Source organism: Mirounga angustirostris, unplaced genomic scaffold (assembly GCF_029215605.1).
Source record: "Mirounga angustirostris isolate CCGP_5_RB_7025 unplaced genomic scaffold, mMirAng1.0.hap1 SCAF_3, whole genome shotgun sequence".
Taxonomy (NCBI): domain Eukaryota; kingdom Metazoa; phylum Chordata; class Mammalia; order Carnivora; family Phocidae; genus Mirounga; species Mirounga angustirostris.
In genome coordinates this window covers 181,241,176-181,385,354 of record NW_026991711.1, presented here as the reverse complement: position 1 = coordinate 181,385,354, position 144,179 = coordinate 181,241,176, and the positions used below count along the sequence as shown (strand labels likewise).

Below are 144,179 nucleotides of genomic sequence, written 5' to 3'. Positions count from 1 at the left end.
TCCATGGAGAATGGGGAAATTTAGGGAATGTTTGTTTATATTTTGATAATATAAAGGGTGTTATTGTTATCCTGATCTCATTAAGTCATTTTCTCTTTCATTTTTCTAATTCACTATGCAGGGAGCCTAGGAATTTATTTTCATTTACTCTTAAGCCTCTAAAGTCATGCCAGGAGCAGATACACAACCGTTCCCCTTGGGAAGGAGCATTGCCTTCCAATCTGGAAAAGCATGAAGGAGCTGGTCTCTATTGATTTTTAGTCAAAGTCATTGTCACTGGCGTAATCATAAGCATCTGCCCCATGTTGAAGGGAGCTGTTTGTCCAAATATCTGCTCTTTCATGTTGTTCTGGACTCAAGCACTAATCTGAAAATTCCTCTTTGGTTTTCTAAAGGGACCCCTTTGTCTTCCAGGAACAAGAGCACGTTCCACTCCTTGGTGTATGCTATAAAGTATCTTTGTCTAGAACCCTGCCACCTGAAATTTCAACTTTATAAGGAAGGTTTAAAAAAAAAGAAAGAAAGAAAAAGTGAGAACCAGGAAGTTAAGCCCCATGAGCATTCAGGAGCGACAGTGTAAGTGTCATGAATGGAACTTTATACACATTACTATTACTTGAAAGAACACATTTCCAGGTCCTCACTGAAGCAAAAAAACAGTAAGAAAAGAGTGCTAACTCTAAAACTAGACAGCCCTCAGTCCAACCCCATCCCTTCCACTGATAAACCATGGGAACTGGAACAAATTTTGGGAATAGGCCTCTCCTTAGTTCTCATTTCCTCCATCCATCAATGGGCAATAGGGAACTTAGCTTAAAAGATTCCTGATGTGATTAGGAGTTAGAAAATAAGATCTCAAAGTTAAAGCTTACTTATTTAGTCTTATTTCCAACAGAAATACAGCACATTTCCTTCTCTGGATTTCTCAAGTCCACCACTGAGCAGGCCTGGAATTCGAAGCAGGAAGAGGTTCCTCTGAGTGGTGGTGAGAAAGGACCTGTGGTCAGCTGATAGCAAAGAAGAGCTGACTCACCAGAATTCAAATAGGCATCCATCTGCAGTGTTTGACCCCAGAGTCGGAGACATTGGTCCTACCTTTCTTAGTAGGCCCTGAGGGCAACTTAAAAACTCAGCAAAATGAGAGTGGTTCAATATAACACTCTCCACCCCCATCCCCAAAACAGTTTATGTTCTTTCAAGAATATCATAGTTAAGGAGGCAGGCAGTAAGGAAGATTTTGGAACCATTTTCATCTGTGATTTTTTAGTTTCTTTCATTCTACATTCACCCAGTTGAGCACCTGTCATGTTCCAGGCACTGTTCCACACTCGAAATGTATCAGGAAACAAAACAAAAATCTCTGCCCTTGGGAAGCTTAAATTTTTTGCAGAGAGAAACAGGCAATAACCAATGAATATAGCAAAGAAGTAAACAAATACATTATGGTCAAAGGTGCTAAATGTGATGAAAGAAATATAGGGCAGGGGTGATGAAAGTCAGAAGGAGAGAGACAGGCTATGTTTAAAATAGAGTAATTGGAGAAGACTCAAAAACAGTTCTGTACTTTTTGATATCTGAAAAACCTGAAAGGAGGCTGGTTCTGGAAAAGCCAAGAAATCACAACTCTTTTTCTGTTACTGAATTTCTTTCTTTTTTTTTTTTTTAAGATTTTATTTATTTATTTGACAGAGAGAGAGATAGCGAGAGCAGGAACACAAGCAGGGGGAGTGGGAGAGTGAGAAGCAGGCTTCCTGCCGAACAGGGAGCCCGATGTGGGACTCGATCCCAGGACCCTGGAATCATGACCTGAGCCGAAGGCAGACGCTTAACGACTGAGCCACCCAGGCGCCCCTGTTACTGAATTTCTAAATTGAAGTCTAAGTTTCTATCTCACTGCCCAGGTAGGCTTAAATTCTTTAACAATGAGCTCCAGTGTGTTCCCACAGTGCCTAGGGAATCAACAGATATTTACACACTCAAGCTATTTTGATGCGTGAATGAATGAGTGATCAATAAGTGGGACACTCTCCTCTGAGAAATCATGGTTTATTTTGCTCCAACAAATTGAGTATCTATTATCTTCCAAGTGGTTCAGCCACCTTGTCCCCCAGACCAAGCATACTTCCTCCTCCCTTCCTCTCTCCCTGGTCAATTTCTCATTCACTGTCCCCAAGAGAATAGATCTCTTGGGGACAGTGTGGCACCTTCACCATGGAAATCTACTCTAGGTAGCATCCAGCAAGCTACTTCATGGCTGGATTTCCTTATAGTTCTTTTCTGTTATGGCAAAGACCAGAGGTCCAGTCTATTGTGAGCAGGGGGCAGTAGGCCGTAGGCAAGGTGAAAATAGAGATTGAACCTCCTTCAGAAGGGGGCAGTAGGCAAGGTGAAAATAGAGATTGAACTGCCTTCAGAAGGAGGCTGCAAGAAGAGCAGGCACACATAGTTTCAACAACAAATTAGAAGACAGGGAACACGAGACCAAGGTTATTAGAGAAGCCCCTGACTTGTGTGAATCTCTATGGTTTTAATATTGATTCATTTCACTGCAAGCTATAATAATAACTTGAGCAGTTTCAAGCAGCTGCACAAAAGCTGGCTCTTAGCCAGGAAACAACTAAAACAGTAAATTCTCAAATGTAGAATATGTTTTATTGTATACATTTACATAGAGCGGTGCTTCTCATATTTAGACTTAGCACTTCCTATGCCATACCACCCATCTGCAAAATCCCAAAACTTAAGAGTCAGTATCATAAATAAGTACTGGGAGAAAGGCCATACTTAAGGAAATGTGACCAAACCAAAACCAAAACCCGAGGAACTGAATTTTATGGAAGTGTTCGCTGACCCACGAGTTTGGGCCTGAATCAGTTCCCAAACATCTGAACTCTATCTACCTTTTGTTGCCTTCGCAGGAAAGTCCTTCTGGGCCAAGCAGGCATCTGTTTTCTCTTTGCAGCCAACTCAGTGCCCCAGACAAGACCTTGGGCAGAACAGCAGTGGGACAGAAACGTGCTGAGCTTGCTCTAGTTACCAAGGGATGTGGTTAGGATGGTGGCCTGGTGCAAATCTACCTGGTTTCCAGAGGAGATGAACACCAACTGCAGCCCTTTGGGTTTCATTTTTAAGGTGTGATGGCCTATAGGACTATGTGTCTGATAATGATCCTGCTTCTTTGTTAGAAAGAACAAGAAGGAGACATTTGCAGTGGGCTTAGATTTGACACTCACCAACCGCAACACTCTTCCCTGACAGTGAGACTTGCTTGGTGCTCCCCCGAGGTAATCTTTGCTCAAATGTCGGGGACTGTGTCAGACCATGCTCCTCAGCAGTGAGAAAAAATTTTGCCCAGGGGTAGGACACAAGTCACATGTAGTTTTGATGGGTCTGCCCAGCCTTTGGAAAAAAAATTGAAGATTGTTTCCAATATTTGAAAACTGGGAGGTTTCATATAAAAATCCTGATATCCAACTTCTCTTGACAAATCAGAAGATTTGGCAGTTGGCAGGAAAGGGGTAGATCTGGGACTGGTCACACACTCTCCGATTCTCTTACCTGATTTCACACATGGGCCTTATCTGTCTTGCCCTTGGAAGCATTTAAATAGGTGACAAACTTTTCTTCAACCATTTTGACAACTTGTCCAAAGCAGAGAATAATGGCCATCATTTATTGAGTGTTTATGATGGCCCAGACACTCTTCTGAAGTCTTTTCACATATGAACTCATTGAACCCTCAAAAAACTCCATGAAGCATATCCCACAGATTACAAGAGGGGAAACCTAGGCAAGAGAAGTTTAGTATTTGCCTGAAGTCACACAGCTAGTAAGTGGCAGAAATCCAAGGAAAACCAGAGGGTTAACTCTGGAATCCCAATGCCTGACTTTTGAGCTACGCTGACTTTCAGACTGGCCAAATGCACTCTCTTCTTAGAATGTTTCCAATTTCATGATCTCTCTCCGGTTTGGTTCTAGCTTCACAATTTTTCTTGCCATAGGCACGTGCACATTGTGCCTATAGGTCAACATTATAAGCCATAAATTTTATAGTTATAATATACGTGCCTTAGCCAGTATATGCACTTGTATATATATCCCAATGATCAGATTCAATGTTTTTCCATCTGTTCAAACTCTGAGGGTCCTAAAGGGGCAGAAGAACTGAGTAATAGTCACTGGAGCCATGACCTGCTCCCGGAGGAGGTGGATGCAAAGGGCGTGGAGACGGGACGGATGTGGCTGTGAGGGGGCCTGGGAGCTTCTAAACCTCCTAGCTCTTTGGACGCCGCATGTGCTGGGGCCCAAACCACACACTGAGCCAAGCTTCTCAGATTGATCCCAGAGCCTCCTTTGCTCAGGTTCCTGGCGACCACTTCAGGCCGGTCCCTCCCAGACCACCCTCCACAGCCAAACTTGGCTCTCCCCCAAACGGCGGCTCCCTGGGGTTCCTCGTATCCTGCCTGCTTCCTCTGCAGTATCTTCGCTCTGTTCTGAAGGCTCCTTTATTAACAAGGCCTGAAGGCCGAAATAATTTTTTTGCTCTTTTGTAACAAAATAAACTACTTCCATGTTATTTGTTTTATTTCTGAAGACTCCCACTTTTGGGGTGATTTTTGTTGTTATTGTGTTCTAAGGGTTGTTTTGTTATTGTTTGTTTAATGAAGCCCAGGCTGAAGACACAGTGACGTCCCCAAGGCCCTGCCTCTAGGCTCTGGAATTTTCCTTCAGCCCGAGCCAGCCACGCCCTCTGCTTCCTGTGGGCCCTGGCTGAGGGCTGCCTCCCAGGGCCCCCTCCAGCTCCGCTGCCTCAGGTTCCTGCCTGACCTCTCTGGGAACCTGGAATACCCCAATTCCCATGCTCCTCCCTGGACACTCTCAGATCCCCAGTCTCCTTGGAGAGCATTTCCCATCTTTATTGTCCAGCACTTCATAATTTAAATAGATCATGTTTCAGGGGAGGTGCAATTGATATCTTCCGAAATCAAAACCTTCTTGGGAAGTCTATAAAACGAACACTCCTACAATGTGGTACCTGTCCTACTTCCCATAATTATTAAATTTTTCCTTTAAGCATAAGGTACTGCTATCAACGCTGATAATCCCTGAAGACTGGGGAATCCTTTGGATTTCAGTATGCTACAAAAGCAGGGTCCTTTGTTTTGTATACTGATACATCCCAAATGTATTTAATAGGCAATCAGGGAAAAGTTTACGGAGGGAAGAAGAAGTCTCATTATCTAAGAACCATTATTAGAGACTAGAAAACCTATGAGACACCGATATGGCTCGTTAAGTTTGAACATTGAAATGGTCTCATCTACACCAAGGTCCCTGTTGAGAATGAGTGTTGCCTTCAACCTGCAATCACCCTGTGAATTTAGGTTAAGATTTATCCCACTCCTTATGTTACTGGATGTCAAATAACCAAGATGCCCCCCAAAAAGAAAAAAACCCAACAACACAAGAGTTCAGAATTTGAGGGTGTTAATTTTGAATCCGAACATTAAATTATATTTTTTAATACTCCTGCAGCCTAAAAATTACCTGAATTTTCAAGGTAAGGGATTTTGTTGATGTTTAGAGCAAATACATATGTAGTAAAATGTATTATTTGCTTAATACCACTAATTCCCAGACATTCCTAGTAAGTTTTCTGGCAATAAAGTCCTCCTCTTTCTTCTAGTAAACCCAATGTTTAAGCAAAAAGGCTGTATTTAATATCTTTATATTTATAGAACCTAGTACATACTAGATACTCAATAAATATTTGCCAAGGGAATGAATTCACTGATATTTTTCAGTAAGGTTATTAGTGCCATATTTTGAAAGCTGAGTTTGACCAAATGGCCAGTAACCTTGGCATGCAAGCACCATGGAGCTACAGTCTACCCCCAGAAGATGTTATTGTCCTATATTTTGAAAGAAGAACTAAATAGTTCAACCTAGTTTATTTTGCAGAAAAAAATAGGGTTGGGAGAAGTCTTCACTTACTTCAACAATCTCAGAGAGGGAGGAGGTTGTGAGTGAAATACAGTAGACTAGAAAGTTCCATAGATCTTTCCGAGAGCACCAGATGGAGGTGGAATTGAATAGAATTCACAACCTTTTGTAGTCTTAAGATGGACATTGGTATCTGGGGCAGGGCCCAGGAATCTGTATTTTTAAACAATCCCTAGAGTATATATATTTTTTCTTTAAGATCCTCAAAACCCTCCATCCTTCCCTGTAGCCATGCGATTTGTAATGTGGCACAGCAGTTCCTCCCGAGAAGATGTGAAGCCTAAATGCGCGCACTGAGTCTGGGCTGGTCTTTGGACTTGCTCTGACCAATAGAGTGGGGCAGAAGTAACGCTGAGTCAGTTCTGAGCCTAAGCCTCAAATGGCTTTGCTTATTTCCACTTGTTCTCTTTCTCCTTGGTAAGCAAGCCCTGTCTAGTCTGCTGCATTATTAGAGACACGTGGCCTCTGTCACCCCATCACTCAAATGACAGCCAGTCAGCCATCACACGTCTGAGACCATGCAAATCTACCTGAGAGCTGACTGCAGACACACAGTGAGCCTGGCCAAGATCAGCCAAGCCAAGCAGATGGGCAGACACACAGTCAGCCCACAGATTTGAAGGCAATAATGGATGGCCATTATAAGCCACTGAGTTCTGGGGTAGCTCACCAATGCACTCTTTAAGTGATCCTTATCATCATGCAAGCTCAGGAATTGTTAGTCTAGAAGATACTTGCAACTTTCTTGGAATAAAGAAATGTCTGCATTCCAACTTCTATAAATCCCTTAGTATTTGGTTCTTCTGCCCCATTAATTGAACACAAATTAAAATGTAATTAGAAAAAACTTATACTGACTTTTAAAAGCTTAAAAAAGTCCGCTGAAAGCTGTAAAAAAAAAAATAAATAACCAAGAATTATGACTTCTGGGGGGTGGGGTTAGGGTTAAGTTATGGAAATAACCACTAGTACTCAGGTATATGATCATCACAAACTGACACGTATTTCAGTTTCCCCACCCCAGAAATGAAGGGCAGACTTGACATATAAAGCAAATAATGGTTCTTAATTGTGTTAATACTGCAGTAACAGGCTATGTATCGTAATGATTTTCAGGTGCATAATTTGGGGACCTGGAAATGGATACTGAATTCTTTGTTTTTCAGCAATGGACACATTCTACACTCCTGATCCCTTGCCTAATGACAACGCTGTATTTTAGTATTAATGATTAATGCCTATTGCTGATACATGCAGATTAATGGCTTGATGACTGGACAGGAAATGCTGTGCAGGTCCACAGGCAAGTTGCCTTAGCTAGTTAATAATCACCAAAAAGTGAACTGCACAGAATCACACCAGCAAGTGACAGAGAATAAAAGCTTGGTTGTATTGATCATTTTGAATTTGCCTTTAGGTCAGCTAGAATGCATAAGGCAAGACATTATAGGAAAGTTATGTCTAGTAAAAATATCAGGAGCCAAGGTGCTTGAGCGATTTCACATTTCCTCCTTCTTCAGAGGCTGATGAATTACAACATGATCCTAATGATCTGACAACAACAAGGAAAATGAACTACTTTTTCAATTAGCACATTGATTAAAGATTTCACAAGTACTTTTATTCTCCTTTTACCAGCTAATTGGTTTTCTTACTGAAATTTAAAAAAAGAAAGGCAGCCTAGCATGGTCTTGCCTTTTATGATATTTTGCTAAGACCTGTGACATTTTGAAACAAGAAGAAGAAAATAGCACCATACAGGTGATCCAAAAAGTAACCCGTTTTTGAAAAAATACACTTGATGACTTAAAAATTCTATGATTTTTTTGTTCAGCATAAAATAGGTTTAGAAGAGAAAGAGTCTATATTTTTTGAGAAATCTCCTTCATGAGCCAGGTTATAAGAGGAAATAACCATCTCACACATGGGAGAAGACTGACGGAGTAAAATAAACCCCAGCTGTGTGTAGTTTTGGGGCTTCATAAAGCCGTTTTGCATGCATGTGATAATTTCCTTTGATCCCATCTAAGTACAAGCCCTGTTTTATTAAACCCATTGTACAGATGAAGAAATTGAAGTCCAGTGATACCAACTTGCTGAATCCACAGGTTGCACATCCTAGAATCAATAATCAAGTACACTTAAAACAAATAGTTAACTTCTGGTTCAAAGTGATGTATTAGACATACATCTATCTCCTCTCCTGCCTGAGCCTCCGCTAATTTATTGCAAGGGGAATAATAATAAATAATAATAATAATAACTTTTAAAGTTATAAACTTACAACAAAGAAGAGAAAGGGAGGACTCTCAGTAGATTTAAGGTGTCAATACATTTCTAAAAAATGGAAAGCAGATGTAGGCATTGTGGACGATCCAAGTGGTCAAGAATAGGCAGAGATGGGTGAGCATCTGAGAAGGAAGACTGACTGCCCTGATTTCAAGAACCACAGGATGTAATGTATGGTGATTAACATAACATAATAAAATAATAATTTTAAAAAAAACCCACAGGAAAGCTTGAACGTGGGAATTCTAGGTACAACAGAGGGTCAAAGTGGGCAACTGAAGTCTATAGCCTAATAGGTCAAGACAACCTTCAGCCCAGGAGTCGATGCCCCAGTAGACAGGCATTTACACCCTTCCAGGAAGGAGAGTTCTTTTCTTAAAAATTGAATGGAAAATTCTAGAGAACCAAGGCCCTTGTGGGAGATGTTACCTTAAAGAGATGATCTGTACATTTTAAGATTAGGTTTTAAAAGCAACACCACTGGAATACTGCTCTTTCACCTAAATTAGACAATGAACAAGCTTCACCCCTCTCCACAGAGCTGCTTTCCTTAGAAACCTTTCTGGCATATTTGACTTTTTAATTACGCCTATTTTTTTTTTTTTTCATTTTTAAAAGCTGTTTTCATATATTTGGAAATAAAAAACTAAAGTAAATGTCTTAGTAAATTCTCTATCATCTTAGAGCTCATTTCCCATTCATGTTTATAATTTCACATTAATTATGAATTATAACATTTATCGTATCTTCAGGCTTAAAAAAACCCCACATACTTTAAAGTAACTTTTTAAGGATGTGAGCTGATTACCAGATTATTCTTCACAGCATTAAGTATTATTACAAAGAAAAAGTGGGGAAAGGAGATAATATGGGAATGATTAAGTAAATTGCTAACATAAAAGGAAATGCTACGAAGTTAGTCACATTCTTAAAATGTCACATTATTTTCATGAAGTTATGTTTATGTTTATCATGTTATTGAATGAAAATGTAAGTTACAAAATATGGTATAAGGTGTTATTATAGTTTTTATTTAAAAGTTATACTTAAATGTGTATGTACACATTGAGAAAAATCTAAAAAGATAGTCAACAAAATAGTAACAGTGCTTAGTCCTGGATGATGAGATTAAACAGAGCTTGTATTTTCTTTCTTTTTAAAATATGTTTTCTAAATTTTCTACATAAACATGTTATATTTAAGTAATTTTATAGGTTTTTCTTTTTTTCCACTTAACGTAAGTTGAAGGTTTTTTATTACAGTCTGCTGTTAGTAAAAATGTTTGGTCTGATACACCCAGACTCTTGTTTTTTAGAGACTGTGTACATAATATTAAATTACTACAGCATAATTTATGTAAACATTTCCCTATTGGATATTTTTGGGAATCATAAATGATGCTAAAAGAAAAATCTTTCTTCAAAAATCTTCATCTCATTTCTGAGTTTTCTAAGAATATTTGCCCAGAAGTAGGAATGTGAATTTTATTAAGGCTCATGGGATATGTCACCATATTTTATACTTATAAATCTTTCTCCACCTCTACTTTTTTCATAATCTTATGTCTTGGATTTAACTCTCATATTTTTGTCATAGCTGCAAGATAAGATTTTAAATTTAATTTTACCTCTAGATGTTTTGTCAGTATTCCCAACGCTGTTGAAAATCATTCTTTATATTAGACAAAATATCGATACATGCACATAGTTGATTACAGAACTACTTGCTTTTTTCTGGTGATTTTTTTTTTTTACATCACTTTTTGGTGCAAAGGTTGACACTGCTTTGATTATCAAAGTTTTAAAGTGAGCTTTAATATCTTACATAATAAGCCTTTTTAAATTCTTCTTTTCCAAAACATTCTAAGTAATTCTTACTATATGAATTTCCTCTTGCTTTGCAATAGATTAAATCACCACAAACTTAGTGGTTGAAAACAACACCAATTTATCATCTCACCGTTTTTGTAGGTCAGAATTTCACAAGGCTGAAGGGGTTTTAAGGTGTCAGTAGGGCTGTGATTCTCATCTGAGGTCTGGCATTCTCTTCTAAGTTCAGTAGCTCCTACAAGATTCAGTTCTGTGTGGTCATGTGAAGACAGCCAGTGATCTGACAAGAAAGATACTCATAACATCACCATTTGATACTCCTCATCAATGACTTATAGGAAGCAAGGATCTGGGTGACTTTACATGGATGACATTATGCTGATTGGACCTAGCAAACTAAGAGTAGCAACTACTCTATATTTACTGTTAAGACATTTGCGTGTCAAAGGGTGGGACACACAAATCCAACTAAAATTTGGGAAACTTCTACTACAGTGAAATTTCCAGGGGTCCAGTGATGAAGAACATGCCCAAATATCCCTTCTGAAGTAAAGAATAAGTTGTCGCTTCTGGCCCCCTCCTACAACCAAAAAAAAAGCACAATACTTAGTGGGCCTCTCTGGACTTCAGAGGCAACGTATTACTCGCTTGAGTGTGTTACTCAGGCCCATTTACTGAGTGCCCTGAAAAGCTGTTAGTTTTGGGTGGAGCCCAGAACAAGGGAAGCCTCTTCAACAGGTATAGGATGCTCTACAGGCTGCACTGTTTGTTACTTAAGCCATAGCATCCAGTAGATCCAAAGGCTCTTAACCATCAATGGCAGAGAGGGATGCCGCTGTAGTCTTAGGCAGGCCCCTATATGTGAATCACAGGTGAGGCCCTTTGACTTTCGGAACAAAGCCCTGCCATCCTCTGCAGATAACTACCCCCCCTTTTGAGAAACAGCTTGTGCCCTGCTGCAGGGCCATCACAGAGACTGAACACTTAACCATGGGCCACCGAGTTACTATGTGACCTGACCTACCCATCATGAACTGGGTGTTGTGGGACCTACTAAGCCATAAAATCAGGCGTGCCTAGCAACACTCCATCATCAAATGGAAGTGGCCTATTCACGACAGGGTCTGAGTAGATCCTGCAGGCACAAATAAGTTGCACAGAGAAGTGGCTAAAATTCTGATGGTCCTCTCCTGCTACACTGACATTTTGTCCCATCCTGCACTTCAGGGGAAGTTCCTTATGATAAGCTGACAGGAGAGAAGATTTAGATGTTTGACAGATTGTTCTGCACAATATGTGGGTACCACCTACAAGTTAGACAACTGCAGCAGTCTGGAACATCCGTGAAGGGCAGCAGTGAAGGGAAATCCTTCCAGAACTTTGAGCAACACACCTGGCTGTTCACTTCACTTGGAAGGAGGAATGACCAGATGTGTGATTTTATTTCAATTCATGGGCTGCAGGCATTGGTTTGGCTGGATGGTCAGGGACTTGGAAGGAACATGATTGGAAAATTGGTGACAAGGAAATTTGGGGAAGAAGTTTGTGGCAAAAAAACAAGAAGATACCCGTGTCCTGTGGGAATGCTCACCAAAGGGTGACCTCAGCAGAGGAGGATTATAATCATCAAGTGACCCCTTCTGTGGATATGAATCAGCCTCTTTCTCCAGCTACTTCTGTGATCACCTAATGAGCTTGTGAGCAAAGTGGGGATGATGGTAAAGATGGAGGTTATGCACGGGCTTAGGAACGTGGCCTTCCACTCACTGAGGTCAAGCTGGCTATGGCCACCACTGACTGCTCAACAGCTAGCAGTACAGAACAGCACCGTGTCCCCAGTATGGCACCATTCCCCAGGACGATCAGCTAGCTGACTTGTAACAGATTGATTACATTCGACCACCTCCATCATGGAGAGAACAGTTTTCTTTTTAATGGAGTAGATTTTTACTCTGGATACACATTTGTCTTCCCTACGTGCAATGCTTCTGTCAGAACTACCATCTGTGGACTTACAGAATGGCTTTTCCACTGTTACGGTATTCCACACTGCATTGCTTCTGGCCAAAGAACCCACTTGACAGCAAATGAAGTGAGGTAGTGGGCCCATGCTCATGGAATTCAATGGTCTAACCGTGTTCCCCCCACCATCCTGAAACAGCTGACTTGGTGGAACAGTAATATGGCCCTTTGAGTATGCAGCACTAGCTAAGACACAGTTCTTTTGAGGGCTGTATATTCTCTGAAACAGTGTCCAATATATAGTGTTGCATCTTCCATTGCCAGGATTCCAGAGTCTCATAATCAGGGGTGGAAATGAGAATGGTACCACCCCCTATTACCCCTAGCGACCCATTAGCAAAATCTTTGCTTCCTGTTCCAGAGACCATAGGCTCTGCTGGCCTAAAGGTCTCAGTTCCAGAGGGAGGAATGCTTCAACCAGAAGATACAACAATGATTCCACTGAACTGGAAGTTAAGACTGCCACCCGGCCACTTTGGCCTCCTCGTGTTTCTGAATCATCAGGCAAAGAAGGGAGTTCCTGTTGTCTGGGGAGATTGACTGCCTGCCTGAAACTGGACCACAACTCCACAATGGAGGAAAGAGTATTACGTCTGGAATACAAGAGATCCTTTATGGTGTCCCTTAGTATTGCCATGCTCTGTAATTAAGGTCAATGGAAAACTACAACCCAATCTAGGCAGGACTATTAATGGCCCAGACCCTACAGAAATGACGGTTTGGCCCATCCCACCAAAGAACCACACAACTAGCCGAGGCATATGCTGAAGGCAAAGGAAATACAAACTAGAGAGTGGAAGAAGGTAGCTATAAATATCAACCTTGATGACATGACCAGTTACAGAGATGAAGACTGTAATTGTAATGGATATTTTTTCCTTATTTTGTTATGAATATGTGTGTATCTTAATATATATACATATACACACATATACATGTATACACACATATATGTGCAAATATAGTAGATATCTCTACATGCATATATGTAAATCTATACATACACATATATGCTTGTATATCAGATATCTCTATTTTCTTTCCTCTCTTATTCCCTTATCATGTAACATAATATTTCTATTTATTATTTATATCATAATATTCAAATACTGTTAATTTTTCATAATAGTATTTAAATTATAGGATATCAAGAAGAGCAAGGACTATACCTCTCCTACTAGTTAGTGTGTTTTTAGTTGTATATAGGATAGTTGGATCATGTTAGGTGGAATTATGAATTTGTTATTGTTTTTATTTGGAGATTAAGTATGGTTCAAGGAGATGCATATGGGTGCCATATGCATTGGACTGTGATGGTTGATTTTTTTGTGTCAACTTGACTGAGTCACAGAGTACCCAAGTATTTGGTCAAATGTTACTCTGAGCGTGTCTGTGAGGTGTCTGTGAATTACTAGGCTGAGTAAACCAGATGGCACTCCTCATGTGGGTCGGCCTCATCCAACCAGGTGAAGGCCTAAATAGAACAAAAAGGCTAAGAGGGAACTGCTCTTATCTGACTGCTTTTGAGCTAGACATTTTGTTCATGCCTTGGGACTCAAACAGAAACACCAGCTCTTTCTGGATCTCCAAGCTGCCAGCTTTCATATTGCAACTCTACCATTGACTTTCCTGAATCTCCAGCTTGCTAACTACAGATCTTGGGACTTCTCAGCCTCCACAATGACATGAGTCAATTTCTTATAATGCATCATATATACATTTTCTTTTTGTTTCTCTGAGGAACCCTGATTAATACATGCACTTACCATTATAATTTTCCAAATAAACTCTTTAAGAGTTTGGTCAAGTTCTAAAACAAAATCCTGTAGGACCAATTCTTTACTTGTAGATGATGTACACATCTCATGAGTACATAACATATCTACAGAAAAGTACACAAGTCACAAGCGTACACCTGAATTTTTACAAAACTAGTACTTTCCTAATTAGTTTCCAAATCAAGAGCCCCTCGTGCCCCTTCCAGTCTTTACTCCTCCACAGTAGTTACCATCCTGTCTTCTAACAGTATAAATAGCTTTGCCTGATTTTGAATGTTATGTAAATGGAGCCATACAGTATGTATTATGTTGCGTCTGACTTCTTTTATAAACCCTATGTTTGCAAAATTTATTCATGTTGTAAAATGTATCTGCTCTTTCTCACTGCTGTATAGTATTCCATTTTAGGATTACACAACAATTTATTTATATATTCTGCTGGATTACTTCCAGTTTTCAGCTACACTTGAATTGTGCTGCTACAGTAATTCTTGGACATGTGCTTTGGGGAACATATACTTATGGGGATTTTAACTGGAATTTTTGTTAACTCTATACATAACTGTGGCAGTAGTTGAATACCTACCCTCTTTGATCCAGGAACATGACAGATCTTCCATTTATGAAAAATTCATGTCTTTTTCAGTAATACCTGTTCCATATTCACCCAGTTCAATGTCCATTGTTCCTGGTCAAAGAGACAGAAAGAAGACAGAAACAAGGAAATTCTGACCTTTCTTTTACCTGCTAATGTTGCACCATCTTGCAAAACATTGTTTTGAGCCCTTTTTCTCATATTCTGTTCTGAGAATAGACACTATGCCTTTTGTTTCCTTCACTTTTCACAGTGTTAATTGAGCCTAGTCATTAGCTTTTACAACACACTCCTTTGCTTTTCATTCTTGGTTATCTCTTACTCATTCAATTTTTGTGTACATGACCTTTTCAAATGTATGCTCACTGGTGAGCTCCCTGGGAGGCTATTTGGTTGCTTTAGAGACTTCCTTTCCTGCCTTATGCAGTCTCACCAATGCCCTTCCCTCTTGAGTCATACTCTTGTTTAGAATCTTTTGTTCACATTTAAGAAATATCTGCCTCAGTAAAATCTTGGATACATGTCTTCCTATGTCTGAAACTCCTCCCAAACAATGAAATGGTCATTAAGGCATGCCAGTAAGTGACCAGACGTCCTACTTTAGGCAAACAAAGCTCCCAGCTGATGGTGTAGTGCTGACACCTCCTGTCACTTTTCTATCTTACTTCTGAGCTGAGCCAGTTTGATAAATCTTCATTAGAACAGTGTCTGTAAAATGGAATAGTCTACAAATGATTAGGTTCTGGCATAGACCATGGCTTGTGTGTTGGGACGCCGAGCCCCCTCCAACATTCCCCAGGGGACATCACCTCCCTGTTACCTGATCAGGACTACAACTCTGTGCCTTCCTCCTACCTCTGTGCTCTTTGACCTAGAGCATCAGGAACCCCGGAGGTCCTCTTCCAAGTTTTCTAGGGGCCGTGGGAAATACCAGTTTTGTCAGGTACCCCAGACCATAGTCCATATTCACTCTCTTGGCTCCATTTGCTCTATTAGGCATCCCACCTTCAGGTAATTCCAGGTGAGAAGGAGTTAACTGCCTCTGTGTTTATCAATGACCCCAGACTCCCCCCAGAACACATTAAACTCTTATAGTTACTCCCTCACCACACTGCCCATTCTGCTGCTGGTCAATCATCTACCATCTATCCAGAAAGCAGATATCAGCCTTCTTTCAATTAAATCCCCCAGCTCTAGGAACAAATCTCTTGGAGACTCTGGGGTCACTTGGTTGGGCTGGATGGTGGTGGGAGTGAAGGAAGTAACTTCCCACCATTGCACAAGGCCAGTAGTTCCGACTCCCCATCTCTCTCCCCATCCCTGTCCATTTCCAGAACCCCCTCCCCAATCTGTTGAGGGTAACAGGGCCATATCTGCAGTTATTTAGTTAGACCCAAGGGAGGGACCTGGGCCTGATCTTTTATGGCAATTTTTAGAATTCAGGGGTATAGAACAACTTACTTGTCCTCAGCTTTGAACCTAAGTCAGCTATTTAAAAATAATATAAAAGGTCTCAGTAAACAACAGGTTACAGAAGGAAACATGCAACATAATGATTTCAGATAGTTATAAATGCTATGCAGAAAATGAAATAGGGCTACCTGATCAACAGCAACAGTGAACCACTTCAGCTATGAAGGTCAAGGACAGGTGGTACCCAAGCACCCACTGGAGTGATGGAAATTGCCAAGACCTTTGGAGATCAAAGGAAGCAACATGTGAAAAGACCCTGAAATGGGAGTAAGCTTGAGAAACAGAGAGAAAGCCGATGCTTCTTACATGCATTTTGCCTGAGCACAGGCAAGACTACAGCCCCACCCTCAATCTCCCAGCCAAATGACACCATTCATTTTACCAAAGAGACTATACTGCAGAGCTTCTCTTCACAATCGAGAGAGGGGAGAGCTGATCCTCAGTGAAGCCATTCTTAAAAAGAACAACCCAGAAGCAAGTTTGACATAATTAAACCCTGGGTTCTTAGATCTCACTAATGTAAAAATCATTCTTGTCTACTTTTTTTTATTATTCTTATGTTAATCCCCATACATTCCATCATTAGTTTTAGATGTAGTGTTCCATGATTCATTGTTTGTGCATAACACCCAGTGCTCCATGCAGAACGTGCCCTCCTCAATACCCACCACCAGGCTAACCCATCCTCCCACCCCCCTCCCCTCTAGAACCCTCTGATATGAGGAATTCTTAATTGCAGGAAACAAACTGAGGGTTGCTGGAGTGGGGGGTGGGGTGGGAGGGATGGGGGGACTGGGTGATAGACACTGGGGAGGGTATGTGCTCTGGTAAGCGCTGTGAATTGTGCAAGACTGTTGAATCTCAGATCTGTACCTCTGAAACAAATAATGCAATATATGTTAAGAAAAAAAAAAAAGAAGAAGAAGAAGGTAGCGGGAGGGGAAGAATGAAGCGGGGGAAATCGGAGGGGTAGACGAACCATGAGAGACGATGGACTCATTCTTGTCTACTTTTATGTGATCTATACACTCCTGCAAACACAATATGGGGTAATTATCCCTGTTGATTTCTGGACATTCTTTAAAATGAAGGAACTAGTTGAAGTCTTCATAAAGGTCCCTGGTACCTGGGAGGCAGCAGTCCACAACTTTAAGTGATATAATCATGAAGGCTTTAAACAACTGGATGAACCAAAGAAAAATGTTTCACAGTATGCATGTTATCAGCAACAAAGCCAAATAAGCCTGTGAACATTTCATTGCAATTTCTAGAAAGAGAAATGATAAAACTATTTCTAGGAATAAGGGATGGTAAAATAGAAATAAATTTCATGATTCCCAGTCTGAGCTAGGACTATAAAATGCAACTGATATTTCCTTAAAAATGAAATTTTTATTAAAATTTTTTTTTAATTTTAAGAAAACCACTCAAACTTATCTCCCCAGTGCAGAACAATCACCGGGATTGATTGCCCTAGACACCACCATTCCCCTGGTGTTCTGAGGGCCTGGAGCTCTGACCACACTGCTGTTCTTCCGTGTACTTTTACACTGGAGGCTAAAGCTAACAAAGGTGTGGAGGGCTGTGGGGTATGCTGAAAGTTTTAGGTCCTCCACACTCTTACTAAAATTCTGAAGTAGTATCCACAGAATCAGTGTGTTCCTAATTCCCTGAACTCAGTCATTTTCTGCTTCTCACGCATGCTCTTTCTTCGTTCTCTGGAGGGGCTCAGAGTCAGTTAGTCCATGGTGGTGATGGGGAATGTATAGGCTAAGTTGTTTTCTTACTCTTTTCCCCTACTTGTAGGCACCCACTGACAAAGACAAGGCAAAACAGAAGTTCTCCTCTTTCTTTCTGCAGTCAAAAAACAAGTCTTGGGGCGCCTGGGTGGCTTAGTCATTAAGCATCTGCCTTCGGCTCAGGTCATGAGGTCTGGGATCAAGGCCCGCATTGGGCTCCCTGCTCTGCGGGAAGCCCGCTTCTCCCTCTCCCTCTCCCCCTGCTTGTGTTCCCTCTCTCACTGTGTCTCTCTCTGTCAAATAAATAAAAATTTAAAAAACCTTTAAAAAAAAAAAAAAAAACAAGTCTCTACGCATATCAGCTCACGTACTCAAATAAAACTCAAGCATAGTCCATGTAGACTTTTGCTTCATTGTCTGGCCCTCCTGCTCCACAAAAAGGGAAGTCTTTTAAAACACTAATAATTGTTAAGTTTTGGTACTGCCTACCACAATTATTAGGTGGTCCCCTCCTCCAAGCCCAATATGTACTCTCTGCATAGTTCACATGACTGTGAATACGGTGGATTTTACTCCCATGATTAAGTGATGTTATATAGCATAGTTGACCTTAAGATAAGGAGATTATCCTGGTAGCGCTGACTTAATCAAATGAGCCCTTTAAAAGCAGAGAGTGTCTCCAGTGCAAAATAGAAGAGAAAGTCAGAGATTGGGAGCTGGAGAAGGATGCCATGTATGCTCGCTAACTGGAAGATGGAGGAGACCATGTGGCAAAGAATGTGGGTTGCCTGGAAGAACTGAGAACAGCTCCTGGATAAAAGCCAATGGGGAAATGGAGACCTCAATCCCACAACTTCAAGAAACTAAATTCTGCCAATAATCTGAATGAACTTGAGTGGATTCTTCTCTAGAGCCTACAAACAAGAATTCACCTTGATTGATGTATTGATTTCAGCCCTTTGAGACTCAGCAGAAAACCCAGCGTGTGCCTTCTGACTTATGACATTGAGAGTTAATAAATGGGTGTCATCTTAAGCTATTCTTTGTGGAAATTTGTTACGCATCAGTAGAAAACTAATTACTCTTCGGGTAACTAAAGTCAAGATTCTAAAATAGCAATGATATCCTCAGTTTAGAGTCCTATTCCCTGCTCCAGGAAGGATGATACACTCCAGCGCTGTTCCAAGCCCTGGAAGGGTTGCAAGAATAGGTTCTGGGACAGCCAGCTTGATCTCAGACAGAGAACTATCAGAAATACATTATTTCAATTTTTATATTTTTCCCAAATCTTTCTTCTTCTGTTCTCTGATATACAGGTAGGTCTGTTTCTCTCTTTCTCACTCTTTTTTCTTTTTTTAAAGATTTTACTTATTTGACACAGAGAGACACAGCGAGATAGGGAACACAAGCAGGGGGAGTGGGAGGGGGAGAAGCAGGCTTCCCGCTGAGCAGGGAGCCCGATGCGGGGCTCGATCCCAGGACCCTGGGATCATGACCTGAGCCGAAGGCAGACGCTTAACGACTGAGCCACCCAGGCGCCCCTCTTTCTCAATCTTATTAGCTATTTCCCTCCTTTATTAAATATTTTCTTAGACATAGAATTTAGCCTTTATTTTTTCTACATGGGCTCAGCATAGGTGTACTGAATGAACAGATGATGGTATGTGAGACAGAAGAGGAAAGAAAGGTAAGAGAAAAATAAATAGCAACTTTCATTGTCCCCGTGTGTTAGACTGACTTGTTTCCCTCCAGTATTCTTATGTTGAAGCCCTAACTCCCAATAGAACTATCCTTGGAGTAAGGGAACAATTCATGTTGAATAAAGTCATAAGGATGGGGACTCAATCTGATTAGTGTCTTTATAAGTGCCCGCTTTCCACCATGTGAAGAAGTATCTGTCTATAAGCCAAGAAGAGAGTTCTCACCAGGAACAGAATCAGCGAGTACCCTCATCTTGGACCTCCCAGCCTCCAGAACTATGGGAAAATGAATTTCTGTTGTTTAAGCCACTCAGTCTATGGTATTTGTCATGGCAGCCTGAGCTAATTAAGACCCCTACCAACATCCTCTCCCCACTCACCTTGCCTGTTTTTTCTTCATAGCCCTTTATCACCACCTGAACGACTGTACATTTATTCATTTGTGCATTGTCAGTCTCTCCCCACCAGACTGCCAGCTCCATGAGAAAAAATTTGGTCTGTTAAAATCCCTGCCCTCTCTCTAATACCTAAAAGAGGACAGCACAAAGAGGCTATTGATAAATATTTGCTGAAAAACTAGAATGAGTAAATTGGATTTTTTTTTTTTAGCATTAGCAAGGATGAATCCGTAGAGACAACACCGTAGTTAAACCTTATGAGAATAGAGTGGAAGAGGAAATAAAGGTCTGAAGATGTGACTTTGGACAGTCCACAATCCAGAATCTCTGATATGGTGGCCATACTTCATTTTCATACCTGTTCATATCTGTATGTTGTACTTGAGTGCCTTGCACCCACAGGAGCCTGTCAGGGTAGCATAGGTTAGGTAGATCTATCCACTGAAAAAAAGTGCTTTAGCTCTTTGCAGACCCATGGTGTGTGTTTTAAATCTATGGCAACACAATCTATGGTATGTCTCAGAGCATCTTCTAAGAGCCCTGGGGGTTTGTTTCCACAGCAGGCTTGCTGCCAGTGCCCACTGAGACTTTGCATCATGAGTCTGAATATTGTGATGCCAGAACATTAACCCTTTGTGGGGTGTCATCACGAACTCTTTAACACCAAAGGATAAATCTGCAACAACCTCTGGGATAGAAAAACTGGAAAGCAGCTGTGACACTTGCCCCTCAGGCTTAGTATATCTCAAGCCTGTGACATTTCCTAAATGCAGACTACTCAATCTTTCTGGCCAATGGCTGAATAAAGCAGCTGATGGTGCAGTCCAGTTTACCAACCAGGAAACTGATATTGATTGCATCGCTTAAGGATAAGCCATAGAAGGAATTAAAGAATAATCAAGATGAGGAGTTGGAGAATTCAAACTAATGGTCTGGGTTTTGGTGCCAGTTTAGACAATTCCACAGTGAGAACATAAAAGCTACCACCTAAGTGGTCACTTTAAGGAATGCATCTTCTCTAGCTTCTGAACCAGAATATCCAGCTCAGTTTCCCTGTTATCAAATCATTTCTCTAAAGAAGCTCCATGAACCCCTGAGAGGAACCTGAGACACACATTTGGCAGGCACTCCATATTGGTTTCGTAGGGTTGCCATAACAGATTACCATGAAGTTGGTGGCTAAAAACAAAAATTTATCCTCTCATAGTTCTGGAGGCCAGAAGTCTGAAATTAAGGCATGAAAAAGACTGGCACCTTCTGGAGGCTGAGGGAGAATCTGTTCTCTACCTCTTTCCTAGCTTCTAGTGGCTCTGGCAATCCTTGGTATTCCTTGGCTTATGGACAAATTACTTCAATATCTACCTCTGTCTTCACATGGCTTTCCCTCTGCGTCTGTGTCTTATTTTCCATCTTTTATAGGACACTCATCTTTAGGTTTAAGGGCCCACCCTAATGCTGCATGATCTCGTCTAGATTTTCTTACCTTAATTACATCTGCAAAAACCTTCATTCCAGGGGCACCTGGGTGGCTCAGTCATTAAGCATCTGCCTTCGACTCAGGTCATGAGCCCAGGGTCCTGGGATGGAGCCCTATATCGGGCTCCCTGCTCCGCGGGAAGCCTGCTTCTCCCCCTCCCACTCCCCCTGCTTGTGTTCCTTCTCTCGCTTTATCTCTCTGTGTCAAATAAATAAATAAAATCTAAAAAAAAACCCAAAAAAAAACCCTTATTCCAATTAAGATCATATTCTAAGTTTCCAGGGTTTAGAACTTGGACATATCTTTTTTTAGGAGGGGCATGTTACTATTCGACCCACTGCACAGTCTTAACCCAAGCTCTCAGCAGGTTCCCAGCCTCATAGCTACAAATAGTTGCATTAACTGGTTTTAAAGCACAGATAGGATGGGTAACATTGAACTCTTTGTAATCTTAATCAGTAACACCCTCTCGCCCCTCTAAAGCTCTTCCATTCTTTCAAGTCTCGTCTCAATTTGTACCTTCCCGAATGCAGTCCAATAATTTCTTAGATTGTAGCCTCTCTCCCACCCCAAAACCCACTTGTTCCTCAAACGTCTCCATGTCTGTAAATTTATATCTAGTTACACAGTATGTTGAAAAGCATATGGGCATTAGATCGGGACTCTGCCACTTTAGCTTTGTTATGGCACCTTGGATGAGGTACCCACTCTTTCTGAAGTTCAGTCCCCTTATCTATAAAACAGGAATTGCCAGAAGAATGAATGACATTGTATATAAAGCACCCAGTTCAATTCCCTGCTCATACACAGAAAGGGCTTATAAGGTCCATGCTAGTCAGTATTACTGTTCTGCTAGGGAACACGTTTCGACTATATGTTGAGTGTCTACTCGGAGTACGACATAGTAACAGGCATTGTGGGAGGTTTTCTGAGGCCAAAGAAGAAACATCAGCACCTTCTGAAAACTCACAAATGGGTTTTCCCGTGCTCCTGAAGTTCTTAGAAGACTTTTAATAATGTTCTTGAATCAGAATGCAACCTGTATGGATCATGGCTCTTTCTGTGTCTAGAAAGGCATGCACTTTCACAATTACTGATGATGGGCATTTATCCTAATTTAAGACCTCTTCCAAAAAGAAATTATCTTTCAATAACAACCCTCTCTCTCCTGAAAACCTTCTTTCTGTAGCAGCTTTCTGGCAATTCCTACAAACGAAATAAGCCTATCTCCTTCTAATTTTCTAGGTGATTACTGATTTTCACCCATTCAGCCACTTTTTAGCAATCTTTTCTTGTTTTAAGGTATGGTGTTTTGATTTGTCCAGAAAATTCCACAGGTTTAATCTCACCACAGCAAACTTCCTATTAGCACTTGTACTATCAAATGAAAAATCCCTACAATAGGACCCCCTTTAAGTTTCCCTGGTACAATGTGACTCTTGGCCAAAATGATGCCCCAAAGCATTGCCAGCCTCTTCCAGTATCTTCTGAATCATTGGAAGACTTGATAATGACCCGTCTTAGTTTGGATGCTAAATATATTTCTCTCTGCCAATTTCATGGGAATGGATCTGCCTATTGTTTTTAAGATAAAGCTGGATTGTAACCATGAATTATAAATCATGATGTTGATAACCCAATTACTTGTTCTCTAATCTTACTAGCTAGCAAAATGCCACTATTTTCTAGAATCATTCTAGCTGTTATTACTGAAATCTTGCCTCCCCTTTTAAGGTCAAGTCAGGGGTTACACACTGTCATGGCTTGGAATTAATTCAGCCCCCAAATAAATTTTGTTTGGAAGACATAGTATAAAAACTTTTTCTTTTGCTTTTAGGGGTCAAGTGCTTCCCAATTCAATACAGTCTCTACCACTCTATATCACATTTTTACCCATTTATGCTCTTGCCTCAAGACATTTGAATTGGTGAGCCCTAGAAAGATTTAGCAATTTCACTGGAAAATGTTCAGTAAGATGTTGGCTAACAGGTCCACTCAGGGTTACTAATAACTCCTGGTCTGTAGGCACACCCATGCAGAGTTGGCTTGGTCATGCTGACTCATGGATTCATATTTCAAGCTTACTCAGACAGTTAATTGTCAGATTGTTCGATTCCAAGAACCACATGCTGAATTTCATTGAGTTATGGCACTTTGGTATTTCCCAAGTCATGCTGTAAAAGGACCAGAAACAATATGCTTGAAAAGTTTTCCTCCATAGAAAATTTAATTTTTCAATTTAGCATTTTAAATAAAATCTAAACTAGACCAATAAAGCCCAGAACAAAGTTAACAATGTACCCAGGAGCCTGTGTTCATGTGGCAGAGAAAACACCGAACAGACATATCAGTCTTTCCTGCATGGAAAACTTGATCTACTCAAGTTGGTGGGTGTTACACAGAACAAGGGTTTCTTGGTCAAATATACTGGGCAAACTCCCTGATAAATATAGCAAACTTAATTTTTTTCTTTTTTACTGTAAAACATCTGGGTCATTAGTATGTTCCAAGAAGAGCTACAGTACGTTATTTCCCAAGTTCATTTGTTTAGCAAGTTCTTTTTGCACGGAACAACTGTTCACCAGTATTCCAATGCACATATTTTAAGAAAGGCTGATGTAGTCATCTGGTGATGGAGCAAAAACTATCAGACCTTTATGAGACCTTGGGCAAATGTCACAACTTCCATGAGTCGCTCTTTTTTTCATCTAGAAAGTGAATAGTTTAAGTTCTCTTCCAGCTTGAATACTTTCTGATTTACCCCATAGTTTTATAATATTATATTTGGTTGTTTTCACTAAATGACTAAAGAGGAAGGAGAAAAAAAAACAAGAAATACTACTCTATAAAACAGAGTTCCACAACTTCCCAGGCCTACTTGACTTTGCAGAAATACAATTAGGTTTCCAAAGCCAAATGGTTATTATTTTCCCAAAGACTCAATGCATTTTCCTTAAGTGGAATTTCAAGACTTTGAGTATTAAAATCACTAAAAATATCTACTCTTGGCTGCTTCATTAATCCAAGATATTTTATGGTTCACCAGAACCCTGAGACAGTCTTACTTGAGCAAGGAAACTTAGAGATGATAATGCATTTTCATTTCCTAACCTTGGTAGAAGTAGTTCTGAAGTTAGGCTCCCCCACCCCGACCTAGGGTTTCCAGTTTATCCATGTGTTGGGTTTTCTTTCTTCACTGTGGTGGATGAGGATGGAAATGGAGGTCATGGACCCATCTCCTCTCCTTCTGAGTCTTCTCTTCCTGGGGTTTAAATCTAATGATTCATCTTCAGGATTGGCTTAAGTGGCCTGGCAACAACCCCACTATTTTCAACAGTGATTTGTCTTTTGATGGTTCAGGAAGATGTGGAAGCAGTTTGTACAAGTCACAAATACAGACCACCAACCTCTCCAATTTATGACTCTTCTTTAGAAATCCAGGAAATAGAAAAAAAAATATTTCTGCTTGTTTCTCAACCTAAGAAAGAGATAGTTTTCTGGTTACAGATGAGAAGAGAGGTTTGTTTGAAAATAATACCTCCAATTATGTAATAGGGTTGTAATAAAGTACATTCAAAAGGAAAATTAATTCCCTAAGCAACTCATTCTTAGCACTGTTTGCTCTTAACACAGATGCAAACATACTCTTTGACTTTTCTTCTGGATGATAATCTGTACTTAAAGAATTGAAAGTCTTCTCTTACAAATTTTGAGTGAGTCCAAGAAAACTACTTAGCTGTCCTACACGAGAAATTGCCAATGTTTGTGGTGAGTGGAAAGTTTACATGAATTTACATCTACTTTATATAGCAAGATTTAGTGGAAATGAAATACACACACACACACACATATATATACACACACACATATATATATACACACACACATATATATATACACACACACATATATATACACACACACTCTTTTGAAGTATATATATATTACTTTGGAAGTATGTATCTACTGGTTGTAAGAGATGTAAATCCAACTCAAACTAGCACTTAAGCCTAAAAGGTAAAGCGTTGTCAGGAAAGTCTAAGAAATGCATCTTGCTTTAGGTATGGGGAGATGGGGGGCGGGGGGCAGGTTGTGACGCCTGAACTTTCTCGCTCCCTCTCTCCATCTCCATCTTTCCACTCACCTCTGAAGAGTGTTAATGTCAGTCTCTTTCTCTACTTGGAAGCAAGGTGTCTGCTCATCATCCTAAACCCATTTTGTCCTTAAATCCTAGAAGGAGAGCATCTCCTCCAGCTTTCACATACCAAAACTGGCAAAAGAGTTTTATCGGCTTTTGCTTGAGTCGTGTGCTCATGGCTAAACCAATCACCATGGCCAGGGTAATGGTCTACTCTGATTGGCCAATCTTAGGTCATGAGCCCACCCTAGAGTCAAGGCAAACAGGGCCAACAACTTAGCAATATGATGGGAGGGACAGTTTCTGGAAGGAAGAGAGGTTAACAGGCATACACAGAGATGGCTAGTACAAAAGACACTAACTTCCTGACCAGCACAGGTGCTGAAGAGCTGAAGATAAGCTTAGAGCTCAGCTAGCCTCCTCTTTCCTACACAAGATATTGCTGACGAATCATGATGGTTGTGGTAGACCATACCACATTTGCAAACCCTCTTCTCCCCAAGTAGTATTACTCCTCTCTGAGATGTTTACTGAAAGGAGACTTGAAACCTGGCACTTAGAAATGTAGTAAGAACACAAAGATGAATGAGAAACAATGCCTAGAATTCAAAGAAAACATTTTTTAATTTACTTAATGAAAAATTGTGTTTTTGGGGGGAGGGTTGGAGGGGAAAGGTAGGGACAGAGGGAAAGAAAGAATCTTAAGCAGGCTCCACACATGGATCTTGATGGGGGGCTTGATGGGGCCTCAACTCAGGACCCTGAGATCATGACCTGAGCAGAAATCAAGAGTCCCACACTTAACTGACTGAGCCACCTAGGCACCCCTAGAGAATTATATTTCATGTAGACCTCAGGAACTTCCTTTTTCCCCCCTCCAGTTTATAATTTCTTAAAGTTAATAAAAATATTTTTTATTTTTATTTTTTTATTTAAATTAAATTAACATATAATGTATTATTTATTTCAGGGGTATAGTTTGTGATTCATCCATCTTATATAATACCCAGTGTTCATTACAACACATAGCCTCCCCAATGTCTATCACCCAGTTACCCCATCCCTCCACTCCCCTCCCCTCCAGCAACCCTCAGTTTGTTTCCTATGATTAAGAGTCTCTTATGGTTTGTCTCCCTCTCTGGTTTCATCTTCTTTCATTTTTTTTCCTCTTTTCCCCTATGATCCTCTGCCTTGTTTCTTAAATTTCACATATCAGTGAAATCATATGATAATTGTCTTTCTCTGATTAACTTATTTCGCTTAGCATAATACCCTCTAGTTCCATCCACATCATTGCAAATGGCAAGATTTCATTTTTTGAAGGCTGTGTAATATTCCATTGTATTTATATACCACATCTTGTTTATCCATTCATCTGTCAATGGACATCTGGGCTCTTCCCATAGTTTGGAAAAATATTTTTTAAATACTATCTTACTATCCTACTCAAGTATTCCTCAGCCCAAGAACTAGTCAACTAGTATGAAAACTATAAATCACCTAATGATGAATACTCAATGCCTGAAGACGTTTGCTCAAGACCCAAGTAGAATAAATGATTCACAGTTTAATATTCTTTTTAAAATTTTGACTTGCCCTCTGAGTCATGGTTTTCACACTTGCTATTCCCCTGCCTAGAGCACCCATCTTCTTATCCGTGTGGTTGGGTCTTTCTCTCCTACATTTTCATCTCCACAGAGAAGCTCTCTTGTCCCATGTATAATAATATGTCACTCAGTTATTCACTATTAGATGAGAGCCCTATTAGATTCCTTCATACAGTTAACCACACTTGATTATAGGTTTATTTATTTGCCTGTTTCCTGTTGATTCTAGTTTATAAGCCCTGGGAAGGCAAGGATGTGTTTTGTGTGCCAAGGCTCATCCAGCAATTAGCATAATGCCTGGCATGTTGTAGAGAACAAAACATGACTGAATAAAGTATACCAGAAGAAAGAAGTAACCTAGGGTTTCTTGGTCATTGGCCAGGCTGAGGAAAGCAAAGGGAGGCTAACCTACTGAGCACGGATCATTTCTTTCTGGCAGAAACTGAGAAGGTGATAAGATGGAATAAGGGGAGGGGGTCAGAGGCTCTCCCTTACCCATTATCTGCAATTCCTCCCATCTTCCAGTTCCCATTTTAGTATGTCTCCTCCACAGTCTGCCCTAGCAAAACTTGCTTTTAGGAAGGAGCAAATAAACTCCTTCACTGGGTTGTATGTGACTAAAAACAGCTTCACATGATAACCTTTTAATACAAATCAAAGCCTCAAACTCCTGGATAGATTTCAGGCATGGGGACTGGAGAGGACAGGAGAAGTACCGGCGTCCTTAGAGTCTGAAAAAAAAAAAAAAGGCAAATATGCAAACTGCACAATATCTTCAATTTATAAAGAAATAACATATTATGTATTTTTCTATACTTAATAGACACCCTATATTTTGTGTATATATATATTATTATATATACATATCTTATATATTATGTATATGAAGGGAAGGGAATCTTTAAAACTCACATTTTTTAAAAGTTCTGAGGCTGAGAGAAATTGGAGTCTTCTTGACTAGAAATAAAGAATGGGCAAGGCAAATAGTTTCACTCTCTGGAGTAATTTTCAAAAAAAGACTGTAAGGGAGGGCAAGGAGGAAATAAAGACAAGAGAGGACTCAAGGCAAAGGAGAAGGAGGAAGAGGAGGACAAAAGGCCTCTTAATCTTAATGAGTTCTAAGAGAGCAGTTGGAAAGAAATATTTTTTGCCTGGGCCAGATTAACCAGGGTTGAAAGTGTGTTTACTTACATGTAGGAACATTGTTGTTGTTGTTGTTGTTCTTATTAAGACTTGAAGCTGAGGCCTGAATAAATCCATCCATAGCCACTGGCTCAAAGATCTGTCTAGCCAATGTCAATGGAATTCAGATTTGAAAGAAGACGGCTCCCTCTGGGACCGCCCCATTGGTTTACAGGTTTCTAATCTCTCTTAAAACACAGAAATGCATTTAATCTCTCTCTGGGTTTAAGTCCAAACCATAGGCCCAGTCACAGTGCACTATTAATAAAAGCACTAGGTCATCCATGGTCACACGGATAAAGTCTGGCCTCTTTGTGTAGGGGCTCTCACTTCTAGGCCAGTCATTCTCAGCTGAGGTGGTCTTTTGAGCCCTTGCACCTGAGCTTGCTTTCAACCTGTTACCTACTTCTTTGACTCAGTACTTCAGTCCTATGAGTAGTATTTATGCCTCCAAGTCAACTAAATACTTGATCCCAACTTACTTAGGAAAATATAAATAATGCTACTAATGATTATAGATGCTGGGACTTGCTTTCCATTTTTTCCTTCTGGAAGCCACCACTAGAGTTTTAAGAGCGACAAAATGAATAACTGGGTACCAGCAAACATCTCAATGCCAGAAAAGACTTGCTCACACCACAGACACTAAAAAAATTAGACATGACTTCCTTCTACTTGTGACACTGATGAAACTGACATCAACCTGTATGAAGGGACCTGAGCCCAATGCCATTTGCTCAAGTGACAACTCATGTCTGGGTCATGTGTTTCCATGAACCCTGATGATCACTTCTCTGTGGTCAAAGAATAAATATGATGGTGATTTAATGCCTTTGTCCTCACCAGTGAGGCTGTAAGGGTATTTCTCAACTTTTCAATACCTCTGTTCTTAGCATGAAAGAACAAATTGATACTCCAGTAAATACTGTTATTTCTTCAAACATTTGAAATATTTTGAAAAGATCACAAATCTTTGAGTTTCCTGTATCATTTGTAATCATTTTGAATGAACCCTACTGCTTAATTTAATTTGTATTGGGGATTTCTACACTGACTGACCATATTCTCTCTGTAAAGTGGTTTTGGAAATCATGAATACTGGAATTTAATTACATGGACATATTTTTCCAATAAGGGCTTGTTCAATTTTGGCTTAGATATGCCTTGGGTCAAAACAAGCCGATCCATAAAAAATAAGGTATATAAACCAATTAGAAAGAGAAACTCTTGAGTAAGACTACTGCGTGAAAACACAAAACTCCAGGATAATCACGATCAGTTTCAGTTCTAGTCACATAACTCTGGAGTTAGGATGAACCTCTCCTAGCCTTGCATCTTATAGATGACTCCCAGAGAGGTTGAAAGTCTTGTCCAAAGTCACAGAATTGGTTAATGGCAGAGCTAAGACCAAGCCCAATACCTTGACTTTAAAATGAAGTATTGCCATTACCTTATGATCCTTTTCAGGACAAACTCTTCAGTACAATTTATTCAATCAATGTGAATTTATTGATTAATCACAAGGTACCAGGCATTGGGATTTGACTGTGAAATAATATAGTTGGTCCCTGCCCTTATTGGAGCTTACATTCAAGTGGCTGAAATAGGTGAACATGTAAAAAAAAAAAAAATTGCAAACTGTGCTACAGACAGCACATACAGGAAACAGTTAAGGGGCTGAGAGAGAGTAACAGGGAAGTATCCACTTTAGATACAGCTGTTATCTGCCAAATGATAGTTCCCAACTTTAGGCAGAAGAGGCATTGAAGCTCAGAGATCTGAAGGATGCAAAAGAGATAGCCATGAGAAGAGTTTGGAGGGGCGTAAGAAAAAGATTCCAGACACACAGAGGTGTTTTCAATGTTGTTGAGCATGAGGCCAGTCTAGACTGTTCTCTGATGAAGGACATATTTCGATGTCCAAGGATGAACCCTGCCTGACCCTGGTACATACGTGGTTCAACTCTTCAATCAGCTGAAGACAATGCTTTTTATATTCATAAGAAGGGGGCTCTTCCTGTTATTTAGAATGAGATCCACACTCTTACCCATCCTCTCCCCATCCATCTGCCATGAACAAGATAAGAAACTGAGGTTGTTCAGTTTCTCCTAGCCTCCTAGACCTGCTCAAGAAAGCTTGACTCCTTCCTGATTAAACTGAGGACACATCTTCCTAGCAGGTGAAAAAATTATAAAACTCAGGACTTAGGAACTGATTCAAATAGTTCATGAGTGGATGAAAATTCCACCTCCTTCATCAGTTATATTTATAACATAATGAGCTTGGTTCTCCATATTTACACACAAAACAGAAAAATGCTCAGAAAGTACAATTGCATTGGATTTGCTGATTTGATGACATGGAAAGTCCTGCTCACATCTGAATCCATTGACCTTTTTCAAATCTGTCCCATCAAGATATCCCAGAGCCACTAATGGTCATCTTCATTTTTTAAAAAATTTTATTTTCCGTTTTGGACATAAATAGGAATATTTTCTCAAAGTTTCAGCCAACCGCCTGTAGACTCCCTAGTGTCAGACCTCATACGCTATGATGTAACTGTTTTGTAGATAACATGAACATAAACCCACCCCATCTGTCTGACTTAGTAAATAACTTGACCTCTTGGATAATTCTAGATTTGACTGCTACAGTCTGCCCGAAGCCTGGTTGTTCTCCAGCCAGTTGATTCAGCTGGAATGATACTAATGAAGCTGGAGCTACAGATTCAGTTCCCCTGGGGACTAATTAGATTCACCCAGAGGAAAAAAACTTCCAATTTTCCCTTATCACCCCAGCCATTATTTTGGAAGTACACTCACTGGGGAAGGAAGGGTATTTTAATTCATTCTCCCCAAATCTACAGAATCCGTCTTCTCAGCAAAGTTTCTTGCAAGAGAGGTTTACACTCATTAGCTCAGTCTCCTAATTTCAGAGTTACTTCTTAATTATCTCCCAACACTCCATCAAAATAATTCCTGCCGAAACCACCAACAAAATGCTAACTGCCCTGAGTAAGGACCATTCAGGGCCAATCCATTCCTCCAGGGAGGAAAAACAATGGCAAACATAGTCCCACTCATGGAAGATAAATGAGCCCCAGTGGATACTGTGCTGCCAGATCCTTCGCCATCTGCTGGGGTAGTTTGGGGCTGAAGGCTCTCAGCTGAATTGCTCTTTGGAAATCCATATCAGCTAAAGGAAGCTGCTTCCCCCCAAATCTTGTGCCTTCCAGGAGACAGCTAGCATCCAATGACTGGTTGGCAGGGGAGTGAATATGAAGGTGCAGCCCTCTTGCCTTAAATAAAGACAAACCTGAGGGCCCATTCTTATTCCCGGGCTCCCTGTGGGATTGACTGAAGCCTCTGTTGCAACTGCTGTGATATGACACCATCCCTTGGTGAGGACTATGCTGGATTCTTTCCACCATGGAAAGGACAGTGATTGATTCTGATAGACATATAAACACATTGTAGAGGGTCTAGGTCTGCCTTTCAGCTAGCAACACTTCAGCTAGCAACACTTTCAAGGGCTTACAGAGCATTTGATCCACTGATATGAGTCCTATATAACATCATATTGAACCAAAGAATTCACTTTACAGAAAAGAGGTATGGAAGTTATCACACGACCTTGGGATCTACTGGTTCTATTACTTACTGGACCACTCATAAACTGCCAGCCTGATAGAGCAACAGGATGGAATTTTGAAGGTGCAGTTAAGGTGCCAGCTTGGAGATGACACCCTGCAAGGGTGCCCCCTGCCCCCAGGATTCAGCATATATTCTAACTCACTAACTGTTATATGGTGTTGGGTCCACAGAAGGTAGAATACATGTATCCAGAACCAAGGGGTGGAAGTAGGAGTGGTCTCATTTACCATCATGCCCAGTGATGTGCTTTTAGTCCCAATAATTCCAGTTTCTGTGGATTTAAAGATCCTAGTTCCCAGAGTGGAAACACTTGCACCAAGGGGCAAAGCAAGAGTCCCATTCAACTTTAAGCTACATCCAGTCACTTCAGTCTTCTCATGCTAGGAAATAAGAAGGCAAAGCATCACTCCAACCTCTGACCCTGTGGTCACATTGCCTTTCCCTCTTCTGTCCCAACATGCTCTGTCTCTCTCTTAAAAGGACACTTGCCATTGGATTTAGGGCCCACATGGCTCATCTCAGCTCAAGATCCATAGCTTAATTACACATGGAGCCACCAGAAGATAGAAAAGGCAAGGAAGGATTCTCTCTGAAAGACTAGACAGGGCACAGCCTCTGGAACTGTGCAAGAATCCATTTCTGCTGGTTTAAGCCACCCAGTCTGTGGTAATTTGTTATAACAGGCCTGGTAAATGAAATTAGGGAGTTTCCATGAATTTGTTTCTGGCCCATCTTCAGAGAATACCACCAGCCATTATAGTAATTGAGTTTTTATTAGAGAAGATAGAGTCTACACTGACTGTATTCCCAGGCTGGTAGAGGTGCAGGAGGACTTAAGACCTAGGCTCTGGTCCCCTCGGTCCTCTGGCTCCAGACTACAAGCATGGCCCTTCTCTGAGGTTCTCAGGCCATTTCAAAGAAGCCACAGAACATGTGATCTCTTCTGTGTTCACTCAGGCAGTCTGAAAAAAAATGAGTTAAATTAAAGCTAATTGATTAAGCTGATTACTCCATTAGAAAGACTTCAAAATGCTTTCTGAGAATTGATGCAAAAGTTGGCTATTTATTCCACAAACATTTATAAGCTTCTCTGGTGTCCCAGGAATTTTTCTGGGTGCTAACTTCCCAGAGGCAAGAATCCCTAAGGAAAAGTAATGGTTGTTGTATTAAATGTACATTCATTGAAGTCCACATTCCTACTCTGGACAAGGGCTGTACATATGGTATGTCAAGGTAGAGAAGATCCACTTTGACTCGGATCAGTGTTCTGGCCCTCTGACCCTTTACTTGGGGACTGATGCTCATCCTGCTGCCCATTCGGTTCTGAAAGTGCTGTCTGGGCTTGGTGTACTAGAGGAGCACCATTCCCAGGACATGATGGAAACAAAGGCCAAAATACCCACCAGAATTCCATCCATATCTTAAAGAACAACACCTGCAGGCTTGAAATAGAAGGAAAATAGGAACCTTCCCCCCATCCTTCCTGGACCAGTTAGTCCAGCCTCCTCCAAAATGCTTCCCAACTTTTCTAGCCCAAGTAATCCATCCACCAATGGTACTCTGGGCAAAACCGCCCATGCTGATCCAAGCATTTATACTGTTACTTACCTGTTTGGTTAAGTGTTATCTCTCCTGGAGAGTGGATGAGGCCCTGGAAAGCAAAAATAGGACCCCAACACTGTCCTACCTCAGTAAAGCTAATAGATATTCAATAATTTGTTTGAATGATTATTGAATGAAATCGATTAAACACTTGGGGGAAAAAAATGAATGAATTTCGACACTTTTCTGCTCAAAACCTCCCACTGTTACACTCAAAGGAAAAGCCAAAGTTGTTACAGTGGCCCCCAGGCTCTCCGGGACCCAGCCACCTGCCACCTCTAGGACTTCAACTCCCATCAGGCTCCTCTTGCTCCCATCTCTGGCCTTCTCAGCATTCCTTGAATACGTCCACCATACTCTTTCCTCAAGATTTGGCAAAGGCTGCCAGATTTAGCAAATAAAAATACAGCATGCCCAGCTCAAGTTGAGTGTTAGGTAAATGATTTTTTTTTTTTTTTTTTTAGTATAAATATGTCTTATGCAATATTTAGGACATACTTATACTAAAAAAATTTAGTTTTTTATCTAAAATTCAATTAAAACCGGGAATCCCATATTTTACCTGGCACCCCTATATACTACTCCCTCTGCATGGGCCGCTCTTTCCCTAGGTGTTTAGGTGGCTTAGTCCCTCACTTCCTTGGATACCACCTCATTGGAGAGGCCTGCCTTTAGCACTCTGTCTAAAAGAGTGTATCTCCTTACCAAGTCTGTTCCTATCCCCATTTCCAGACTAATTCTTCTTAGCACTTATGACAACTTGACAGAGTACATTTTTATAGGCTATTGTATATCTTCCCCCACTGGCTTGTCAACCACATATGAGCTGGGGCTTGTTTCCTTTCCTGATATATTATTCCTCATTCCTGGAACAGAGTCTGGCACAGGGTGGGCCCTTAGTAACTACTTGCTGAATAAATAAATTCGAATGCCTTCTAATTTGCTTTAAATTGTTGATTCCTATGGGTGCTATTTGCAGGTGAAATCTAAGTTTTAAATTTTAATATCACTCCCCTTCAAGAATAATACAGCCTTCCTACCTCCCTTTCATCCATCATGACAGACCCTCTCAATCAGAAAATGTCTCAGAAGAGAAGGGAATTTACCTTGACTCTTGGGATTCTTCAGTTCAGTCTTTTCCCTACTTTGTTCAGTGCTGAATGCCAGCTTGGTCACAGATGTCATTTATTTAGAAGTCACAGAAAAACATTCAAGTTCTCATCCTTTAGTTGGCGGAAAAGTATTGCCCTAGAAGTCCCACTGACACTTAAATCAGAGACCTTGTTTGATCTTGAGTTTTTGCTGAAGTGTTGTGTGAGCCAGTTTATCTGTAACTGACAATCTAGGGAAGGCAAAAATAAACATTAGTAATTGAGGGGATGACCCATGTTATTCCATCCCACGTTCCACTTTTCTATTTGTCCCTTGCCCAGGGATAGGGAGAGAAATTTCCCTCTCTCTTATTATAGAGTTTGGGTAGAAAGAAAATTGTAGCTGTTGTATGAGCTGCCAGGTGAGACATTCTGTTCTCATTCCCATTTCTCAGGTACTTGAAGGACTAGGCATTGCTTGTGAGCAGCAAATAGGCATTACCCTGGTTTCTGCAAAGTTGACAATAAGGGGATCTCAGATTACCCATCCGCTATCCAACAGGACAGCTGTTGCCTTCTGAATCTTTGCCCAAGGCCGAAGTTTGAGCCAGGATAGCACTGGTCAGTCCAGACTAGCTGGGGCTCAGAAGAACCTACAACTCTCTCAAACTCCCATAGTGAAGAGTCCCTGACTTTCTCCTGCCCCTACCACCACCACCACATTGGGCCATGTTCCATCACCATGTGCCTGACTCCCTGCCAGCCAACACTTGATTCCAAGCTCTGCTCGGGTATCTGCAAGTCCCCACCAGGGAGTGATCTTCATGATCTCTTTCACTTAATTAGAAATTGTTAGCGATCTGCCTGTCAAGGGCTTCCTGCTTGGCTTTCAAAACCCTCCATCATCTACTTTCTTCCTACCTGATCAGCCTCCCCACCCCCCATCCCCTTGTCTCTCTAATTTCTACCTTCTTTTCTAATCTACATTGCCCCGCCCCCCCCAGGCATTTGTTCAGAGCAGCTCTTGGCCATCTCTCTACCCTGAGACTGCCTCACCTTCAGTATCCACTCAGCCTTTATCAATCTCCCCTTGAAGGCCCTAAAACTCCAAATTTAGCATTTGATGAATACTTGCTGCATTTCAAAGTTTTCTGTTGCCTTTTGTTCCCAGCTGAATTGTAAGCGCCTCGAGATCTGGAATAACTACATGGAAAATAAAATCTATATCTGATGATTTCTTTTTAATGTTACGTAGCACAGCACCTAACACCGAGCACCAACATCCAAACTGGTAGCTATCCCTTTGTTTCTCTCCTACAAGCAATAATGAGAAGAGAGATCTTTGTTGGTTCAATGGCTTCCTGACCCTGGACTTCAGACAAGCTTATTTTACCAAATTTGGGGAAGCTCTGGTATTTTGACACTGGCTCAGTAAAGGCTGGCCTATAGCCTCTTTTTGAGGAATCAAAGATAAACACTTATATACTCAACACCGATTATACATTATCCCTAATTCTTATAATAAACTCGTGCAAAAGGATTGCTATCCTCATGTTAAGATTTTTAAAAAAGCTCAGTCAGATAAGACACATGCCCAAGTTCACATAGTAGAGTTCAAGTCAGGATTTGGATACAAGATAGGCTAACTTTCAAGCCCTCAAGTTTTGGCTTCTGGGGCATCTCCCTTTCATTCTATAGGGATCATTATAGAATTCAAGCACCAGCACCATTAGGACAGAAATGGGTGAACAAAAGAGTATGTGCTCAGAGGAGCTATCAAACGTTCAAATACACTGGCAGCATCGTATTCTAAGGAATTAGTCAATACATCATTTCTTTACATTTCCATGGGTATTTGGAAAAACTAAAATCACAAAGTCTTCAGAGAGCACTACATTTGCTCAAAATTTTGACATGCTAAACCTGATAGTGCTAAAAAAATATTAAATATCTAACTATGATTGATTGACCTCCTTGGCAGGGAGGAAATCAATGTCTTGCTTTTCCTCTAGTTCGGAAGAACCTTTTTTCTTTTCTTAAGATCTTCCTTTAGAAATCTAAATGTTTAATCCAAGTAAGTCCTGGGACCCCACATAGCTCCTTCTTTCACAGCTGCATGGAAAAATGCATGGCTCAATAGTCAAAAAGTATCTTAATGGAAATTTCATTCTTTATTTGCATCTCTTACAGAGTATTAGAAGGGATCAAATTCCTAAACCATGAAAACACATATCCAAACCCTATTTCCTCTCACACCCATTTCTTTTTCTTTTTTTTTTCTTTTTTTTTTTAAGATTTTATTTATTTATTTGAGACAGAGAGAATGAGAGAGAGAGAGCACATGAGAGGGGGGAGGGTCAGAGGGAGAAGCAGGCTCCCCGCCGAGCAGGGAGCCCGATGCGGGACTCGATCCCGGGACTCCAGGATCATGACCTGAGCCGAAGGCAGTCGCTTAACCAACTGAGCCACCCAGGCGCCCCCCATTTCTTTTTCTATACGGAAGTTGTTTGAAGCCTCTCGTTTGCCAAATCCCCAAAATTCTTTCTGACATTCAAACCACCTGAACTCTCACTCTCCTCCACCCCCTCCTTTCTGTTTATTACCCCTCTCTGCCCATTCTTCCCGTTTGATGTTGCAAAAAATACCAGACTAGCAGAGTTGCAACATTCCTAAGTGTGGGAAATTAATATTGTCCCCAATGTTTTATGCCTCTCTATATCCGTACCTTTTGTAATGTGATTTCATAGCTCCTCCTATTGAGGTAGAAGTGACTGTGTACCAGTTCCAAGCTCAGACTTCCAAAAAAATATTTTGCCTGTCGTCTCTCTCAGAACGCTGACATGGCTATCCGAATAAACAGAGGCCAGCCTGCTAGATGAAGAGCAGAGAAGAACCTCGTTGTTCCCGCTGAGGACATCCTAGACCAGTACACAGCCAACCAACCACCAAACATGTGAGTACAACCAAGATCACAAAGCCAGTCAGGAGCTAGCCCCCCAACTCATCCCTGATTCATGAGCAAGCCCAGCTAAGACCAGAAGAACTAGCCAGCCAACCCAGAAACTCATGAGCTAATTAATGTTTGCTGCTTGGAACCCCAGAGCTGAAACTAGAGCAGAATAGAAAATACTCTTTCTTAAATACATTTTGTTTCCTTTTGATATGTATCAGTGAGAGTTTCTAACAGTCAATGGTACTGGGTTCAGTGTTATTTTCTTCTTCTTTTGGTCTGATCTATCAAAGTAACTCTGGTCAATTTTTTTTAAATATCCATGGACCTCCTATTATAATAGTAGAAATCTTTTCTAACCCCTGAGTGATCATAACAATTTAATATGCAATCTCCCTTATTATCCAAAGGAAAGGTCTTTTGCCACCACGCATATGGCTTCTGGTCAGAGTCCACTGCTTGATGGTTTTGCTGAAAGGAGAGCCTATGTATCAAAGAAACATTTATCATAATCTGAAAAAGGTTTATGTGTAAGTGACAGCAATGGGTAAGTCATTGGTTCCTGGGACAGAGCTATAATAAAATCTACATATTGGCTGCATCCACTTAGGAAATATTCCTCTACTGAGGATATTTGTTTGCCCTCATTTTGGACATAAATTATTTTGACATAAATTGGACATTTTGGACATAAATTATTTTGAAGTTAGGGTGCCTGCTTCTGAGATATTGCCAAAGAACCGTTTTCATCACATCCAAATTCTGTCCCCACAAGACACTCTATAGCTAGGTTTTTAGACAGCAGAACTATAATATAATCATGATGATAAAGCATTTCCTCAAGATTTAACAAACACACACATTTCGAGATAAATTGGATTAGGAAATAATATGTAATGTCACCATCTGGTGACTCCCCCAAAATGTTACAACTATCTCCATGCCAATAATCAACATTTTATTAATGCCTTAAAGCAAGAAAAGATAATATTTAAAAGGACATATGGGAATTGTTTGTTGTTTTTTATAATCTCATAAAGAACAGTGTATCGGAGTGTCTTTGGGGGTTCTCTGTTTACAACACAGAAATCAACCGTAACTAAATTAAACAAAAAGGAACACACTGGGAAGGATATGGAATGGCTCTCATGATCAACAGAGAAGCTAAAAACAAAACAAAACATAGCAGACTCCAGAAAGATAAGGAACAGCAGAGCTCCAGGGATAGGGTGCTAGAAACTATTTAATGTGTCACCTCTTCAAGTTGCTATTGTCATGATGAACAACCTTCAGCTGTTTTCAGCCTTTCTGTACCATTTTGCTTATGATTCCAATTCCAGGAAGAGAGTGTCTACTTGGTCTAACTTGTGTCACCTACTCAATCTTGCCCAAGGGAGGGCTGGGCCACCACAATGGCAGGCCCATGAGGACTGCTCCCAGTAGGGCAGAGAATGTGTGAAGGGAAGGGAGATAGCTACATCAGGGTTCCATAACTTGACTCATGAAAAAAGTGCTGGGAAATCAAACAATAGAAGTCTACACAGAAGTCCAAGCTCAGGAGACTGTGGGAAGTTGAATAAAACCTAAAGCAAAAACCTCTTCCCCTCGTCCTCTATCATCTTCAGCTCTATGCAGAGACTTGTAAATATTGTCAAAAACACTCCACAGACAAGGCCTGGAGTGAAGGTGGAAGACAAAGTACTTTAAGGACAATTTGAAAGGAGAGAGGGTATTAGCTTTCAGCTTAATTGGTATTAAGAAGATCCTGTTATAATAACTAAGGCAATGTGGAAAAGGGAGTAGAGCATATATGGAAAAGGGAAAATGAACACAGACAATGAAAAGCAAAGAAGGAAATAAATCTATTATCACTAACAAATGCCATAATAATTATTATTTCCCTATGAAACCACGGAGACTAAACAGACGCAAAATGGAAGCTTGCCTGTGTTAACATCACAGCATTTCCCATGTGAAATGTGATTTCAAGGATACCTAGAACAATTCCAATTTTTGTACTTTCCAAGCTGGTTCTTACTAGAACTCTCTCTGTCTTCTTTTCTTTGTACCTCAACTGAATCTTTCTTCTTATAATGAATTTAACTTAATCTTATATTATTATTGGTGATGGTGGAGAATAAGATGTCATTACCCTTCCTATAAATATCTTCTCATATACTTACCATTCTTAAACCTATCCCTGATCCCACTATGAATCAAGCTGAATGATCAGACAATCTTTTGCCATCAGTTCTATGTACTCAGCCTTTAACAAGCTATTTGGAAAGAAGAGGTGTCACTTTCACTGTGTTCCCGGAAGAAGCAGAAGTCTATTTGTTCTTCATTCAGAATGGAAATGATTTTTTAAAAAGGAACAATCCTATAGAGCTAACTTGGGTTTGATTCCCATCTTTCCCCATCTTTCCTCTCAAATATATACACATGAACATCCCCTCACACAAGACAAGGACAGTTTACCTAGAGTGTATTAAGGAATCTCAACCTGAAGGTATATTAGCATCTCAGCATCTCAGATTGCTGGAGAAGGGGCAGAAGCCATAAGAAGGAGGATCCAGGGCAAGCTTGGCAAGCAGCCCCAGCTGTAAGATCAGCCCCCAACCAGCTCAGCCAATTGTGAGATATAATAATAAGCAAGTAGTGTTTATATGTGCTGGACCTTGCATCAAATGCTTTACATGCATGATCTCATTCAATTCTCTTATTCACCCTTGCTTTAGGGTTATTTTTCTTACCTACAGATGAAGAAACTGGGGCTCAAAGGGTGAGGAAATATACTCAAGATCACACATGTAGGAAGTATCAGAGCCTGGAATTCAGACAATGTAATCTGGTTCCATGGCCTGGGCTGGAAATCACTGTCTTCCCAGGGGCAAAATCCAATGCTGGAGGTGGAGATGGAGAACTCAGGCTGGTGGGAAGCTGCCTGAGGGTTCTGGGGGAGGGTGGAAGGTGGAAGGGCAAGTATAGGAAATCCAGTTAAGCCTCCTGGGCTTTGCATGGGGGGTTGGGCTTGGTCTTGAGCCTCAGTGGGAACCCATATGCCAAATAGTGTCAGTGCCTGACTGCCTCAGACGTGCTCAGGATGAGGACCGGCGACCTGTTACCTGATGGGTCATTCAGGCAGAGCTCCTGAGCCAATGAGAGATATGCCCAGTGACATATTAGCAGTTCCCAAACCACTAGGGCCAGGCTCAGCGTTTGGCCCTGAACCTAGATAGATGATCACACAAGAGTTCCAGAACCAGAACTAGAACATATGTACTTACTCCCTACCCCACAATAGTCCCACTCACATTCAGTACTTCATGTGCCCAGTCACTATGTCCATCCAGGCTCCTGATCCATCCCCTGCTGGACCAGAACCCTGAGAACCTGCCCAGTTTGTTCCTGTCCCCTTCTTTCCCCATTGAGTGGAACCCTGTTCCTCAGCCTACCAGCCATTTGTCAGTAACACTGTTCGGTTCCAAATACATTCTCCCTGGATTGAAAATGCTACTATCCACCGATGCTGACTGCCACTACTCCTCAGAGAGCTTACTACTGTACCCTCAGTCCCCAAACTGGACCACTAGGGTCCTGATGCCAGTCACATTAAACCTAATCTTTTTAAGATGGCTGGCTCCCTTCCTCAGACAGGATCTCCCAAATGGTCACTCCCCCCTTGTATCAGTCACTGTGACCCCAGCCCAGCTGAGTCAGCTTACCCCCATTCCCTACGAGTTTGTGGGTGGGGACCCCACATGCTTGGGGACCAAGTTTAAACATGTCATCACAACACAGGCTGCAAAGCAGAAGTCCAATTTTATTGACTGGCCCCACGTGGTGAGGGGCAGGCTGTGGTGAGTGCAGACTGATGGCACTTACATGCAATTGCAGTCACGAGGATGGGCTGCTGTGAGCTGTCTGACTCCACACAAGCAGAGCTGGGGGTCACGGGGCCCACCAGCCCTACCCCGTCTCACACACCCTCCCATTTCTTGGCATCCATACGAGACGTTCTGTTACTGGGGACCTGCCTCTTAACTGTGGTCCAGGTTTCCCCTGGATATCCACTGGCTTTTCCCATTTGGAATCTGCATCTTTTCTCTGTTCGTGGAAAAGAATAGTTATGAAAGCCCTTTCTGTGGCTACCCCTTGGCCCATCTCCAGGCAGGTAGGGCTCTGCTTCATTCAAACACTGGGCTGTTGAAGCTGACGGCTTCACTCATGTGGAGCAACATGGAACCCCTCCAGACAACGCTCACAAAGAAGAACCTTAGCCTGGCTGGTGTCCAGGAGCTATCAGAAGCTGGAATGAAGAGGCAGTTGTTCTGGCGGGCTGAAACTACTCCCTAGAACCAGAATTTAAGCTCAGGAATAAGCATGGGTTTCAGGAGTCTGTAACAGGAGTCATTATGCTTATATAAAAATTTTCTGAGGGGCGCCAAGGTGGGGCAGTCAGTTAAGTGTCTGACTCTTGGATTCAGCTCAGGTCGTGATCTCACGGTCCTGAGATTGAGCCCTGAGTCGGATTCCCTGCGGAGTGTGGGGTCTGCTTGAGATTCTCTCTCCCTCTCTCTTTCTCTGCCCTTCCTGCTCATGCTCACTTTCTCTCTCTACATAAATAAATAAATCTTTAAAAAAATTTTTTTTGAATGTGAATTTCACTGAAAATAGGGTCCACAGCTTTGGTCAGATTCTCTCCCTTACCCCCTTCTTATGTCTTATCAGTACTGTCCCTGGACTATATCTGCACCTGCGTTCCTCTACCATCACCCTGGTCCGAGCTCTCCGGACTGTTACAATAGCCTCCCAATGGCCTCCTGACCTACACATGCTCTTGTCTGCTCCCCATTATCAGACTCAACTGTGGCCAGAATGATCTCCTGAGATGCAGATTTGATGGGAACCTATTAACTCATGCACTAAAATATTCTGGCTTTTGCTTCTTAATTTCTTCTCCTTTGCTCTGCCCTATATGGTTGTTCTGCCTTTGCCAGCCCAATTCCCAGGATTGTTGGGATCTTAAATCAAGATGAATGTATGGAGAGATGGTACACATAAAGGTGGGAGAAAAGGTGAGTGCATGATAGAACAATGGCCCTGCAAGCTGGAAACTGGGGAAGAGTAATGGTCGAAGAAGGGAGGGAGAAGGAAGAGGTGACAGGTTCCAGAGCTGCCCTGGAATTGGGGATGATAGAAGTGGTGGCTTTAAGAAATACTGCTGTGTATTATAAATTATATCCTGGGTTAGTTTATTGTAGTGAGTTGAATAGTGTCCTTCCAAAATGTGTGTCCATTAGGAACCTCAGAATGTGACCTTATTTGGAAATGGGGTCTGTGTGGATCTGATTGGTTCCATTAAAATGAGGTCATAGGGATGCCTGGGTGGCTCAGTTGGTTAAGTGTCTGCCTTCAGCTCAGGTCATGATCCCAGGGTCCTGGGATCTAGCCCCACATCGGGCTCCCTGCTGAGTGGGGAGCCTGCTTCTCCCTCTCCCACCACCTCATGCTCTTTCTCATTCTTTCTCTCTCAAATAAATAAATTCTTTAAAGTAAAATAAAATAAGGTCATACTGGATTGAGTTGGGCCCTAAATCCAACACTGGTGTCTTTATAAGGCCATCTGAAGACACAGACAGAGACAGACACACATGGAGAAGAAACCCATATGAAGATGGAAGCAGAGATTGGGCGATGCAGCTACAAGACAAAGAACGCCAAGGATTGCCAGAAGGACCAGAAACTATGAAGAGGGAAGGAAAGATTCTTCCCTGGACCTTTTGGAGAAAGCACAACCCGGCTGACACCCTGATTTCAGACTTCTAGCCTTCAGAAATTTCGGTTGCCGCTCAGTTTGTAGTAATTTGTTATAGCAGCTCTACGGAGCTAATACAGTTAAATTACACCACAGTAACAAAGAAACCCTGAAAACTCTGGGCCTTAAAAGGGGAGGGTCTTATTTCTCACTCACCCAAAGTCTGATCTCTGCAGGTCACCACAGCATTTTTACATCCTGCTGTCCAGAAAGATGACCTCCAAGTTCACAGTAGCAGGTGAAGCAAGGACGGACGGGAAGATCACAAACATGTTTTTAAGAATCAGACCTGGAAAGGATTTACATCATTACTGCCAAACCCAGTCTCATGGGCCCAACCAAATTGCAGGGAAGCCTGGAAAATGGAGAGGAGCAAATAGATACTGGGAGAGCTCTCATACTTTCTGTCAAGGATCCCCTTTAAGAGGCCCAAGTAATGATTAGAATACTCACTGATAGTGTTATGCATTTGAATGCAAGACTATGGCAAGACTGAGCCCAAAGATGCCCAAAAAGAACTGGTTAAGTCATGATTCTCAGAGACCTTCATTATCCCTTTTTCTCTTAGGAGCGAGAGGAGTCCTTATTATGGTCTCCAAGATCAATCCTCTGTTGTCTGGAGCTTGCCAACCTCTTTAGTCTTAGATGTTCTACTCTTTCCCCCATCTTTCCCCTTGTTCCACAGATCTCCTGCAGGTTCATCCAGGGCATCATGCTGCATCCCACCTGGAGGCTTGGCACATGCAGTACCCCATCCTTAATACCTTCCATCCCCTATAATGGCTCTCAGACCTCAGTTCACACATCACTTGCTAAGTGAAGTCTTACCTTAATGCTTCCCTCTTCCCAGTCTAAATTGTATCCTTCAGTTATCCTCACATAGTTCCTTATACTTTCCCTTCTTATTATTTATCATAATTTGTCATTATATGTGCCTGTGATTATTTGCTCAATGTCTCTCTCTCTTTCTCTCTCTCTCTCTTGCTGCCATTTATTAGTATATATTTAGGAGAAGGAAGGGAAAAATGAAGGGGGGAAATCGGAGGGGGAGATAAACCATGAGAGACTATGGACTCCGAGAAACAAACTGAGGGTTTTAGAGGGGAGAGGGGTGGGGGGATGGGTTAACCCGGTGATGGGTATTAAAGAGGGCACATATTGCATGGAGCACTGGGTGTTATACACAAGCAATGAATCATGGAACACTACATCAAAAACGAATGATGTAATGTATGGTGACTAACATAACATAATAAGATAAAATTTAAAAAATAAAAATAAATGGATGGATGGGTGGCTTGGTGAGTTCTGAAAAGGGCCTTGGATCTAAATAAAAGTTAATAATTGTTTTAAAATATTCTAAAGTAGGACATGATTATTATGAGGCTTTTGGCTGTAAGTAAAAGAAATAATTCAAATTGCCAAGACAATAAGGAGTACCTACTATCTTATATAACAAGAGAATCCAGGGTAGGGGTCCCCTTGGGCTGGTTAGGAGCAGATCAATGACATCATCAGAGACCGAGGTTCTTTCCATCTTTTGTCTCTTTGTCCTCAGCATGTTGCCTTAGTTCTTCTCATAGTCACAAGATGGCTGGTGTAGTTCTGGGCAGCAAGTAGAAGGGATCTCTTTCAGTATGAATCTCTTTTCATTATCAAGACAATCTTTCTCAGAAACTGTCCCACCAATTGACTTCCCTGTAAATTATTTCTACCTCTAAACCAAACATTGGCAAATAGAATGGAATTATCATGATTGCCTAAGATTAACCAGGATTTACTTCTGAAACAGCTCTCAGAGAGATAGATGAATAGATGGCTGAACAAAATCCAATTTCTGTGAGCAAGAAAGGGGGATGGCATTTGTGGTTGTCATTATATGTGCATATGACTACTCAATCAATGTCTCTCTCTTTTGCTGCCATTTCTTAGTAAGTATTTGTTTAAAATGAATGAATGAGAATTTTGTAGGTAACTTATGTATTATAAACAACCATATTTGTTACATATTGGTTGGCAACCAGTGTGCCACAGGTATATTCCAGATTTTGACCTGAGTATTGGATTTATTATATGAGTACCTGTCTTGATGTGCTAATAGGTGTCAGAGAGAAATGCTATATTGAGCTGTTTGTACTGCTGCGGTATGGTACAGGAAATTCTTTCCCATGAGTAAGATGCAAGGGGATATCAAAGATTACCAAGCTGTGTGTCCAGGAACACACGAAAATCTTTTCTCATGAGTGAATCAGAGTAAGTAAGCTCTGAGACATAGGGCTAAAGAAGGACCATGTGGATTATTTAATACCTACAGGTATAATACCAAGACTTTAGCTTCCAGAAGCATTCCATGTCTTAGTAGTAATAAACACCCAGAGTGCCCAGATCTTGGTTTCTCAATCCTGTTCTCCAACAGCAGGAACCTGGGCTCTTTGAACAAATGACTGATTCTAGGGTTGGGTAGGTAAGTAAGATGAGCCTGGAGCATCCTGGAGTTCCAGAAAGCAAAAATGTTATCAAAGGACACTCTGGAAAACAGTATGGAGGTTCCTCAAAATGTTGAAAATAGAGCTACCCTATGATCCAGCAATTGTACTACTGGGTATTTACCCTAAAGATACAAATGTAGTGATCCAAAGAGGCACGTGCACCCCAATGTTTATAGCAGAAATATCCACAATAGCCAAACTATGGAAAGAGCCTAGATGTCCATCAACAGATGAGTGGATAAAGAAGATGTGGTATATATATACAATGGAATATTATGTAGCCATCAAAAGGAATGAACTCTTGCCATTTGCAACGACGTGGATGGAACTGGAGGGTATTATGCTGAGTGAAATAAGTCAATCAGAGAAAGACATGTATCATATGAGGAATTTGAGAAACAAGACAGAGGATCATAGGGGAAGGGAGGGAAAAATGAAACAAAACAAAACCAGAGAGGGAGACAAACTGTTAATCTCAGGAAACAAACTGAGGGTTGCTGGAGTGGAGGTGGTGGGAGGGATGAGGTGGCTGGGTGATGGACAATGGGGAGGGTATTAGCTGTGGTGAGCTCTGTGAATTGTGTAAGACTGGTGAATCACAGACCTGTACCTCTGAAACAAGATAGTAGGAAGGGAAAAATGAAGGGGGGGAAATCGGAGGGGGAGATGAACCATGAGAGACTATGGACGCTGAGAAACAAACTCAGGGTTTTAGAGGTGAGGAGGGTGGGGGGATGGGTTAGCCCAGTGATGGGTATTAAGGAGGGCACGTATTGAATGGAGCACTGGGTGTTATATGCAAACAATGAATTATGGAACATCACATCAAAAACCAATGATGTCATGTATGGTGACTAACATTAACATAATAAAATAAAATTTAAAAAAAAAAAGGATGGGGGCATGTCACAGGGATGAAAGAGAACTTGTCAGTGGCAAAATCTGGACAAATCTGAGCAATGAAATGAATAGGGTGATATGATATTACAGACCCAACTCTAAAATAAATAAAAATAAGTCCATATTCATAAATAAATAATTGAATTAAATTCTCCATGGGGAGAAGGGACAAATCTTCACCCATGGAAGATCTCCCATTTAATTGAGTAGATATTGCTACCTCCAGGAGGTGGAGATCCATCTCCTTGTGGGTGTGCCCTGAACTGAGTGACAGGTAGCCAAAGAGCAGGATATGAGAAAATAGGAACTTAACAGTGGAGAAACACAGCAAACACTAGCTTATCCAAGGTTAACTACACCAGTGATGCTATTGATAGAATGCAGTCCTGATACGTTTTGCTGGGAAGGGACCTCACCTTTGTGGTCTTCTCCCCAAAACCCACAACTCCAGTCTAATCGTGAGGGAGACTGCAAACAAACCCAAGTTGGGGGTTTATTCTACAAAGCACCTGCCCAGTATTCCTCAAACAGTCAAGATCATGAAAAACTAGGGAAGATTGGGAATCTGTCACAGACTGTGGATGCTACAGAGACATGACAGCTAAGTAATTTTCTCAGGGGGAAAAAAATGGTGAAATCCAACAAAGTCTGGAGTTCCGTTAATGACAGCGTGGCAGCTACATTTCTAAGTTTTGACCAATGTTCGATGGACTGTCTATATTATCTCTGCAGCTTTTCTGTAAATCTAAAATTATTGTAAAATAAGAATTTATTTTTTTGAAAAATGTGGTTTTTAGAATGAGGAGAGAGGGAGAAAGGAAAAGGAGGGAGGGAGGGACAGAGAGAGGGAGGATCTCTCTGTCCCATGATGCTAGTTGTTGCACAAGTTGGCAGGATTTGTGGAATGTAAAAGGGTCCCATTGTCACTCCACTCAAAAATGTCTGCGTCGCTGAGGGATACAGTGCTTGCTATTTAGGGTTGAAAGACAAGAAAAGATCTCATTAAAATGCAAATATAGGTGAGTGTTGAACTTGATTTATCACCTTAGTTGGCCAGTCCTCTGGGATGAAGCACAGGGCGGGTGACTTTGGACGTGTGGAGAGAAGGGCCCGAATTTACTAGGCTTCCCAGGAGTCAGAGGGAGGAAATCTGTAAGGAGCCCACATGAGAATGCCGGGCGCCCGAGGATGCCTACAGCAATGAGACAAAGGAGGAGAAGCACCCGAAAGCTGAGGACGAGCGTGGGCAAAAGCCTCAGCCTCCTGCACGTTTCTCCAGGGGCTGGTTGGTTCCACAGGACATCACGGAGAAGCCAAGTTAGGGTGCTGGGAGAGCAGGAGTCTGAGAAATCTCCCAGCTGTACCACATTCTGTTTATTTTCTCTGGAAAAATGAGGAAACCCTTGTCCTCATTCTTTCAAACCCTAGAATCTAAATTAGACATAATAATCTCAAAAAGACCGAAGTTACTAAAGCACTATATCTCATTTCTTGCATCCTAGATGGGATGTCTATAAGGCTGCACAGAATCAGGACATCTCAGAATAGTGATCATAAAAGTTGTTTCTGGGTGCTTTTTATGTGCTTTTTATTGTATCTTCTCATCAAGCCTATGAAGTAGTATTACTACTTTAACAACAACTAATTGAAGGCTTATAGCTATATGCAGGGAATTACCTAAGACTTTGGGTTAACAAAGGGGAGAGCCGGGACTAGAACACTGGTCCATCTGACTCCCAGTAAGGGCTTTTACCCAGTTATCTACATGGCCTCCTGGTTTACCTATGTGGCCTGGGGCAAGTCATTTGGGTTCTTGGACCCCAGCTGCCTTGTATATTAGGTAAGTGGATTAGACCAGTATCCTTAAACTTCAATGTTCATATGACTCAAGTGGGGATCTTATTAAAATGCAGATTCTGATTCAGTAGGTTGGGGGCGGGACTGAAATTCTGCATCTCTAACAAGCTCCTGGGTGATGTTGATACTACTGGTCTAAAAATTACATCTTCAGAAGTAAGGGCTCAGACTACGTCGGTGCTTAGATGTGTGTGTATAAGTGACATGTGGCAGGCTTGTTTAAAATACTCAGATTCAGGGGCGCCTGGGTGGCTCAGTCGTTAAGTGTCTGCCTTCGGCTCAGGTCATGATTCCAGGGTCCTGGGATCGAACCCTGCGTCGGGCTCCCTGCTCGGCTGAGAGTCTGCTTCTCCCTCTCCCCCTCCCCCTGCTTGTGTTCCCTCTCTCGCTGTGTCTCTCTCTGTCAAATAAATAAATAAAATCTTTAAAAAAAATAAATAAAATAAAATAAAATACTCAGATTCAGATGAACGCTGAAGGAGTTGATCTTGGGATGGATTCCCAGGTGCATTTTTAACAAGAATCTCTCAGATGATCTTACAGACCTTCCTTGGACTACACTTCTAAAAAAAATGCTGGACGGAGGATCTATAAGGTCCCGTCTTCATTTTAGAATTGCTGAAAAGATGTTCAATGTTAAGATGAGACAGGCATTGACAGACTGTGTTATGAGATGCAGTGAGTCAAAACTCACACAGACCGCCTCACAGCAAAGTTGCTTCTTTCTAGATTCTTTAGAAGTCTGCAGAGGGTAGACTGGAGAGGCTGAAGAGTGTCTCCAAGCAGTCCTTTAGGAGTTATTGCTTAAAAAGTGACTATGGATCTCCGTGTGTGGTGTCACTTAATAATTGTCTTTTATTCTTTAATCAGAATCAGTCTTGGGGCGCTTGGGTGGCTCTCTCAGTTAAGCATCTAACTTGATCTCAGGGTTTTCTTTTTCTTTCTTTCTTTTTTTTTTTTTTTTTTTTTTTTTGAGGGCGGTGGGCAGAGGGAGAGAGAGAGAAAATCTCAAGCAGGCTCCATGTTCAGTGCAGAGCCTGATATGGGGCTTGATCCCGGGACCCTGAGATCATGACCTGAGCTGAAATCAAGAATCAGGCGCTTAAAGGACTGAACCACCCAGGTGTGCCTTGATCTCAGGGTTTTGCATTCGAACCCCATGTTGGGCTTCACACTGGGCCTGGAGCCTACGTAAAAACAAAACAAAACAAAACAAACCAGTCTGTCCTCAGGGTCTCACAGAGATGAGGGCATCATTGTCCTCATTAAATCTAAAATGGTGCATGAGGAGAGGTGATAAGTGGAAGCAGATGGGGGGAGGGGGGACACAGGGTCCTTGCCCGCAGTGGGAGGCTGGCGGCCAGGACCGGTGAGAAGTGCATTGCTGTGGAAGGAGATGCAGCGCATGTCAGCTCCTGCCCAGTAACTAGCCGCGGAGCTGGTTCGGCAGCCTGCAATTTTTAAAAAAAATTTTTTTTTCTCTCCTACTCAGAAGCTATTCTCTCCTACTCAGAAGCTCCTCTTGAGAAGGCTGGTTATTCGCCCCTCTTCAGTCTGAGTGTAATTTGATGATTCAGGGGTCTTCCTGAGCATTTGGAAACAAACCAACACAGTTCTCAGAAAGCGCTGGAACCGGGGGTAAAGGTCAGGACCTAAGGGCACAGACCCTTTCCTCTATTTAATCGCAGAACACTTAGCTTCACTTTCCCCTCCCCCAACATCTGTCCTTAAGGACCGGGAAAACAATAACAAATGCTATCATTTACCGATTTCGGCAAGGTGCCAACCACTACAGCATGCATGTGGAAGGTGCTGGTATGGAGCAGAATCAGCAAGGAACCTAACCGGACTAATGAAGATCAGTCCTGTGCTTCAGAATTAACAACAGCAACGTTATGGGCTGTCTGTTTCTCTCCCTGCCCCCAAATTCATCTGTTGTAGCCCCAACCCCAGTGTGACCGAATTTGGAAATAGGGCCTTTGTGGAAGAAATTAAGGTTAAATATGGTCATAAGGGTGGGGCCCTCATCTAATAGGATTAGTGTCTTTATGAGAAGAGATGCAGAGCTCTCTTTCTCTAGCTTTCTGCATAAGCACAAAGAGGTCATGTGAGCACACTGAGAAGGAGGCCATCTGCAACCCCCCAAGGGGAGAGTCTGTTTGTTTGTTTTTTAAGAGGAAGAGGAGAAACAGAATCTCAATCAAGCTCCATGCCCAGCTCGGAGCCCAATGTGGGGCTCCATCTCACCACCCTGAGATCATGACCTGAGCTGAAACCAAGAGTCGGATGCTTAACCAACTGAGCTACCCAGGCGCCCCTCAAGGGGAGAGTCTTACCAGAAACCAACCATGCTTGCACCCTTATCTTGGATTTCCAGCCTCCAGAACCGTGAGAAAATAAATTTCTGTTCATTACTCCACCCAGTCTATGCTTCACAAAATACTTTCGCTTAAATTATCATACTCCTTTCTCACAAACCCAAAAAAGGTATTGTTATTCTTCTAGTAGACATGAAAAAACTGAGGCCTGGGATAAATCAAAGGACTTGCCCAGGATAACAATGTAGAGGTGGCAACCATGGGACCGGAACCCAGGCTCTTTGGCTCCCAGCGTGCCGTCTTCTGAGTTCCTCCCATGTGCAAGAGTTTGAAGAGCTGGAAGAAATGGAAGACTGAGAACATGCAAACTGCTCAAGTGCCAAACCTCGCTTGGTCTGTGAGTGGCCATCAGTTTTTGGAACACTAAAATTAATTGCGTTGTTGATTCATTCCGCAAACATCTATTATGGCTTTTCCTGTGCCAGGCACTGTATGAGAACTTAAAGATATAAAAAGAACTATGGCCATTGCCTTGAGGCTAGAGCCTACACCAAATGCTGACATCCAGGGCAGGACGTGGTCATGTGAACTAAGCAACCCACACTTAGAGCTGCAGGAGTGCTGAGTGAGAACCCATCAAGGCCGGCCAGGCTGAGGGGGGAAATTGTGAAGGATGGAAATTATTTCAGTGGCGGAGAAGGGTGGTGGATGATGTCCAAAAGTGGGCACAGCCATCCCTCCCATCCTGCATGCGCCTTTGCCATGCAATTTTTCTACTCCTCTTGTTGTCGACTAAGTTGTGTCCCTCCAAAATTCCTACATTGAAGCCCCAACCCCCAATGATTATGTTTGGAGATAGGGCTTTTAAGGAGGTAATAGAGGTTAAATGAGGACATAAGTGTGGGGCTCTAATCCAAGAGAACTGGTGTCTTTACAAGAGGAAGAGACACAAAATCTCTCTCTCCCTCCCTCTCTCTCTCTCTCTCAAAGAACATGCAAGCACACAGCAAGAAGGCAGCCATCTACAAGACAAGCAGAGAAGTCTCACCAGAAACCAACCTTGACAGTACCTTCGTCAAGGATTTCTAGCCCACAGAACTTTAAGAGAATAAATAGCTGTTATCTAAGCCCCCAAGTCTGTGGTATCTTGTTTAGCAGCCCGAGGTGCCTATGACCTCTCTCATCAGGAGGTAGTCTACTTCTCGTTCAGCCTGAGATCGTTCTGTGATCTGCTGTGAATGTAGCCAAAGTGACATCGTGCCAAATCCAAGGCTAGTCCTTATGAGGTATTGCAACTCCTGTTTTCACCCTCTTGGAGTCTTGAGCTATCATGTAAAGAAGTCTGAGTACTGCTGGAAAATCTGTAGAGGGAATGCCCTCCGTCTGAAATATGACAAGGGGAAGAGGCCCATGAAAATGAAAACACTGGAGGAGATTGGTGGCAGAGGGTTCCCGCTGTCCTAGCTGAGCATCCATACATGTGAGTGAGGCCACCTTTAATCCTGCAGCTGCACGAGTGAAGTTGAACATCGGTGAATCAGAGATGAACCATTCAGCTGAACCTTGCCCTGCCAACCCACAGAATCGTGAAATAACAAAATGGTTAAGCGATTAAGATCAGGAGAATTTGTAGTGCAAGAGTCGATAACTGATACAGGTGGAACGAGAGAAGGGAATATGTGGCTGAAAGGACGGTTTGAATGATGGTATAGTAGTGGAAAACTACAGTATGAATTTAGGTGAGTAATTCTGATTAGTAAAGCCTTTAGGACCATCTTAGAAAAAACGAGAAAATATGGCTAGCAAGGTAGGTTGGAGTTAAATCGTGGAGAGCTTTCATTGTAATAATTTTTTATTGAGCACTTACTTAGTTTACTCAGCTAAACCCCTTTCATGGATTAACTACTTAATTCTCACATAAATCTATGTTAAGCTTATACTATATAATCCTCCACCTTACAGATAAGGAAACTGAGGCTCAGAGGTTAAGTTACTTGAAAAAAAAAAATTACAGAGTGGCGAGAAGAGAATTTGAACACAAGTAGTCTAATTCCAGAAGCTGTGACCATGACCTCTACAGAAGATTGCCTAAGCCAAGGTATTTGGACCTTAGTGATAAACATGGAATTATTTTAAGTCAGAGCGGCATGATTAAAGCTGGCAACAAAATCTGAAAGCTGAGGGAATGGCTAGGTGTTACTGGAGTGGTCCAGGTATCAAGTGATAAGGGTCTCCATTAGTAAAAAAGAAGAAGAAGAAGGAGGAGGAGGAGGAGGAGGAGGAGGGAGGAGATGGGAGAATAAGAGGGATTTGGGGGAAAAACTCTTTTTTTTTTTTTTAAAGATTTTATTTATTTATCTGAGAATGAGGGAGAGAACAGGAGAGGAGAGAGGGTCAGAAGCAGAAGCGGACTCCCCACTGAGCAGGGAGCCTGACGCGGGACTCAATCCTGGGAGTCCAGGATCATGACCTGAGCCAAAGGCAGTCGCTTAACCAACTGAGCCACCCAGGCGCCCTGGGGGAAAAACTCTTAATAGAAAGCAGAGAATGACTGGATATGGATGAATAAAGGAAAGGGGAGGAGTCAGAACACATTCTCATCTTTCTGGCTTCAGTGACCAAGAACACAGTCATTCCTCCAAAACACTTAGGGAGTGCAGAGAATAAGTTGGCTTTACACTCATTAGGTGGAGGTGACAACGGGACACTAGGTGGAGGTGTCCACCAGGCATTTGGAGATACTCGAGTAGGAACTGGGGACACAGGTCAAGGTCATCTGTAGATACAGGCGTGGGACGCACTCAGAACTAAGCAAAGCTACACACATCTAAGGATACATCTGTTAGGGGTCCCTGGTTGCAAGCAAAAGAAACCAAATCTAGCAAAAAGTGGACAAGAGCTGGGGGCTCAGGTGTAGAACTCATGAACCATCTCGTCAGGCTGAGATGAGTCAGCTGCAATTACTTTCCCTACTCCTCAGGATTCAAAGTCCTGGGAGGGGATCCTCTTGCCTTGGTCATATACCCACGGCTTCGCTAAAGGAAGTAAGGACACCTTGTCTTCCATTCCCAACAATGTGGCACAGAAAGAAAGCAGAAGTGATTTTCCAAAGGAAACCAGATTCAGCTGTCAAAAGACAGGGAGAATAGACGCTGCACAGGCCACGACCAGTCAACATTCACTCCCCTGAAAGAGTGTGCTGAGGAGAGGGAGCTGACCGCGGCGTTCACAGCAACACGCAAGGTGGAGGAGGATTTGATGAGGGTAACATAAAGGCTGGTTAAGCAACTGGAAGAGAGAGAATAGGCTAAGGAGTTTCAAAAATGGGCAAAACACCAGAGTTAAATGCTGCCAAGAGATCAAGGGTGATAAAGAATGGCGAAAGCCTGCTGGGGCTGTGAGAGACAAGAGGGGGAAGGATGAAGGGCGTGAGACAGGCAGAAGACCCAGTGACACAGGAAAGAAGGTAGATCGGAGAGAGGGGCAGGGGTCAGGAGGCAGCATCCATTGTGTGGCGGTGAAAGGAAGAAGACCTAGGTTGGGGATTGAATGGGGCAGTATCACAGTGATCCTCAGCACCGAGGGCTTTCCATCCCATTTGGCCAAATATAAGGACAAAAGAATACTCGGTGCCGCACTTACTGGTATCTTTTCTCTGAAGCTCTTGTGAAAAGTAGTGACAATGGGAAAGTGTGAATTGATGCTCTGCCTTCATCTGTTTCAGAAATTATAGAAAAAGAAAATTGGATTTATTTAAAAGCCAACCAGTAAGGGAAATAAAAAAGACAAATGCCTTTTGTAAGCTTAAAAAAAAAAAAAAAATTACACCGATGCAAAAGTCCCAGAAACTAATTGTCCAAGTGAACTGTTATAAGCAGCCTCCTTTCCCCCGGTTGAAACAATCTTACATAACAACATTTGCATCCATAATGTTGTGTAACAAGTAGTCTTGTGGTGTAATGTGTTTTAAATAGAGTTTAGATAGCAGAGGAGTGACTATTATCTTACTATCCTGACATTGGTCACTCTTCCAGACAAAACACCATCACCCATTGGGAAGTAGGGATAGTTTTTCCTTAAATACAAGGTCATACTGTTTGGGTGTATGGGGGAGCAGGGGGGTGGGGCAGGGAGATTTTCATCTTCTTCCAAAGCACTCAACACTGGATCTCTTCCAAGAGAGGAAACGAGACTAAATAGATCATTTGTTTTATTCTGTTTGGGCATTTCGTGCGTTTCTCTCAACTGCAGCTTATGGACACAAAGCCAAACTCAGAGACTGGCTGGAGCTGGCTAAATTCCAGGTCACTTTTGAAATATTTTTAAGGAATAAACAATTTGAAACTCTATCTGAGAATTAAGGCAAGCCACACAATTGAAGGACAAAATGAAATTCTGCTGTGAATGTGAATTGCAAAGGAAGAGGCAGGTAGGATAATAATTTGGATTTCTCAAATAAGACCAAGGTAGAGACAGGAGGAAAATGCACGTTGAAAGTATACATCCATGAGAAATACACTTCAAAGAGGGTCAAATACGAGAAGAGAGGCTGTTCCTGGGCACCAACTGAAGCAGGAACACAGCTGCTTTGGGGCAAACCTCTAATGATGGATGTCAAAGTGCCTTGTCACTTGAATGTCATGGAAAGCTTAGGAGATTGCTTCTGTATCCTCTTGCTGGAATCAGGAGGGCCAGCCAACACCAGCCATGCACATTCTGTAGCAAGCATAGTTGGTATTCCCCACATATCCTAGTGGCAGAATGGGTCTTTGTCTTGAATCACTTCCCTTTGGGAGACACTCATTGGCAGTCCCATCCAATGTCCAAGGAGAGAGAAAGGCACATTCGTGGTTGGGCTTAGCTTAGCAGATTAGTTAACACTGCATCCTGTCTGATTTCAGAATTGACAAGTCATGGACAGTATTGCTCAAAATGTTCCTTTGACAGTACTGGGTAGAACAGGGAAGTGAATGGCAGTCATTAAAATGTAAACGAAAGAGGTAAGTCCCAAAGACTTCTGACTGTCTTTTATAGCTGAAGAGACCGGACCCTAATTACGCTCTAATTGGGACAATAAAACGTTTTCTCCCTAAAAAAATGTTGGCTCCATTAAAACAAGAGACCAAAACCCTTTAAAATAGTACCTGTGCATTCCTTCAAAAACTTAAACTGACTCTAAATTTTAATTTGCAAAAAATTAACCAAAGTGTTTGAGATATAAATCAATATATCAAATGTTAATCTTCTGAGATATCATCTAATAGTTTTGCAAACTGTTACTATTGGGGAAAACTGGACAAAGTATACCAGGGACCTCTCTGTGTTAGTTCTTGCAACTGCATGAGAAACTACAATTATCTCAATAAAGATTTTCAATTAAAAAAAGTGATTTGGCCAGAAATGGATGCAGGGCAACAGGCAGGCTTTCCTAAACAGGCTCTACCCACATTTCTTTGTTCTAATTTATTTCTCCAACCGCTAGTTCCCTGAATGACTCCCTTCCATCTGGAAGAGGCTACTCCCAGCTGCTCAAACACAGCTCTGGGCTTTTCTGCTCTTAGCTTCTCCCTCCACTTCATTCCTCCCAGGTCCAGCTGGGCCTCCCAGTCTAGAGTAAGCCCTAACCCGTTGCCTGGAGCAATACTTAACCTTGTCAATAGTCAGCTGGCCCTCGTTCACCTACAACAAATATTTATTGAGCAACTTCTGTACATGTCACATTGGCTCTAGGCACTAGGGATGGGGTGAGGTGAAAACCATGGTGAACTGGTTTCTCTTCCCTGCTTTCTGGGAGTATATTTTCTATTTCTTTCTTTATTTTTTATTATGTTATGTTAATCACCATATGCAAGCTGGTGCAGCCACTCTGGAAAACACTATGGAGGTTCTTCAAAAAGTTGAAAATAGAGCTACCATACGATCCAGCAATTGCACTACTGGGTATTTACCCCAAAGATACAAATGTAGGGAGTATATTTTCTAATGAGGAAGGGTGGAAAAGAACTAGCCAAGAAAAATGTAAAAGAAAAAAAATTCGAAGGATGATGAGTGCTATGAAGAAAGTAGTAAGTTGGAAAAAGTTGGAAGTGACTTTAGGTCAAGTGATCAGGGAAGGTTTCCTAGAGAAGGTGACATTTGAGTTGTGACCTGAGGTATAAAGAGGCAGTCATAAGCCGATCACGGGGGCCGGGGGGAGAGCATGTTAGGCAGACAGAACAAGGAAAAAGCTTTTATATCCTGCCGTGTAATTAAATATCATTATTAGGCACGACTGTAAAATAATGAAACAGGTTTCCTTTTTGTGGACTGGGAGCCAACCCTCCCATAGCATGTTTCCCTGTAAGAGAGTCTGTGAATACCCTCAGGCTGGGCCAGATTTTACACTTTTAAAAGTGACTCCTTCACCCCAACACACACATACACACACACCGTCTAGCATGGCCGCCTATACACCAGTTGTAGATCATCCAAGTTGCTCTCATCAGGAGATGCAACCTTATTTCACGGCTGTGTCTTACATTTACCACATTTCCTTCATACAGTTGGGGCCGTGGGCCTGCCGGTGAGGATTCTGCACTGAGGGCAACATAAATTATGTCATTAAAGTTGTGTCCCCACAAACCCAAGTTGACGCGAAGAAGGACTGCATGTAGGAGATCTGGGTACTACAGCTGGGAGCCAGAGGGTGATATGTCGCCTGCCACCGGGGGCCGCGCCTCTGTTGCGCACAAGGTCCCATCCGTTGTAGTTACCGACTGGGAAGGGCTGGATTCCCAGGACTCTGCGGGTACCTCACGCTGTCACCGCAGCCACGAATCCAGATTTCTAGACTCCCTTGTCTGCCATCCGCCTACGGCGACCAGCCGACCAGGAGAAGACGGCTCCGGGTCACCCTGCGAGGCGTCTCGAGGGGCGCTCTGCCCCTCCCTGGCCGCGACCCGGCACCGTTATCCCCATCACCCAGGCCGGTGGGCACGGTCCCGGGGCACCCCCGTGTCTCCCCCAGGGGGCAGCCAAGACGACTTGCCAGCGTCCCCGGGACGCGCCGCGAGCCCTTGGGTCCCTCCCTGTCCCCACACACGCCCGGACCCCGTCGACCCACGTGCAGCTCGGCGGGGGCTGGCGCCGCACCCCGAGCTCGGCGCGTCTCCCGGGGCGATCCGGGCGCAACCCCACGACGTGGAGGGTTTGGGGGCGGCCGCCGCGAGGCCGCGGCCGGAGCGGGGGCGTCCCGGCGTGCGGGCGCTGGGACGCTGCGGCCCGCTGGCACACAAAGGAGGCGGCGGGAAGGCGGGGCGGGGCGGGCCGGGGGCGGGGGCGGCAGGAAGGGGCGGGGGCGGGGCGGGCGGCGATAAAGCCCCCGCCGCCGCGGCCGCCCAGCCTGCGCCGTGGGACTGCCGGGCTGCTCGGGCTGCGCGGCGAGTGCAGGCGCCGCCGCCTCTCCGCCTCCCCGACCTGCCTCGCCGCCGCCGCCGCCGCCGCCGCCCTCCGTCCTCCGACTCTCCGCCCCGCCGCCACCCGGCTCCGGCTCCGGCTCCGGCTCCGGCTCCGGCTCGGGCCGCTCTCCGCCGCCGCCACCTGGGGATCCCGAGCGAGGGGTGGTGAGTACGGGCTGCGCGCCCCGCGGCCGATCGCGGGCGCCCGGGGCCGGGAGGGGCGCGGCCGGCGTGCCCCCTGCGCCGGCCACGGTCCCGGGGCTCTGCGCGCCGCCCGCTCCGCGACCTTGCGCCCGGCCCGGAGGCTGCGGGGCGAGCGGGGCCCCGGGGCGGCGACGTCGAGGCGGAGGAACTTTCTCAGCCTCCCTCGGGCTGCCTCGGCCGAGACTGCGTGCGCGCCCGGCTCTGTGCCCGGCCCGCGGGGAGCCGGAGGAGGACCGGGCCGGGCGAGGAGGCGCCGCGACGGCTGGGGCGTCCAGGTGTGCCCGCAGCTGGCAGTCCCGGGGCCGGCGTGGTTTGTGCGGGCGCATCCTCGCTGGCGCCGGTGACCCTGAACCTGAGGTACCCAGGTACTAGGCAGGCGTCCTCTACCCTGTACTTTGCGTGTGCGCTGCCTGTTGGGGAAAGACAAACCGACTCTGTGGTTACCGCTGCCCGATCAGGGTTGGGGTGACCAGTGGTTTGGGGGAGAGCCTTCAAATTGGCCTCTGGCAATCAGTTCAACCCTATGGAGCAGATTTTTGCTGTTTTCATCATCTGTAGAAATGGGAATCAAGACACTGGTTAGTGGCTACAGGTAAGGTGAAAGTGTACTCAGAAATTCTGGGCGGAATCAGGTATTTAATTTGCCTACGAACTGAGCGGGGATGGAAGGCTTCTATTACATAAGACAGCACTCCACCTTCAGGTGTTATGGGAGATGCTGCTGAAGGTTTTAATGTTTTAATGAACGAAAAATAATCATGTGTGTCTCTCTTGAGAAATCTCAAATGCTGCTGTGTCTTGCTTTGACCACTTTGCAGAGAACGTTCTTATATTTAGCATCAACATAAAAAGGTGTTTGAAGGTTTGACTGGCTCTTTCAAGCCAGGAAGCAGTTTACTTCTCTGAACTGTTCAGGAACAATTTACGTGATAATTTTGTACTTTGGAGATTTTATATCCCAAGTTGAACAGAGATAACTGGAAGAAATGTAAGCATTGCTAATTTGTATATCTAAAAGCAAACTTCAAAAATTGAAGATACTTTCAATGCTGTCTGCATATCTAAATCAGTAATTGTTGCTGTTTGCAGTATTTCAGCAAAAATTATCTTCAGCTCTGCAAATGAAGGTGTTAGCCTAAATAATCTAAGCATCCTTTCAACCCCCAAATTTTAATTCTAGATTAAAATGATGTTTGAAAATATTGTACAGTGTAGGGCAGTTACTGAAGGTCATAAAGATGTCATCCATCCTTTATTCTAAACAAAAATGAATCTATGCGGAAAATCTCTGCTTCCTATGAACTTCCCATATTAGTGTAATTTTAAAAGAACAAAAATGACTCAGTCTCCAAAGGACATTAGTTTTTAAGTTCCACCCATGGGTGGATAAATACCAGTGGGAGATTGAGGTATTAGAGTTGGAAATGAGCCATGTCCCACCCACCCCTCTGTGTGACCATCCTCTGCCAGCTAGTCATCTCCTTCAGGGACTTTGGCTCCTGGCCTTTTGCTCCCCCTCCTGTCCCAAAGTCCATGTAGGGGATGCTCTCTATTCCCACTTCCTTGACCATCTCAAATCCAGTGACCTCCACCCGCTCTAGCAACTGAGTCCTCTAACTATATTGAAGTCTTGCCCTCGCTCAGAGATGCTCATCTTCTGAAATGAGAAACAGTGTCTCAGTGTCTCAATCACAAGTTCCTGCCTTCCGGGTTGCAAACTGGTGCTCCCATTGCAACTCTTCCTCAACACAAGAGACCTCTTTCCCTCCCTCCTTCCGGTTTAACAGGTGACTTCATGGCCCACTCTACCTGGAAAGTAGGGGCCACTGAATTGAAGTCTCTCCATGTCCTACCCCATTTCCCTCCTACAAACTTCTCCAAATTTACCCCCTCATCCAAGACATCTTCTTAAGTGCCTGCTGTGTCCAGGCGCTTTACTTGGCTCTGAAGTGTGATAAATACAGCAGATCCTTGCTGTCTTGGAACGGTCATTCTTGTGGGAAGAAACAGATGAAAAGCAAACATAATTATGCTATGATAAAATGAATAGGGTAGAATAATAGAAAAAAATCAAGTTGGGGCAGGGAACTCAGGGAAGATTAGAGAGAAGGCCTCCCTTTGGCACTGCTTAGGGTCTCTCCATGAACTCTTTCCTAATTTAACAGTATTTTTAGAATGCCATCATCTTCCTTGTCCCTGCACCCCCACCTCCTCTCTAGTGACCACTGTGTCTCCCGGGCTTCTCAAATGAGTTAACATTTCCCCTGTCGTCTGCTTTCTTCTCAGCTCCTTGTGAGCTGGCCAGAGGCTCCACCAAATAGGAGAAGACCCCACAATTCCTGAACAGTGATCCTGCACATTCTCTCTAGACTTCCCTGTAGCATTGGATATGGACCTTTCCTTCCTTTTGGATACTTTTCCTTTCTTCCCTAGTTGCCGTGTCCCCCTGGTTTTCCCTCTGCCTCCATTGCCTCTCCACTACCTCCTGGGGTTACCCAGGGCTCTGTCCTGATCTCTGTTCTGCTTTATACAGAGTCATTGGGTGAAGCACATTCCCCAAGCCTCAGCTATCTCCAATACAAAGTAAGTCCCAGATTGGTGTCTCCAGCTAGTTACCTACAGTCCAGTGGGCTTATCCATCCAGCCTCGTAGGCAAACAACCCACAGTGAGTCCAAGACTGACTGATTTTAGTTCTCACCATCCACCCCAGACCCATTCCATCATTGGCCAAAATTTGCCTTGCTTTTTTTTTGGTGGCGGCTCTGCCAGTCACCAGGATATTAAAGCAGAAACCTTCCGGAAAGGCTAGACTCCTTCAGCACTCCCCGCATGCAGTCACCAAGTCCTGTTGCTTCTCCATGCTGTGAAATCACCTAACCCTCTGCTCTAGTCACGGCGGCCCGGCCCTGCTTCAGAGGCCAGAACCGGCAAAATGGTGGCCAGCGTGCCATTTCCAGTTGGCAGATGTGTTGTTGGCCTGAACAAAGTATACAAAAATTGAGTTAATATTAGAAATATTAAAATGCCACTTGCATCTATAGCTTCTCTTAAAAATCAGAAGGCCTGGAACACGAGACCTCCAGTCCCGTGTGGCAACACTTGGCTCGCATGGAATTTCCAGCGCCCAACTATGCTGGCGGTCGCTTGCTTCTTGGTTCTCCCTGGACCCGTGGTCTTCATTTACGGTCTCCTGGCTCCCACGGGCTCCTGAGTTAGCACCCATAGGCCGGGGAGGCCAGCGGCAGCCTGTGAATCCCTGGTGCCAGGAGGTTACAGCCTCCTGCCAGATTTCTCACATCCTAGCGTTGCACCCCTTTGAACTGTCTCCCACATCAGTGCTGGATGACTCTCCTCAGTTCCTCCAAATCCAAATCTGCTGGTGTCCCTCCTGATAACCACCCTGCTTCCCTCTTGCCTTTGGGGCAAACCCTGACCCTGTTGTATCACGGGTTAGGCAGCTCCAGTGGAGAGGTAAGCTATTGTCTTTATGAGGTGCTGCCCCTCAGTTTCTCAACACACCTTTGAACTTCTGTAAGGAGAGTGGGGTATACATAATTCCAGTGTTACCTCACCTGTTGAGATGCAGTCTCTGCTGTTTAGAAACCCTTTCCACCGACCTCACCACCCTCCTGCTTCCTCACAACTGCACCCAATGCAGATGGGACAGGGTGGATTCCACAGTAGGGGAGACTGTAAATACAGAGGCAGGGGCTGCCCCAGGAGCCCTCAGCCCTTGGAACATGGCAGGCTCCGTTTAACCCCTGGTGCCCAGAGTCCTAGGGCGTGCTCCCGAGATCATTCTCTGGACCCTCGTGTTGCAGAACTCCTCTGCATTCAGCCAGGGAACTTGCTGCGGTGCTCCACCATCTTCCCAGCAACCTCTCGGGCTGCTGGCCCTTTGCAGTGACCTGACGAAGTCTACATTTTCTTCCAGTCCTTCCACCTCCCCGCCTCGTGCCCTTCCCCAAACTTTATTTTCTTGCAAAACTGAACTTCCTGCAGACTCCTCACACTGTGCTCCTACTGGACCTCGGCCTAGAATTCTCTTTCTCCATCCTCTGCGTTCATTGTCTGGCTCACTTCCCCCTTTTCGAGACTCGGGTCCTGTATCATCTGTTCCACAAAGTCTTTCCTGAAAACCACTACCCCCAGCCCTCCCTGGCACGTGTGTGCACACGTATACGCTCCGCCCCGTGGAGGCCTCCCCGATGGGAGGTACTGCGTTGTAGCTAAGTGCTTTCCCCACTAGGCTCTAAGTGCAGTGAAGACGGACCTGTGTTTTAGCTTCATTTGCACTCACCATGGTGCATGATCAAGGGCATTTAATGGATATCTGAACTGAACCATATTTCTATTTTTCATAAGTTTACTCCAAACTTTATGAAGGAGTGCTTATCTTTTGGGCTTGGAGGGGAGCTTCTCCACCCCCACCCCCCCCCCCCCGCCACCAGGACCTCCACTCCTGTTTTGGTACTTCTGCGTTAAGTATATATATTTTCACAGCAAAAAAAATTTTTAAAAATTAAAAAATTAAAATCTTTTTGATCAATCATGTCTTTTGAGATAGAACATTACTTAGAAAAAAGCAGAAGTCTAACCCAGAAGTACTTCTGTCCCTATATTCACTTCAGTTATCCTCATCTGAACCTCTTTTGGCTTGGTTCTGTCTTCCTTGAGATCCACTGGCTGGGCTGTGCCCTATTTTGTGGTTTGTACAAGGTAGGAGAATTCTCTCTGGCTTCCGTTAACCTTTTCAGTGATGGTGATGCGTGCCTTCTTGCTGACTTTTTTTTTTTTTTTTTTTGCGTCGGTAGTTTTTTGGCTAATATCTTCAGTCAAGTTTGATGGAAAGAGTCCTATGTTGAGAGAGAGTCTGGGCTGTGCTGCCAATGATTTGTATAGTTAATCATCTAGAACTCAATGTTTTATCTATACAATGGGTGTGATGAAATCAAAGATGTCATTTAAAAAAAAAAACAACAAAACCTGGGGCACCTGGGTGACTCAGTCGGTTAAGCATCTGACTCTTGATTTCAGCTCAGGTCATGATCTCAGGGTCATGAGATCAAGCCCTGCATTGGGCTCCACGCTCAGTGAGGAGTCTGCTTGTCCCTCTCCCTTTGCTCCTCCCTCTACCCCTCTCTTTCTCTCTCTCTCTCAAAAAAATAAATAAAATTAAAAAAAACAAACAAAACCTAAAACTTCTTGACTTACTTTCCCTTTTGGTCCAGCTTTCTCATCAAGATCAGATCTAGATGAAATTTTTTCTTAAATGCATTATTTAATGTTTATCTACATGAAATTCTTACCCCTCTCTTTCTCTCTCTTTTTAAATCTATGAAATCACTCAGCTTGGCTCTTTAGTACTCAGAAATAGCATTGAGGGCCAACATGAAGATTTAGTTTGTATCCCCACTTAAAGGCATTTATAAAAAATGTTAAATAAATTGGGTCCCCTATACTTGATCTTCTTTGTAAACCACTGTCTCTACCCATGAATGTGCCTGTCTTATCTTTCCCAAACCATCGGTCCTCGTGAGTAGATTGTATGTCTGATCTGAAAGTCAAAGTTGGGTTAAAAAAAAAAATTACCCTTAGGTATGGAGTAGATTCAAATGCAGTAAACTACATCTTCAGGTTATTTCTTAACTTTTAAGTTCACAGTTCATCTAAGAGCACTGAAAGAGTAGTAGGATTTTATTTCTCTTTTGAGAAATGCTGCCTTTCACCCAACAGGGTGAGTCTATTTACACAGTCAATGATTCTCCCCTTATTCTGCTGTTAAGTTTCTAGGTCTGGATGTAAGCCCAGTCCAGAGAAGTTGGCATTCCTTCTGGGGCTCTTTTTTGTGCGTGGGGATGTACACTGAGCCTAAGCAATCCTCTGTTTGCAATTCCATTCCTGCATTTGGACAAACATGTCCCCTGTTTCATCCTTGAATTCCTTCAAAGGTTGGGGTAGACACCCCAGTTCAAGGTCAGCCCAGGAACACCTCATGCTCTTGCTTCAGGTTGACTGTAGATGTTGCTCTTTGCTTCAGAAGGGATAATTCCAGAATTGGAACCCACTGTGCCTTTCTGTTTTTGTTAGTTAATTCTTGGGAGAAAGATAATGTGGAGGAGATTTTAATATAAAAGGGAAAAAATCCTATGAAAAGGCAGAAAGGATTTCTTGTAGCGACTGCAAATCTTGGTAAATGTACTTTGTTTTGTTGTTGTAATGCCCTCCCCCACTTGCTGCAGCGAGAACTCTGGTAACCTGGGGAATTTCTCTTAAGAGCATACCAAAAATAGCATCAGCGCTTTCTCCCCCCACTTTCATTTCTATTTAGTGCCAACTAATATAGCTACAGAGAAAATAACCACTTGTTTTTGCCTAAGTTTTTATGGACCAAATCTTGAAAGTGGGTGTAGGTATGTGAGAGAGTTTAACACCAAATATGAAGCCCACTTGAAAATGACTAAGGTGACTGCAAATGAAAATAAATTTTTCTTCCTTTTTTTGAGAAAATGCTCTATAAATAATGGCAGTGCTTGCCTCTTCTACTAAATTTATTTTTCATTCTTGAAATAAGGAATCTGCTTAGGAAGAAACGATCTTGAGGGTTTGGTCACTGTTCAGATTATATGAGCTATGAACTACTGCATTATGTTTTGGTTACAAGTGCAGAAACCCAAGTCAGGGTAAGTGATGCAAAAAGATGGGGTGCAAGGGCCGACCTAGTGGCTTACATTGCAGGCCCTGAGATGGGGGGGGGTGCCTCTGGTACAGGAGGTGACTGATGCCAGAGACTCAGGGCTTTAGGGCTCTCTTCTCTCCCTCTGTGTCTCTTTGCAGGTGGTCTTTATCTTCTCAGGGACCAGCTAATGACCCAAGAGGGAAGAGGGGCTTCCTGCCAGTTCCAGTTGGAAAAATCCTAGGGAGGCACTCTGATTGGCTCAGTTTGGGTCATGTGCCTTTCCCTGGACCAAGGGCTGTGGTGAGGGGAATGGGGTACTGTGATTGGCCAAAGTCTGAGTCACATGTTCAAACCTGTGGTCGGGAGGGGAAAGAGTATGGAGAGGGGTGTGCTGGACAGGCAAGTTACCCCAACTGTATTTGTTTTCAGTTGACAGAGGCTCTCTGTTGTCTCCTGGAGCCTCATCCCTGTCCGTAGGACAGATAGTAGCATCCTCCACTCGCTCAGTTGGGCAAGAGGAGCGTGCGGCAACTGAAGTACCCATGGTCCTACATACAGCCTGTATGTGTCAATGCCAGAGCCTGAACCCAGGTGTGTAAATGTGCGAACTGTGGGCTGATGCCGTGAATTTTCAAAGATTTATAGCTCATCAATATTTATAACTTTTCAAAAATAAGTTCTTGTCAAATAACACGCCTCCTTTCAGAAGACCATCTTCTCAGTTGGATGCTTCATATCCTTCAGTACCACAACCAAAACTCACGGAAAGAGGCTAATATTTTTGCCTTCTGTTGGAAGTAAGCTTTTTCGACCTGTTGCTGCCCCACACCCCCGTCCAGTTTATTCCTTAGACACTTGTTTTTTGGTTTTTTTTTTCTTTCCTAGGAGTCGAACTCTAAAATTAGTACTGACCTTTGGACTGAAAAGGTAGAGTGCATTTATCCAGAGTTGAGGGAATAGGTTAGGCTGAGCTGGATAAAAGTCAACATAATCAAACAAGGACTGTGACATGACTTTTAAAAGATGCCTAATTGAGGGGCACCTGGGTGGCTCAGTTGGTTGAGTGGCCAACTCTTGATTTTGGCTCAGGTCATGATCTCAGTCCTGGGATCGAGCCCCGCATGAGGCTCCTTGCTCAGAGTGGAATCTGCTTGAGGATCCTCTATCCCTCTCCCTCTGCCCCCCACCCCACTTGTGCTCATGCATGCTCTCTCAAATAAATAAATAAATCTTAAAAAAAAAAAAAATACCTGATTGAACTTCACAAATGCGTGGAGACTTAGTTTAGAACATTGTTTGAGATATAACTTTTGTTTTTATAGATTTTTATTTGAGAGAGAGAGAGAGAGAGAAAGAGTGCGTGCACACACGTGCACGAGAGGGGGATGAGAGGCAGAGGGAGAGAGAGAGAGAGAGAGAATCTTAAGCAGGCTCGATGCCCAGTGCATTAGGCTCAGTCTCATGACCCTGAGATCATGACCTGGGCCGAAATCAAGAGTTGGGCGCCTAACCATCTGAGCTACCCAGGCACCCCTTACCGTTTTTTTTTAAATAGTTACCTATTTTTTCAAAATTTGTCCTGTCTAAATGGTGTGCTTTCCCCTCCCCTCCCCTGTCCCCCTCCTCTCCTTCCTTAATACAGTGTAGTACTTAAGAGTATGGAAGGTTTGGAGGCCAATAGACTGGTCTGAATCTAGATTCTGTCAGTTACTAGCTCGAGATCAGGAGGCCATAGATGATTTACTAAACTTCTCCAAGCCTCAGTTTCTTCATTGTGAGTTGGACATGAAGGTAACTGTGGTTTAAGTTTGGGAGTATATACTTTAGGTGCTGAGCACAGGGGCTAGAATGGAGCTGCCTTCCAGGACATGACATGGCGGTAGGATTCTGTTTGTCACCGTAGTCCAGGTAAGCATTTCTCTCCTCCAGGACTCATGTTTTCTTTGTGTCTTTGATCTGGTGAATGAGGGACTTGCTCTGTGTGTTCCCATGCTTGGTTTCCAGACCTGTAACACCCTCGGTAGGCAGTACTCCCAGTGATCAGCTCCCTGGTCATCTGTCCTTTCCCCAGGCTTCCAGCTCTTCTAATATTGGCTGTGGAGCAAAGGATGGTCAGTGCGGGGAAAGAAACTCCCTCTCACACCTGTGTGAGGAAATGTAAACAGCTGTGGTACCAGGAGGTCTTTCTCGGGGCACATTGCAGGCTAGCCCTGTCAGGTTGGGTGCTTTATATATATATATATATATATGTTAATTATGAAGAATTAATAAATGTCTCTGCAGCAGAAAAATAATCTGTTTGGTTTAATATTTGGGTCTTTGCAAATGTGGTACCCAGAGTCTTCTCTTTTTGTTCTTGTTTTTCAGACTGTGAAAAAGTCCTGTATCCAGTGATATCCACTGATATCCAAATACCCATAAATAATCATTTTGAACACATACTGAATAGATTTTAAACACACAGTCCTTTAATTATGACTTGATTCCCTCAATATGCAGAAGATTTTCTATGAATGTTGGACTAGCCTCAGCAAACCTTCCTGGATAGGAAATGTATCTTCTGCTGCCATTAGTAGGAGATTTTAGGATTTTACTGGCAAATAGCCACTTGGGATTTTATACAGGACTCAGTGTATGTCCACACCTGAATTGTTGCTCGGACAATGGGATACAAGGTGCCAGGGAGATTGATACTGTGTGACGACTTAATTATAAGGAGAGCTTCCTTTCCCTAAAGGTGTGGATATTCTCTTTGAAATTAATTCACAGATAGACTCATATCATCTTATGCCAAACCTGTGTTCATTTCTTAATGACACTTAATTAAAATAGCAATTTAGAGGATTGGCCAGAGATGCCAAAGTATGCATAGTCAACCTGTCCTTGTGCAGCACGGTGGTAAATCATGAGTATCAAAGTGCTAATCATACTCAACGGTGAATTAATTCAGCAAGTACTGAACACATAGTTGTTTCCATGCATGTATGTTACTCATTAGCCTACAATTTCTTTTAGGTAGGGTAAGTATGTAGTTTTTACATGTACAATGGCAAAATCATGCTTTTTGTCTTACTCTCTACCTTGTGTTGTGGTTCTTTGTGTTTTATCTCCCCTGTTAGGAACCCTCGAGGATTTTTTTGGTTAATCTTATCCTCCTGGGTTACCTGATGCCGAGGAGCCCAAAAGGGAAGTAGGAAATGAAAGAGCGTGGATCTTCAGTGTGTCAAGTACTGTTAGGCACATTTTATACATGATCTTATTGAATCTCAACCACCCTTGGAAGGTTGAAATTAGTCCTAGCTGGCAGGCGAGAAAATGGAGATTGGGGTGTGTGGAGCACCCTGCTGAGAATCTCACCCATGGGATGGATATTCACTCCAACTCTGCGTGTCTCCACAGTGGAGATCTTTCATCCTGAAACATTGTTTTCAGGGAGTGACTGAAACTAGACAGTGGTGTCTGGGCAACAGCGCAGGGCCCCACACATGAGAGGTCAGAGCATGCTGGACAGGGTGAACTTGGGAATCAGATGAACCTGGGTTTAAGCCCCAGCTCTGCAGTTAGTCGTTTGATGTCCACAAAATACTTTCCTCTCTGGGCTTCATTTCCAGAGCTGGAGAATGGAGCTTATGAGGATATTCCCTTCTTTGTAGAGAAAGCTAACATTGTTGCTGATTCACAGACAGGGAGATAGCAAATAGTGACGTAAATCACTTGGCAAGGTCAGGGCTGAGGCAGGTTGAGCACTCGGGTCTCTGCTCCTGTCCCTTGTCACCTCTCCAATCACCAAGTCTGGGTACAGCAGCCAGAACTGCCATCACCTATCATCTGCCCTTGATTAGCCCCCAGAGCACCCCGCTGACTTGGGGACACTCCCCATCCATCCCTTAGAGCCACTTGGCGGATTCATGTCACCTCTTCTCTGTGTTGTTCACCCCCATCTTCTTGAAGAGGATTATTCCCAGAGAGTAAAGAGATTCCCCAAGACTTATTCCTGATGCATCTGCCCCACACAAGACTTCAAAAGTCGCAGCCCTATTGTGTTTGGGTGCATTTGGTTTAAGAATTAGTTTTTCAGCCAGACACTCTGAGAGACCTAGAATTCTCCACAACACAGGTTGACCTTTGAGGATCTTATATGTTTCGATTAGAAAGGGCATATCTGTGATACTTTAACAATCCAAGATGAACAATTTCACAGATCGGTGACCCTTTAACAGTTCAAGAACCATGATACACTGTCGTGGGCGGACGCAACAAGGGGGTACATTTTCTGTAGAGGATTTCAGTGCAGTGGTAAAAATACCTCAAAATTGGTTAGCTTTTTATTATCATCAAGTACCATGGTGATCAACTCTTCTTCCCCTGGAGCAGACCCATCAGCCTGACTGACCCCCAGTACTGCGCTAGGTCAGTAATAATTCACTGCCAAAATGAGTGCTTTGCATGAGATGTCTGGGAGGCCAGACCGGAGGGGTTAGTGTGGGCTCAGTCACTGGGAAGGCTGCACAGAAGCCCTCTCCCTTCCCTCTTTGTAGGGAGGGACTTCAGGAGAGCAAGCAGTGTGTGATCCCGATGACTAGTCTAGTCGTGGTGCCAACGTAAGTCATGGGCTGTGGAAGCTCTTTACGTGCATGGCCCCCCTGCATTCTCTTGACAGCCTTGAAAGGCTGGTGGCCCAAGGTGGTTCTGTAGAGGAGGAACCCGGAGGCTCCATGAGATTCGGGAATGAGGGCAAGTGATGGATAGTCTCCGGGTCTCTGTTTCCTTCTGCATGAAATAAAGGTAGGAATGCCCAGCTTTCCAGGAAGCTAGGAGGCTCAGCAGTGCTAATGCTAAAGCCCTTTACTCATAGAAGGTTCTTAAATATCAGTTACTACCAATGGTCATGCACGGGAGAGGTAAGTCTATGCACAATGTGAAATATTGTCAAGTAGCTGATAAACGCAAATGTCTAGATAGCCCTCATGGGTAATGCAGTCCTTATTTTTTTTCTTTTGCATTATTCTCCACAAAACCTTTTCTGCTCTAAATTTTGTCGATTGCTACTTACTGATTTGTAATAATAATAAGAGTTGGCCATTTAGTCTTTCAAGTGCTCTCCATGAGTAAATACAAGGAGGTAACTCCTTCCTGGAGGAGAGATCAGTTCTCTTAAAAAAAAAAAAGTAAAGAATGTTAGTGGGCAACTTCGAAAAGGTGTGAAGCCTTACAGCTTTTCCTTTCATTGAATGCTCATGAGTACAAGACACTGGAGAATATAAAACTGCATCAAGGCTTGGTCTCTTCCTGGTCAGGCATGCAAGGCAAAAGTAGTGCACAGTGATGCCTTAATAAGTTATTAAGAGGCACCAAAATGTATAATTTTTCTCTGTGAGAAAAGTGTTTTCTAATTTGAAAACTGTGTGCGTGAATACGAAAGGAAAAATTTCCCCAGGATCATTCCTCAGGGAAATTGGGGGTTGCTATATATTAGGGTCCTTTCAAAATCTCCCATTTGCAAAGATCATGATAAGTTCATTAGTCAGAGTTCACCAAAAGCCCTGGATGGATGAGACTTATGAATGAGTCTTGCAAACAAAGGGAGAAGGGCACATAAGCCTGCCATCCCCTTAATCAGTATTTATTCTGAATGTTCATAGAGGTTACACTGTACAAGAGGGTTTAAAAAAAAAAAAAAAAGGCACAGAATTAGAATACAGATTTAGTAATTATTCCTGAGGTCATGACTTCACAATTGCCAAATTTTAAATGCTGTGTTCATTAAGATAATGCTGATTGCTATAATAAATAAACCCAACTATATACCATCTCACAAACTTCCATTTGCATAATCCCAAAATGGGCACGTCTGTTCTAAACCTGGTGATTCAGGGAGCCAGCCTCTTTCCATCTTCCGGCTCCACTTGATTTAGCAGGCAGTTTCCAAGGTCATGATGCTTGTCAGCATCAAGCTGGTGGAAGCAGAAAGATCACAGAGGTTTGCATATGGCAGCTCTTGATGGGCCAGGTCTAAGAGTGGCATACATCACTCCTGTTCCCATTTTATTGAACACGTTTTAGTCTCATGGACACTCCCACGTACAACAGAGGCTAGGAAGTGTAGCCCTAGCTCTGTGTTTGGGGAGGAGAAGGAATGGGTTTGCTGAGGAGATAGCTACTCTCTGTTAAATGAAGTTTCATGAAGACTATAAGGCACTTTAAAAAGTCACACAGTAACATGCCGGGGCGATCATGTATATATTTTTCTTCTATGAAGGCAACTGTCTCGATGGCCTATGAAGGACTTCGTATGGCATTGGAGAGATTTTTCAGTGAAAGTGTGGCACATAGATTTGAGAAGTGCTGTATCATAGGCAACTTGGACAAAAAGGAGATGATGTGCTTGGGAAAGTTGTTAGACAACTTGGAGTGATGACAGGCTTGGAGAAGATGTCTGGGAAACCTCTGAGTTAAATTGCTTCATGGAAGGGGAGAGTGGAAAGAAAAGTACCATTTCTAAATCATAATATATGTGATTTCACATGTTCATCATGAAGTTTATTTAGTCAGGTTGACCAAAACTTGGGTGGGCAGGAGCGGGAGGTGTTGGGGATCTTCTCGTTGGGAAAAAGAGGAAGTCCATCTTAAATGGGAGAGAACCATCTACTCCAGCACATATGGTAATTAGAACTTAATCAAAGAAATAAAGACTTTCACCCTACAAGACGGAGTGTCTTTCCAGTGTGGGAGAGGGTCGTCAGATACACTGGGAACACCATGTGGGAGCAAAAGGAAAGACGAAAGCTGGGGAATGGGATCAATGCCAATGCTGAGTTCTGACTGAGGAAACGAAAGGACCAGGGATTGGACAAGGAAGAGGCAGGTGACAGGAGCAGCTCTGCCCTCTCTGGGAGAAGCCTCTGGCAGCATCTGACTTGTGGGCATATCCGTGTGGTTTCTTGCTGTGTGATGTGGGCAGATTAGTCAGTCTCCCTGCATCTCTGTTACCTCAGCTGTATCCGGAGGGGCTCATGTGAGATTCAATGAGATGACATGTTCACAGGGCTGTGAACGCAGTAGGAGCTCTATAAATGCCCTTCCCTCAACCCATCTCCTGTGCAGCTACTCCCCAGCTCCATTGTTAGTGAACATCGTCTCTGTAGCTGGCTATGAGAAATTGGAGAGATGGTTCTCCCCTATAAAATGTGACTTGATGCTGAAAAGAAGCTCAGCTCCTCCATCCCTAGAGATTCCTCCATGCAATCAATATCTTACAGCAGAGGTTAGACAGAAATAAAGAGAACTTTCATTAAGTCATCGATTTTTAATTCCAGAATTCCTTATTCTTCTGCCTTTGCACCAGATGTGGGGAAGTAAAAAGCTGGTCTTGTGAGGAAAAGCTGTGTGGTGCCTAAGAGTAGTCACATCGTTGTCCAGGATGGTGTCTTATGTGATCCTCTTAGCAACCTTCTGACGTATGGGATGGGAGAGGAGGGTTATCATTGATTTTATAGATGAAGAAACTGAATCACAGTTTGTGCAATTTGTCTGAAGCAATTTGTCTGATGCAGGCAGGCCCGGGACTAGTCTATAGGCCTATCCCACAATTGTGTTAACGTGGACACAGGTTTCTTCTGTGAAATAGCTGAACACGCCCCCTCCCCGCCCCCCAGAATCCCTTCAGAAGCCATTAGCAAGATGCTCAGCAAGAGAAATAAAGTCAGGCTAAAGGAAGAACCTCAGTACTTGGGTAGCTAAAGCCAAGTTTGGAATCATGCTTCCCATTACTTCAGATGGTTTCTGAGCTTTGCAGAACTTTGCTGGTTTGATGGTTGCTGGCTGGAAATAAACACGAAAATATAGAGGGGTCATCTTTTAAAATATTACTTTGGGATTTTGTTTGTTTACAAACTCTTTGTACTGAAAGAAGTGAGCAGAGGATCAGAGATCACAGCAGAGGAGCCTTTCTTAAAGTTATTGACTATTTTATCTTCCCCATCCCTCATTCCCTCTTCCTACTTCAGAAGTATTTCTAGATCTTTTGCCTATAGATAGATACATGTGTATTTATTTCAGAAGATGTCTGCCTCATATAATTTCCCTCCAGAAGTTAAAATGAGGGGACCAGGGGACCATTCCCTGTTATACCCATTCCCAACCTCCTCTGCATGACTATTTCACTTGTAATAAATACCGAAAACTCCCACTGAGAGATTCAGATGGGGTTAGCCTGTTTGGGTCTCCCAAGCCAAGACTGGGTAAAGAGGGGGCTTAGTCACCAGAACTGGACGGGAAACTGAGGAAGAAGAGAGGAAAGTGTGCCCAGGTGTCATAGGATCACTTTCTGGAGGCTGCCAAATTTAACGTCAAAGCAGCCCTATGGCCATCTAATGAAAAATGGAATGTAATGGCTCTGTATCCACAACTGAATCCAGTTTTAATACAATATCATTAATCTATTTAGAGGGAGGATAGGAAAGATGCTGCCTGTCCATTTGCCCTGAGCCTTTCGTTCCTGATCTGTGTCCGTGAACCTACCAGGAGATGGAGGCATATCAGGAGGCTGATGGAGCCATACTGCTCTCTTCCTTCCCCGGCTCCTCAACACAAGTTCAGCCCTATCCTGCCTTCCTCTTGTTTGCCTGGAAAATAAAAGATCATAAATAAGTACCCAGTGGTGCCAAAGGGAGAAGCAAAACACAGGATGGATCACTGAATGTTGTTGTATTTTATTTCCATGATGTCGGAGAAGCTGACTTCTCAGGTGGGCTCCCCTTAGATGGCATCCCTTAAGGGGTTGCACAGCACGCAGCACCAAAGAAAATCTCAGATTCCATCAGGAGCCCCAGGAATGTTGCAGAGCAGAGAGGCTCACAATTACCACACTTGTAAGAGATGGAAGAATGAGAAGATGGTCCGTTAGCTAATTAACCTACTCCCCACTCTAACAAAACCTTCATAGGAAATCCACTTGCCATAGGAAGGTTCTTTGATAAGTATCTCACAAAAGCGCACTGGACAGTCAGTGGTCCAAGTTCTAGAACTCAATCTGGGTCAGTTCCAGATGGCCTGTGAAGAAGTTCCTAGTCCATGAGTACTGGAGGCTAAGTAATGTCAGCACAGTTCCACACGGTAGACGCCTTCATTCTCAAGTGGTGGGGGCTGTCTGTGTCTTAATTACAGATAATATAAGACATTAGCCCTTGGTGACAGGTTATTAAAAGAGATCATTTTTTAGTCCTTTCATTCTATCTAAATTCTATTTCTTAATTTGTAGAACAAAAGCTAGGGGTTAAAGATTTGCATACCTGAGGAACACCACTAATTTGTGAGTGGTACCATCATTTATTGAATAAATATATATTGAGTGTCCATTGTTGCTTTAAATTCCGATGCTTTTAATTCTTTGCTAGTTTGGTTATCACTTGTCAGTTGCCGCCATTGCTGGTCACTCTTGTCTTGAGAGGGGACATTATGGCTGCTTTTCTGGTTTGCATCTCTTCTGACTAATTTTCTGTATAGCGAGATACTAATGGTCATACGCAATACAGTTGCATGTAAAGTAAAGGCTAACTGACGCTTTTCTCATTTGCTTGGAACTCTTAACACTACGTATCAGGTCCACTTGGCTTCTGAGTCCCTTAAGTACTTCTGTCTCCAGTTCACCCAGAGCTCTCGAGGTCAGGCTGTGTTTTCCCTTCATTTTGTCATTTCTACCCTTGTGCATTACTCAGGGCACAGGACCAAGGGAACTGTTTTGTTGACTGAGAAAGCACAAGAGTATTTTTGCAGCCTCTAAAGCTCTGTTAGAAATGGAAAATGATTGTGAATTTTGCAGCTTCCTTTCCCCAGGCCCCAAGAGTCTGGGCACTCCTTCTTTGGTACCTGTTACTTTGACAGCCCCTTTCTTTATGGCCACATACTCTGCCAGCCACCATTTGATCAACCATCGAGAATACTGAAGCATCTTTTCGCACTCCAGGACAGTGCTGTAGGCACTGAAGAGATCACAGTTTGAGTTCCTGAGTGAAGGATGTTACACACAGTCCCTTGCTCCTGGCAAGCATCTTGCTGCTGTTTTGGGAATTTTGTCTGGGCTGCAGAGATTTGAACCTGTCAAGTCTGAGACTGTTTGTTTTCTCAGGAAACGCGGCCCTATTAAAGCCATTGTTTTAAAAGTCGCTGGGAACATTAAAATCCTGTCATCAATTAGTAGTGTGAAAATTTAGAAGTGGCTGGGGCTTCAGGCAAGCAATATTGACTTAAATGTGTAGGGCACCTTAAGACAGCTCTTGATTGTACATTTTAAAATAGGGAATGCAAATTGAAATTCCTCCTGGGTGCTCTAAATCATGCATTATATGTGCAGTATTTTCAATTAGCTGCAGAAAAAATATGTTCCGTGTGACTCTATTTTTACAGCTGGGAATTGCTCTGAGAACACAATTGACTATTGCATACATGTGAGATTTATTTCAATGACTCATGGGGCATTTGCAGTTTAACCAATGATTGAAAATATTGTTGCAGTGTGGCAGGTAAAACTAGGATGTCATTTTGCATTCCTGGAGAGGTGCTCCAAGCTAGTAGCATTACATTAGTCAAAAGGGTGGGCGATGGACGGGAGTCCGTGCAGTATTGAGATTCAGCCCTTCACATTTCATTCCTGGGCTGTGCCACACCACAAAAAGACCAAGGATGCTTGACTGTCAGAGGGTTCTGTGGGTTGTGCACTCATGAAAGACCCCCAGCATGAAGGCGTTGTCTTGTTTCTCTTGTTTCTCTCTCCTGTTTTCACGTACCAGATACAGACAAAAGATCATGTCAGACGTGGGGAACCCCATCCTTCCCCCAACTCTTCTCTTACCTCCCATTCCTTTCCCACCATGCTTTGCCAGCCATTTCATATCAGACATCACCTAGAGTACTGATGCAGAAATCTAAGTTGACTCTCAGGGTGGACCGACCAGCCTCTCCGTGGTCATTCATAAATGTTACTGGGGATTTGGAATGCATGTTCTCACTGAAATGATGTTGTAAATGGTGGTTAGATAATTATTAAAATGCATTGTTGCTCAATGTGATTTAAAATATGGGTTAATTCGGTATTTTATGATCAGCATTAAAGTCCTAACCACCAATTTTTAATTTTTCTCTGGGATCAGTGGTTCTCAACCTGGGTGATCGATCCTCCCTTTCACCCCAGGGACATCTGTCGGTGTCTCCAGATGTTTGTCAATGTCTTGGAACATTTGGTTGTTGCAATTGGGTGGGGGGTGCTACTAACATATAACGGGTAGAGGCCAGGGATGCTGCTTACCATCCTGCAGTACACAGGACAGTCCCTCCCAACAAGGAATTATCCAGCTTAAAATGTAAATAGTACTCAAGTTGTGAAGCCTTGCTCTAGAACTTCTTAAAAAAAAAAAAAAAAAAAAAAAAGACTTCCCCAAATACTTCAGAATACAACCTGCTTTTAAGATGGTGGTTTCTGTAATTGACATTAGTACATGAGGGGAGTTAAGGTCATAGTTGAAAACTTGGCTTTTTCATCAATGCCTTGACATATTGAGCACCTCAGTGTCCCCATGTACTATGTTGGATGCTGGGGAAGAGTGGTGAACAGGACAGACAGGGGCCTCCCCTCACTCACAGGCACAAAGAGAAGGGGAGATGGCAAGTTTTCCAGTCACGGGGAGCATGAGCATGGAGGCCTGAGGCTGGAAAGAGCCTGGCAGCTCCCGTGAACTGCCAAGAGGAAAGTGTCTCTCTAGAAGGAAGCCAAATCCAGACAAGGCAGGTCAACTCATAGGCTGTGGGAGGGAATTTCATTTCATCATAAGAATTAGGGATGCCATGAGAGGGTTTAACGCTGGTCTTGGTGCCGAGGGTCGTGGTCAGCCTTCCTGGTCAGCAAGGTCACTGGGGTAGTACAGACAGTGAGTTGGATATAAGAGACTACTGTTCTATTCCAGGAATGCTGGTGGCTTGACTGGGGGCAAAGGAGGTAGAGAGAGTAGACCATTCAGGAACTGTGTCAGAGGTAGAGTGGTAGAGTTTGTTGTTGGGTCAAATGGGGAAGGGAAGGATGAAGGGTGACTCCCACACTTCCAGCTTAGATTCTTGGATGGATAGAGTACCACGCCAATTGGGTTGTAGAACCCGGAAGAACAGCAAGTTTAGGGATGACTATGTACTTTTCCCCTCCATCTTAGAATTTCTATGAAAATGGGTGAGGGGACTTCTATATGTCTTTCTACTTAATTTTTTTTTTAAAGGAAACTGCTTAAGTCGGCTCTGCTTGCTAAAATGTAAGGTATTTCTCCTGTAGTACCTCTGTTCTCTGCTTACCATCATAATAGCCTTTCCACTGTAGCTCAGAATTGTTTCTAAATGGCTTCTTTGGGAAATCATCAAGCATTTTCTATATTAGATATTTTTCTGTCTAAGCAAGTAGAACAGAGATGAGAGTCGGCTTACCGTCAGACTTGTACCATTGAGGCTTTTGACCACTAAGGCAAGTCTCATCTGGCTTCACTGCACTAAAACTTTTTTTAATTGTTTTAATCTAATCCCACCCTGTTTCAGTTTTAGCTGAACATTTTATCTTGTTCTTGAGCCTGGCAGTCTTAGAAAGAATACAAGCAAGGTCCCCAGAGCCTGAGTCCATTTCCAAAGTCACCCAGTGACCCATCAATCATTTCCTGACCCCATCACCAGGGCCATTTTTGGAGGCTGCATGGACCCTGGCTGCTGCCCCCCTGGAACACAAGGCCACCTTCCCTGAGGACTTGTGACCAGCTGCCAACCTCTGATAAAGTCACATACTAGACCTTTGAATTCCTCCTACACCAAAGAAATGAAGGAAATGGCCCACAACTGAAAAAAGACCACAAGCAAATAGAAAAGACAGCTTTTAAAATTTTGATTTTTAGAAATTAGAATTTGGGGCTATTTTGCAATTGAGAGAACTATGAAGATAGGTTGGTGTGCAGCAGGCCTTAAGAGGCTGAGGAGAGACCCAAGGACTCTTGAGGCACCACAATGATGGTAGGAAGTGGCAGTAATGGTGAAGCCGGCTTTGGTTGAGTTCTTAATATCTTCAAGAACTGTCTAAAGAATCTGAGATGTGTTACCCTGTTATACTCTCCACGACAGCTCGTTGGGCAAGACTGCTATTATACATACCCATTTTACAGATGAAGAAACTGAGGCACGGTTATGTGAAGTACTTGTCAAAAGTCATATAGTTAATTGATAATGGAGCTGGGATTTGAACTTGTGTGGTTTGTCTCAGGAGCCTGCAGAGGCCAAGAAGACTAATCAAAGAATTATGAAAAGGCATAATTATGCAAAAACATATTGTTGGCGTCTTTTTTTTTTAGGATATTGCGTTTTTTCCGCATGCCTATTGGGAAAAGAATTAAAGTAAATTTGGGGCACCTGGGTGGCTCAGTTGGTTAAGCAACTGCCTTCGGCTCAGGTCATGATCCTGGAGTCCCGGGATCGAGTCCCGCATCGGGCTCCCTGCTCAGCAGGGAGTCTGCTTCCCCCTCTCCCGCTCCCCCCTCTTGTGCTCTCTTTCTCAAATAAATAAATAAAATCTAAAAAAAAAAAAAAAAAAAGAATTAAAGTAAATTTTAAAAAGATCTGTCTTCAGGCGCATTTGTTTGCTGACAAAAATTTTTAGATAAGGTTGTTCTGTTTTTTACTTTTTTTGTTTTACTTTTTTATTTTGAGATAGTTGTAGATTCAGATGCAGTCATAAAAAATGATGCAGCGAGATCCTTGTACCCTTTCCCTAGTTCCCCTAGTGATAACACGTTGCATAACTATACACGACAGTAAATACCACAGCTAGGAAATTGATGCTGGTACAAGCCGTCCATCTTACTCAGGTTTCGGCAGGCACTCATTTGTGTGTGTGTGCACTTACTTGTCCGTAGTCTTATCACGTGTAGATTTGTGTGCCCACCACCACAGGGAAGATAGCAAAGAGCTCCACCATAAGGACCCTGCGTGTCAGCCCCCCACTCCCAGGCTCCCTGGCTCATGGTAACCACTAATATGTTCTCCATCTTTTGTCATTTTAAGAGTATTTTATAAATGGGATCATATGGTATGTAACCCTTTGGGAATCGACTTTTTTCACTCAGCATAATTCCGTTGAGATCCATCCAAATTGCTGAGTCCTTCTACCAGTATGAACTACCAGTAGTTCATTCCTTTTAAGCTGAGTGGTATCCCCTGGTGTGGATGTGCCGCAGTTTCTTTAAGCATCCACCCATTAAAGAACATGTGGCTGTTTCCAATTTGCAGCTATTACAAATAAAGCTGCTGTGTACCTTGGTATACAGGATTTTGTGTGAGCATGAGTTTTCACAAATGCGTAAGATTGCTGGATTATATGATTAAATGGTCTTTAGTTTTGTAAGAAACTGCCAAACCATTTTCCAGAGTTGGCTCTACCATTTTACATACCCACCAGCAGCGTGTGAGTTATCCAGTTTCTCTGCCTCTTCTCCAGCATTTGGCATTATCACTAACTTTTATTTTGCTACTCTGTGTAGTGATGGCCCATGGTGGTTTTAATTGGCATTTCCCTGATGGCAAATGATGTTTGACACCTTTTCATGAGCTTATTGGCCATCTGTATATTCTCTTCAGTGAAATGTTTGTCCATGTCTCTGTCCATTTTCTGCCTGGAGTGTTTGATTTTTCTTTTAATGTTGCATTAATATAGTTCTTTATATATTGTAGATACTAGTCCTTGGTCAGACATGCAGTTTGCAGATATTTTCTCCCAGTATGTATCTTGTCTTTTCATCATCTTTGTAGAGTCTTAGAGCAAGTATTTTTAATTTTGATGATGTCTGGTTTATCAGTTTTTCCTTTTTTGAGTCATGCTTTTAGTATCAAGTCTAAGAACAAATAAGGTTTTGATTCCTGCCTCTGCTAATGCAGCGGTCTCATTGTTGAGAAAGAACGCAGTGGGACAGGATGGACATTGGAGTGTGTGTGGTTCTTACAGCTCCTGTCTAGTTTGGCCTCTGGTGTGTGTCATGATGAGCTGGTTGTCACGGTTATGGCCCCAGATTTGACGTCATCTTAGAAACACTGTAAGATAGGGGCACCTGGGTGGCTCAGTCGTTAAGCGTCTGCCTTCGGCTCAGGTCATGATCTCAGGGTCCTGGGATCGAGCCCCGCATCGGGCTCCCTGCTCGGCGGGAAGCCTGCTTCTCCCACTCCCACTCCCCCTGCTTGTGTTCCCTCTTGCTGTCTTTCTCTCTGTCAAATAAATAAAAATCTTTAAAAAAAAAAAGAAACACTGGGCGCCTGGGTGGCTCAGTTGGTTAAGCGACTGCCTTCGGCTCAGGTCATGATCCTGGAGTCCCTGGATCGAGTCCCGCATCGGGCTCCCTGCTCGGCGGGGAGTCTGCTTCTCCCTCTGACCCTCCCCCGTCTCATGTGCTCTCTCTCATTCTCTCTCTCTCAAATAAATAAATAAAATCTTTAAAAAAAAAAAAGAAACACTGTAAGATGATGATGGTGTGAGAAGAAGGATACTTCCAGAATCTCAGTTTCCCCAACCATTTATGATACCTCCTAACACAGACCTTTTTGCACTTGAGATCTGTCTGGAATACTCCTCCTTGCCCTCCACTGTGTCCCCCTTTGTCCCATCATATCCAGCTCACCCTCCGATGTCCCCCCTATGTGGCCCTTCCTCAGAGCTCCCCCTCAGCTCTGTTGACATTCGGAGCAGACAACTCCTTGTTGTGCAGGGCTCTCCTGAGCCTCGTAGGATGTTGAGCAGCATCTCTGGCCTCTGCCTTCTAGAGGCCAGTGGCACCCTCCCCGACACCCAGTTGTGACAACCAAAAATGTCTGCAGATGTTCCCTGAGGGATGCAGCTGCCCACGTTGAGAGCCTTGGCTGCAGGCCCTCAGCTCTGGGAGAGTAGGTGCTGAGTCTGTCTTGTCCATGTTCTCACCTCGGCACCGTGCCTGTCAGCCTGTTGTCCGTTAATGTTTGTGAACAGTAAGTGGACAAACTGTAGCCACCGTCAAACCCCTCGTTATGTGGCAGCCTTGGGAATCCCACCCTGACTGCAAAAGAACCAAGATGTGAATTTGAGCCCTAGAAATCTAGAGTCCTCTCTACACAGATGAATATGGGCTTCCTTGTCCTTCTTCCCATGGGCTGAAATGAGGATGCCTGAGTCTTCCAGTTCCTGCCTGATTAAAGCCCACATCCTCTCAACACTGCCAGGGCCCTCACAGCCACTAACTCTGGACCTCCTTCTGAGAAAAAGAGGGCATCCCTGCAGGCAGAAGGGGAGCTCCTGCGGGTGGCATTTTTGGGTAATGCGGCGTAGGGCGCTCTCGGAGACCCAATTCAGCGTTCACCTGCTGGGTCTCCTTTTCCACTAAGCTGGGCTCTGCTCCCTTTTCATGGGGGAAGGGAGGAAAAGAGGGGTTTGGGCTCCGTTTGGCTTAGCAAAGCACATAACCAGATGTAATTAGTGCAGAGAGGTTCCCAGGGAGTAAGTACAGTGGCCATAAGAATAATTTAGGGTATGTGTGAGTAATTTAGGCTTTTCTCTCTGTACCTGGTAGTTCTGTTCCCTGAGCCGGAATGATAGAGCTGGCTTTGGCTTAGCAAAAAAAGACTGCCATGGGGGTGGGTGGGGGGAAACCAGGCAGCAGAGGGGAGGACAAAGCCTGGTGATCGGCCCCGGCTCCCTGTTGCTGCTTTGTGGGGAGGCTGTCGGACTCCCAGAGGCTGCACAGCATTGCGAAGCTGGGGACTCCTCCTCTTCCTGTGGAGGAGTCAGTGCCTGGTGACTCGGTGACTCGGCCTGCTGGAAACGCTTTCCCCGGTGCTCCTGGCTGGAAGCTCAGTGTCACCCGGGCGTCCCCACACCTCCAGCTGCACAACTCCTTGACGACAGGCCGGAGGTGAACCTGATTTGATGAGGTGGGCCGACCGCCCAGAGCTTTAGTTACTGGTAACACAAACCATCCCCCCTGGGATTGGCAGAAGGGAAGCCACTGGATGCCCTCCTCTTCCACATGGAAACGGCTTGGATGGAGACTCTTAGGGAGAACTACCATGACAGTTGGTGTCCGTGCGGTGTGGCTGTGACCCGAAACCGTCTTTGACTTCAGGCTGAAGCCTTGGTTCCAAATTAAGGAAAGCCGGTGGTGTCATGCGTGGCAGCATATGGGGGAGAGTGGGAAGGGGTGCTTTCTTGTGCGCTAGCAAGGTTCTCTCTCACCCTTGGCACTAAACGCACGCAGCCAGATAATTCCTTGTGTGGGGTGTTGTCTCCCACATGGTGGGATGTCTAGCGACATCCCTGACCTCAACCACACGATGCCAGTAGCACCCCTCCCAGTTGTGACCACCCAAAATGCCTCCAGACATTGCCTAATGCCCCCGGGGGGGGCGGGGGGGCAGTGTCACCGCCCTCCCAGTGGAGAACCACTGCGTTAGAGAAACAAACATTCCGTTCAATTCTTGTGCCTCATAAAACTGTGGTCGCTTGTTTACTCCTAGCATTTGATGACTTAAGCACAGGACAGAGAGGTAGAAAGAAGGCAGTGTTTCTTGACTTTTTCCTTGGTTGACCCTTTAAACTCCATCACAGGATGCAGCATGAACCATTTTCAGACGTGTCTTCACCCCGTACGATCTGGGCAGGCTATTTAATTTTTCCGGGCTTCCGTTTCTTGTCATCTCTAAAGTATAAATACTAATGCCGACTTAAGTTGAGGACTCAGCTGGATGTTGAATATGTACAATTCTAGGTAGGGTGTCTGGTGTGTAGTTGACATTCAATGAATGATGGCCATTATTCTTGAGTACTTAAGAATGTGCTCCACAAGTTTTTTGTTTTGTTTTGTCTTGTTTTATAAGAGAGGAAGGGAGGGAGTGGGGAGGCGGGGTGCAGAGGGAGAGGGAGAGAGAGAACCTCAAGCAGGCTCCGCGCCCAGTTCAGAGCCCAGTTCGGGGCTCGAGCTCACCACCCTGAGATCATGACCAGAGCTGAAATCAAGAGTTGAACGCTTGACTGACTGAGCCACCCAGGCGCCGCTGTACTCTACAAGTTTTAAGCCAATTGGGGTTTTTTTTTTTAATTCGCACTAACAGTTGCTGCTGCTTAAAATAGTGATTGGAACAGGTGATTACCACCGAACTACAATGTGTTTCATAAATTCTGAGTTCCTGCTATATGCCAGGTACTATGGTAAATGCAGGGAATAAAAAAATTAATAAACTGTAATCCCTGCCTTTAAATATCTAATAGGTAGATGTAGCTATATAAATGTGTCAACTCATGTTCATCAAAATAGAGCCATCACTTACTGAAAAAAACTCACCATGAAGTGGTCTGTGGGTTGGAATGGGGTGTGACATGCATCTGAATGTATATAAAGGGATCTCACTATATTTCTTAACTCTTTCTCCTTTTCCAGTAACTACCATTTTTAATCCAGGTCTGTATGATCCTGTGATGTAACCACTGTTCTTGTGCCCTGTAGTCTTTTCTGCTCCCCCTTTCTATACATTTCAGCTGATCTAAGTTCCCACTGCTGTGGCTTTCTAAACAGAAAAAGGGATGCTTGTTTTAACATGATCTGTTCAGTGTAGAAATTTTGAAAAATACAGAACAGTATAAAGAATAATAAACTCCTCTTCCCACCATCAGAATAATGATATAGATAATATCTGGATATCCATCTTTCTAGTCTTTTTTTTTCTGTGCCGTGTATTATTTTTACATAGTTAATTATACCATCGTTTTCCTTTTTCCATTGGGATATATCCAGAATCTATTACCATATCTTTAGATTTTCTTCCAGTATAGTTTCTCAGCAGCTGGTTGATATTGTGTTGAGTGGATGTCATGAACTGACCATTATGCTCTCCCAGAAGCGGTCCGAGCCAAGGAGAGAGTGTGAGTGATTCACTGAGGAAGTGCTCTGGGGTAAAACAGTAAGGGGGAGGTGGAAGTGGGAATTGTAAAGGAAACAGCCAGTTAGGGAGTGATAGCGGTGAGGTCCCACAGCCCAATCCCATGGGGCCCTCCAGAGAGTCACCTCCTCCTTCAGGTGGTCTCTGCCACCTGGAGGCAAAGGAGCTAAAAGCTTTCCTACGCCTCGACCAGTAGTTGGTGGCTGTTGGCCTGGGAGGGCGGAGGGGGGGAGGAGGCAAAGGAATGCTGTAGTGGTGAACTCCAAGCCACTTAAGGCCCACTAAGAAAATGGGCTCCAACTCCCAGAAGCAATCCGCTGAAGGTAACAGTTGCAAATATTAGCAACAAAGCACACAAAGCTGATAAAAGGTCACCCTCAGTGTCCCCTTCATTGAAAATTTAGGTTGCAATGATCATTGTTACTGCAATTATTTATTGCAAAGAATATTGCAGTGATTCTGCTCTTAGAAATAACTCCGCAGTGAACATTTTTAGGCCCAAATCTATTTGATTATTACCTTCAGATTGATTAACAGAAAGGGTATTACTGTTCTGATAGGTATATACATTTGTAAGGTTAGGCGTGCCCCAAATTGCCTTTCAGAAAGCTGTTTTGTTTTGTTTTTGTTTTATCGATACACACTTCCAGCACCTCCTGGTTATTTTTTTACTAGCAATAACTTAGAGAGCATTGATTTCTTTTCTTTTTTTTTTTTATTCTTATGTTAATCCCCATACATTACATCATTAGTTTTAGATGAAGTGTTCCATGATTCATTGTTTGTGCATAACACCCAGTGCTCCATGCAGAACGTGCCCTCCTCAATACCCACCACCAGGCTAACCCATCCTCCCACCCCCCTCCCCTCTAGAACCCTCAGTTTGTTTTTCAGAGTCTATCGTCTCTCATGGTTCGTCTACCCCTCCGATTTCCCCCGCTTCATTCTTCCCCTCCCGCTACCTTCTTCTTCTTCTTCTTTTTTTTTTCGTAACATATATTGCATTATTTGTTTCAGAGGTACAGATCTGAGATTCAACAGTCTTGCACAATTCACAGCGCTTACCAGAGCACATACCCTCCCCAGTGTCTATCACCCAGTCCCCCCATCCCTCCCACCCCACCCCCCACTCCAGCAACCCTCAGTTTGTTTCCTGCAATTAAGAATTCCTCATATCAGTGAGATCATATGATACATGTCTTTCTCTGTTTGACTTATTTCACTCAACATAATACCCTCCAGTTCCATCCACGTCATTGCAAATGGCAAGATCTCATTCCTTTTGATGGCTGCATAATATTCCATTGTATATATATACCACATCTTCTTTATCCAGTCATCTGTCGATGGACATCTTGGCTCTTTCCACAGTTTGGCTACTGTGGACATTGCTGCTATAAACATCGGGGTGTACGTACCCCTTCGGATCCCTACTTTTGTATCTTTGGGGTAAATACCCAGTAGTGCAATTGCTGGATCATATGGTAGCTCTATTTTCAACTTTTTGAGGAACCTCCATACAGTTTTCCAGAGTGGCTGCACCAGCTTGCATTCCCACCAACAATGTAGGAGGGTTCCCCTTTCTCCGCATCCCCGCCAACGTCTGTCATTTCCTGACTTGTTAATTTTAGCCATTCTGACAGGTATGAGGTGGTATCTCATTGAGGTTTTGATTTGGATTTCCCTGATGCCAAGCGATGTTGAGCACTTTTTCATGTGTCTGTTGGCCATTTGGATGTCTTCTTTGGAAAAATGTCTGTTCATGTCTTCTGCCCATTTCTTCATTGGATTCTTTGTTCTTTGGGTGTTGAGTTTGATGAGTTCTTTATAGATTTTGGATACTAGCCCTTTATTTGATATGTCATTTGCAGATATCTTCTCCCATTCTGTCGGTTGTCTTTTGGTTTTGTTGACTGTTTCCTTTGCTTTGCAAAAGCTTTTTATCTTGATGAAGTCCCAATAGTTCATTTTTGCCTTTGCTTCCCTTGCCTTTGGCGATGTTTCTAGGAAGAAGTTGCTTCGGCTGAGGTCAAAGAGGTTGCTGCCTGTGTTCTCCTTTAGGATTTTGATGGACTCCTGTCTCACATTGAGGTCTTTCAACCATTTGGAGTCTATTTTTGTGTGTGGTGTTTCACAAGTACTTTTTTAAAGCATAATTACTTGGGAAGTATCTGTAATACTTGTTTATGTCTAAAGAAGGTGCTACCTTGTTTTAAAGATTGAGAACCACTGGTCAACATCACTATAACATCTTAGGTCATCTCTTGGCTGTCAATTAGGGAATCACTCATTTGAACTGTTGCATCTTAGAAATTTATTAATAAGAAAGTGTACAGAACTTGATACCATAAATAAATGAGATTTAGTGACCTAAGACAACACACAGAAAAACATATCTCAGAACAAGTAAACATTTTTTGGAACATACCCACCTCTACTCCCATCGTAATAGAACCCCTCTGTTCTCTTACAGAGACACAGAAATATGCTAGCATTATCTTACTCTGTCTTAAAATATGTTTTAAAGATACAGGGCTATCTCAAGGTGGAAGTATTGTGTTCAACCCATTTTCTTAGCTTGATTGTTGAGACTTTAAATAGCTGTTGAAATAAAAATCAGATTACTTCAGGTCTTGAGCTTTGAGGAAGACAAGGGGAAGGGAATGAACATTCATTGGGTACCACTCTGAGGTGAGTACTATGCTAGTTACCATCCATGTTTCTGTTCGTGCTTACGGAATTCCCATGACCAGCACTGGAATTTGATTTCTAATATAGCATAGAGGAGAAAGCTGAGGCTGGTAAAGATTGTGACTTGCCTTGGATGTCTTGGTTAGTGGATGGTAAAATTGAAATTTGAAACTTAGATGAATTTCCCTTGACACACTAGAGGAAAATAGAATAAATGTCCCATAATCTTGTATTCTAAAAGATAGACAACTAACAAAGCCCGAGTTGCCTTCTTCCTCCTAGCCTTCCTCTTTACCCCAGAAGAGATTTCAAAACAAATGATCTGTAGATAAAGGCACTTGGATGTCAGGAGAGTACTTAACAAAATGGGTCTCTTCGAAGGAACAGTTTAAACATTGTTGCCATCCATTTCAGTGGCTGCACATTTCGTTCCTGACTACTTTTAAGTTCCTTTTGGTTAAATTCATTAGTGTCATAGATCAATCATGCACTTCGAAGTCTGATAAGAATTTAAGAAAAAAATCCTCAGAGGACTCTGAGCATCTCTCAGTAACGTGAAAGAACATTTGAGAACCACCGGTCTGCTGTCACTGTGGTCAGTTGGCATTTCCGGTTTCTTAAGTTGTAAAAATGCTGACTCATTCTACTAACACTCTGCACACTTCCCAGGGGTATCAAGATGCACTGCAGTGTTGCTTGTTCATCCATCATAAGAGAATGTGGTAGATATTAGGAAAATTAAGACGGGTTTTGATGCAATCCATTTCACTAACGTCAGCAGAAGTCTGAGAGACCAGAGTCGTCCTCTTGCATGTATAGGGCCGTATTTGAGGCTTAACGTCAATTATTCGCACATAACAACCACTATCACTTTGCAGATCCAGTCTTAATCACCGTGGATCAACTCCTGAAGTCTCTAGAATGCCTCTTGCCAAACACCCTCAAAGAGTTAGACCTGTGCCTGTTGGCAGAGTATTGGAGAGCAGGCGGTATTTGGGCCTGACGGCTGGGCGGCACAATCCGAATTATGGCCACTTGGACGGCTCTCTTTGACAGCCCAGCACTTTTCCTTCATGTTTGTTTCTCTGGGGAAAACTGGCAGGAGATGTCACGATTCCATATAACCTGATGTGCAGTGTTCCTCTGCCTCCTGTAGCCCCCGTAGAAGAAGTGGTTGGTCCAAAGGCAGAACAATACGGGGTCTTGGTTCTAAGAATCAGGAGCCTACAAACACAGAGACCAGCGGGATATCTGTACGCTTTCCCAGTCCAAGAGAAAGGGTCAGCTTTCATTGAGGAGAAGGGCCGGTTGTCGCCCCTTCCCACCTGAGATAAACTGGGGGACTCTTCTTGTCATGCTGGGTGCCAGTTGTTCACTCCAGGCACTCTCATTGTTTGGTTCCCACAAGCCATCAGGATGGGTTTGATCCAGGAGACTAACTGTCTTCACATGAGGATGATCCATTTTGATTATCCCAGCCCAGCTTTGAATGCCCAGCTCCCTCCCCCATCTTTTCCTCATCTGTGGCCAGGTAAGCAGTCTCTCTTTCATAATTTGAACTTTAACATTTGGCTATAGTCCAGAGAGTGCGGTCAGTGGATTTTGGATTTTCCACATTGCCCGGGATTCCCACAGTTAATTTGGAGTGTGTTTGGTGAGGATACTCAGATTGTCTCTAAATACCGTCTCCCACTGAGAGGAACCAGAACTCCTTCGGGAAGTGGCTGATTCTACCTAGGGCAAGAAGGGTGCACAAGGAACCTGAAATATCTTGTCAACGCAGAAAACAAGGAAGCTGTTGAGACTATGAGGTTATATGAGAGCTCCACGTGAAGAGGCTCATTTTGAGTATCAGAAAAAAATAATAAAATTTCAGTGGATCAGGACCCTTAAAATATGTAGAAAAGTGGTAAGTTCATAATTATACTAAGCAAACAAACAAAACAAACCCTCTGATCAACTCTGAGATGCAGGGTAACCAACTCATCATTTTAAGAACAATCTAAGAAAGGAATCACGCATTCAACCTGCGCTTGCTATGCAAGCTGAACCTCAGGATAACGGAATTGGTTGGTTATGGAAAATGACTTTTTACAGAAGTGTTCCAACTAATAAAGTTAGAATCACAATAGCGTCATTTGGCAATCCTAATAAATGCACTTAGGCAGTGATCGTGAGCAGCCTCTATCTAACATCACAAAAAAGAGACATGGCCACTTTCTCCTGCTTCCAGCACCGCTACAACACCTCTGTGAAACATGTTTGCAAAAAAGAAATTTGAACCTGATCAGCCTCTAGAGCAGAGGAGGCAAACCTTCTCTAAAGGGCCAGGTAGTAGATGTTTCTGCCTTTGCTAGCGGTATAGTCTCTGTTGCAACTGGGCAACTCTTTTCAACTTGCTGTGGGGGCTCAGTGCAATCATAGCCAAAACAAAAAGTGTGGCCAGGTCTGGCCCAGGAGTTTGCAGACCCCTGCCCTAGGTCTAACTACGAACTAACAGGAAGTACAGAAGACAGAGAAACTTCTTAAGCAGCATCATGTGAATGCAGTTAGCAAAATCTAGACTGTGGGAAACTCTACAAGACAAATAACTTGGTTTCTTCAACAGAAGAGTTCAGAGGAAAAAGTTAAAAATAAAGCAACTGGGGTAAGACTTTTTAAAAGGCCAGAGACCTATCAACCAGTTGCAATGTGTGGAGCTTATTTAGGTCCTGATTCAAATAAACTATTAAAAAATTTTTGAACACTGGCTAGATATTAACATAGTAAAGAGTTACGGGCGCCTGGGTGGCTCAGTTGGTTAAGCGACTGCCTTCGGCTCAGGTCATGATCCCGGAGTCCTGGGATCAAGTCCACATCGGGCTCCCAGCTCAGCGGGGAGCCTGCTTCTCCCTCTGACCCTACCCCCTCTCATGCTGTTTCTCTCTCTCTCTCTCTCTCTCAAATAAATAAATAAATAAAATCTTTAAAAAAAAAAAAAAAAACATAGTAAAGAGTTACTAATTTTTGAGTGGGATAATGATACTGTGTACATGTATATATTCCTTAGGTATAGAATGTATGTTGAAAATATTTCGAATTATATGATGTCTAGAATTTGCTTCAGTACAATTGTTGATTTTAGAAGAAATAAAATAAGCCATGAGTTGATCATTATTTTATAAAGGATGTTGGGTACTAGGGATTTACATTATTTTTCATATATTTAAAATCTTTCATAATATAAAGATTTTGATACATAGGTTTTATAAAATATATCACTTGAAACATTTTAAAGAATGAGAAAGGATGGAATACTTGCCATTTATTCAACACTCCTGGGTCCTCCTAAAACAGATGTGAATCATCTGGCTAAAAGTTGGAGCCAGAAGAGTATTCCAGTGTTTCCCCCAAAACTGTTTACATACATCTTATTTGCTATACTAAATAGAGCTGACAGATATCCTACCATTTATCATTTGAGCTGACAGATATCATTTTATTTATCTTTTGCTCATGTATTATATGTAAAATATATTTTATTTTGTAAAAAAAGACTATTAGGTTGAAAACAAGCGTCATCTTTTGTGACCGGCTGGGTTAATCTGCCCTTGTTGAATCAGTTAGCACTCATTCAGTGCAGGGGTCTGGCCACAAGCTTTCACAGCCTGGAGAGGTGATGTGAGTGGTGGCAAGCGGTGGACAAGGCGGCTGGGAGCAGAGGGAGGGAGCTCACGCCCAGCCCCTAGCGGTGGTTACTGTGCAAGATGTCTGCCCTAGGAAGGAGGGCCCGGTGTTACCAGGGTCCCATTCATTTTCATTCTGCCTGAGAATAACCCTAAATCTAGATCATATATGACATCTTCTAACTTGTAGTTGCTTAAGATATTTTTAGAGTGCCTTTTATTCCAAACCAAACATCTGAGCAGCTGGGTTAGTCCCATGAGTCAACCTCTGATTCAGTGACTAGCAATGACAAGGCCCTTAAAGAAGACCCCGTGGCCACTAGGGTTCTAAAGTCCCGTGGCCCTGCTTTCTGTGAGCCTCCAGTCTAGTTGAGAGGGAGAAGCACACTTGAAAAACAAGATGAAAGGTACGGATAGGAAATACTGTGGAAATTCAGAGGAGGGGGTAAATGGACCCTTCTGGGACAATCTGGGGAAGCCTCCCACAGGCTGTGATCGGAGATGGGAGAGCACTGGTGTCACCAGGTGGAGAGTAAGGGAGAGAAGCAAAGATGTGAGCACACAGGCAAGACCCAGGCCGAGACCCTTTAAGAGGAGAGTTGGCAGGTTTCACAGACCAGTGGCCCTCCATAATCCACCTTCAAAGGATTTTCCAGGCCAAGATAATGTTCTGAACAGGTGAACACAGGCAGCAAATAGATGAAAGTATGAGCCTGAAACTCAGCAGAGGGTTTGAGGATCTGAGCCTCAGATCTGAGCACCGCCTGTGTGGACGTGATGGTTGAAGGGATGGCGTCTGGGGAGGCTGTGTTTCTCTAATGTCTGCCACTGGGAAGGGAGACGGTGCTAAATGTAAGGATGTGCTTCAGATCTGGCGTTTGTAAAACCACCAACTCTGTTATTTACTACACTAAATCTCACTTGAAGCTCAGAGCAGTCCCCAGTTACTGCCCAGACATCCCCCACACTGGAAAGGAAAGGCTTGGAGTAAGAGACACTAGAAGTACGTGGGGAAAGAGAATCCCACATTTGAAAGGTTATGCCTGTGGTGATAGCTTTATTTATAGGTTTATGATCCCCCTCCAGTGATGGCCTCAGCCAGACTCTTGGTGTGTGTGTGTGTGTGTGTGTGTGTGTATGTTTTACTGTTATGAAAAGATTATTCAAGAAATGGAAACATTTAAACAGATTTATAATCTTCCATACTGATGATCTGCAATACATTTGGGCAACAGCTTTATTCCTTCTCTCTTATTTGAAAGTTTTAAGTATAATTTCTCCTAAAAATAAACAGGAGGTTACTATGTTCTTCCCATAATGAGAATCTGCTTATTGTAGAGAGTAAGCATTTTAGAGCCTGATTAACTCCAGCAGTTACTTCACTTAAAAGATTGTCTATTTGCATATGAATACGTATCAGTTAAGAATTTTATAAGCCGGGCGCCTGGGTGGCTCAGTTGGTTAAGTGACTGCCTTCAGCTCAGGTCAGGATCCTGGAGTCCCTGGATCGAGTCCCGCATCGGGCTCCCGGCTCGGCAGGGAGCCTGCTTCTCCCTCTGACCCTCCCCCCTCTCATGTGCTCTCTGTCTCTCTCATTCCCTCTGTCTCAAATAAATAAATAAAATCTTAAAAAAAAAAAAGAATTTTATAAGCCAAAGTAATTTATGAATCAGCACCGCTCTCCTGCCTACTGAACTTTGGAGAGGAGTGAAAGCTTAGTCTCAAACATGTACGTAAGCCAGGTGATCTTAAACTAGGGAGCATTTAGCCTAGGAAACCGAGGCCAAGAAGAAGTCATGCCCAGAACATCAATCAAAAATAGCTCCGATTCCAAGTCCTGCATAGCCCTGACACTGTCCCGGTGCGCTGTTATGAGACTGCACATAGACATCCCTCAAAAGCCTCCCAAATCCAAGAAACCAAGAAAAACACCCATGGCAGCCTTCCGCCACTTCATAATGAAACTGTTCTTTTAGCAAAAAGTCATAACCAAGCAAAATTCTGCTAAATAAGTTGGCTATTTATTTGGGAGATGATCTTTGCTGACTCTGAGACATTGGAGCTGTTAAATTTTTCTCTTGCTGATCCTTTCTACCTGTTTTATAGTCGTCTACATAAATCTGTAGCATGTGGGTGAATCAACTTTAAGCTGTAAGAGGCAAAACCAAGTTGATGTCCTTTCTGAGTGTGCAGATTGAAATATTGTATTCAAGTAGTTGCTAATCCAGGAGGATCTCTTTGGGAGGCTTGGGGAGTAGAGAGTAGGCAAACAGGAGGTAATGTTGGGGTGTACTGTGATGCAAGAGTCAACAATCCAGATTGATGAAGTTAGCACTAGTGACCGGACTTGACCATTTGTAACAAAGATTGTGTGGATTGTCTTATGCTCGTGATGGCTTTGTGGCATATTAAGTTTTAAAGAGGAGATTTATTTCCAGAAAGAGGGGAGGGAGGGAGGCTAGGAGGACACAGAGTCTAATTTTTAGATGAATGAGTAAAGCCTCCCTAGTCAGCATTTGGAAGTGTCCAGCGTCCAGCAGGCTGAAAGAAACTCAGGCGATTGTCATGGTGTTAGAACCAGTCCTAGGTGCCAAAGTCAAAATAGGCCATGCTGGCCATAGGAAAGCCCCAAGTAGGAGCGTATGTAGGTCACTTGCATGTTTTGAATTTAGACAGGCTGTCTTAACACAATTATTTACCAATTAAGCCCTGGAGAAGCCTGTATGTTCTAAATTTTTTAAAATGTGATTGTTTCACAACATATGAGAACATTGTAACATCACCTTGAATGATGGTCTTAGTGGTTCTCCTGTGGCCCTGGGTTGGGGGGTGCAGGTGGGGAACTCTGCACCCAGCGAATTTCACTCTCCTCGGAAAATGTTTGAAGCTCAACTCTGAGGCTCGGGACGGAACACGATCATTTTCTCAGTCATGCTCAATAAATATTATTTTGATGCAGTAAAAAAATAATTAACAAAAACTGAAAGTATATAAGCCATCACATTTAATGTCACATGTATTTATTGAACATTTACTATGACCTGGAGTAGGAAGCAAGACAGATGCATAGAAAAGAAGACAAGGAAAACCCCGAATGCCAATTTTGCCTAACACTCCCGGTATGCTTTTCTGTGGAGCACAGAGACCTTCTTTCCCTGCACTTCAGGTCTCCCGTTTCCTAAAAGGCTCCCCTCTTATTCTTTGCAGACATTCCCATGTACATGCCAGGAGGGCACATTGGCTCCTCTGGAAACTTGTGTTTCGCAGAAGTTCAGGTCCCCAAGGGAGGAACCAAATTAGCCACATCACGAATTCTGCTTTTGTTTTGCCGACTGCCTCTTTTAAGTTCTTATTTAATGACAGTATTTGCTTTTCCGTAAATACATGTAAATCTTTTACCTCTTGTCACAGCTGAAGGAAGTTCAGTAAGTGGTAATCAAGGAAGAAAGCAGACAAATCTTTCAGATCTATTTCAGACAAATCACTGTAATTGAGAATATCTATGTAAACAGTGCCATTCTTACAATTGACAAATTTACCAATTGTTCTGCCCTATTGTAGATCTAAGAGTATCATTTAAGTTTATTTTAATTAACAATCCCTTAATTAAGAAAGTAACATGCTGGGCGCCTGGGTGGCTCAGTTGGTTAAAGTGACTGCCTTCAGCTCAGGTCATGATCCTGGAGTCCCTGGATCGAGTCCCGCATCGGGCTCCCTGCTCTACTTCGTCCTCTGACCCTATCCCCTCTCATGTGTTCTCTCTCTCTCATTCTCTCTCTCTCAAATAAATAAATAAAATCTTTAAAAAAAAAAAAAAAGAAAAGAAAGTAACATGCTTATGGTAAAAAAAAAAAAAAAAGTCTGAGGACATAGGGTTATAAGGTAGTCATAGCGACCCGAGGGATTCACTCCCTTTTTTAAAAATCCTCCTGTGGTTTCTTGTGACCCTTAGAAGGAAATCCAAGAGCCATACATACTGGGGTCTCTGGGCCTTAGGGTTATGGGCCTTTCCTCCTCTTCACGTCCTCCCCCAACTCCCTCCTCAGTGGCCATGTGCTGGGGGCAGGTGCGGGGTTGGGGGGGATGCTGCTTTCTCGTTCGGGACTCATCACAACTGTTCCCATGCTGTCCCTCATGTCGTCCCCACCTCGTCCTTCGTTTGCAGGCATAGTGTTTTATTCCGGGGTCCTGATCCCTCTCTGAAGTTACTTTATTGCTTACTGGCTGATTTCTGTCTCCCCTCTACAATGTAAACTCCAGGAAGGCAGAGGTCTTGCCCATCTGTTTATAGCTGTATGCCCAGCACTTCGAAAAGGGCCTGGCACATGCTAGTTCTCAGTAAATACTGCTTCAGTTGGATGAAGGATGGTTGTAAGATTGAATGGCACATGACTGGGAGCCTGCCAGGTGGAGGCTTCCTTCCACTCCCTCCCCCATCCCGCTGACAAAATATGGCAAAAACTGCTTGATCTATGCTATTCTATTTTAAATAAATTAACAAAGCACTCAATTATACTGAGTACAGTGAATCCTACCTAGTTGAATATAAAGTAGTCCCCCCCAAAGGTGTTCATTTAAGAATTCGCATATTTTTTTAATCTAATTTTTCAGGTCGTCATTGCCGAAAGGAACCATGAATTGGCATTTTCTCTTCTTCCTTGTGGCCACAGTGACGTTGCCCTCCGTGTGCTCCCAGTTCAACCCCCTGTCTCTGGAGGAACTAGGCTCCAACACAGGAATCCAGGTTTTCAATCAAATCGTCAGGTCCCGGCCTCATGACAACGTGGTCGTGTCCCCCCACGGGATCGCGTCTGTCCTGGGAATGCTTCAGCTGGGAGCCGACGGCAGGACCAAGAAGCAGCTCACCACGGTGATGAGATACAGCGTGAATGGTGCGTGCCCCGTGGGCTCTGGCCATTGGGGCCTCCGGCGAGTCCTGCATCCGGAGGGGCTTCTCCGGTGCCATTCTGGCATCCAGGACGGACGTGCCGATGCTGGAAGTGTTTTGACTGTGCTGGTGACCACATGAGTCTGTGTGGGTGAGAGAAGTGCAGAGAGCCACACACACACAAATCCCTGTAAAAGGCATGCAGCGTGCATGAGCTCTGTGAGCTCCACCGCGCAGTCTCCAGGTTGTGATACTATGCTGTAGTCCTACAAGGTGTTACCACGAGGGGAAACCGAGCAAAAGGCACAGGGGATAGCCCTGTATATTGTTTTGCAACTTCCCATGAATCTATCATTATTTCAAAATAAAAAGCAAAAAAAAAATTTTTTTTTGAAGTCGGGCCCAATGGAAAAGGTTTCAGTTGTTGTTTTGAATTATCTGTGTTCACTTCAGAGTCTCTGTCTCCTAGCGGCGGTGCCTCAGGGCTCCTGCTCTGGTTTCATCCCCCAGAGTCTACCTTGCACCCGCCTCTTGAGTGAGGGCCGCGTGTGAGGGAGCAGAACGGGCCCCGCAGCCGTCCTCTGGGGCCACTGGGCACCATGGCCCTGAGCGAGTCCCTCTGCACGTCAGAGTTTGCGCTGCTTTATTGGAAAACGAGGGAGTTGCCCTTTCCATGTTCTTCCACTCCTGTTAGCCTCATAAAGTTCTAGGAATCTTGACTGCATTGATGCTTTTGGCTGGGAGAGGAAAACCAGAGGGACAGGCGGGGGTTCGAGAACGCCGTGCCTCGCTCCATGCCCCTCGGTGGCTGTGTTCAGTGGCACCTCCTGACCTGCCAGCCCCAAGTGCCTAAACTTGCCCCGCTCTGCTTACGTGGCCTTCAGTTTCTCATGAGTCTGCAGCTGGATCACTTATCAGAAGCAGGGAAGGACTTAGTACTTGGGACACACACACCATTCTGCCCCTTGCTTGGACACTCAGAAAACTCTTGGTGATTTGTCGCCTCCCGGTGAATCACTGCTAGAATTTATGGCCCTCACCAGTGCCATCGAGACCCTGTCAGCTAGTACAGTTCCAACGCAGGGACTGGACTTCCGTTGTTCCACGCCGAGCCACATTCATTCGAAGCAGTATTTCTGAAGTTTTGACAATGTTGCCTGTGGGTGGCTTCCTTCCCCCACGCTTGTTTTCTCCCGAACCACTAGCCGTTGTGTTGTGGAATGGGGCTCTGTCAAGAGACAGACTCTTTTAGGGGAGCCCGAGTGGTTTTTCAGGCCCTCTGAGAACTCAGGATAGCGATGCTCTTACCGAGGACAGAGGCAGAACGGTCTGGGGCAGGGGAGGAAGATCTACAGCAGGCTTTTCCCGGCAGGAGACCGAGGCGTGTGGAGGAGGCCATGTGGCCAAAAGGGACAGGTGCTGGGTCTTGGCCTCTGCTGTTCCCTTACTGATAAAGCAGGCCTGCCCCACAGAACAGCACCAAAGGTGGGGTCATGAGAAGCCAGACAAAGGGCCAAAAGGTCACCTCCCTGGGCCGCGGGGCCGACTCACCCTGCCCTTATTTAGTGGGTCTGCAGAAGAGACACTCGGTGTGTGGCAGGTCAGCTCTCCAGGACACCATCACTGTGACCCCTGCAGGCTGTTTTAGGACAGCGTCATTTTGAAAGGACCCCAAGCGAGTAACCCAAGAATCTGGAATTCGAGCTCACTCCAGAAACACATTTCATCCTTATAATTTATTTTCCTCTTCTCCGTGTTCTAAAAGCAAATGGAGTATGTATGAATGGCTCGTGTTAAAATAAAGCTTACATTGCCATAAAATTAGTCCCCGTGCTTTTTGAGCGTGAGATCGGGTAAAAACCACACCATTCTTGGATGGTGGCACCTGGCAATTTTTAATGGCCTTTCTAATGCTTATTTTATTCATCTTTTTTTCCAAAATAGAAAAAAAAGAAATCGCAGTGTTAAATCTTTGGCAGTAAAGAGCACTAGAGATTAAGAAAGAAAAAGAATGAATTAGGAAGATTCCTTGGATTTATTTCCCCATGGCTATGTAAGGAAGAGCTTGCCAGTCTTCCTAGTGACTGGGTACCAAGAAAGTCTCCCAGGAGGACGAGGTCTACGTGGGAAAGGTGTTGAGATGCCTTGAATATGTTGTTTTGGTGCTAAAAAAGCACTACTAACTTTTAAGAACTACTAATAAATTTTACCATCCCCGGGCGCCTGGGTGGCTCAGTTGGTTAAACGACTGCCTTCGGCTCAGGTCATGATCCTGGAGTCCCGGGATCGAGTCCTGCATCGGGCTCCCTGCTCGGCGGGGAGTCTGCTTCTCCCTCTGACCCTCCCCCTTCTCATGTGCTCTCTGTCTCTCTCATTCTCTCTGTCTCAAATAAACAAATAAAATCTTAAAAAAAAAAAAAATTTACCATCCCCTCCCCCCCTTTCTTTTCTTTTTTTTTTTTTTTTTTTAAGATTTTATTTATTTATTTGACAGAGAGAAAATGAGAGAGAGAGCACATGAGAGTGGGGAGGGTCAGAGGGAGAAGCAGGCTCCCTGCCGAGCAGGGAGCCCAATGCCCCCCCTTTTCTTAACACAAGGCTGCTGAGGAAGCACGAGACTCAGTCTCTTGCTACTCAAGCTTATCTTGTCTATACTGTTCTTTATTTGCCATACTAAGAAAGATATTTTTTTAAAAAACAGCTTTTCTGAATTCTCGCGGAAATATTGCTGCATTTTTCCATTTCTCCTCTAGGAGTCGGTAAAGTGTTAAAGAAGATCAACAAGGCCATCAGCTCCAAGAAGAATAAGGACATCGTGACCGTGGCCAACGCAGTGTTTGTGAAGAACAGCTTCAAGATGGAGGTGCCCTTTGTCACCCGGAACAAAGACGTGTTTCAGTGTGAAGTCCAGAATGTGAGCTTTGAGGATCCAGCCTCCGCCTGTGATTCCATCAACATGTGGGTCAAGAACGAAACCAGGGGTGAGTGGCCTCAGTTCCCTGGGGAACAGTTTTGTACGATCTTATACTTGGTGAATGAAAGCGTGAGGGGGACTCTGAGCTTCTAACAGGTCCCATGGCCCTCCCGTTGTGGAACGCCTGGACCCAGCTGGCTGGTGCATCTGTGCTCTCTTGCGGGTTCCGTGACTCCGTCTACCTTCCTTCCCTTTTCTTGCTGTCACCACCCCCCTGTGCTGTTCGGGACGTTTCTCCCTGGGGCCCGGGCAGCAGAGTAGAATTCAGCCCCGCTGACTCTCCCCTTTCCTTGCTACATCTCCTCCCTGGAGGCCTTGCCCGCAGGCCCTGGCCTAGTCTGAAGGTTCAGTGGCTCAGTCCTTTCTATGTTTCTGTGACTGCCCCTCTCCAACGTGCGGGATTCGGGATTGATCTGTCTCCTTGCTTTCCTTCCCTCTCGCTGCCGTCCCCTCCACGAAGTAGGTGCCTCCGCTTGGCTTACAATCAGCATGTGATTATGCGTTGTTTATGCCCCGTTATTGTAGCACTTTCCACGCCGCGTCATGATTACGTGTTTACATGCATTTCTCCTCTCATTAGACTGAGGAAGTATCTGACGTGGGTGTTTTAAACCCGTTAATTTGCAAACTAGAGGTCTAGTTGGAAATGCTCTGGACTAGAGATGGGTCCAGAACAACCAAGGAAAATGAACACTGCAGATATAGGCTGGGGAAGCTTTTTTCACAGGAGGTAGAGTTAAGGTCACAAGAAGGGACCCAAAGACTCAGTTGGGACCCAAGGACAGAATGTGAGGAAATTGGCTTTTCGGGTCCTCTTTCTCCAAGCATGGTTCTGAGGGCGCCTGTATCAGAATTATCCAGAGCATTTGTTTTGAATGCAGGTCACCGAATCCCAACCTCCTGTATCCGAATCTCTGAGGGAGGGGTCTGGCATTCTGCACTGAAATGAGTGCTCCCCCAGTCTGCCTCCACCCCCCACCCCCCAGCAGGCTTGTATACGCAAATGTCTGAGAGCATATGACAGACTAGTGCAGAGATGGACCGGGAGGGCACGGGAGGGTGGAGGAGAGCCAGCGTGGTTTTGGTCAATCCACGGCATTCCTTCTCCATAGGGTCCTGGACAGCAAGATCCAGACTTCCTTCCTAAAACCACAGAACAATCAGGAGACCTGCGAGTGTGGAGGGTTTAGTGGTTCTTTCTGGGCCTAGAGGACTAAGAACATTGGGTTGCTGGCACTCAGAGCTGGATGGCTGGATGACGATGGCATGTCAGTTCCCCGTGCCAGCCTTCTTTACCAATGTGCTGGTAATAGTCAGTCACACTTGTGTGCCACGTGACAAGAGTTCAAACTACCTGGACACACACTGACTCAGTTGCTTACTTCATCTGTGGAGGGGAGTGTGGTAAGATTCAGCGTGTTTTTCAACCCTACAGACCCACTCCCTCTTTATAAACAAAGATTTTTACTATTCACTCTACCATCCTGAAATGAAATTCACAGCTCACGTAACCTGTGCACAAGTACACAAAATTTTTATTCTTCTTTTTAAATTGTTTTCAATTTTTAAAGATTATATTTATTTATTAGAGCATGCGCACACACGAGTGGGGGGAGGGGCAGAGGGACAAGCAGAGTCTCCACTGAGCAGTGAGCCTGACGTGGGGCTTGACGTGGGACTCGATCCCAGGACCCTCGGATCATGACCTGAGCCGAAGGCAGGTGTTTAACCGACTGGGCCACCCAGGCGCCCCACAAGTACACAAAATTTTTAAAAATTAGTATAATGCCAAACTGTAATACAAGGAAAAACAGAACTAATTTATGTATGTAGTTCAGTAGGTAAACCCTTGGGTACCAACTATACCTGGGAACGTTAACAAAGCAGTCGTATTCTTAGAATAATTGCGAACTGACGGCAACAAAAACAGACCGAGACAGGTATGTCATACCAGTGACATGAAAACCACAAGCTGCCTTCTGATATTTCTGAAGCACTTTTTTCTAAAATTGTGCAAAATTCTTGGTAAATTTCAGAACACAATAAGAAGAGTCTCCGCTTGATGTGCACGGCAGTGACATACCTAGAAAATTCAGTGTACAGTAAGAACAAGCCCCCAAACAGATACCTTTGTGTTTATGTGGAAAAAAGAGTGACGTCCTGGGCTCAGGGGATGATAAGCCTGTCTGTTGCTAGCGTGAATATCCACTGGGGGCATTCGGAAGCTACATGGCAAGCAGGACACTTCTTTACCATGTGGGACCGTTTAGAACATCGCAGGACAAGTAGCATCTCTGGCCACCTGCCATTCAGCTGAAAACTCTCCCACAAGTTCCCATGTTGCCCCCTTGGGGGGATCTGCCTCACTGAGGGGCACTTACCTGCCACAAGGACCCTGGAGATGGAACAGTCCACATTTGAAAGACTGCCCGGTGCGGCCCACAGAGATGACCATTCCTGCCCACTGCAGAGGGGGAGAGCCAGACACGAAGGTTCTTTCCGGTGTGAGGGGGCAATGGCCCAGCCAGGGCTGCGTGCCTGGGGCTCCAGCCTCAGCTGCTCCTTCACCTACTCTGTGCTCGCATCCTGCACGCTTCGTCCCTGTCCCTCCAACTCACCAGGCTCTCTCCTGTCACAGCCAGCTGCCCGGGGTGCTTTTCTTCCCCCTTCCCCTTGCTAATGCATATTCATTTTCACACCATCCCAGGAATGGCTTCATAGTTGAAAGTGCAGGCTCTAAGTTTGAATCTCGGTTCTGCCACTTCCTAGCTGTGTAACCTGGGGCAAGTTACTTAATCTCCCTGTACCTCAGAGTCCTCATCTGTACAATGGAGATACGATAATGACAGCTACTAAAGTAGTTATAACAACATTAAGGTTACATTAGGAATTACATTAAGGAATGTAAATAATACGCATTTAGGAAAGTGCCTAGCACTTAACAACTGTTCAGCAAGTGTGGGCTGTTTTTTATAGCTATTAGGTCAAGTAATACTTCAGGGTACCCATCCCTGACCCCACTGACCAGATCAGATCCCCCTCTTATTTGCCCTCACATCCTTGAGTCCTTCTGCTTCGAGGTATTTATTACTATTGCATACACTTTCCTGAGTCATTTATGCCAACCTCCCCCTCTCTCTTCTCCATAGCTTTCTGAGGGCGGGCTTCATTTTTTGTTTATTTATTTTCTTACCTAGAAGAGTACTTAGCATATGGTAGGTAGGTATCCAAGAATGGATGGTGGGGTGGTAGATGGATGGGTGGATGGGTGGATGGATGTATGGGTGGATGGATGTATGGATGGATGAATGGGTGGGTAGGTGGATGGATGGAAGGGTAGGTGGATGAATGGGTGGGTAGGTGGGAGGCTATGTGGATGGATGGATGGATGACTGGGTGGGTGGATGAATGGGTGGGTATGTGGATGGATGGATTGGTAGATAGGTGGGTGGCGAGATGGATGCGTGTTTACTATACATAGTTCTTGATGGCAGGTCCTCTACATGCTTCCTTGCTTCTAAACCATACATTTCTTACCTTTTTATCATTTCTTGTTATTTCTTCATTCCCCCTTCTTGTATCTTAGTCTTGACAGTGTCAATCAGAGGCTTTGGGTCTGGGAAGATTTCTTTATAGACACTTAATGAGCACTGACTGTGTGCTGAACACAGAGATAGACTTGATTGTTTTAAAAGTGAATGACAGGGTCCTTGCTCTTGTGCAGTTTATGGTCCAGTTGGGATAGTGAGACACATTAAATTTGGCTGGAACAAAATACCAGAGGTATAATGGTGGCGCTGAGTGTTGAGCTTTATGGAAACTCCTGGGAGCTTGGGAGGAGGGTCTGAGGAGGTTTATTATAGGTACAGAGCCGAGCTATGTCTTAAAGGCACCTAGGGGTTGGACTGGGTGATGTTTCCAGCAAAGGCAAGATACCATCTTCACTGCCAGGAGCCAACTGTAAGGAGTTTGCTATGGGCTGGAGCACAGAGTTGTAACTTCCTCCCACAGGACAGAAGCTGCCCTTGCATAGAATGATGACCATTTATAGCTTGGGGATTCTCCTTCAGGTCCTGATTTATGGTGGCGTTGGTGCCCTCTTGTATGAGTAAGGAGTAGTGATGAAGCTCTTACTGAGGACCCTGGGGTCTGGACAACCTCTGGATGTGCCTCTTGACCATGATTTAATGCAAACATTTGTTTGTTGGACATCTGAATCTTCTTGAACATCATCTAAAAGGACTTAAAGCTCTCTCACCTGAATTAGACATTCTTGCTTCTTCAGAAACTATTGATGTTACTCTAGCCATTTAAAGAATTGTAACTTGGATTTATATTACGGCACTACATTTTTTTTTTTTTTAATGCTGGGGCCAAAAGCTACAGAAAACTAATTTTTAGTTGTAAACTAATTAGTAAACTAATTTTTAATCGCTTTGGGTATCAGTAATCCCTCATAAACACATACACAGCTGAATCTTCAAAGACTGAGCAAAAGGAGCCTTAATGAAAACCCAAGCCTTCAAGCACAGATAGCATTTGAGAAAAGAGTCTTTGTGGTCTCAAAGAACATTCTGAAACTATCACAGTTGTTTGCTCCTTCACTCCTGACACAAACAAGATGGATGGTCCTTGACATTTTGTGGAGCGAATTTCCCTTCAAAGTCGGGAGGCCTTCCAGGACAGACCCCATTTCTTTTTATCTCTGTAATATTACCACCTCACTCGATCCCTAACTCATAGACACTAATTTTTCATTCTGGCCCTTCCCTAAGTAGCTTTGAGGCCTTGTGGTACCAGGGATTCCAAATGAATGCCCAACATTTCTAAAACCTTCAGAGAAATTAAACATTTATCCTTGATAAAATTGCACAGGCCAAAGAGCTTCATTTTTGACTGGGATTAAGTCCACCCCATGGTTGAAAGAGCAAATGCGTGTCTTGTGCTGATGGCAAACCCTCCTTGGCAGTTGCACGTGTCAATTATTCGCAAAGATAGGGAAATTCATCATTAATTAAGTACAGCTTATTTAGATGAGTAAAATTTTCTAAAACATGGGGTTCATAGGGAATTAATTATAAAATTTCTTTTTTAAAAAAATTTTATTTGAGAGAGAGAGAGCACAAGCGGGGGGGGAGGGGCAGAGGGAGAAGCAGACTTCCTGCTGAGCAGGGAGCCTGATGTGTGGCTTGATCCCCGACTCCAAGATCATGACCTGAGCCAAAGGCAGATGGTTAATCAACTGCGCCACCTAGGTGCCCCAGTTATAAAAGAATTTCTTGATCCTCAAATAGAGGATCTCTAAAGACTTTTTGGATTCAGTGATTTTAGCTTTAATTTTTCAGTTTTCATTTTTAGTGAGGGAAAAAAATGAGAAAGTACCAAAAGGGTGTTGTAAACAGTTCCTTTTTAAAGTCTTTTAAGGGCGCTGGGTGGCTCAGTTGGTTAAGCAACTAACTTTGGCTCAGGTCATGATCCCGGGGTCTTGGGATCGAGTCCCGCATCAGGCTCCTTGCTCAGCGGGGAGCCTGCTTCTCCCTCTCCCGCTCCCCCTGCTTGTGCTCTCTCTCTCTCTGACAAATAAATAAATAAAATCTTTAAAAAAAAAAAAAAGTCTTTTAAAAATTCCTTTGATTTTTTTCACTGTCCATGCTCCAGCACTGCCTTTTGCCCTCAAATGGACTGCCAATCCTGAGTTTTTCCCTTGCCTGTTCTGTGACCTTCCAGGTATGATCGACAACCTGCTCTCCCCAAATCTCATCAATGGTGCGCTCACCAGACTGGTCCTGGTCAATGCCGTGTACTTTAAGGGTTTGTGGAAATCACGGTTCCAACCCGAGAACACAAAGAAACGTACGTTTGTGGCAGCCGATGGGAAGTCATATCAAGTACCCATGCTTGCCCAGCTCTCCGTGTTCCGATGCGGTAAGTGTCCGCGTGGCCACGCCCCACCAGCGCTTTCACTTCATCCAAGAGCAGATCTGACTTTGATTTTTTTAAAAAGGGCAGGGGAACGGAGGGCAGGATTGTTTTAAAGTCCATGGTAAAGTTTTGTATTCTTTACAGAGGTTATGTATTAATATATAGCATATAAGCTTTTAGGCGGAAAATTTAAAGAGTGAGGACAGCTCACAAAATATGAAATATAAATAGGCCTTAAGCCTATGAAAGCATTATCAGGTCATCATAAAAGTAAAAATGTGATTCTTTTCCACTTACCAGAGTCACAAACCTTACGAAGATTGACAAAGCCCAGTCATGGCTCTGGTTGGGGGGGTGGGGAGGTGGGCCCTGATCACGGTGGGTGGAAGGAGCTGTGGGATGGGGGACTTCCTAGGAGCCAGTGTAGTGATCCCACAGCAAGGATTGGAAACTCTGAAGATCATCTCACCCTAGCAAATAAATCAAAGCCAGATACGTATGTATAGTGGAACATATGGGATAAATAGATTTAGATTTACATAGGGCGCTGGGTGGCTCAGTCGGTTGGGCAACTGCCTTCGGCTCAGGTCATGATCCTGGAGTCCCGGGATCGAGTCCCGCATCGGGCTCCCTGCTCGGCGGGGAGTCTGCTTCTCCCTCTGACCCTCCTCCCTCTCGTGCTCTCTGTCTCTCATTCTCTCTGTCTCAAATAAATAAATAAAATCTTTAAAAAAAAATAAATAATAAATAAATAAATGGTGGATTGGGGGCGCCTGGGTGGCTCAGTCGGTTAAGCGACTGCCTTCGGCTCAGGTCATGATCCTGGAGTCCCGGGATCGAGTCCCGCCTCGGGCTCCCTGCTCGGCGGGGAGTCTGCTTCTCCCTCTGACCCTCCCCCCTCTCCTGCTCTCTCTCTCTCTCATTCTCTCTCTCTCAAATAAATAAATAAAATCTTTAAAAAAAAAAAAAGATTTAGATTTACATAAGTAGAGAGGTGACACAGTATAAGGTTGACTTCAGAAAACAAGTTCTAGAACAGCAGATGCTGGTTCATCTCATTTACGTAAAATACTTTCTATATATTCCTCCATCTGTGGAGACACATCTTGGAGGATGTTCAATAAAACGTGAATGGTGGTAGTATTTCAAGGGGCTGTTTTTCTTTATTTGAATCTGCAAATTTTTGAAACAAGCATGTGTCAATTTTACGATCCAGAAAACAATGACCAACCCCTGCCTTCGTTGCCACAGTATTGATAAACGAAGCCTGGTGATTCTTTTTTTAAGCCTGGTTTCACCGAAGCAGCTGTCATGCAATTTAAACTGATGCTTTTCCTCTGTGAGTTAGCCTTTGTGTCTCCGATCTGTCCCTGGACACATGGGCCCCGAGTACTACCTTGGCATATTCAGTCTCTGTGAGCTCAGTGCTGCTCTGCTCAGTGTTTCACCAGCTGCGTGATTCTCTAAGCGAAGGAATGGCTCAGGCCAGGGCTGCAATAAACCAAGTCACTTTCCTTCTTGCTTCTCGTTCATCAAGCTTCTAGGTAAAATTTTGTCATTCCCTCAAATGTTTCTTTACAAGATAATATGTATTTAAAAGCCCTGCAGAAAGATAACGTGCTCAGCAACTGAGAATAATAAAAGGCTCCTTTTGCCCAAAAGTCATCCCTCTTTCCCATGGTAGCCCAGCCCTCCCTACTCCCCACTTGTGTTGCCAGGAAGACCTCACTGGAACGCCAGCAAAGCCACCAGCTCGTATCTGAAGCAAAGCCCTTTTATTTGAGGTCAATCTTTATACACATTCTCTGTTCTAATAAAACAACTAAAGCGAAGGGCCTTCAATGATCGTATGTTTCTGTTGCTGGAAAATAAATGTCAGTAGTGAAAGATTAAAACGCAAGGATCCTGTAGACATTCCTATGAAACACGAATATGTTTGTTTTTACAGGAATGGAACATCTTTTCTGGATTATAGAGTATGTTCCTAGAGAGGGAGTTCCATATCCGGGTAGCTTTTCCATTAAGAACCGGTTTGTCTAAGAGTGTACGTGTGTGTGTTACACAAAGTAATGCACAAACACATTCTTGTTGTCAAGGATTCTAACTGCATAGAACTACAGTAAGCTGGATGCCTTCCCTCCATCTTCCCTGAGTCACGCCCTCCCTTCTCCATCCTCTTCCCCCTTGTTCTGAGGCCCCCCGGAGGCTGCGTCGGGGCTCCCCTGCGTCCCATTGAGTTGGCTGTGGGGTGAACTAGCAGGTGATAGGACTGCGGGAGGAGAGGGTTTGGGGCATTGACTTCCACGCCCTCCCTGCGGTCCCCAGGGCTGCCACACCCCTGCGAGAAAGGTCTCCACTCCTGAGCAGGTGTGGCCAAGAGCACTTTCTCTCTGGGTCACCATGCCGCCCTCCCCCCTCCCAGCCTACATTTGGTAATGTTTGTAGCCCAAGGTACTCTCCCGAATGGCTTCTCTGTTCTCTACCCATGCTTTATAAGAACTCTCGTCATTAAACTCCTTTTCAGTGACCCAGTGATCCTGTCTCTTCCTTTCGGACCCTTCCTGGTCTGCACTGAATTCAGAACAGAAGGAAACCCCAGCTCTCCACTGTTCTCGTTCCCTCGCAGTAAACACAGTGGACAGCCACCGTCCTCCTTGCCCTCCTCCCTGCGCCTTTCACGGGGGTTTACTGACTAACTGGGAATTGGAACCTGTTCTCTTCCTGGGCCGTGCCACAGAGCTCACGGGGGTCCCACGTTCCCTGGTTTCCCTCTTGGGCCAGCACAGCAGCGTCTCAGTGAGACGGGGCGGATCTGTCTTGCTGCGTCTGTGAGGACAGCATAGCAGCTGTTTGTTTTCGTGACCACAGACTGCTTAGCTGGTCACCCCCTTGCTGCCTGTCGCTAGTCTGGCCAACATGACCAGCCAGCGCTCAGAGATGGGCCATTGCCACTGAGCTCAGAGGCTGCCCGGCCCACTCACACGACCTCTGCAGCACCCAACCCACTCCCCTACCCCCCTACCCCCCATCGCAGGTGTTCTGGGCCTCACCACGACCCCTCAGCCCCTTTGTAGAAGCATTGCTATTCCATGTATCTGTCTTCCGGACCATCCCCCCAAGATGCCATCAAGACCTCGGAGAAGATTCACTTGGTAATGTTAAGAAGAGAGGGTGGAAAATGAAAGAGGAGGGGAAAACCCTTCTGACTATGTCCCATAAACTAGAAGCACTTTGAGGATAGAAATTCTTCTAATTAACTAAAAAAAGAAAGGACTTGAAACCTTTTTTTTTTTTTAGAAGAGAAGTGTATTTCTTTTTTTTTTTTTTAAGATTTTTTTATTCATGAGAGACAGAGAAAGAGAAAGAGAGAGAGGCAGAGGCAGAGGGAGAAGCAGGCTCCCCAAGGAGCAGGGAGCCCGATGCGGGGCTTGATCCCAGGACTCTGGGATCACAACCTGAGCCAAAGGCAGACGCCCAACCAACTGAGCCACCCAGGCACCCAGAAATGTATTTCATGCCCATTGCAAAATCTACAAATAAAACATTGTAATGAGGCAGAAAGTAAATGTTCTCCTATAACTCCATTTCCCAGCATAAGAACCCCTATTTAGCAGTAGGTATATAATTTGAGACCTTTTCTATGGATATAGAAAATATGCCTGTGAAACTTTTTTGCATACATAGGATTGCCCTGTAATTTCTATTCTGTAATCTGCTTTATACATTAGATAGTATATCGTGGAAAACTTTGTTAATTCATGTGGATTTATTTCATCCTTTTATCAGCTGTATAACGTTCCATGGCATAAATGTATTATAATATTCTATGGATATTATTATATATAATAATATATATATTATTACATTTTTCCTGTAATAAACACTTCAGCGAGCATTCTTGTACATAAATCTTTAGAAACTCAGAATTTATAAAGGTACTTTCATTGGATAAGAATTGCTGAGTCCAAAGTTGTTATAATTTTTTTGATTTTACAGTTATGAGTTTAGGCATAAAAGACTTTATTTTGAAAGAAGACCACAAAAAATTCCAAATATATGTATATATGTGTGTATATATAAATATATGTATGAATATACAGTATATTTCAAGCTTCCACTCTCCTCTGAGCTTCCAACTCATACCTGCCTATCCAAATTACCTCTCTACTTGGTTGTCTATTAAGTTTTAGTTCCATAGATGAAATATATTATTGTCCTCACCCATCTGGTTCTCCTGCCATGTTCCTTAGCTCAACAAATGGCACCTATCCTCACCCAGTTGCTTAAACTACACCTTCCCCATCAGCTCTCCCCAGCCCCACTTTGCATTTCAGCTAGAATATGGACCACCACTACATGCACTGGATCTGGTTTTTGTTTTCAAATCTGTATTTCAATTTCTTCTGAAGTATAGCTGAAACAATTCCCCAAGAGCCCAGGAAATCCATAAAGCTACTTGTAGTAGAAGGTAATTGGAGGGATTTTCATCTATAAAGTTTTCCTGATGTTCAATATTTAAAATATTCTCTTTGATTTTAGGGGCCAAGAAGAGTTCTTAACATTTCAATGAGCCTAGTTACTTCCTCCCTTGTAGAATTTAAAGAAGGGATCAGAGTCTTTAGGGGGCTTTCCAGAAAATCTGGATCAGGGCGCCTGGGTGGCTCAGTCATTAAGCGTCTGCCTTCGGCTCAGGTCATGATCCCAGGGTCCTGGGATCGAGCCCCGCAGTGGGCTCCCTGCTCGGTAGGAAGCCTGCTTCTCCCTCTCCCACTCCCCCTGTTTATGTTCCCTCTCTCACTGTCTCTCTCTGTCAAATAAAATCTTAAAAAAAAAAAATAGGGGGCGCCTGGGTGGCTCAGTCGTTAAGCGTCTGCCTTCGGCTCAGGTCATGATCCCAGGGTCCTGAGATCAAGTCCCTCACTCCCCCTGTTTGTGTTCCCTCTCTCGCTGTGTCTCTCTCTGTCAAATAAATAAATAGAATCTTTAAAAAAAAAAGAAGAAGAAGAAAGAAAATCTGGATTATCCTCAAAGTACCACTTATAGAAAGTTCCAAATCTTCTCCATGTTTCTGATCCTTGGTTCTTTGCCTGTTACTTCTCATTAAAGGTTTTGTTGATCCCCGTTCATCCAAGAGAAAAGATTTCTCTTCCCTTCTAATCTATTTCCTCGTTTCCAGCATGAATGAATCCTGCTTCGTTCACATTCTTCTATACTCCAGCATCAATCCTCATCCGTCTACTTCCCAGATGTTAAAGCGTGGAGAGCCTGGGCGGGACCTTTTAATGGAAAGGTATCTGGGACAAAGACAGGCTCGCTGCTCTGACACAAGGCTCCAGATGCCCATCCTTGCTTGAGTCTTTCTGCCCTGGAGCTGTGCCCACTGCAGCGGCTGTGGTTTCTCTTGGTGGATTGAGGCTGCGTTTCCACTGTTTGAGCAGTGACCGAGCAACTCAAGAAGAAACGCATTTTGCAAGGCTTCTTCCATCAGTAGACGAAAAGTTTTTACTATGTGCAAGCCTCTGTGCTGAGCACTATACTATGGGTATAGTCTCGTTGAATTTTCACAGCAGCCCTGTAAGCTGGGTACTGTGATCCCATTTTATAGACGAAGAAACTAAGACTTGGAGTTAAGCCACTTGCCCAAGACCCAGAGCTAGTGTGTCAGAAGAGGCAGGATTTGAACCCAGATTCTAGAACTCCAGATCTGGTGTGTTTAACCTCAGCCCTGGTCCTCTGTGAGAAGACACTGAGAGAGCAGCCCTTTAGTGATCAGGTTAGGAGAGGAGGGGGTGTGTACAGAGGCATCCTAGCCAACATTTGCCATCAGCTCCTGTGATCAGAAGCAGAAGTGGGGCCAGGGAGAAACCAATCACTGGGCGGATGTGAGTAGGTACAAAATACTTAACGGTTATTCATATTACTGATCAGTTAGTGGTGTATCCAGTGGAGGGCGCCTGGGTGGCTCAGTCGGTTAAGCGGCTGCCTTCAGCTCAGGCCATGACCCCAGGGTCCTGGGATCCAGCTCCGCATCAGGCTCCCGGCTCAGCGGGGAGTCTGCTTCTCTCTCTGCCCCTCTCCCCTGCTCGTGATCTCTCTCTCTCTCTCAAATAAATAAAAATCTTAAAAAAAAAAAAAAAATGATGTATCCAGTGGAGGCTGGATTCACTGGTGGAGGTAGAAGCTGTCTCCCCCACTGGAAAACACACCCCAGCTCGTAATTTTTCATTATTCATGACCCCGATTCTTCTTATCACAATAGTAAATGTTTCTAGAAGTGGTTAACAGATGCCTCCAGGTCCTTATTTCATGCCCTGGAGCAATCACTTATTAACTGCTTCCCAAACTGCACAGTTTCTAGAACAGCTCTGCCAGAGTCAGGGCCTCCTATTTTCTTTGAAGATTAAAGGGCTCATTAGGAAGTGGTGTTTTTTCTGGCTCTCCCATTGATTTTCCAGTTTCTGCCGAGGCCATTTTATTACACAAGGTAAAAGGAAAGTTAAAGAGTCCCATCTTTGATTCTTAGGCAGCCCTGGGACAGAAGCGACCTTGAGTGACAGTTCCTAGGCATCCGGAGCCAGGCTGGGCCGCTCAGGGTTACTGAGCAGCCCCTCAGGCAAATGCAGCAGATGGGAACGGGATATACTGAGCACCCCCCAAATTGCCCACAGTTTGCTTCCTGAAGGAGAAACTCAAATGTCATCCTGTCATGTCACATATTCTAATAGCGTTGCTATTCTTTATCATATTTTATAGCTAAAAGTGTTCGTTATGTAACAAAGACAAAGAAAGTTCGCCGTCTCTCTCCCTTTTTCCCTCCCCCCCAGCCCCCCCCCCCCCCCCGTGGAGAACTGGCTTATTGAAGTTCCCTGTCTCACACGCGGTGACTGGCAGAGGTCGTCCCCAGAGAAAAGACAGTGAAAACCATGAGAGAAACTCGCTTTCTCTTTTCTCTTTTTCTTAAATGCATTATTCTTCTAGGTCATCTAGAGCAGGGGAAGGAGGTGGAGGAGGCCAGGCCCTGTTAAGCGCCTTACGTATTATTTCTCATTTAATCATCACAGCGACCCTGTGAGGGGTGTACTTTTATTTTTTTATTATTATTTTTTTTTTTTTTAAAGGGAGAGAGAGAATCTTTTTTTTTTTTTTAATTTATTTATTCATTTGAGAGAGTGAGAACGAGAGAGAGTACATGAGAGGGGGCAGGGTCAGAGGGAGAAGCAGGCTCCTCGCCGAGCAGGGAGCCCGATGCGGGACTCGATCCCGGGACTCCAGGATCATGACCCGAGCCGAAGGCAGTCGCTTAACCAACTGAGCCACCCAGGCGCCCGAGGGGCGTACTTTTAATGTCCCTGATGTCTCCACTCTCCATAGTAAGAGGCACACAGAGGTTAAGTGCCTCACCAAGGTCACCGTGTTCTTAAAAAGTCTGAAGTGCTTAATAAACCATTTCAGAGATCCGCCAGAAATCTAGAAATGCTGGCTTTCCATTCACATAGTTAGTTTTAATAAGTCTCTCATTACATGGCTAATGTAAAGGTTTGACCGGCTCCTAAGGCACGCTCCATGGAAGACTCTTTCCCGGGCAGTCGGGGGCCTCCGTGGGCCCCGTGCCCCTGAGCTGGGCCTCCGGCTGGGGCCTTCATGAACACACCAGCACCAGCTCTCACTGGTAGCACATAGTTGTGCTGCTCAGCTGCTGAATGTTTTGAATGTTTTACATGGAATCAAAGGGTTCTAGGAGCAAATGAGATCAGGAAACCTGGGGATAGCTAAACAGCTCTCCTTCAGAACATCTCAGAGCCTTTACAGCACTGCTATATATTAGGAAGCTGCAAGAAGAATCAGTCCAGGGGCACCTGGGTGGCTCAGTTGGTTAAGCGACTGCCTTCGGCTCAGGTCATGATCCTGGAGTCCCAGGATCGAGTCCCGCATCGGGCTCCCTGCTCGGCGGGGAGTCTGCTTCTCCCTCTGGCCCTCCTCCCTCTCATGCTCTCTGTCTCTCATTGTCTCTCTCGCAAATAAATAAATAAAATCTTAAAAAAAAAAAAAAATTAAAAAAAATTAAAAAAAAGAAGAATCAGTCCAGTGCTTCCTAAACTTACTGGGATATGGAATCTCTTTGTCTACTGGGTGACATACAGGTTGTGTGTTCTCCAGACGACCGCCATTTTGAGAAGTGCTGGTCTAAATTGTTTCCAGGTTTTCATTAGTAAGTATAAATATCATAAGGTATCTAAAAGCCATAAGGACAGTTACTGGAATGGGTGAAGAGTGAGTAGGGAGTCGGGATAGTGGAGAAGGAAGGTCATTGTTGGCATTAGACATATTGAGTCCAAGTCCTGGCATTCCACTTCTTAGCCCACATGTCCCTTGGCAAGTTACTTAATTTCTCTAATTGTAGCCTCCCCAGCTGTGAAATAGGACTGCTTGTACTACCTCATGGGGCACGGTAGCTTCTAAATGTGTTGAAGTGGTTGGCGGGGGACCTAAACAATGGAGCTGTTCATCCCTTTCTCGTCACATGCTCACATAGGCTCAGCCAAAAGAACCATTCTCAGGCAGTTCAAATTCATTCCTTTATTCACATGATAAGGGTCAGCTTCTTGCAAAGCCCTGTATTCTAAATGCCTCATGATCTAGTTCAATTCAACTCAACCGAATTAATGTTATTTTAGTGACGCCCAAAGGCATTCTGTTAAGACATGTCAAAATTGAGGGAAGATAATTCTTTGCCAGAGAAAGAAGAAATAAGTGTCTCTTTATCCTCCTAAGGAAACTATATTTGGAAAAAAGTTTTTAAACTGAATCGCCCTCTTCCCTCTGAAGCTACCCATGTGATCAGCGAACACTCATGCCACTTCTAGAAGTCATCAGGGATACACTGAACCTGCCTCTGATTTCTTTAGGGTCTACAAGCACCCCCAACGATTTATGGTACAACTTCATTGAACTGCCCTACCACGGGGAAAGCATCAGCATGCTGATTGCCTTGCCGACCGAGAGCTCCACCCCGTTGTCGGCCATCATCCCTCACATCAGCACCAAGACCATAGACAGCTGGATGAGCACCATGGTGCCCAAGAGAGTACAGGTCATCTTGCCCAAGTAAGTGGTCCCTCTCCCTGAAGAGAAAATAATGGGAGTGCTCAGTCCCTGGTAGCAATACCGGACAGCGTGAGGCTAGGAAAGGCACAGCCTAAATCCTAAAGCTGATTTACTTTCCAGAAATTGCATGGTGGGAATACAGGGCTCTGCTTTTGTAGAAGCTTCCCCCCCACCCCCCAATTCCTGTGCCTCTCATGCAGCAGGGGAATGATAATGGGGATGGAAGGAAAGAAGGCCTGGCCTCTGAGTCTCCACAAGACCTCAAGCTCCTTATACCATTTTGAGGGCTTTTAACATATTTAATTTTCTTCAGAAGACTGAAAAACACACGTATAACTGTATAGTAAAGGTTAGTCATGTTTCTGGTATTTTGATAAGGAGTTTCATTTTCGTCTTCTTAAGTTTTAGCTGGAAGTTCCTGAAGACCAAGGTCCAAAAGCTAGGTGGTAAGGAAATATTTTGAAATCATCCAGGCAGAATTCTTACATTAGTATCATACTATGGCAGTTCTTTATTGCACCCTAAAAGTATAATGTTGGTGGAATTTGAACTGTTATGACTTGAAACCAAGGGGAAAATAATCCCAAATTCTGCCTGAATCCTAAATTTCTAACAGGTGAGAGAATGCTTTATACCCAGACCCGTGAAAGAGGCAGTAAACGTCCCCTGTCTGTGATCGTGTTGCCAGTATCCAGAGCTTTTAACCAGCCGCATCTCAGGGTGGGAAAGATACCTTCCAGTTCTAATAGCTCTTAATTCTCCAGTCACTAAGTTAAGCGTAATCCGACGAGTCCATTCATAGTAAGTATTAGTATCCTCCCAAGATTTTTTTTTATTGTGAAGTGAGCTTTCACGTAGGCAGGGCTTGATATAAATGAACAAAATGGTAGGTTGACATCATAAGTAAAGCACAATTATAACAGTAAAATTATCACCAGAGCCCATCTGTGAGGAAGATCTGCTCACTACCCTGATCCCTCTTCCACCAAGTGGGAGAAAGCCTGGTAAAACATCCTCTGATGATAGGTTTAATAGCTGACTTTTACGTAAGTGTGGTTCTAAGGCCAGACAGGTCACAAGGATCCAAGAAACTCTTGTGACACGCAAATAGAATGAGTGCATTGTCACCAATTCCTAATGTTGGTTCCCACTTTCATAGTAAAACGCTTTCAAGATCCCAACAAGAAGGAGCAGGAATGTGTCTCCTCTCTTTTGACCATCCCCAATGTGACAGCCACCATGATGTTTGGTTGGTTAGAAATGGGGAAGAACTGTAGATATTCCAGTCACTGTTGCATATACCCCCCATCCGCGTGAGGGAAAGTGTTTCTGCAGATCTCCCTAAGAATTGGAAAGGGGGGGCCTCTAGCACATGAGGGTGAGGCCACCCTTGTTTGCTGCCACAGTGTACTGCTCATTTTGCCAGCTAAGTGTTTGAGAGATGAGTTGTTCTCTACTTAGATCTTGGAACTACAATTTCAGATACAATGTAGATTGGTGTTCAGAGCATACTTAAAAAGGAATCAGTTTATCAACACTTCCCCACCGGCACTGATTATCTCATTTTACATTGTTTATGGTATAATGATTTTCCCTTATCTTCTCCTTTCCTGCTAGGTTCACAGCCGTAGCACAAACAGACCTGAAGGAGCCTCTGAAAGCTCTTGGCATCACTGAAATGTTTGATCCATCAAAAGCAAATTTTGCAAAAATAACAAGTATGTTCAATTTAAAACTTTGTCTTAAACTTGAAGACTGTGTTACAAACTGGGTCTCTGATTTGTTCAGAAAGAAAAGATCAGGGGTGCTTGGGTGGCTCAGTCCATCAAGCGTCCAGCTCTTGATTTCGACTCAGGTCATGATCTCAGGGTCGTGGGATCGAGCCCCACGTCAGGCACTGCACTTAGTGGGGATTCTATTTACGATTATCGCTCGCTCGCTCTCTCTCTCTCCCCCTCTGCCCCTCCCCCTGCTCTCTCTTTCTCTCTCTCAAATAAATAAATCAGTCTTTAAAATTAAAAAAAAAGGGCGCCTGGGTGGCTCAGTTGGTTAAGCGACTGCCTTTGGCTCAGGTCATGATCCTGGAGTCCCGGGATCGAGTCCCGCGTTGGGCTCCCTGCTCAGCAGGGGGTCTGCTTCTCCCTCTGACCCTCCCCCCTCTCATGCTCTCTCTATCTCAGTCTCTCTCTCAAATAAATAAATAAATTCTTAAAAAAATAAAATTAAATTAAATTAAATTAAATTAAAAAAAAAGAGTGAAAGAAAAGATCAAAATTAGGAGTATGCTGCCCTGAAACTCTCCCAAGATTTAATCTGATTTATCACCAAATGATGCTGTTCATCCTCAGTCATCTAAATTAGCAGAAATCATTCATCCCTATGTTTCACGTGTACATTTCATATGAGGCCCAAGTGACTCTACAGTTAAAGAAGACGTTCGTGTATCGTCGTTATTACTTAACGAATTTAGCTCCTAAGTAGTCTTTCTTTTTTGAACGCAAACTATTCCCCTGTGTTTGAAGAATCAAGATTTTTAAACTCTCAGACACTTGCTTCCATCAAGCAATAGGCATGCACCATATCCAGATATGTATTTTGGCATTTAATGCCCGTTAATCCGAAATAGTATAAATTCAGAGGGCTCTGATTGGAACCTCTCTTTGCCAAAGCATCTAGGACGCAGCTGGTATCCTGTCGCTTCATCTGACAATATATGTACCTTTTCCTAGAGTTATGTTCCTAGTGAATATAACTCAGTTCTTGGCCCTTTTAAGTTGGAGCATAGCAACCTCCTTCCAAAGAAAAGTCATGGCTTAAACATTATTTGTACTCCTTTTGTGTTGTTCCCCCTTGAAGTTCATTGCTGACCTCGATGGCCCGCAGGTAAACACCTGTGTTCCCGTCCTTGGGCTGCACACGACATGCCTGGTGAACTTGCAGCTGTAGGGATATTCTGATGCTCTTTCATTCTTGGATAACCAAACTCATCCCCAGTCCAGCAGCCTGAGCATCACCTGGGAGCTTGTTTGAAGGGCAGAATCATTTTAGCAGGATTCCTCGGCCCAGTGACGTTAGAGAGCAGTGTGTCAACCTGCACGTTCCCCTCCGAGGTTCTCTTCTGTGGTCCACCTCCTAGACCGCGGCCACAGGGAGTTCACAGGTGCTCGGAAGGAGGACCAGGTGCCTGAAATTCCCCTGAGATCTTATGCTTTACCTTCCGGTGACTTGCAGCTTACAGACATTCCTCTCATTCCCCATTGGTCATATTAGAGCCCAGCATCTGTGCTGTTGAAAGTCCACTTTTCCCCCCTTTGCTTCCAGACCTATGTCCCTCAAGGCTGTCATTAACTTCTGTTTGCATTCTCCTCCAATGCCGTGGCCAGTGGGTATTGCTGGAGTGATAAGGCTTTGCTGAGAAGGGAAGTGAATTCACTAGAAGGTTCCAGGAGGCACAATTGCCGTTCTGAGTCTTGTTCTGAATCCTTCTTACATTCAACACTCTTCTCACTAATACGGCCTTGAGATGACTGGCTTTTGTTGTGAAAAGCCACTAACCAGCCATATGACCTGAGGGCCGATTTCTTCACCCTCTGGGCCTCAGTTTCCCCCATCTGTAAAGGCCATCTGAAATGGCCTTTCTGGATCTGATATGCTGTCCTTTGCAAATAATATTACTGCCTTGCTTCTTCTGGAAAACTGGACTTCCTTTTTAAAGCTCTGCTCTTTTTATTTTTTTATACAATGCTGAGTGATCAGAGTTGATAGAGGTACTGACACGTTCAGGGTCGGTGAATCCCTCCTCAGAAGTGATATCGCAGTTCGCTTAGCAGAGACTGAAATTCACGGCAGGTGACCGTCACCCTACAGCCTTCAATCACCAGACTGTAAGAGGTCACTTCTCCTGACACCTTTTAAGAACTGGAATTTGCCATGGATTTGAAGTTACTTCCCCAGCCAGATGGATGGCCTGCGTATCAAACAAATGCTGTGTTTGTTTCATTTTCTGGAAACAGGGTCAGAAAACCTGCATGTGTCTCACATCTTGCAGAAAGCAAAAATTGAAGTCAGCGAAGATGGAACCAAAGCTTCAGCAGCAACAAGTAAGAACTGGGTCAGGAGCCAGGACGGGCTGCGGTATAGGGGCATGAGCATGCTGTCGCCCACCCAGCCACTCAGCCAATAGGTAGCGAACCCAGTTCCCCTCACCCCCGCTCAGCACTGTGTGTGGGGTTGCCCCTCAGGTGACAGGGGTGAATTCAGACAGAGTGAGGACCTGCCTCCTCAAGGCTCAGAGTCTGTTTCATTAAGGAAGGCCCCTCAGTGCGAGACATTCCAGGACAAGAGTCGGTAAGCTTTCTCTGTAAAGAGCTCGGTAGTGTGTATTTTCTGCTTTGTGGGCGGTACTGTCCCCACTGCAGCTTCTCAGCTCCGCCCCTGTAGCGGGAAAGCCGCATAACTGATAGGGGCCAGTGGGTGTGGCTGTGTGCCAATAAAGCTTTATTTATAAAAGCAGGATCTGACCCCCTCAGACTTGGCCCGAGGGCTGGGGTTTGCTGACGCCTGCCCTCAGAAGGTTAAAGCATATTCTGGCTTCTTCTTGGCAGAAAAGCCCAATCTTCATATTGAAACCTTAAATAATAGCAACTACCAGTAGGAACTAGGCAGGTCAGGTCTATCCGGGACAAAGTGAAGAAGGAGCGAGCAACTGTTGCGTTACAGCAGGATTGCTGGGCCACCTCCTTCGATAAGTAGAACATCCACATCTGCTTTCTCCTCATGGTTTAATAACGAAGGAGAAAATAGAACACTCCTAGATTGGTTTTCGTACCCCCTAATTATCCATCTGAGACTGAGTGGATAGATCTGGCCAAACTCTGAACTCATAAAGGGAATGTCCCAGCTCTGCTTGTACCTGGGTCACATATTTCTGGTCATTAAAAGGTACCATTTATGCTCCAGATAGACACTTTATGGCCTTTCTAGAATAAACGTTTAATTTGTAACCCTTTAAAATAGCATTACAAACAAAAGCCTAGAATACGAGTGCTTCAGATTTTTCAGATGCTTTTGGTGTCTTCTAGGTAATTGTGAGAGCTGAATTTTGCCAGTTATTGACTAATTGTGCCAATTAGTGTTACTGTCGGGACTGGCTCCAGAATTTGCAGGGCGCTGTGCAGAATGTAGCGATGGAGCCCTCATTGAACACTTAATTAAGAATTTGAAGACAGTGGCAGCAGAGCACTGAACCGAGCGAGTGTGGGGCTCTCGTGAGTGTGACTGCCAGGCCACACGCCCAGGAGGCCAGCCCTGCTGGCTCAGTCACCGGGGCTGCTATTATAGCGGGGCCACAGATGGGGTCAGGGGGCGCTTATGCAGGAGAAGTTTATGTCTCATAGTTCTGGAGGCTGGGCGGCCCAGATCAAGGGCTGGTTTCTCCTGAGGCCTTTCTCTGTGGCTTGCCGAGGGCTGCTTTCTCCCTGTGTCCTCACGTGGCCTTTGCGCTGGGCATACACATCCCTCGTGTCTCCCTCTCTTCTTATAAGGACACCAGTCCTGTTGGGTCAGGGCCCCGCCTTCGTGACCTCATTCAAACTGAAATACCTTGGGGGTTAGGGCTTCAACATAGGGATTTTGAGGTGGTACAGTTCAGTCCACAAGACCTGCTAAGTCTTGATTGCTTTCCAATAACCCTGGGTTGAGTGCTTTACCTCAACATAGCTGCAGATGGTTCCTTTGTGACATCAAGCCTAAGTCATTAGTGCTTCCCAGGGTTTGAGGAAGAGAACTGGGCCCTGTGGCAAGAGCGGTGCGGTTGTATCCCCAGCATCCACCCTCCTGCAGGGCCGTGTCACAGGCTTATGAAATTAAAGCCACCGTGAGTAAGCATGGCAGCGTGAGCATGTCTAGGACTGTGGGCTAAGGAAGTTTGCTTTCCGACTCCAGCGTCTGCACCAGCTAGGTTGAACAGCTGCATGGGGTGGTGGGTCCCAGGGAGAGGTCTCCGTGACCATGCAGAGGGGACCCACCAGAGGAAAAGGCACAGACAAAATGGTTGAAAACTAAGCTGGGCCTTGATATACAGGAAGGATTTGGCTAGGCTAAAAGGACCAAGGGGCCTTCATCAGCAAGGCACATGGTATGAATAAAAAATAGCTAATAATAAGAGTAAATGTGCATTAGGTGTTTGTCAAGTGGCAAACACTTTTCTCAGAGTTTATAATATGTTCTATGTCATTGAATCCTCATAAAAACCCTACGGAGTGAGTACATTTATTAAAGACGATGGTACCTGTGTAGACTGAATGAGACACGGAATGGAAAGGGCCTGGCCCATGAGAGGGGTTCAGTAAATGGTGGCCATTGGGCCTATTCTAACCTGGCCAGCCCATGGGACGGGCATTGTGTCCTCTAACTCCAGCATCGAAGATCCTTGCTGGCCTCACGCTGGGTGTACAACACATTTTCTTTTTCTTCCTGTAGCTGCGATTCTAATTGCAAGGTCATCACCTCCCTGGTTTATAGTAGACAGACCTTTTCTATTTTTCATCCGACATAATCCTACAGGTAAGCGGCTCTTCTCTTCCATTGTTCGCTAGCTGTTAGAATTCAGAAAGGTATATGGAATCATAGTTAAATCCAGCCTTGCTCCTCTTAATTCATCTCCCTTGTGTCAACGATTGCCAACACTTTGAATAATAGAACCGCCCACCTGGAAGAGATAGGAAAACCATGGCTGTGTTTACAGAGTGTGATGGAACCTTTTAAACACTGATTTTAGATTTGTTGGTTTGTTTCTTTTTAACATAGAGCCCTGCAACCCTTTTGGGGATTTTTGACAGCTATTGATCTTTTTGTCCACATTTTTGTAAATGCAGTAGTTAAATTTTATAAGAAATTACCTGTCCTCAACCTCTGTAAGCCCCCTCTATTGTTACCGCCCGAGAATTGTTAATTCGATAGATCTTGGCTCCCTAAGTCATGGGTTCAGAGTTGGCTCTGTCCTTTAGCTTCATCTTTAAAATGTGGATAACAGTAGTTCTTACTGCTCAGTACAATTATGAAGAATAAGTCAGATTGTCTTTGTGGAGAGCTAACTAACACAAGCTTGTTCCTTAACCTTTTGTCTCACCGTATCCTTAATGTCGTAATTTGTGTGCTTCTGCACCAAAGTCCAATATGGAGCCTCAAGCCACACGTGGTTATTTAACCTTAACTTTTAATAACTAAAATGGAATATAACTTAAAAATCAGTTTCTTAGTCAGACTAGCCATGTTTCAAGGGCTCAATGGCCACATGTGACTAGTGGCTACCATATTGGACAATGAAAATATAGAGTGTTTCCATCGCTGCAGAAAGTTCTATAGGATAGTACTGCTTGAGAACAATAGGTTAATCGCAGCCTAGAGACTATCCCTTAAATACGCTTTATTATCTTATTTTAAGAAATGTGTTTATTTATAGAGTTACACCTTGTTTCCTTCTAATTCTGTAGGTGCTGTCTTATTCATGGGGCAGATATACAAACCCTGAAGAGTGTACAAGAGAAACCATGCAAAGCAAAGGCTCCTTTGCAATGAAAACAAGACTCCTTTCCTACATCTTTCATAGTTCTGTTAAATATTTTTGTACATTACTTTCTTTTTCAAAACTAGTTCTTAGGAACAGAGACTCAATGATGCAAGCATTTCTGTTCTGGGACATATATCAAAGGGAAAAGGGCAGGATGGCTGGAACACTGTACTGACAAACGAATAGAAAGGCTTCAAAATGTCTAAAAAATCCTTTAAACTACTGAGCTAACCCTCTTGAGTATTTACTGTCCAGTTCAGGAGTTTTGTTTTGTTTTGTTTACATGTGTGGCATTTCAGAAGAAATTGAATCAGTGTGACGGGGAAAAAATTTTTAAAAAAATTAAAAAAAAAAACAACGCACCAACACATTTTATGGTAGCTTTTACTTTTTTATGAAAAAAATATTATTGGCCTTTTTAATTCTTTTGTTTGGGTCCCATCCAAAGTCTCGATAGTAAGTATTATTTCGGGGGTAGAAATAGTGAAATCTCTAGCCTCTTTGAGTGTTTTTGTTGTTGTCGTTGTTTTCTATGATGCATGTATTCACTAAAATAAAGTCTAAAAAACGAATGTCTTGCTAGACAAGGTTTGCTGTTGTGCAGTGTGCCTGTCACTGCTGGTCTTTACTCTTTGGATTTGCATTTTTGTATTTTGTACAAAGTAAAAAATAAAGTGTTATGAGTAGTAAAAAAAAAAAAAAATGCCATTTCTCTGTGATTGAAAATACAACAAAAGAAACAGAGCCTTTTTTTTTTTTTAATTTTTATTTATTTATTTGACAGAGAGATAGCAAGAGCAGGAACACAAGCAACAGGAGTGGGAGAGGGAGAGCAGGCTTCCCACAGAGCAGGGAGCCCTATGCGGGGCTCGATCCCAGGACCCTGGGATCATGACCTGAGCTGAAGGCAGATGCTTAACGACTGAGCCACCCAGGCGCCCGAAACAGGGCCTTTTAAAAAGACTTTAACTTCTTCTACTAAACCTTTGCACTCGGGCACGCAGCAGAAAACCCACGGCCCCTGGCCTTGTCCTCCTGTTTTCCTCTAACGCTGGCAATCAGACACTGTTCCCTGCTTCACCACCTCTCAGCTTCCAAGTCCCCGCCTAGGAGGAGAGGAGGCTGTGCGGGGCCGATCCCAGCCCTCATATCAGCAGTGGCTCCCTCCCTCGGTGCAGGATTCAGAATGTTCCCAGCCGAGAGTAGAGTTTTATAGCAAGTGCACACGGAAGGTGCTGGGTCCTGAGACACTTTGAACTCGGGAGTGAACAGCGCACGTTACATTTTTGGCGCTCGGCCGGAGTGTTTGTTTCCTGATAGGACAAGATTTTTTGTTTTCTTTTGTTTTTGGAGAACTGCTCACAATTCCAAGGTTACCACTTTTTGTTTGCCTAGTTTGTTGTTGTTTTTGCTTTACTAATTTCCTAACGTTTTGAGTCATTTTCTAATATCAGAATGCTTTAAAATATGTATCAAAACTTAAAAACATTTTTTAAGACCCATGAGCTCGACTCATCATTCTTTATACATTAAAACTTTACATCCAACCCTCCAACAAGTTGCCATTTGTGATGCTTATTTGTCAAGAGGGCTGAGCTTTGCTGTTTGTAACTATTTAAGTACGGGTACTTGGGTTAGCCAAGAGAGAAAGGAAGGGGGCGGGTAATTGCTTTCCTTAATTAAGAGTAAATGCCAGAAATTTATTTTGAAGGGTTTACACAGACTACCTGTACTCTAGCGAACATGCTAGTATAGTTATTAATGCCTTTTAGAGGCAGTTTTACTCATTTTCTGGTTTCTGCTCCCATTCTGTTATATTATTTTTAATAGTTTAAGATAGAAATAGTGTTAGCAGTGATCCAAGAATTATACACTCCATTTATTCATTTGGGTACCTACTGGACACCAGGCATTACGGGGTACAGAGATAAATACGTCCTTTCCCCAACTAAGGTAATCATGAAAGGGAGGGCGTGAATTCTAGCTTGGCCAAATACCTAACCTGTGTAAGTATACTTAAAAGATATGCAAGTAGGACCAAGTGGGCATTAGTCCAAAAAAGAAGCCTAAAAGTGGATACAGGGCCAAGACTAAATCCCTGAGTTCTTGGCTCCAGCAGTGCTCATTCCAGAAAAGACCAGGAGAGTTTGCTTTACTTCCCTCCCTACCCCCACCCCGGCAAGTAGGCTCCACACCTAGCGTGGAGCCCAGTGCAGTCCTCAAACTCATGACCCTGAGATCAAGACCTGAGCTGTAAAGATCAAGAGCCAGACACCCAATGGACTAAACCACCCAGGCACCCCAAGAGTTTGCTTTTCTAATATCGCCTAGTAGAGTGGCCCTGTTATGTGTTACAGATAGTCTGTCCCCCCAAAATAGAAATTGGTCACATTTTACTGGGCACATTAAATTTTGAAGTATCTGGTCCCATTTCTGAATGCCTCTTCAGTATATTAGATAGTAAAGTTTCAAATTAATGATATAGAGAACTTGGAAGAATCGCATAGAGGAATCATAAAATCAAGGTTCCTAGACTATATTTCTTCTCAGTTTCACTTGACCTTCCCAGCTCATCTTTAGCCCTTCCTTACCCATCAGCACCCAGATTCTGACCTGACTCTGGTAGCTTCTAGAACATGTTGATAATCTCTGGACTGGGGGAAAGTTCTTCTCAAATTATTACTGTTATATAATTCAACTTTTATCTTTTGATATTCTTCAATGAGTCAATAGGCCTTGTCCTCAAAAAGATAAAATTTAGAAAAACTCCTTTATTTGAGGGAAACTGAAATAAATTTAAGATATGGAGGCTGCCACAAAAAATTGCAGACCTGTCATAAAAGATCACATTTGCTGTGATACTGTGATTTTTTTTTTTAAGATTTTATTTGAGAGAGAGTATAAGGGGGGGTTTACATAGAGGGAGAAGGACAAGCTGACTCCCCACTAAGTGCAGAGCCACACGCAGGGCTCAATCCCAGGACCCTGAGACCATGACCTGAGATGAAGTCAGAGGCTTAATTGAGCCACCCAGGTGCCCCAATATTGTGATTTATAATAAGAGATGTGTATTTGGTTTTCATCCCCATTTCTGGCACAGAGCTCCCCCAACCCTTGGAATTTACAAAGTGATAGAGAGCTATAAAGGTCTCTTGTGTTATGTTAACGGAGTAACTTTTGGCCAAACAAGGCAAGCATCCAGAGAGGCTGGGTCATGGGAGGGAGCCCTTGAGGTTACAAGGCATCTACCTAATTCCAAGCCCTCACCTACATAAATGTGCATATTTCCACAGAAGGCAGACCTGCAGTAATCTGGACTGCCAGCCAGGGCTAGCTCTGGAGGGCTGACCAGGTATCCTCCAAAGAGAGACACCTGGGAGCCTTGATGACTACAGAATGGAGGCTGGTTGCTAGGAGACCCAACCATGTGATTGGAGGGCTGAAACTTTCAGCTCCACCCCCACTGACCTCTGGGGAGGGGAGAAGGGCTGGAGGTTGAATCAATGGCCAATGGCCAAATGAGTTAATTGACTATGTGTTTGTAATGAAGCCTCCATAAAAATCCAAAGGACAGGTTCAGAGAGCTTCCGGGTCAGTGAGCACCTGGGGATTTGTGTGAGTGGTGCACTAGGATGCAGGGAAGCTCCTCGCCCTTCCCCAGACCTTGCCCTATGCATCTCTTCCATCTAGGTGTTCCTGAGTTATATCCTTTTATAAACCAGCAATCCAGTAAGTAAGATGTTTCTCTGAGTTCTGTGAGTCACTCTAGCAAGTTAATAGAACCCAAGGAGGGGGTCCTGGGAACCTCTCTGATTTATAGCCAAAGGGTCAGAAGTACAGATGACAACCTGGGTGCCAATCAGCATCTGAAGTGGGGGGTTGGGGGAGGCAGCCTTGTGGGCCCGAGCCCCTAACGGGTGAGGGTGAGATGCGATACTCCCTCTCAGGAGCTGGTGTTAGATTTGAATTGAATTGTAGGATATCCAGCTGGTGTCTGAGTATTGGTGATGCCGGGGAAAATCCCCAGACATTGGAACTGGGTGTCAGAATCTTTATTTGCTATGTATGTAGACATATGAGCAGACAATTTATCATATGGATTAGATGTCACATTGAGTTTGGGTAGGAGACAGGCTGCAATTTTCCTAAAGTAACAAAATGGTAGACCTGTGGAACCGAGGCCAACAACCAGTAAAATCACTCTTTTGACACTTAATGAAATGAGGATTTTCCATTCTGCCCGAGACACAATGGAAAAAAAGAGTAGGCACTGACCCAAATAAGTCGAAAGCTCTATGTCTTATTGGCCTTTGAGTCTTTGTCCTAAAAAGTTGATGACAAGTAACTTGGAAAAAAATGCCAATCATAAGACACAAGGGAGTGACTTTTGTCCCAGTAACTCTTTGTTCTTCTGAAAGTGAAAAACTGAATGACCCATGAGTTCCACATTAAAGGGTCTAAGAAACTGAAGTGGGAGGAGCAGGGATTTGCTCTGACCCAGCAGCGTAGCAAACACCACTTCTTAGGACTGGTCATCGGTGGCTGCCTGGGGAGAGGAGCAGACCCAGTTAACTAACTGGTGGAGGACTTCTCTGTCCTTGGCCTCCCATGACCGCTGAGAGACCCCGTGTCCCTCAAGAGTCCACTTCAGGCCACCCAAGAGTGGAAGGCGCCACTGGCTGTAAAGCCCATTTCTTCTGATTATTCCCCAACTGTCCCTTGGACCGTCTCCCAAATCTTGAAGAAAAAAGGAGGCAGATGTGATTTAAAGGAGAAATTTGCGAAATGAGAAATCACTGTTTTATATGATAGCAGGTACATTATTAGTGTTTGCAGATTAAATTATTGGATAGGAGGTACCGAAATGGAAGTGAATTATTAAATTTCTCAGCGCTATACCTCCTTCATCTGAAGTTTCTAATCTTAATCCCTTTACCAAAGGTAAAGAGAAGGGTAGTAGGCCTTTGTACTTGTCCCTCATAGACAAGGGAATAATGCGAGTACCCACGGCTCAGTCCCAGAGGCAGGTTTTCAGGAGCCCCAGACACATCACTGTCAGGTTGGTTAATCTGAGGGTGATCAGCTGATTTTATTTTCCTGTATTTGTCTTATTAACTCTATTGCCTACTGATAAATATCTCTGGCCCTGACTGATTTGTTGTCTTGCTGGGTAGACACTGATCAATAACGTACATAGAGGAAGTGTCTTCGGAAAGTCAGGCAATTGCTCTGATTAGGAATATTCTTCTCCAGCACTCCATGACCTCATTACTCATCTCTTCTGCAAAACTCATTAGAACAAACTCATTAGTTCATTTGATGATTTTAATATATAACAGATGTGGTAAAAATGTATTCTGCAAACAAATAATGGAGTTCTTCCTCAGTTGAAGGGGGAATATGTTAATGTTTTTAATTTTCTTAATTGCTTTTCTCCCAGAAATTTCTCTTAAAACTATTAGTCTTCTGTTGTGAGTGAGCATTAACAGGCACCCAGCTACCTGAACGAGAACAAATGAGTGTTAGTGGAAAGCACAGCTACTACCAACATCAAAACTGCTTTTTATCCAGGAGCATGTGTGCTTGTGATTACAATTTCTGATTGCATGAATTTTCTCCTGAAAAAACAAAACAAAACAAAAAACTTGTTCTTAGTTTGCAAGATGGGATTTAATCTAACAATCATTCTTTGGTATTCTACAGAGAGAACCATGGCTTCCAGGTGCTCTGATAGCCATCCACAGTTATAAGCCTCAGCTCTGGGTCCTTGGGAACGATGGTAGACAGGCTTTACACACTAGATTTGGAGATGAAACCAGGGTCAACTGAAGGAAGGAGAAAACCAAGTGGGCTTGGGGATACACACGTTAACTTGCCTACTACAGCAGGGCCTCCTCAGTGGGCGCCCCTCAGCTGGGGAGAGTTGTGAGCTGGTCCCCCACATGGGAAGAACGTCCACATCTGGTTTCATAAAGGGTCAAGATGCACAGAAAGATTCCCTTGAGTCTGCAGTGCATCTTCTCCTACCACAAAAAAAGGGAAGAAAAGAATAGGAAGAAGGGGCCATAGTGTTATCTATGGCAACCCTACAACTTTCCCTCCTTTCAGGAAATATGAAAGAGCTCAAACATCCATACCTTGGCATCTTAGGTGAAGTGTTCATGTATCAGACTCTTAACATCCTAAGGGACAAGGTGAGCTAGTTTCTACAATCACGTTCATAGGATATTAGAGCTCTAAGAGGCCTTAAAAAGTCAGTTTTCGCTGTAATCCTTTGCTTTATCCATCTCTCCTTCCTGTGGAGGGAGAAAAGTGTTCCCCACAAAGGGCACTTTGCATACTAAACTATGAAGTAGGATTACCACACCACCTTGTGGCCAAAGTTTAAAAAATGTGAACACACACAAAAACAGCCCCTATTTGTTCCATTTTTACTTGGAAGGTAGTTTCTAGTAATAGTTCACTCTCTCATGAACACATAAAACACTTTGAGAATGCTGTTCTCATGATATGCTGTTTTATATATGCATATCATAAAAACAATATGGACTAAAAAGAATAAGGCTTATGTAATTGAGTCTATAGACCTCAATCATGCATTTTTGGCTCAATGTTACACTTTGGGCTTAGAGAACTAGCCAGTGAGAAATGGTGGGAAAGGATGTCAGAATTTCAAAGTAAATGACTTTAACATCTTTCAATGGTGCCAGGCCAAGCTCAAGTATTAGTGCTACTGTATTTTTCCAACTTCCTTATGGTCATGACTGTCTTCTCAACATGAATCAGACATTAGTCAAAAAGGCAGTGTTCCACATGGTCACTGAATGCTCTTGGTCACACACTCCGTTGACAACATTCTCACACCTATGTTCCTCTTGCCCACACATCATATTTACACAGTATTTATTGGTCCTTTTTTTTTTTTTAAGATTTAATTATTTGACAGAGAGAGACACAGCGAGAGCAGGAACACAAGCAGGGGGAGTGGGAGAGGGAGAAGCAGGCTTCCTGCTGGCTCTATCCCAGGACGCTGGGATCATGACCTGAGACGAAGGCAGACGCTTAACGACTGAGCCACCCAGGTGCCCCTTGTATTTATTGGTTCTTATACAGCAAATTAAAGTTCTCTAGAGGTTGGTTCCAAGTATCAAGCAATTTCATATGGAACTGCGAAAATGTGTTTTATTTTCTACATTCCAGCCCATCATAGTTTAATTGGTGCCTTTTAAAAGTACAACTTAAATTCAGGGAAGACTTAGAAATGTGTTGAAATCACATTCTTCCTAAGTGATTTGGATCTCTCTACTTGCAAAGTAGCTTTTATGAACTAGAGCTAGATCTGTCCCATATGTATATCTAAAAGCACTCAAGGTTCAGAAGCTCAAAAATCAAAGAATGAGGATAGTTCCCCTCCAACATTGTAGGATGAGGTCCTGCAAAATGCCCTAAACAGAAATTTGGGATCACATTATCAGCACCATTTATGGGGGAAATGAAGGACTACTAACTTTGCAGCTGAATTCTCCAAAGACCCTTGGAAAAAATGTCCACCTAAAATAAAATTAAGAGTATATTCTAGCTAAACCTGACATTTTGCATATACTGGATGAGTAAGTGGTTAGAGGACATTTACTGTCTTTTGCTTCTCAGAAACTTTCTATGATCTCTCTTCTCTGGTGTCCAGGAGATGCTTATCAAATCACGTTTACTTGTGGATGACACACCTAAGTGTGGCGTTTTTTACTACTGGGTTTGGCCCTCTATCCCTGGGTTCAAGTGTTAGGAATTTCTCAAAAGAAAGGTGAAATCATTTAACCTACCAATTTGGCCAGTTAGGTAGTTCTCAAACTTCCCCCTCTGAAAACAGCCTCTGCTTTACCTGATAGCTGAAAGCCCCCTTACATACGACTAAACTCCCACTTCTCTGACCAGTCTCAGGAAAGGGGTTTCAAAGGTCCCTTTTATCCTCTTTTATAAAAAGATTTTATGGCAAGCCTTTTGCCTCCTTGCATCCGAGAAAGCAAGATGGGTCACCAGCAGCTCTATGGGAGCCGTGAAAACTCAGCCAGGGATCTCGTTCTGATCTGGAAATATGGCCCCAGTGTGTCCCACCAGCGTCTTCATCAGTAAAAGGATGCAGGCTTCGGGAAGTTGGATTAACCTATCCCCTGAATGGTTCATCCAAGATATCTACCTTCATGCTAGCTCTTTGAACATAAAAATATTTCAATTAAAAAAAAAAAGATTTTATGGCATAAGTGCTGTCAGGTGTTTTTTCTCTTTTAGATTTTTTAAATTTTTATTTACATATTTATTTTTTTTAATTTTATCCATTTATTCGTTAGAGAGAGAGAGACAGCAGGGTGAGCGGCAGGCAGAGGGAGAAGCAGGCTCTCCACAGAGCAGGGAGCCCGATGCGGGACTCGATCCCAGGACCCTGGGATCATGACCTGAGCCGAAGGCAGACCCTTAACCGACTGAACCACCCAGGCGTCCCAGTGCTGTCAGTTTTAACATTTCTATTCTCAATTCCCAAGTCCCATTTTTCTTGTTAATGCCTGAGTGACTACTGACAAATTCAAATTAAAAATTACCGCTATTGCCAAAGAGCTAAAAAGAAACAAAGAATTTGCAGTTGGAGGATTACTGAATTCAACACAACGACTGAAGAACCAGAAGGACATACTCTTAAGATTTGTCCTCTAGAAACTGAATGTGTTACAGTAAAATACTTAGAACAGTGTTTGGTACACAGTGGCTATGATTATGATTATGGAATACTCAACTGATAAATATATGCCTTATTCTTCCATTAACATTGATACATATTTTTCAGTTAGCTGCTTTCGACTTTCTTTTAAAAGCATAAAGTTTATCTTTTCTGTTATTTGTTTTATAGAAATTGAATAACTATGAGATGAATTAGTACACATAATTTCAAACCTAGACAGAATCTAGGGGTCAGGTAAATACCCATCTAACTGTGATAAGCTGCACTTTTACATTTCTAAAGGTTAAGAGTTATTATTCTTTTAGCTAAAATCCTATTAAAGGGACAAAGTTCACCAACCTGGGTATATCAAATTAAACTACAATAAAATCTTTAGAGAAAGAGTGACTTTTTTATTGGTATGAAAGTTCACGTAAAACACATATGCAAATTATGGTGATACCTCAAAGCTAGCCGGGAATAAAATAGACCTAACTATACATGCTAAATAAAATAATAAAATCAAGGACTTTAGAAAAAACTTACTGGAAAAACATCCAAAAAAGACTTTTGACAAAACACAAAGGAAAAAGAAAAAAAATCAATGACCTGATAAATATCTGTTTAATTTTAGGAACTCATTATGAGAAATAAGGCCTATTTCTTTACAATTTGAAAAATGTCCAGCTTTGTACATCTTTGACATTTATCTCATTCTCTGGCTCACAAATTTCAGGCTGCCATAATTCTGGCAGGTTAGCTGGCAGTGATAGCCTTTTCTGCTCTTAAATTCTCTTTGGGCTTGGAATAGTCCCAGGGCCGTCTGTTCTCAGTGAACCCATAGAGTTTCCTAAGTGCCACTCGAGCCGCTTCTTCTTCTGCAACCAGCACTGTTTCCCCAGGTCCTTCTGCAATCAACTTCTTATCGCTAGAAAAAAACCAAGAGTAGTCCGAAATTACCCGTGATCATAAGACACAGTCCACAAATGGGTTATGGTTTCTAAATCTTGTTTTGGCAATAATATCTACCAGAAGTAACACAAGAGCTTTGGATATAGTATCTTTTGGAAATTAACTAGTTTTGTTGCAAATTCATTATATATAGCAGTTAGAAAAGAAATATTTACATTTCCATAGAAATATAAACAACTCACTAGGTCCAATATTTTTCAAATCAAAAAACCAAGGCACATCTAAGTAAGTATGGGCTTGTTCTGTTATTGTTGTTGATGGAAGAATTTAAAGAATATATAAAAATCTTGCTATAAAGCCTGAAACTATTAAAAATATTCATGGAAACTATAACTACATTATTTTTAATTCATCCTAAATCTGTGATAGGAGGAAAAATTTTATGGAAAAAAGACTGTGCCTTTCTGGTTTCTCATCTAAACTTTAAAATAAATGAGAAATCAGTTCTGTATTTTAAATTAAGAGCTTTAGATCTTTAAAACTTGCTAAGATTTAAAACATTATTTTATATATTATAATCCGCTCTAACTTATTCCCAGAAGATACTGAGGTAGCAGTGAACACTTAAGGTTATCGGTGTTCTAGTAAAGCCAAATTAAACAAAAATGGGTATTCCTGCTTTAGTGAGATTTCTATTATGATAACTAGCAAACTCTCCTCCAAAAAATGTAAAAGTGTTCCCACAGGGAGGAAAGGATGTGCTACTTCTCAATTACATTTAAGTACTTCCAAGAAATTTCCTGACCCCAAACTTTACCTATCCAACTAAAAGAAGCATCTCTGAAAATCTCATAAACAGCAACTTTACTTAGTAGCTCAGATTTAATATAAGTTGACTTGAAAGCCAAGGAAGAATAGAACCAAATTAAAGAAAAATGAGCACAACTACACAGGAAAAAAAAAAAACAACATGGAAGGAATTTGCTAAGAATTATTTTCTGTGGCAGTAATTTGAAATGAAACAAAGAATAATCATATAGGTTAAACTTTACAGTAATAATTCTACACATATATTTGTAATAGTATGGAATAGAGAAAATCATCTAAGTGAATTTCAAGCACAAGATGTATATCATGTTTCTAGTCCAATGATGGTCTTAGTGTATCACGGATCATTTTTTTAAATACCATTACATAAAATCTAGGAAAAATTAAATAATTCTACTACCCAATGACAACCACTGTTAGTAATAGGGCAAACTGCTTCGTTTAAAAATAAGAGAGCATTCTTCAAAATTTCCATATGTCACTAAAAATCCTTTAACAACATCACCTATCCTAGCTGTACTATATTCTATCATGTGCATTTATTATTTCCCTCTTACTGGATACCAAAGTTATTTCTAATTTTCTAACTGAAAAAATGCTATTAGTTCAACAACTGTTTACTGACTACCATGTCCTAAGAACTGTTCTAGGTATGGGGTACAAAGAGCAAACAAATGAACATCTTTGTTTACACATTTTTGATGTAACCTGGAGAGACACACCCAAAGTGAGAATACCAAATCAAAGGACATGAAGAATTTAAAGACTCCTGGCATTTGGTCAAAATTACTGACAGAAATACTATACCACTCTTTTCTTCTATTAGAAATATATGAACTGCTGATAAAGGATGTGTTTAAGACTTACCAAGCTAATAAGCAAAAGAGTACCTCGTTATCTTGCTTTGCATTTCAATTAAAACTAAAGTTGAAACTTTTTACAACATTGTCCATTTTCTCCTTTGTGATGTCCTTCCATTGCCTTTAACCTATAAAATCCTACATCATATAAAGATCAGAAAAATATTGACCTAAATTTTAACCAAGTTTCTTAAATATTCAATCAGTGGGAGGCAAGCCAACTGTTTACTAACAAAACTAAAAAGTCTCAATGTGGGCTGATTTATATATTTTGATGGACAACTAACTAAGTTGTCCACTCCTAGGCTCAGTTGAAGCTGTTACAAGTGTGGATTAGGGGTAAATCTCTAACACTTATGAATCAGAACTTTTATTTGTCTACAGAAATGTTTAGGTTAACATGAAATTCTTACTCATTGAAATGAATGGATTCTACAATGTATAGTTGGTTAACAAAAGCTACTATTAGCCAACCACAGATTACTGGCCTTCCCCTAAGACTGACCAGCAGAAAGGGAAGCAGTATATAGATAATCATGGGAATGAGTTTTTTAAATCTGCTAATGCAATCAGAGCTTATATTAAGGAATTGTGAAAGGTCAGTTGTTAAGGCTTCCAATCAATGTTATGAAGTCAAGATTAAAATTTTACTAACCATAAAATCTTTAAAATAAATAAATAAATAAGATTTTACTAACCAGTATAAGCCAACAAAAAACACAGGCAAAGCTGTGGTGCTTCCAGACTGCCTGGTAAGTCTAGATTCAGGAGCTGAAATATTCCTTTTCTTCAGTTCTTCTACCAGTAGCCCCATGGGATTTATTATCTTCCAAATCTCGAAAAGTTCTTTTCCAGTCATCTGAGTAATTAAGAAGTCCTGCATACAAAAATACAATTTATACAATTAAAGTAGTATAAAGAAAATAAGGATCATATTCAAAGTACACTTTTAACAGAATTTAAAAACTTAATGGGGACTGAAAAAGACAAAATCCACTATTCCTTTTCATGTCCATATAGTTTTTTATGTAAGTTTTATTACAAAAATCATAGTTGTTGCAGATGCCATGATACTCTGGCAAGAGTACTCAAAAAAGATTCCACCAAATAGTTGCTAGAACTGATACACGAGTTCAGTAAAGTCTCAGGATACAAAATCAACGTCCAGAAATCTGTTGCATTTTTACATACCAATAGTAAAGGAGCAAAAGAGAAATCAGGGAATAGATCCCATTTACAACTGCACCAAAACCCGTAAGATTATCTAGGAATAAACTTACCAAAGAGGTAAAAGATCTGTACTCTGAAAACTACAGAACGCTTATGAAAGAAATTGAAGATGACACAAAGAAATGGAAAAACATTCTACGTTCATGGATTGGAAGACCAAATACTGTTAAAATGTCTATACTACCCAAAACAATCTACATTCAATGCAATTCCTATCAAAATACCACCAGCATTTTTCACAGAACAAACAATCCTAAAATTTATATGGAACCACAAAAGACCCCAAAGAGCCAAAGCAATTTTGAAAAAGAAAAGCAAAACTGGAGGCATCACAATTCTGGACATCAAGTTATATTACAAAGCTGTAGTGATCAAGACAGTATGGTACTGGGGCACCAGGTGGTACAGTGGGTTAAGCATCCAACTCTTGATTTCAGCTCAGGTCACAATCTCAGGATTGTGAGATCAAGCCCAGTGTCAGGCTCTTTGCTGGGTGTGGAGCCTGCTTAAGATTATCTCTCTTTTTCCCCCGCTGCCCCTCCCCATCCCCAAAATAAAATAAAAATATTAATGAAATAAACACATAAATAACTTAAAAAAAAAAAAACCAGTATGGTACTGGCACAAAAACACACATAGATCCATGGAACAGAATAGAAAACTAGAAATGGAACAACTCTATGGTCAACTAATCTCCAACAAAGCAGGAAAAGAATATCCACTGGAAAAAAGATGGTTTCTTCAACAAATGGTGTTGGGAAAACTGGACAGAAACATGTGAAAGAATGAAACTGGATCACTTTCTTACACCATACACAAAAATAAATTCAAAATGGATGAAAGACCTAAATGTGAGACAGGAAACCATCAAAAATCCTAGAATAGAACACAGGCAGCAACCTCTTTGACACAGGCTATAGCAACTTCTTACTAGACACATCTCCGGAGGCAAGGGAAACAAAAGCAAAAATGAACTACTGGGACTTCATCAAGACAAAAAGCTTCTGCACAACAAAGGAAACAATCAACAAAACTAAAAGGCAACCTTCAGAATGGGAGAAGATAACTTGCAAATGACATATCTGAAAAGGGTTAGTATCCAGAATCTGTAACGAACTTATCAAACTCAACACACGAAAAACAAATAATCCAGTTAAGAAATGGGCAGAACACACACAAAAAAGAGAAAAGAAATAGGCAGAACACATGAATAGGCATTTTTCCAGAGAAGACATACAGACACATGAAGGCCAACAGACACATGGAACTATGCTCAACATCACCCATCATCAGGGAAATACAAAACTATGAGATACCACCTCACAACATTCAGAATGGCTAAAATTAACAACACAGGAAACAACAGAAGTTGGCGAGGATTCCCACTGTTGGTGGGAATGCAAACTGGTGTGGCCACTCTGGAGAACAGTATGGAGGTTCCTCAAAAAGTTAAAAATAGAACTACCACATGATTTAGCAATTACACTACTAGGTATTTAACCAAACCATACAAACCATACAAAAATACTGATTCGAGGGGACACACGCATCCCAACGTTTATAGTATAGCCAAATTATGGAAAGAGCCCAAATGTCCATCAACTGATGAATAAAGTGGTATACACACACACAATGGAGTATTACTCAGCCATAAAAAAGAATGAAATCTTGCCATTTGCAATGACGTGGATGGAGCTAGAGAGTATTATGTTAAGCAAAATAAGTCAGTCAGAAAAAGACAAATACAAAATGATTTCACTCATATGTGTAATTTAAGAAATGAAAAACAGATGAACTTGGGGGGTAGAAAGAGAGAGGCAAACCGTGAAACAGACTCTTAACTAGAGAGAGTTAACAGGGCTGCTGGAGAGGAGGTAGGCAGGGGGGTAGGTTAAATGGGTGATGGGTATTAAGGAGTACACTTGTTGGGATGGGCAGTATGTGTTATATGTAAGTGATAAATCACTAAATTCTACTCCTGAAACTAATATTACACTATATATTAACTAAATGGAACTTAAATAAAAACTTGGAAAAAAAAACCAAAATTCATAGTTGAAGGTAAAATCTTATCTCATAACTAAGAAATATGCTTTCATCAGTAAGAAAAATATTTTTAAAACAAATGAATTAATGAATAAATAGTAGTAACTTCTGGCAGAAACTCCTATAAAAAAAGTACTATGGGCCTCCAGATAATAGTACTTCACTATTTAAATTCATGATTTTAAAAAAATCATTTAAATAATTTCACATTGTCTTTAGAAACTGTTTAAGACTTGATAATATTTTCAATTTGTAAGACTAAGAAAATGGAAAAATTATGAACATTCAAAGCAGAATTCATTTACCAATAAAAAACATTACCAATGTTGACAGAAAATATGGGAACGTGAATTTTCACAATATATTGCAATTAACTTGTGTTAAAAAACACAGTATATAATAAAGGATGTGTAAATGGAGACATGAGGGGAGAAATGTTAAAAAGAAAAAATAACAGTTCACAAAATAATTTCCTTACAACACTTGCCCAAGCACCAGAACTCTAGTTCAGTTTCGTTAATAAAAAATATTTATCACCTGAAACTAATATAACAATGTATGTTAATTATACTGAATTAAAAAAAAATTTTTTTTAATTTATTAAGTCCTCAGTAGGGGATTTTCAATCTTTTAATGTACAGATATAGAGTTGCCTTATGAGACACATACGGTTACTTACACCTATGAGTGAATCCCTGGATTATTTGCAATATAGAATAAGCAACTGTAGGGTGAAGGAAAAACAATTTTAATGCCTAACGTATTGGTAGGAATATAAAAAGAAATCTAGATTTTTTTGGTGATCACATTTGCCTATTTTTTCCCTATAGATTTCTGGTCTTACTAGTTTATTATTAGAACTTTCAGTGGGAGTGGAGGTTGAATATTCTAATCCCATTTCCCAGAACAGGGAGATAGTATGAAGAAGTATGTTTCTAAAATGCACATATGGGGGTGCCTGGGTGGTGCAGTCGGTTAAGCCTCCAACTCTTGGTTTTGGCTCAGGCTGTAATATCAGGGTTGTGAGATCGGGCTCTGCCAAGGCTCCACACTCGGCGCAGTCTGCTTAGGACTCTCTCCCGCTCCCTCTGCCTGCCCCCATGTGCACACATGCATGTGCGCTCTCTCTCTCCCAAATAAATAAATAAACCTTAAAAAAAAAAAAAAAAAAAAGCTTTAGGTCTTTCTCAGAATTTGGTAGGGAGAAAAATTCACAGATCACCTTCTAAAATCATATAATAAAGAAACGAATTACAAAAAAAGTTGTCGTCCTTTCCACCTCAAGCAGGTCCCAGTATGTGCAATTAAGCATTACCTACCCTGATGAAAAGAGCGGTCCTCTCAGGGCCACTGCTCCGTAGCAGGGCTCCAATCACTGCAAAGAAAGTCTGCTGTAAAACAGGCGGGGGAACTGGAAATTCTGCACTCAGTGTTAACTGCTCCACAGCCAAGTTTCTGGCCACGTGACACACCACTTGCTCACCAGTGAGAAAGTCAACAAGACTTTTAATGCCTTCAGTAGGCAAGTCTGGGTAAGCATCCTCAAATAACTGTGTGAGACAAGTTTTTGAAAAAGATGTCCCTTGTTCAGAGAGTTCTTGATTATCTTTAAGATTCAGAAGAACAGCTTCTTTCTCTATTCCAAGGTTTTGGCGCTTGGCCTCCTCACTTTTAATATAGCAGCTATTAACAAATGCAGTTTTGAGAAGATCTAAGGAAAAGGTTTCCTGTAACCGATGTCCAAATGCTTGTATTTCAGCATGGTAATCCCAGTTGGGCTTCTCTGAACTGAAAATGTAAAACAGAAGACAGTAAGAGATGGTAAAGAGAACAAGATGTTAAAATAACACGAAAACTTTTAATTGTGATACAATTTTATTGATTATGTAAAGGAAATAAAAAAAGACCGAGTTTCATTTTCACACCACGGTTTGATTTTCTGAAAGTTAAAATTTAAGTCAGATGATAACTTGTGGTTCTTTGCTATATTCACTGGTGGATTCATTTTCCCTTTGAGCCAACTGCCACATTAAAGTTCTTCAACGTCAGAGACTAAGCCAGTACCCTACCTTTTAGATTCTTTACTTCTGCTATAACCATGGAATTATGCTTTATACCTGGGTATGAAATAGGAGTTATAATTTCACAGGTTCAAGCTCTAAACAAGAAGTATGCTATATTTATCTCTTATTTTATTAAGTGTTAAAAACACCCATTTAAGTTAGCATCTAAATAATCTAGTATCGGGCGCCTGGGTGGCTCAGATGGTTAAGCGTCTGCCTTCAGCTCAGGTCATGATCTCAGGGTCCTGGGATCGAGTCCCGCATCGGGCTTCCTGCTCCTTGGGAGCCTGCTTCTCCCTCTGCCTCTCTCTCTCTCTGTCTCTGTCTCTCATGAATAAATAAATAAAATCTTTAAATAAATAAATAAATAAATAATCTAGTATCATTACAAGTAGGTTAAAAGTTCGTAATCATTCCCAAGAATGGCTAAAAGGTCTTTTTAAAAAGAGACAATAAATCCAAATAAAACTCTTTTAAGTAAAAATGGATAGGAAAATATAAAGATCGTGGTTCTAAGTCATAAAATGTATGTCAACCTATATAATCCTTAGTTTCCTCCAACCATAAAAGCCAAAAGTGACTAACCTCACAATAATCAAAGAAACGTGAATTAAATACTATTTTCTGCCTATTAGAAAAATAATATTGTTTTGAAAGAGTATAGGAATATGAACAAGTATATTCCTACGGACAGATGTATAAACTGGTTCAATTCTGGGGGGTAATATTAAAGTAGCTACCAAAGTTTCATACTAAATTCCCTAAGGAGTAATAACTTCAAAGCTAATCACTCTTCCATCGGTTATAATAGCAATAATATGGAACTCAAACACCTACGAATGGAGTCAAAAGAATGAGATGCGTCTCTTTTACATCGCCACGACTGCAAGTCAAAGTCACATTATTAGAGAACAAGATTCGAGACCTCAGGTACAGGAGATCTCGTTGGGAGCTATAAAGGTGTCTTTCTCTGCCAGGCTACTGGACTTCTTTGCCAAGCTACCGCCAGACACTACTGGATCAAGATTAAGAAGAAACAAGATTAACTGGGGCAACAAAACCAAAGCTCAACTGTTTTCCTTTTATTCTGGCAAATGCACCTGTAGTTGCACATACTTAATTCTGCTCTTGCGATGCTGTGGAATGCTTTCGGCCCTCTTACCTCTCTTTCCCAAGAATTCTCAGCCATTACAACAGAGAGACTGCAACCCCAAGCCCACATAAAGGTTAGCCTCACAAAGCCTCATTTCTCCAAACTCAGCTGATGGGCTCTAAGTACGAGTTCCCAGGCGTCGGGCGTAGACCCTTGGTCGACCCCGAAGCAGAAATCTACCCCCTGTTGTGCCCCAGCCCACGCGTCCAGGTTCCTCCGGTGTCTCCACCGCAAACCTCCCTAGCGAGGAGCAACCCGCCCGGTCCTCGACCCCCACCCCCGCCCCGACCCCTTCCGAGGCGGCTCCTACCGGCGCACGGGCGGCGGCGGGCACCGGAGCAGACGCCACCGCTCTAACTCCTTCTGGAAGCGGAAGGCGGCGCGGAATCCCTTCTTCACGCCCCGAACTGGCGGGACGAGAGTCGGGGCGGCCGGCGCCAGGAGGCGGCGAGGCCCCCGCAAAAGCAGCCTCCCCAGGCCGGACGCCATTACAGGGGAAAAGCAATGGAGGACGGAAGGAAGAAGGTCGGACCAGTGGCGCGGTAACGCAGTCCCCCCGGAATTGGGCGAACTGAGCGAGGCCCGGGCCGGACTAGTACACGGCGGGGGGGGCGCTGCCGTTGAGTTTTACTGCGCATGCGTGAGCTCTGGTTCCTGCCCACCCAGGGCTTACTTTGGGGTGAGTCAGGACTGTGGGGCCTTGGGATCCGGAAGTGTGTGGAAGAAGTTGCTTCGCCCTCCGTTGCTTTCTTGTTCTTCGCTTTCTCATTAGCGCAAAGACCTGTTTCACTCTCAGTCTAAAGTAAACACGTAAAAGTCTCAAAAAAAGAAAACACTTATTGTCAGTATGTATTTAGTCTTAAGAGTTTCAGAACATCAATCCAGCCACTATTTAGGAGCAAATATTTACCCGACATGTCTCCAGAAGCCTTCTTTTCAGGAGCCCTAGACTAAGGGATACTGACTTAACCAAAATTTAAATTTCTAACAGTACAAACTTTTTAAAGCACCTCCCCCCCCCCCCCGGCCCCTGCAAAGACTGGAAAAAAAAAATACATCAAAATGAGAACAGTGGAATTATAAGTCTTTTTTTCCCCTTTATCTTCCACTCTTTAGTGGAAACTTTCCTACCAAACTGTTAATATAAATGTTTTGATCTAATATTAATTCACAAAGGAAGACTTCTCTGAATTTCCAGTTTTGAGTTGCATGCTGAACATCTAGACCCCAAAAGTTACCTCTGTTGATCTATTTGTTCATGGCATCATTGTCCCCCCACAGTTACCCAGTTGGGCTCCTATGTATTCAATTATTCCTATTTCCACAAAAACCCACTTTTATCCAGGTGCCAAGTCCTTTTTCAATTTATTTCCACAGCGGCTACCTGATGGCAATCCTTACCTCCTTGCCAGGCCTCCAAACACGTGTTGCACCTTCCTCTCTTCCCCAGACACAGTTCATCTTCATCCATTTCCCTGAAATGCAGACTCAGGCATGTTACTACTTAGCTCAAGCATCTCTAATGTTAGGCTCTGGCAAAGATTTTCCCCTTGACCAAACTTGAGTCAGGCTCCCCTAAGCCCTCGTTTCAAAGACGCTCGACCTTAGGCTTTGGTGTCTGTCAGGCCTGCATAGCCCACTTTCAGCAAGAATCCTAAGTCAGTTTAGAAAGGATCCCCCACCCTCAATATCTGATTACCCTTAATATCTAATCAAATTCATCACCCACCACTATCCCCAGGTGGCCTGCCTTCAGAAGAATCCTGTCAAGTTGGTTTAGCTAGACTCCTGCCCCCCACCCTTACCGTGATGTTTCCACTTAGTTCAATGTTCACAGACACCTCCCAGCCCCCATGGCTATAAGTTTCCCCTGGTCCATGCTGTATTTGGAATTGAGCTCAGTTCTATAGAGAGGTCTCTTTTCCCTTATTGCAATAGTTCCTGAATAAAATCTGTTCTTAACTATTGTCAGAATGGTTCATCCAAGCCTAGAAAAGGGTTCTCTTTGGAGAGGGAGAGAGGAAATGGAGGCTTAGCACATACCATAAAACAAGCTGATGGATTTCTGGGTGAAGCAAATTCTCTAAGAAGGGATGAGAGAAGATCATGATTGACCTTTGTGTTTCATTATTTTACACTGCCTGTTAAAAAAAATTCATTGAACATTCATCAAATAAATATATTAGAAGACAGCACAAGGAACTGTCATTAGTCCATTTATAGGGAGGAATAATCTAATAACAAACAATATTATGTTAAAATGAGGTGTCTCTGTATTGAGAGTTTCTCAGTAAATACAACAATGAGAACCTTATTTACGGAACCAAAAATGTAGGGTCTCAGGGAGTTTTTACCACTAACTCACAGAGTTGAGGAATCAACCAGTTTTTAAAATTCAATCATGAATTTGTTTATTTTCAATAAACATATGCTAAGGGGACTATGTGGCTCTAGGACCCAGGCCCAGAAAACAGACCGTGCCCAGGGTGGCCTGGTGCACTTCATTTACGTCCCTTCAAATCCCAAAGTTACGTGTTCAGTACAGGCCTTTCTGCTCTTTAGTGGTGTATACAAAACTCCTGCACCTGGACATCTACTGGCATTTCAAGCTTCATACATCCAAAACCAAACTCCCTGTTTTCTTGGCCAAACACCTTCCCCAGATTGGTCAAAGGGCAGCTCCATTCCTCCAGTTGGTCATCCCACAAATCCTGACTTCTCTTTCTTTCATAACCCACATCCAACAAAGTTCATTGGCTCCACCTTCCAGAAATGTCTAGACTCTGCTGCCTTCTCACCACCTGCACTCTGTGCTAAACTATCATCATCTCTCAACTGCCTTATTTTATTAGCGTCCCAACTGACACCCTTGCCTTTTAAGACTGAAAGCAGATTAAGGAAGTTTTCTGCCCTCAAAATCCTCCACTGGCTTCCCATCTCATTTAAAGTAAAAGCGAAAGTCCTTACCATGGCCTCAGGGCTCGACATGGCCTGTCTCCTGACCCTTCTTCCTCATCTCTCTGTACTCCTCACTCACTCTGCTCCAGCCACAGTGGCTGCCCTGCCAGCCCTAGAAAACCCCAGGCAGGTTCTCACCTCAGGGCCTTAGCACTTGCAGTTCCCTTTCCAAGAGAGGACTTCCTCTATACTTCTACATGGCTTACTGCCTACTCTCCTTTTTGGCTCAAATGTCACCTTCTCTGTGAGGCTTTCCCTCAGGCTGCATTCTCTGGAAGCAGATGCTGAGACAGAGATTGGGGTGCAGGATATTTATTAGGAATCCACAGCTGTGAAGAGAGGCAGCTGTAACAGGAGTAGGCAGGAAAAGTCAGCTGCAGTACAGGCCTGACAAATCCTCATCCAATCTGGGAGAGAGCTCTATCAGCATGTCCTGCACCAGACCGACACGGCCAGACCTTTATATTCCTCTCTCATTTAGTTACCGAATTTGGGCTGCCCCATGAACGGCATGGCTGAGCCATGGTGGCTCTCTGCAGATGAAGCAGACCCTGAAGGAGCTGAAAGCCAAGATTGTCTGCTGACCGCCTCCCTTCTATGAAGGTGGATCTATGTAGTGCGTCTTGAAATCTTCCACACCATCCTGTTTAAAATTGCAATATCCTCTGTCGTCCCTATCGCCCTTCATGGTCTTATTTTTTTTTCACAGCACTTAACACCTTCTAATATACTATGTAATTTAGTTATTTATTTTATTATCTGGTTCTTTCACTGGAATATATGTTCTAATGGATGAGCGATTTTTGTGTCTTTGGAGCATAGCTGCATTTAGAATGGTGCCTGGTTCACAGCAGGCACTCAGTAAATATTTGTTGTTTGAAAACCTCATTCAGTGGCCTGTCTAGTCATCACTCTGTAAAAGCCTTGCAAGAACCATGTCTTATTCATCTTGTCAGCATATGGTCCTTAGTGGGTGTATAATACATGTTTGTTTAATAAAGCCCACGAATGATTATGTGAAACATCTACATAATTTAAAATTCATTATCTATATTAAAAAATAATGAGAAACAGGTAACATTAATTTTTAAAATATCTAACTCAGTATATCTAAATTTTATCATTTCCACATGTAATCAATATGAAAATTATTTTTTTTAAGATTTTTATTTATTTATTATTGAGAGAGAGAGAGAATGATAGAGAGAGAGCATGAGAGGGAGGAGGGTCAGAGGGAGAAGCAGGCTCCCTGCTGAGCAGGGAGCCCAATGCGGGACTCGATCCTGGGACTCCAGGATCATGACCTGAGCCGAAGGCAGTCGCTTAACCAACTGAGCCACCCAGGCGCCCCATCAATATGAAAATTATTAATGAAACATCTTTTTGTTTTGTTTTGGACTAAGTCTTTAAAATTTGGTGTGTATTTTGCACTCATACCATAACTCAATTTGGACTAGTCACATTTTAAGTGCTGGATAGCCCTGTGTACAGTAAATCCTCTATTGGAATTCTGCAATTAATGAGTCAGAATAATACAGTGTGTGTTGGAGGGGGAGTGTGGGTTAGAGAGGGGAGTTCTCTGGAGTCAATGATTTTCTGGGTCCCCATCATGACCCTTTAACTTAATAGCTACTGATGTGTTCCAGCCAAAAGCCACCAGGAACACACTCATAGTTGAACATGTTGGGTTAGTTGCTTATTGGCAGGAGAAGGCATATCATGGGAACTATGGGGCATTGGTGATTGAAAGAACTTATTGCGGGATTTAGGTTTGTATTAGGTGATTTTAGGGAGGGTTTAGGGAAGAAGGGCTTTCCTCTGGACTGGACTGGATGCTGTCAGGAAATGGGGATAATTCTATGATTGGAGATGTTAATTTTGTCTAAAGGGAGGAAAACTAAGCAGAAGCTAAAGCTGTAATTGGTAAAGAAAGAGGAGTCACTTTTATTCGCCAGAATAGAGGGATGTTTGTTCATTTTTGTGGCTTGAACAATTTCATGTTTTGCTGTGTTTATATAGGATTATGGAGTGGCATTGTCTAATGTTTATGTTCCGCAAGAACCAGCTGTGAGCACCGGGCCAGCTCCCAGCAACGCAGATGACTGGCTCATAGTACCAAGCCAGCTCCCGGAGTTCTAGTACTTTTCTCTTTCTAATAGCTGTGCGACCTTAAGCAAGTGATTTAACTTCTCTGTGGTCCAGTTTTCTCATCTCTACAATGAGAATACAAAAGCACTTATCTCTCCATCTCTTAAAGTTGTTATCAGCATTAAATAAGACAATCCGTGTGAAGAAACTGGGATAGTGCCTTGTATATAGTCACCACTCAATGAGTGTCACTGTCTTTCAAAGATTCTAAACTGCACTGTATTTTTTCACACTTCCAACATCTTGGAACGTCTTCCAAACAATG

The 144,179-nt window shown here is 43.1% G+C and overlaps 2 protein-coding genes across 6 annotated transcripts; one reads left to right on the top strand and one right to left on the bottom strand.

Annotated features, from left to right (window-relative positions):
• The first annotated feature begins 58,270 nt into the window (after positions 1 to 58,270).
• SERPINE2 (serpin family E member 2) lies at positions 58,271 to 121,709 on the top strand. Of its 5 annotated transcripts, none has more exons than XM_045867874.3 (9): positions 58,271 to 58,509; positions 95,159 to 95,439; positions 98,189 to 98,416; positions 104,137 to 104,334; positions 113,238 to 113,436; positions 115,054 to 115,154; positions 117,450 to 117,536; positions 119,917 to 120,000; positions 120,930 to 121,709. In XM_045867874.3, the coding sequence occupies exons 2-9, from the start codon at positions 95,181 to 95,183 to the stop codon at positions 120,965 to 120,967; spliced, it is 1,194 nt and encodes a 397-aa protein (XP_045723830.1). In that variant the 5' UTR covers positions 58,271 to 58,509; positions 95,159 to 95,180; the 3' UTR covers positions 120,968 to 121,709. The 5 variants fall into 5 exon arrangements, with proteins under 5 accessions (XP_045723830.1, XP_045723828.1, XP_064443219.1 ...); XM_045867872.3 differs by lacking the exon at positions 58,271 to 58,509 and adding an exon at positions 58,523 to 58,913; XM_045867871.3 differs by lacking the exon at positions 58,271 to 58,509 and adding an exon at positions 58,923 to 59,140.
• Positions 121,710 to 130,108: 8,399 nt separating this feature from the next.
• Positions 130,109 to 139,410, bottom strand: MRPL44 (mitochondrial ribosomal protein L44). Its single transcript, XM_045867875.3, has 4 exons — positions 139,119 to 139,410; positions 136,912 to 137,380; positions 133,015 to 133,193; positions 130,109 to 130,644 (listed from the first exon to the last, which is right to left on the bottom strand). Exons 1-4 carry the CDS (start codon positions 139,295 to 139,297, stop codon positions 130,473 to 130,475), a joined length of 999 nt encoding a protein of 332 aa, XP_045723831.1. The 5' UTR covers positions 139,298 to 139,410; the 3' UTR covers positions 130,109 to 130,472.
• Positions 139,411 to 144,179: the final 4,769 nt, after the last annotated feature.

Excerpts from the sequence above, each read along its gene's own strand:
- SERPINE2 (XM_045867871.3), top strand. The coding sequence starts at position 59,109 with ATGGGAATCAAGACACTGGTTAGTGGCTACAG. Across the intron at positions 113,437-115,053 it reads GTACAGGTCATCTTGCCCAA|GTTCACAGCCGTAGCACAAA; the intron begins GTAAGTGGTCCC and ends CTTTCCTGCTAG. Across the intron at positions 115,155-117,449 it reads AAATTTTGCAAAAATAACAA|GGTCAGAAAACCTGCATGTG; the intron begins GTATGTTCAATT and ends TTCTGGAAACAG.
- MRPL44 (XM_045867875.3), bottom strand. The coding sequence starts at position 139,297 with ATGGCGTCCGGCCTGGGGAGGCTGCTTTTGCGGGGGCCTCGCCGCCTC. Across the intron at positions 137,381-139,118 it reads CCGCCGCCGCCCGTGCGCCG|TTCAGAGAAGCCCAACTGGG; the intron begins GTAGGAGCCGCC and ends TTACATTTTCAG. Across the intron at positions 130,645-133,014 it reads TTTTTTGTTGGCTTATACTG|CGATAAGAAGTTGATTGCAG; the intron begins GTTAGTAAAATC and ends GTTTTTTTCTAG.